This window comes from Neoarius graeffei, chromosome 13 (assembly GCF_027579695.1).
Source record: "Neoarius graeffei isolate fNeoGra1 chromosome 13, fNeoGra1.pri, whole genome shotgun sequence".
In the NCBI taxonomy this organism is placed as follows: Eukaryota; Metazoa; Chordata; class Actinopteri; order Siluriformes; family Ariidae; genus Neoarius; species Neoarius graeffei.
This window is the reverse complement of record NC_083581.1, coordinates 53,169,536-53,289,522: the sequence shown is the minus strand read 5'-3', so window position 1 is coordinate 53,289,522 and position 119,987 is coordinate 53,169,536. Positions and strand designations below refer to the sequence as shown.

At 42.6% G+C, this 119,987-nt stretch overlaps 2 protein-coding genes across 6 annotated transcripts; one reads left to right on the top strand and one right to left on the bottom strand.

The window, feature by feature from the left end:
* The first annotated feature begins 16,739 nt into the window (after positions 1-16,739).
* kif3b (kinesin family member 3B) lies at positions 16,740-56,041 on the top strand. 4 transcript variants are annotated; one of them, XM_060938029.1, is made up of 9 exons: positions 16,740-16,822; positions 34,667-36,158; positions 37,124-37,225; positions 39,442-39,564; positions 42,840-42,958; positions 43,940-44,056; positions 44,317-44,422; positions 46,282-46,463; positions 55,199-56,041. In XM_060938029.1, the coding sequence occupies exons 2-9, from the start codon at positions 34,722-34,724 to the stop codon at positions 55,302-55,304; spliced, it is 2,292 nt and encodes a 763-aa protein (XP_060794012.1). In that variant the 5' UTR covers positions 16,740-16,822; positions 34,667-34,721; the 3' UTR covers positions 55,305-56,041. The 4 variants fall into 4 exon arrangements, with proteins under 4 accessions (XP_060794012.1, XP_060794013.1, XP_060794014.1 ...); XM_060938030.1 differs by lacking the exon at positions 16,740-16,822 and adding an exon at positions 17,389-17,476; XM_060938031.1 differs by lacking the exon at positions 16,740-16,822 and adding an exon at positions 23,422-23,476.
* Positions 56,042-71,658: 15,617 nt separating this feature from the next.
* Positions 71,659-101,573, bottom strand: LOC132896880 (protein-L-isoaspartate O-methyltransferase domain-containing protein 2). Of its 2 annotated transcripts, XR_009656194.1 has the most exons (7): positions 101,394-101,573; positions 94,673-95,035; positions 89,527-89,629; positions 85,130-85,301; positions 81,200-81,323; positions 77,428-78,018; positions 71,659-77,344 (listed from the first exon to the last, which is right to left on the bottom strand). XR_009656194.1 is itself a non-coding variant. In XM_060938028.1 (6 exons), the coding sequence occupies exons 2-6, from the start codon at positions 94,977-94,979 to the stop codon at positions 77,543-77,545; spliced, it is 1,182 nt and encodes a 393-aa protein (XP_060794011.1). In that variant the 5' UTR covers positions 94,980-95,035; positions 101,394-101,573; the 3' UTR covers positions 71,659-77,542. The 2 variants fall into 2 exon arrangements, 1 of the variants encoding a protein (XP_060794011.1); XM_060938028.1 differs by having other exon boundaries at positions 71,659-78,018.
* Between the last annotated feature and the right edge of the window lie 18,414 nt (positions 101,574-119,987).

Genomic DNA, 119,987 nt, shown 5'->3' with positions numbered 1-119,987 from the left:
AACTAAACATTTCCGGTAACTGTTGATCAGTCCTGCACACCGGCTTGGAGGAATTTTAGCCCATTCCTCCGTACAGAACAGCTTCAACTCTGGGATGCTGGTGGGTTTCCTCACATGAACTGCTCGCTTCAGGTCCTTCCACAACATTTCGATTGGATTAAGGTCAGGACTTTGACTTGGCCATTCCAAAACATTAACTTTATTCTTCTTTAACCATTCTTTGGTAGAACGACTTGTGTGCTTAGGGTCGTCGTCTTGCTGCATGACCCACCTTTTCTTGAGATTCAGTTCATGGACAGATGTCCTGACATTTTCCTTTAGAATTCGCTGGTATAATTCAGAATTCATTGTTCCGTCAATGATGGCAAGCCGTCCTGCCCCAGATGCAGCAAAACAGCCCCAAACCACGATACTACCACCACCATGTTTCACAGATGGGATAAGGTTCTTATGCTGGAATGCAGTGTTTTTCCTTTCTTCAAACATAATGCTTCTCATTTAAACCAAAAAGTTTTATTTTGGTCTCATCCGTCCACAAAACATTTTTCCCATAGCCTTCTAGCTTGCCCACTTGGGCAAATTATCAATAACAATTCAATTTTGTATCACTGCTATGCAGATGACACCCAAATTTATTTTGCTTTATCACCTAATGATTATGCCCCCCTTGAATGTCTCTACCAGTGTATCGATCAAATCAACAACTGGATGGCACAAAATTTTCTTCAGCTGAACTCAGATAAAATAAAAGTAATTCTATTTGGAAAAAAAGATGAAAGACTCAGGATTACCACTATTCTTGACACAAAGGGGATTAAAACTAAAGATATGGTTAAAAATCTTGGTGTTTTCATTGACAGCGAGTTAAACTTTGACAGTCACATGAAAGCAATCACTAAAACGGCATTCTATCACCTAAAAATCATTTCCAAACTAAGAGGACTTGTGTCAAAAAATGATCTGGAAAAACTGATACATGCCTTCATCTCTAGTAGGGTTGATTACTGCAATGGCCTTTTCACAGGCCTGCCAAAAAAGACCATCAAACGACTTCAGCTGGTTCAAAATGCAGTGGCTAGGGTTCTCACACGAACAAAAAGAACAGAGCACATTACTCCAATTCTAAGGTCCCTTCACTGGCTTCCAGTAAGCTACAGAATTGACTTTAAAGCATTGCTGCTGGTGTACAAATCTCTAAATGGTACAGGGCCCAATTACCTCTCTGATATGTTGCAGCGGCCTAACCCAATCAGATCCACCAGATCGCAGCAGAAAATTTTACTATTAAAACCTGTTGTTAAAACAAAGTGTGGTGAAGCAGCTTTTAGCTACTATGCAGTGCAGCTATGGAACCAACTCCCAGAGGACATCAAAAATGCTCCTGCTGTTGGCAGCTTCAAATCTAGGTTAAAGACCAAGCTGTTTTCAGATGCTTTTTGTTAAATAATTAATATTGTCTTCTATACATGTTTTTATAATCTGTACTTTTACAGTTTCTGCATGTTTCAAATTTTACTTAACTTTTATTCTATTTTATTCTGCTGTTTTTTTTCTCCCCCTATTTGAACTTCTACTTCATTTTATTATTTTATTTCTACTATTGTTTAATTCTTATATTTTTCCCATTTATTTTATGTAATTTTATTCTCTATTGTTTACTGTTTTGCTTTTACTTCTGTAAAGCACATTGAACTGCCACTGTGTATGAAATGTGCTATATAAATAAACTTGCCTTGCCAGGTGATCTTTAGCAAACTGCAGACAAGCAGCAATGTTCTTTTTGGAGAGCAGTGGCTTTCTCCTTGCAGCCCTGCCATGCACACCATTGTTGTTCAATGTTCTCCTGATGGTGGACTCATGAACATTAACATTAGCCAATGTGAGAGAGGCCTTCAGTTGCTTAGAAGTTACCCTGGGGTCCTTTGTGACCTCGCCGACTATTACACGCCTTGCTCTTGGAGTGATCTTTGTTGGTCGACCACTCCTGGGGAGGGTAACAATGGTCTTGAATTTCCTCCATTTGTACACAATCTGTCTGACTGTGGATTGGTGGAGTCCAAACTCTTTAGAGATGGTTTTGTAACCTTTTCCAGCCTGATGAGCAACAACAACACTTTTTCTGAGGTCCTCAGAAATCTCCTTTGTTTGTGCCATGATACACTTCCACAAACATGTGTTGTGAAGATCAGACTTTGATAGATCCCTGTTCTTTAAATAAAACAGGGTGCCCACTCACACCTGATTGTCATCCCATTGTTTGAAAACACCTGACTCTAATTTCACCTTCAAATGAACTGCTAATCCTAGAGGTTCACATACTTTTGCCACTCACAGATATGTAATATTGGATCATTTTCCTCAATAAATAAATGACCAAGTATAATATTTTTGTCTCATTTGTTTAACTGGGTTCTCTTTATCTACTTTTAGGACTTGTGTGAAAATCTGATGTTTTCGGTCATATTTATGCAAAAATATAGAAAATTCTAAAGGGTTCATAAACTTTCAAGCACCACTGTAGCTCGATTGGCTATACGAAATTACCTTTGAATGTGTGCATACGTGCTACCCTGCAGCGGGCTGGTATCCCATCCAGTGTGTGTTCCTGCTTTGTGGCCAGTCCCTGGCATAGGCTCTGAATCTACTGTTACCCTGACCAGGATAAAGTGGTTACCGATGAAGAAAGAAATAAAAACCTGCATCTAGCATTAACAAACTGAGTTGGGTGACTAGTAAGTTTAGCCATCTTAAAATAAAAATGAGACCGTCAATAACGGCGTAGCTCACTCCAGCCCCATCTAGTCCAGAAGGAACGATCTAAAGTGGGCCACCTTGTGCAATAAATGTTGCAAGCTCTATACACGCTAGGATTACCGACCTATTGACCCTTCCCACTCACGTGACCTTCGTAAACGCGACCGCCATTTTGGACATGAAGAAATAACGGTTTATGGCACAGACCCTTTCGGTTCTCGCTCATCTAGCTGCTACAATGACTGCTTAGACTGCAACAATAATACCTAACACACATTTAAGTATCCGTCGTAAAGACGTGAAACTCGTCGAGTGACGAGTGTGTTCATTGATAAGCTAACACAATCTAGAAGTAGACATACCATCACACTGCCCTGGCGCTGTGTACAGTTTACCTTCTATGGTTTGTGCACTCACTATTTCCCATTACTTTCTCCAACCCAGTGTTCGAACTATGCTGATATTTTCGGGGGGTCCCTTTTTTCCCCTTTGGGGTGGGGTGGGGGGGTGCTTGCGCTTGTCTCAGAGCGCGGATCTCCAAACACATGAGAAGCCTATCTTACGCACATATCACATGGACTCCACACACGCATCGCGTCTGAAGTCATAACTCATCAGGGGAAATCATGTCCGCATTGGCATGTTCAAAAAACAACCTCGGGTCAACAATGATACCACACGCAAGAAAAAAAAACAGTCAGGCTACTCAACACATCTGATCCACAGCAGCACCAAAGCATCACGGGAAATCATGTCAACAACCAATCTTCCATTTCAACACGCGTCAACAAACAAATGGCACCACAAACATGAACGAATCGGTCAGGCTACCGATTCCAAACCCACAGCAGACAAATAATTAAATGCATCTTACCTTAAAGCAGAATCGACCACAAAGGAAGTGTGTTGGCACTGTTGGCACACTTCCTTTCTACTAGTTTGTGTCCCCAACCTGGCAGCAGCAGTAGTTGTCATATCAGTTTATTTTATCTTTGATGTAAACACAACACTTCGGATATGCAAATGCTTCCCATTACACACGATTGCTATGTCAATCAACATAATTTTGCCAATATTTTAGAGACCATCCATCTTCTCCGTCGGTCAGCATCTGTCGGGATCCGATAAAATGATAAATCTTGCCTTGTGTGTTGATGGTTACTACATCCAGGTGCACAACAATATAATGGCATGATGGAAGTCTTGCTGAAAGTAAAAACTTTCTTTGATGGCTATATTCCTTTCGATGCTTCGCCATTGTTCCTCGTTGTTGGCTGTGGTAGACTACTGGTAGTTCATGTCCAAAATGGCAGCCGCATTTGTCATGACGTCACGTGGGATGGGTCAATTTGCCAGAAAGAATCCAAAATGGCGAGGAGTTGACTGAGAAGCGATTTTTGTTGAACTGCTTGTTAAGGCTTCATTAGTCCATAACTTCATTAATAATTGTAACTTAGCAAATCTGGGTAGAAGTTATATGCACCCTAGGTACCCCTACCTTCATACCAGAAAGAATCAAAATCGGTGAAGAATTGAGAGAAGCAGCGTTTTTCGTGAAATGTGGACGCCACCGGATGGACGACGTTGCCTGTTGGCCGGATGAGCTAATAACCAAAACAAGATCTCAAATAAAACTCCAGCTGTTAGGATGGTTTAATTTAATGTTTCAAGCTCATGATAAAGGTTAGATTGGTATCAGTCAACTATGGAGGCTGTAAAGTCACTTTGGATTTTCCCATTGTTACACCGTTCACTTGCATTGTATTTGAGCTTACACTAAAAAAAAAGGAGAAAATTTTCAATTTAGTCTCTTAGTGATGGGAATTCTGCCTCTTTTCCCTTAGAACATTTTACTCATCTCACCAAAAGAATAGAATAGAATGCCTTTATTGTCACTATACACATGTACAATGAGATTAAAGCATCTCCAATAACAGTGCAAACAGCGTGTAGAGTGAGAGAGAGAGAGGAAGGGGGGAAGGAAAAAAAGGGGGGGGGGGGGGAGTGTGTAAGGGGGGTAAGGTGCACAGTCCTGAGGTGTATGTGTTGTGTTACACATTATGGAGTGAGGTATTGCTCATTGCACATATAAATTATTGCACAGAGAGAGTCACATTATAAGATAAAATAAAATATTACACATTTATGAAGTATTGCAAGGTAAGGTAGGTGCACAGACTTGAGGTATGTGTGCTGTGTGTAAGGTGCACAGTCCTGAGGTGCATGTGCTGTATATCAGGTGCACAGTCCTGAGGTGAGGTGAATGTGTTGTGTTTCACATTATGGAGTGAGGTATTGCACATTATAAAAGTATTGCACAGAGAGAGTCCCTTATAAAAGTACTGCACATTATAAATTATTGCACGAGGAGAGTCACATAGTAAAATAAATAGACTATAAAGTCAGAGCATATCCAAGTTCAGGGCGGTTATGGCTTTTGGAAAGAAGCTGTCCTTGAATCGGTTTGTCTTTGTCCTGATGCACCTGTAGCGCCTCCCTGAGGGCAACAGGTCGAACAGATCAAAGCCAGGGTGGGAGCTGTCCTTGATAATGTTCTTAGCTCTGCTAAGGCAGCGGGAGGTGTAAATGTCCATCAGGGAGGGGAGAGGGCAGCCGATGATCTTCTGTGCTGCCTTAACTACCCTCTGGAGCCTCTCCCAGTCTACAGCAGTGCAGCTGCCATACCATACTGTGATACAGTACATCAGCAGGCTCTCAATGGATGAGCTGTAGAAGGTCAGCAGCAGGTTGGAGTTTAGGTTGTACTTCCTGAGGACTCTCAGGAAGTGTAGCCGCTGCTGAGCCTTCTTAATGACTGCTGTGATGTTTACTGACCAGGAAATGTCGGCGGAGATGAGGACGCTGAGAAACCGGAAGGTGTGGACCCTCTCCACATACACGTTGTTGATGTAGAGGGGGGCTAGGTCGGTGCTGTGCTTCCTGAAGTCAACAATGAGCTTTTTGGTTTTCTTGGTGTTCAGAGTGAGGTTATTTTCTGAACACCAGGCTGCCAACTTCAGGACCTTCTCTCTGTAGGCTGCCTTGTCTCCCTTTGAGATAAGTCTGACCACTGTGGTGTCGTCAGCAAACTTGACGATGAGGTTGTTGTTGTGGGTTGAACTACAGTCGTGGGTGTAGAGGCAGTACAGGAGGGGGCTCAGCACACAGCCCTGTGGAGAGCCGGTGCTCAATGTGCAGGTGGAGGAGAAGTGGGGGCCAAGTCTCACAGTCTGGGGCTGGTTAGTAAGAAAGTCCTTTAACCAGGCACATGTGAGAGGGGGGAGGCTGAGAGTGTCCAGTTTTCTAATAAGGATGTCCGGGATTATTGTATTAAAAGATGAATTGTAATCCACAAAGAGTATGCGGATTTAGCTCTGCTGCTGCTCCAGGTGATTTAGCGCAGAGTGGAGAGCTACGGCGATGGCGTCCTCTGTGGATCTGTTTGTGCGATATGTGAACTGGTAGGGGTCGAAGTCTGGGGGGAGGTGGTCCTTGATGTGCTGAAGAACTAGTCTCTCGAAGCACTTCATGATTACCGGGGTGAGGGCCACAGGACGGTAATCATTCAGGCTGGTGATGGGAGACTTCTTCAGCAAAAGAGTGGACTTTTTCAGCCCTCTGACATCTTATTTCCATTTTTTTCTCATTTCCCATAGTTTTCATATTTCACCCAGTGAAATTTCTGTATTGGAAATCACAACCTCGGTGTAGCAGGTAGAGGATGGCGTCTTCCACACCAACACCTGCCCGGTACGCATACTGCAGACAGTCCTGGGCATGTTGTACCTGGGGTCTAAGGAGGCTGAGGAAGAGCCACTCCAACATCTTCATCAGATGTGAAGTGAGTGCCACCGGTTGGAAGTCGTTCAGCTCTCTGGGCCGATTCTTTTTGGGAACTGGAACGATACATGATGTCTTCCAGAGGGTTGGCACTCTCCCCAGCTGCAGGCTGAGGTTGAAGATGCGTTGGAGTGGTTCACCCAGTTCAGCAGCGCAGGTCTTCAGTAGTCATGGAGACACCTTGTCCAGGCCTGCTGCTTTCCTGGGGTGAAGCTTCCTCAGTTGACCTCTGACCTGGTCTGCAGTAATGCATAGAGGAGTCTGTGTTGAGGAGGGGGAGGAGGGGGCTGCTGTGATGACTGAGGGGAGGTGTGTTGAGGGAAGGAGGAGAGATGGCTGCAGTGAGGGAGAGGGTGGGGGGGACGTGGACTGGTTGAACCGATTTGAAGAAGTCATTCAACTTGTTCGCCCTCTCCACTGTCCCCTCAACTACTCTGGTCTTTGTATTGTGGCCTGTGATGGTTTTCACACCTTCCCAGACCTCCCTCATGCTGTTCTCCTTCAGCTTCTGCTCCACCTTTCTCCTGTAGCTGTCCTTAGCTTCCCTCATGCAGCGTTTCACCTCCTGCTGTGCTGCTTTCATCGCCTCCCTATCCCTGCTCCTGAAGGCAGCCTTCTTCCTGTTGAGGACAGCTTTGACTTCCTGTGTTACCCATGGCTTGTTATTAGGGTAACACCATACAGTCTTAGCAGGGGAGACCACGTCTGCACAGAAGTTGAGGTAATCTGTCAGACAGTGTGTCAGCCCCTCTATGTCCTCACAGTGTGGACTAAGCAGCACATCCCAGTCCATGATGTCATAGCAGTCTCTGAGGGCATCTTCCATTTCAGGGGACCACCTCCTAATGGAGCTAGTTGTTGCAGGCTGCCTTTGAACCAGGGGGGTGTACTTCGGCTGTAGAAGAACCAGGTTGTGGTCAGACTTCCCTAGTGGGGAGAGGGGTGTGACTCTGTATGCATCCCTCACATTAGCATACAGCAAGTCAATTGTCCTGTTGTTCCTTGTTGGCCAATCCACAGCCTGGTAAAAAGTAGCCAAAGTCGAGTCCAAAGTAGCATGATTAAAGTCCCCAGAAATGATAAATGCCTCAGGGTGCTGTGTCTGCAGCCTTGCTGTGACAGAGTGAATCCTCTCACATGCAGCGGCTGCATCTGCCTTCGGAGGGATGTAAACACAGATGGTGATCACGTGACTGAACTCCCTCGGCAGATAATATGGCCGCAGGCTAACGGCTAGCAGCTCCAAGTCTGGGCAACATAAAACTGTCTTTACGGAGATATGTCCCAGGTTACACCAGCAGTTGTTAACATAAATGATGAGTCCCCCACCTTTGCTTTTCCCACGTGTTAGTGTCTCTGTCGGCTCTTGCAGCAGTGAATCCCCGCAGGTCCACCTTAGCATCCGGTACAAGGTGTGTTAGCCATGTCTCCGTAAAGATAAATAAGCTGCTCTCCCGATAAATCCGCTGGTTGTTCAGCGCGGAAAGCTCGTCGACTTTATTCGGCAGCGAGTTCACATTCCCCATGATAACGGAGGGAATGGATGGTTTGTAGCGCCACCGGTTGTCTGCTAGCCTAGCCTTTAGCTTAGCTCCAGCTTTGCGGCCCCTGGGTTTCCTCCTCAGCTCCGCCGGGATGGGGTGTTGTATCCCGGCTCGTCCCATTGTTTTCAGGGCCAGCAGATCCTCTCTCGAATGAGTGAGAAAACTGGCTCCTGGTTGCGTGTTAAAGTTAAATATATCCATGTTATCTAGTAAAACACACTGTCTTCGTAAGAAGAGCAAAAAAGTAAAAAAAAAAGGTGGAAAAAAATAGGTTTAAAGTATTTACATATACAAATATAAAAAGAACAAGATATGGGGGATATTTAGATATATCTAAAAACTCTGCGTGGGTTTCCTCCAGGTGCTCCGGTTTCCTCCACAGTCCAAAGACATGCAGGTTAGGTTAACTGGTGACTCTAAAGGGGTGTTCACACGGCAACTTTTACTCCGGTGTAGCACCGGGGCTGCCCCGGTAGAGCATTCACACGGTACAAAGTTATACCGGTGTAGCCCCTGAAAGCTGCTTAAACCGGTGCAAATCTAACCCTGCTCGGGAGGTGGTTTAAGAAATTTACTCCGGAGTAAATGCTAGTTTGTAGGGCAGCACCGATATAAAATGGGACGTCTGAACACTACAGGGGTAGACTCGCTACGCGTGAGGAGAGTTGATTACATACGGGCATTGCATAATTTGCATCCTGGTGTTTTACGCTTCCAAAATGGCGAATATCAACAACAACAGAACTGCGTGTCTTCCAATGTTGCCAGATTGGGCGATTTTAAGTGCATTTTGGCGGATTTGAACACATTTTGGGCTGGAAAACGTCAGCAGTATTTGGCAACACTGGTGTCTTCATCCACGTTGTTTTCCTGGTGCTTGGTGATGCCATGACAACCGGGAAAAGGAAGTACATTTTCACGCATGCGCATATTTCATTTCTGCATTATTACTGTCGCATAGCACGGTCGCAAAAACTGCTCTGTGAATGCAAGTGGGGCTGCACCGGTGCTAACACGCTTCTCTCTAGTAAGCAGGTTTGTGACGTGTGAACGCTCCACAAAATTTACACCGGTGTAAGATATATCGCAACAAAATACATCGGTGCAGCATCGATGCAAATATGTGCCGTGTGAACACCCCTTAAATTGACCGTAGGTGTGAGTGTGAATGGTTGTCTGTGTCTATGTGTCAGCCCTGTGCGTAGGTCGCGTTAACCGACAATTGTCCGTCATTGACGGATTTTTTTTTAGCTATGACGGAAAAATCTGAAGGCCGTTGGTCATTTTGACGGATGTTTACCGTTACCATCAGGGCCGGCTCTAGGTCTTTGGCTGCCCTAGGCGAGATTGAGTCCCCCCCCCCCCCCCCCCCCCCCGAAAAAAAAACCCTCTAATAACATCTAAATAACACTTTAATCTAATCACTCTATTCTATTAAACAATGTACGGTGCATGGACAATAAACAAAAAGTCATTTTTATCTTTTTCATTATTGTTATTATTGTTATCATTAGTCACATAAAGTGTCACGAAGTAAAATGACCACACAAATTCAATGCATATCTCTATATAATGGGCAAAAACTCTTCCGCACCCTGTTCAAAGTGTAGTGCATGGACAATAAACAAGAAATTATTTTTAGTTTCTTTTTTGCTATTAAAAGTTAAGTCATCTCTGAAGAATTAACAAATTAAATGAATAAAAAATTCTACAATTCTAAATTGTGCAAACTTAAGCACCCTGTTAGGACATCAATGGGCTGTATTTTCAAACAAAAGTGCTATTATGGGTACTTTGTTATTGAAGTAACATTACAATGGGACTCGTCTGGTCTTCCTAATGGCAAATTCCTTGATAATATCATCAAATGATATTTCTCTTGAGATCTCTTGGTTGATGCTCATCAGAGCAAGCCCATTCAGACGTTCTTGACTCATTGTTGACCTTAAGTATGTCTTCAGCAGTTTTAATTTTGAAAAGCTTCTTTCAGCAGAAGCTACTGTCACAGGTAGTGTAACAGCAGAGGTAAGGAGCGCGTATTTCTACATCCCCAGCCGCATCAGAGGTGTAGTAAAAAAGGTTTTCAACCTTTCATGAGCCAGGGTGCACTTTTTTCAATGAAAAAATCTCAAGGCACATCACCAATAGAAAATGTTGACTGAAACTAAAACGCTGTTGCCAATATTTACAATATACAGTCATTCTATAATTTTCCACAGTACACTTGGTGATCTCTCACGACACACTAGTGTTCCGCGGTACTAGAGTTCGGCAGCACAGTGGTTGAAAACACCGTACACCACTGATGCACTTGGTAACATCTCCATTCAATAACTCCATCCCTCCTTTTTGGTGGGGTTTTGGTCGCCCTTGGCGCCCCTGGGCACACTTTGCGCTCGCCGGCGCTGGTAAAGAGAACACATCTGAGTGCTTGTTTCGTTTCCCTGCAGTCTTGACGCACTGAGATTGTTTGTTTCTTGTTTTCAACGCGTTTATTATATTTTCCTCCAGGAAGCTCTTCGCAACATGGTTGCTTGAATGAGCTGCTAAACTGTCATTTAAAGGCCCGGTCCCACTGCACTTACGGATGCAAAGAGGATGTAAAACGTAAAAAAATCTTTGCCATCCGTTGGAAAACGCTATGCATCCGTTGTGTACTCATTGCATACGTGCTTCATACGCTCTATCCATCGAGCATCCGTCCACTGTGATTTCATCCGCGCAAAAAGTTTTGAGCTGCACAAAACTTTTAGAACGGATGAACTTTCCGCCGTGTACGATGTAAATCCGCGACATACACGAGCAACAAACGTTCTATGTCCGTCATCATCCGTTAAACGTCTGCTGTATCCTCTCTGCATCCTCTGGGCATCCTCGCAACTCACATCCGCTGCAGCTGAAAACGGAAAGAGGGAGGAAAGATAAGGTACATGAAACGTCTATTCATCGTTAGTAGCACGGAAATAGAAAGGATGTAAGCGTATGCATCTCGTATATAAAGTATTCAAAACGGACAAAGCGTTTATATCTGGGATGTATCTCGTATATATTTAGGATGTCTGGAGTATGTCTAGAGTATGTAGAAGGACACCTAGCGGACAATCGATATTTTGTATAAAAAGGGGGAGAAAATCATCTGGATCTCAGTAGAGATGTATCGATGTAGCCGCCAGCACGTCTTTCCGCTTTATGCTGACGGCGTGCGTGCTGCATCCCTTTATATCCGCGGAGCAGACGCAATTCATACCCCCCGCATGCGCAGTGAACGGTCTGCATCCAATATACATCCGCGCAACATCCCCTTTGTTTCCGTTAGGCGTACGTGATGCATCCCCTTCATCCGCTATGCATCCGCTCTTATGCTATGCGTCCGCTTCTCAGTTATCACCGGTAACCCCTTCGGAGCTGTCATCCACTTCCATCCGCTTTCATCCGCTAGGCTTCCTATGAACATGCGTTTAACATCCCCGCTATATACTACCCACGTCGTTCTTTTCCGTTCTGTTTTCGCAAATTTTCGCCAATTTTGTCCATTTCTGGAGCGGATGAAAACGGATAGAGCCACCCCCGAAATTTTGCTCGTCCGCTGTGTCCTTTTTGCATACGTTTTGTGTCCATCGGCCAGTGGGACCGGGCCTTTAATGAGAACACAGATCAACAAAGCAACTTTGTTTTATTAAAAAAAAAAAGTGCCAGGCACCATTGGAATATCTCGCTGCGTTCGGTGCATAAAAGACCTTTACTTCAGCCCAGACTGCTCAACGACACCGACAGACTGCTCCAAGTGCAGCCATATTCAAAACAAGCAACAGATCTATGTCAGTTATCTACGTTATGCAAAAACACTCTTTAGCCAACAACACTTAGGCTATTACATGGCCAAAACAGAGAATAGCCGCGGATGCGCACTTGAGCGCTTATTGTTTCATGATTAACAACCACCACCCCACCCCACCCCGCTTTTTTGGACAAATCGCACCCTGACTACATGCTTTGCTGTACGATTAAATTAGGCTAAGACATTATAATGCTGACTCGTTTTCAGAGTAGTGGAAGTCATTATTTTTCTCCCCCCGTTTCTGCGCCCCTGGATGGACGCAGCGCCCTTAACATTTGCCTATATTGCCTATGCCACAGGCCGGCTCTGGTTACCATTACCAATAACAGCCTAATAATAACAATAATAAAACATAATGAAACACACAATTGAAATGATTGGCAAGTTGTGGCAGAGTTTTCTTACATAGTCTTCACTGCCGTCACTTTCAATCTGAGCCGACGTTGCGGCAGTCTTGATTCAGTGCATAGGCTACTCATGTATACACTGTAGCCACTGCGCAAGGCTGTTCCCCCCCATCGCGCTCCTGACCGCGCTCTCACTTTTCTAACCACTAGCACAGTGAGATGGATTAATGTTTCCCTTCTCTGCAGAAGACACGTTATTTTTGCTGTTACAGCAAAAAAAGAGATGCATTGGGTTGTTTGTGTCGTTTCCCTGCCTGCACGTCTTAATGCAATAGCGCTCATTTAGGCTAGTTGTTTTCTTGTTTTTAAAATGAAACAAATATCGATTTATTGTTTTCTTCCCCAGCAAGCTTAGGAAGCTTAGGAACATCACTGCTCGAATATCTGCTGAACTATCATTTTAATGAGAGCACGGGTAGACAAACTAGCTAAAACAAACATAACTTAATAAAAAAAAAAAAAAAACATAAAACAAACATAACTTTGTTTTATTTAAGACCTTCCGTGTCAGCCCACTACGGGTCACCGCGGGGTGCAGAAAGACCGCATGCTGCAGGATTTCCTCCCTATGAAGAGAGTAGTACTAGCAGGGTCTGGAAATCCAACTTTCAGAGGCTTCTGATCACTTCCCTGGGAGAAATGTTTCCCGACTTCAGAACTTTGGCTGAAGTGGCGCTGGTTATTCCAGTCTCCAGTGTCGCAGCAGAGCGCGGGTTCAGCCTTCAGAATAAAATTAAAACGTCAATGAGAAGTCGTGGGCGGCACGGTGGTGTAGTGGTTAGCGCTGTCACCTCACAGCAAGAAGGTCCTGGGTTCGGGGGCCGGCGAGGGCCTTTTGCATGTTCTCCCCGTGTCCGCGTGGGTTTCCTCCGGGTGCTCCGGTTTCCCCCACAGTCCAAAGACATGCAGGTTAGGTTAACTGGTGACTCTAAATTGACCGTAGGTGTGAATGTGAGTGTGAATGGTTGTCTGTCTCTATGTGTCAGCCCTGTGATGACCTGGCGACTTGTCCAGGGTGTACCCCGCCTTTCGCCCGTAGTCAGCTGGGATAGGCTCCAGCTTGCCTGCGACCCTGTAGAAGGATAAAGCGGCTAGAGATAATGAGATGAGATGAGAAGTCGTCTGTCCGAGGCAAAGACGCAAAATTGAATGACAATTGCCTCGGCAGCAGTCTCCATTGACGACTTTGATTATGCACAAGCGAGCTCCCAATTTAAATCCATGCGGGCCAGAAGGAAGGTTTGAGCTCACGCAAACAGGTCAAATTAGATTGTCACTTAAATCGTTGTAGTGGACTGTTCATATTTGAACTGCAATTGTCTTGCTACGTTGTAAAATAACATTGTTCATCTGCCCGTTAAGGCACAACAGCCGCAATGTTTTTAGCGGAGGGAAAATGGGTTCACAAGTGACCGAACGTCAGAATCTCTGTTCATCTTTTTGCATCATAAATACATAAATAGATGATTAAATAATACAAGCTTGTTCTGTGAATTAATTTTTAAATGAAGATGAGTCCATGAAAACACAAGTTATTAAATATATAGCATTTATAGCCTATATACATTGTCATTTCAAAGTTAAAATAAAATGACAGATAATAATGGACAATGACGGAATTTTTACGACCCTGTCCGTCAAAATGACGGACAATGAAAAAGTCTAACGCAACCACTGGCCCTGTGATGACCTGGCGACTTGTCCAGGGTGTACCCCGCCTCTCGCCCGTAGTCAGCTGGGATAGGCTCCTGCTTGCCTGCGACCCTGTAGAACAGGATAAAGCGGCTAGAGATGATATGAGTATTATTTCAGATTTTTTACTCTGAGCCATCTCATGCCTGATACATCTCATCTCATTATCTCTAGCCGCTTTATCCTTCTACAGGGTCGCAGGCAAGCTGGAGCCTATCCCAGCTGACTACGGGCGAAAGGCGGGGTACACCCTGGACAAGTCACCAGGTCATCACAGGGCTGACACATAGACAACCATTCACACTCACACCTACTGTCAATTTAGAGTCACCAGTTAACCTAACCTGCATGTCTTTGGACTGTGGGGGAAACCGGAGGACCCGGAGGAAACCCACGCGGACACGGGGAGAACATGCAAACTCCACACAGAAAGGCCCTCGCCACCCCCGGGGCTCGAACCCAGGACCTTCTTGCTGTGAGGCGACAGCGCTAACCACTACACCACCGTGCCGCCCCTGCCTGATACATGATTCCCATAACCTATAGTAACTGATAGAACAATATCAATATTCAGCCTGTTCAGTGACCTAATGCTCCTTCCCAAATGCAGGACGAACAGACTCAAAAACTCCTTTGTCCCTCACGCCATCAGACTGTACAACTCCTCTCTGGGGGGGGGGAGGGGTAACAAGAGGACAGAGGACAGGAAGGAGCAGTAGCCTAGCCTAACAATAAGCAATACTGGACAATGTGCAATATCTCTCCTGCTGCCCCCACCCCACTTTTTCCTTTTTTTCCCCTCCCCTTCTGTCTCTCTCCCTCTTCCTCTCTTCCCCATATCTTATTCTTTTTATATTTGTATATGTAAATACTTAATTTCTTTTATCAAGAAGTTTTTCTCTATTTCTTTTCTCTGTTTATCTGTAATGATGCTGCTGGAATCTTAATTTCCCTGAGGGAACCCTCCCAAAGGGATCAATAAAGTTTAATCTACAACCCCGATTCCAAAAAAGTTGGGACAAAGTACAAATTGTAAATAAAAACGGAATGCAATGATGTGGAAGTTTCAAAATTCCATATTCTATTCAGAATAGAACATAGATGACAAATGTTTAAACTGAGAAAATGTATCATTTAAAGAGAAAAATTAGGTGACTTTAAATTTCATGACAGCAACGCATCTCAAAAAAGTTGGGACAAGGCCATGTTTACCACTGTGAGACATCCCCTTTTCTCTTTACAACAGGCTGTAAACGTCTGGGGACTGAGGAGACAAGTTGCTTAAGTTTAGGGACAGGAATGTTAACCCATTCTTTAATGTAGGTTTCTAGTTGCTCAACTGTCTTAGGTCTTTTTTGTCGTATCTTCCGTTTTATGATGTGCCAAATGTTTTCTATGGGTGAAAGATCTGGATTGCAGGCTGGCCAGTTCAGTACCCGGACCCTTCTTCTACGCAGCCATGATGCTGTAATTGATGCAGTATGTGGTTTGGCATTGTCATGTTGGAAAATGCAAGGTCTTCCCTGAAAGAGACGTCGTCTGGATGGGAGCATATGTTGCTCTAGAACCTGGATATACCTTTCAGCATTGATGGTGTCTTTCCAGATGTGTAAGCTGCCCATGCCACACGCACTAATGCAACCCCATACCATCAGAGATGCAGGCTTCTGAACTGAGCGCTGATAACAACTTGGGTCGTCGTCCTCCTCTTTAGTCCGAATGACACTGCGTCCCTGATTTCCATAAAGAAATTCAAATTTTGATTCGTCTGACCACAGAACAGTTTTCCACTTTGCCACAGTCCATTTTAAATGAACCTTGGCCCAGAGAAGACGTCTGCGCTTCTGGATCATGTTTAGATACGGCTTCTTCTTTGAACTATAGAGTTTTAGCTGGCAACGGCGGATGGCACGGTGAATTGTGTTCACAGATAATGTTCTCTGGAAATATTCCTGAGCCCATTTTGTGATTTCCAATACAGAAGCATGCCTGTATGTGATGCAGTGCCGTCTAAGGGCCCGAAGATCACGGGCACCCAGTATGGTTTTCCAGCCTTGACCCTTACGCAGAGATTCTTTCAGATTCTCTGAATCTTTTGATGATATTATGCACTGTAGATGATGATATGTTCAAACTCTTTGCAATTTTACACTGTCGAACTCCTTTCTGATATTGCTCCACTATTTGTCGGCGCAGAATTAGGGGGATTGCTGATCCTCTTCCCATCTTTACTTCTGAGAGCCGCTGCCACTCCAAGATGCTCTTTTTATACCCAGTCATGTTAATGACCTATTGCCAATTGACCTAATGAGTTGCAATTTGGTCCTCCAGCTGTTCCTTTTTTGTACCTTTAACTTTTCCAGCCTCTTATTGCCCCTGTCCCAATTTTTTTGAGATATGTGTTGCTGTCATGAAATTTCAAATGAGCCAATATTTGGCATGAAATTTCGAAATGTCTCACTTTCGACATTCGATATGTTGTCTATGTTCTATTGTGAATACAATATCAGTTTTTGAGATTTGTAAATTACTGCATTCAGTTTTTATTTACAATTTGTACTTTGTCCCAACTTTTTTGGAATCGGGGTTGTAATCAACTAGAGTTCAACATAGAGCCGATTCAAAGAGTCGACTCGCTAATGAACGATACATAACTGATCCAAACAGCAACACGCGCGCGCGGAGGGAATAGCGGTTGTGCAGGATCATGGAGAAATGGCTGGCAGGGAAGGTGCCTGGACGTGCAGGTGATGTTCTTTATCTGCGTTTTAACATGTTATTTTATTCAAAACAGTGTGAGACAATAACATGACAAGCCGCTGTTGGAGGTAGCTGGCTAGGCTAACTGCTGCAGTCGGAAACCAGTGAATGTTTGCTGTTGCTAGGCCGCTCCAGAGGGAGGTCGCCGGGAACTGTGTCCTGATTCAGCTAGCGTTAGCTAGCATTAGCTACCTAGCTAATTAGCTTCTCAGTTACCTGTATTTGCAAAACCGTTATGCACTTTTGCTAGCTTAGTTCAAGCAGTGCATAGTTTATTGTCGGAGATTTATCAGCGTTTCATTGATAACAGCCGTAAATGAGTCCAGGAATACGGCTCATAAAACGTTCAACACGAGCAAAAGGCTGCTCTGGCTACATCACCAGGCTCAGGTCAGCTTTCAGGGTTCCGAAATAAGCCTATTCGTTAGCATAGCCAGGATGTTTGGTCATCAGTTATGACCAGTTCTAGATGAAGTGGCCATCTGTCATGTCTTGTTCAGTTTGAAAGAGCTGATTCTCTACACTACACTACAGTACTGTCATCAAGCACCTTAAAGAGAAAGGAGTAGTCAGAATCAGAACCAGAATCAGAAACGGGTTGATTTGCCAAGCAGGTGTTTTGGTGGTTGGAGTTTGAACAGGTAAGAAAAAAAGTAAACAGAACAAAAATTAAGAATAATCTCAAGCGGGCAGATTTAAAGAGTATGTGCATGGGTTGTTTTGAAGTCCAAGCTGTGCTGTGACTCTTGACGTCACTCTCCAGAATGGAGAGAGCTGGGGGGGATGGTGGAGTCACAGTGGATGGTAATCAGGACCCATCCATCCATTAATTATCTGTAGACGCTTATCCTGTTCTACAGGGTCGCAGGAAAGCTGGAGCCCATCCCGGCTGACTATGGGCGACACCCTGGACAAGTCAGGACAGTCCCGTTATCTTTCAAAGCGACAGGAGAACGCATTCAGGTTACACTTTAGCGCTAAACAAGTTTAAAGACTCTCTTATGGCCCTTTTCCACTACCCTTTTTCAGCTCGCTTCAGCTCACTTCAGCCTGACACGGCTCGCGTTTCGACTACCAAAAACCAGCACGACTCAGCTCGTTTCAGCCCTGCTTAGCCCCTAAAACTCGCACCGTTTTGGGGTAGGGCTGAAGCGAGCCAAACCGTGCTGACTGAGGTTGGGGGCGTGAGCAGACACTCCCCTGTGCACTGATTGGTGAGGAGGAGTGTCCTCACATGCCCACACACGCCCCGCGAGCGCGCTGGGATCTGTAAACACCGCAAACCCGGAAGAAGAAGAATTATGAATTACGAGAATTTCTGAAGCCTTATGCGCCTCGCCTCATCTATACGCTCTTGCCAGTATCTGTTGGCGTTGTCAAGCCACAGCACCAAGACCAGCAACACTAACGACTCCATGTCCTCCATGTTTATTGTTTACTATTCGGGTCGTGAGACTACCGCTTAAAAGCTCACTGAATCAGTGACATACAGAGCATCGTGGACGAGTTCGCGGAGCGCAAGGCTCGTCGTATGCCCTTCAAATAATGCGCGCAGTAGGCTATTGATGTTTTATTATGAGCCATGTACAGTATGTCGCCTAATGTTTTTTTGTTTCTGAGTTACATGTTCGTTTGAAGGACTTAATGTACAAAATAACATAGTTGCACCCCGGAGTGTTGAAATTGGTAAACACAGTGCATTCAGTGAGGTTTGCACCACCCTCCTTTTATTTCTGACTCTTCCTGTCACCGCTGCAACCTCTGAGCGCTCATTCGTATGCCCTTCAAATAATGTGCGCAGTATAGGCTATTGATGTTTTATTATGAGCCATGTACAGTATCCTAATGTTTTTTGTTTCTGAGTTACATGTTTGTTTGAAGGACTTGATGTACTAAATAACATAGTTGCACCCGGTAGTGTTGAAATTGGTAAACACCGCAGTTGCGGACATTTTGTAGCCTAAAATGATGTTATGATAAGCTTTAATAAAGGGTCCGGTCATTTGCCCCGCCCCCGGCCCGGCTCTGACTTGTTCCGCCACTGTCACTGATGTCACTGTTTGCGCTGCTTAACGACATCACATGACGTCCACCCACTTTCGCTAACTCCACCCAATGTGTCCACCCACTTCCAGCCAGCACGGTTCAGCGCGGTTGTAGTCGAAATGCAACTCCAACAGCCCCGCTCAGCTCGACTCAGCTCGACTCGGCACGGCACGGCTCGGCTCAGCCGCGTTTGTAGTGGAAAAGCGGCAATAGAGGTAGACTGCCTTTCAGATTTTTCAAGTGTAGGTTAGGAAAAAGGGCGGCACGGTGGTGTAGTGGTTAACGCTGTCGCCTCACAGCAAGAAGGTCCGGGTTCGAGCCCCGTGGCCGGCGAGGGCCTTTCTGTGCGGAGTTTGCATGTTCTCCCTGTGTCCATGTGGGTTTCCTCCGGGTGCTCCGGTTTCCCCCACAGTCCAAACACATGCAGGTTAGGTTAACTGGTGACTCTGAATTGACCGTAGGTGTGAATGGTTGTCTGTGTCTATGTGTCAGCCCTGTGATGACCTGGCGACTTGTCCAAGGTGTACCCCGCCTTTTGCCTGTAGTCAGCTGGGGTAGGCTCCAGCTTGCCTGCGACCCTGGAGAACAGGATAAAGCGGCTAGAGATGAGATGAGGTTAGGAAAAGATTTTCCCTGACCCCCAGTTGTTTTTGTGGCTACTGCTTCATATAGAGGCGCTAGCCATGATGTCGTCGTGTTGTAAGAATGAGTGTAACACTAGCGCACTGTGCATGCACATACAGGTGTTCCTGTTAAAATGGCCGGTGAGTGTATACAACTCAGTTCACCGTTCAGAATAAATGGACTAGACTAAAGAAATCGCTTTCAGACATGGTTGTGCTTATTACTGAGGGAAAGCTCGTTCCTATTTTAAAATATGCTCCAGGTTGTCCCCTTTTCCTTGCCTTCTTCAGCCAGTGGTCCTAGACATGATGCACTTCTGAGTTGTTACGGGAGGTTGTTGAAAAAAGTATTGAGACCACTGAGCTCTAGCGCCGGGCCTTTTCTGGGAAATAAGCGTTTGGGTCATGGCGACAGCGTGTGTATGTCAGCCTCGGTTCGGTGGTTTCAGTTTCGAAAACTGTAAGAGGTAAGAGTCGAATAATATAAAGTACAGACACTTGGTATATTTCACTTCTGTGATTTGGTCATTTTTGGATTACGCTTTATTTTTGTGGCTACTGCCTCATAGAGTAAATATATATGCTGTATTTAGTGTATGGACATGGTATCAGGAAACAGTTTTATTTATAAGCAGTAGCCACATGTACCCATAGAGTACCTATTTTTGTTTAGTGGAGCGAAAGCTACTGAATTCGAATCACAGACTTCCAATTTTATTAGGTTTTTTCCTAATGGATCAGTTAATGAATTACGGCCACATGGCCCTAAATTCTCCGTTATTTTTTCCTGCTTCACCATGACCCAATTCAAGATGCTGCGTCATGCATCACGTGGTGGGCTTTCCCCATTCGCGCAAGGCATTGTGGGATACAAATTTGAAACGGGAGAGGAAAATGGAGGACTCGAGTGTGCGATTGAAACGTGAAAGACTGATTACAGTAACGGAAAGCGAGAAGAAAAGACCTTATGTTGGGAAGGAAAGGAAACGCAGGACCAAACTAATAAATATCGGCGGTCAGCGAGCACCTCGGTGTGATCAGCTGTTTGTTTAGTGACAGAATGATGTGATGTAACTGTGTCAGTGCACGGTCAAGGGTGAACCTGCGCATGTGCACACGGACTTCCTCAGTCTGCTTGACTGCGCAAAGGGAGTGAGTTCATGCACATTATTTGCTCAGGAATCCCCTCAAATTAAATAACTTCTCAGCCACAGAATGGCCTGATATTTTTGTGAGAGATTACAGAAATAAACATATATATCACAATGACCAAATTTCAGAGGGAACTAAATTTCACCGATTTTATGAAATCGAAAGGCCGTCTAGCTTTCATCAATGAATGTTGTCTTTGTACATGGTTTTCCGCAACTCACTCGTAAGAGGGTCTCTTAAGAGCAACTTTGCTAAGAGCTTCTTTGAATGTGTGTCCTCGATATAGGCATTAGTAGTTGCTTAATCCAGTCGAGGAAGTCACACAGCGTTCGTTTTTAACTAAAAACCAATGAAATATCCATCCATTATCCATAACCGCTTATCCTGTGCAGGGTCACGGGCAAGCTGGAGCCTATCCCAGCTGACTACGGGCGAAGGCGGGGTACACCCTGGACAAGTCGCCAGGTCATCACAGGGCTGACACATAGACACAGACAACCATTCACACTCATATTCACACCTACGGTCAATTTAGAGTCACCAGTTAACCTAACCTGCATGTCTTTGGACTGTGGGGGAAACCGGAGCACCCGGAGGAAACCCACGCGGACACATGGAGAACATGCAAACTCCGCACAGAAAGGCCCCTGTCGGCCGCTGGGCTTGAATCCGGGCCTTCTTGCTGTGAAGTGACAGTGCTAACCACTATACCACCGTGCCGCCCCCAATGAAATATAAAGTGTTAAAATATGTTAATATATTATATAGTTGTTTGGCATTGCATATATAATGTGGTAATTAATAAATGTAACTAATTTACTTTTTTTCATTAAATGAACAAGCATTCACATGAAAGAATGAGCAAATAATAAGTTAAATAATTAAATGTTTTCCCTGCGCCTGCTCATTTCATTGTTACCCAATCGTGCAGTCATAATTTTTTTCAACTGTTATCCACAATACCAAGTTGCCAATGTTCTCCTTCTCTCACGCGCGCACGTGTTCCAGGTGAACCAGGGTTTGTCATTATTGTACCTCACCCTGGTGCGTGATGGAACGCAGCAGTCCTCACAGAAGCTGATGTAGGACGTCGCAGCCTCTGTGTACTTATCCGGACTATAGACCCCTTGCACGTGATGTCACGCATCACGTGATAATTTCTCCTGGGGGACAACCAGACACTGTCTTTCCTGTAAGCAAGGTTTAATCTGTCTTAAACATGGCTCGTTTGTGTGCTGTGTTTGGTTGTTCAAATAGAGAAAAAGATCAAGGGTATTACCGTCTCCCTGGAACTTTGTCTTGAACTTCTGATTGAGACTTAGGAGCTTGACTTGGGCATTTCTTTAGAAAGGAAATCTCTCTGATCCAGGAGAAGATTTTTTTTCCATAGCAGTAGGAAGAACCCAGTACGCCTTTTTATCTTTAACTGTCAGCGAATCCCTTTGTTTCATTCCTGCTTCGAGTGCAGAACAGCTCTCTCCAAGGCCTGCCGTACAGTTGCAGTGTGCGGCCACCATCTTGCCATTTTTTTTCACTGACAGTCCACGGAGTTAAAGGTTTTTCGGTCATTCTTTGTGAGTGGTTCAGCTGGAATAGAATGTAGGTTGTATTTGGTCATGCAGTATTCAACGGACATGTAGTTGGGTTAGTGTGTGTATGACTGTTTGAGGGCCCCATTGAAAAGATGTTCTTGGTGGCAATTTATGAGATTGTGAACTGTGCACATAATTGGGCTATCATATATTTATTTTAAAAATTGACTTTTGCTTGCGAGTTTATTACCAGTGAATGAAGTGGTGGTCAGACAAACCGATTTGGCTGCTGCTATGCAAAGAGCTAGTGGAACCGTCTCTGACTGTTTTCGCAGGTTATGGCCCTTTTCCACTACCCTTTTTCAGCTCGCTTCAGCTCACTTCAGCCCGACACGGCTCGCGTTTCGACTACCAAAAAACAGCACGACTCAGCTCGCTTCAGCCCTGCTTAGCCCCTAAAACTCGCACGGTTTTGGAGTAGGGCTGAAGCGAGCCGAGTGAGGCTGGGGGCGTGAGCAGACACTCCCCTGTGTACTGATTGGTGAGGAGGAGTGTCCTCACACTCCCACACACGCCCCGCGAGCACGCTGGGATCTGTAAACACCGCAAACCCGGAAGAAGAATTACGAATTACGAGAATTTCTGAAGCCTTATGCGCCTCGCCTCATCTATACGCTCTTGCCAGTATCTGTCCGCGTTGTCGGTGACAACAAGCCACAGAACCAAGACCAGCAACACTAACGACTCCATGTCCATGTTTATTGTTTACTATCCGGGTCGTGAGACTACCGCTTAAAAGCTCACTGATGTCACCTTTTGCGCTGCTTAACGACATCACGTGATGTCCACCCACTTTCGCTAACTCCACCCAATGTGTCCACCCACTTCCAGCCAGCACGGTTCAGCGCGGTTGTAGTCGAAATGCAACTCCAACAGCCCCGCTCAGCTCGACTCAGCACGGCACGGCTCAGCCCGACTCAGCCGCGTTTGTAGTGGAAAAGCGGCATTAGAGGCCAACACGCGGTCAAAATACCTTCAGAAACTTGCTCTTTGTGATGGGACAGATCCTTACACGCTAGTAAAACAGGATTTTTCCGATGATTTGAAAAGTTATCCATCCGTTGAGTTCTCTGATATCTCAAACTACCTGGTGGTGCAGACATCGTTCTACATGGACAACCAGATGAAAACCTGGAAGAGCATGGAGGCGTACAACTGTTTTATATGTGGCTGGGTTAAAGATCTGGGATTCAAGACACAAGATAAATCCTGTATTGGTTTTGCCTGGGTAAGTAGGCATTTTTGGGCTTTTTGTACGTGCCTTTGCAATGGTTGCTAGGACGTTACAAGTTTTAGTATCTGGTGTAAACAAACCACAGCCGCTCAATTCTCAATCCTCCCTGCTTTTCTCTTCCAGTGAACAAGGTTTTTTAGGGTGTATTCAGACCAGGATAGTTCACTTGCTTTGGTCCGAACCAAATGTTATTTTTTCATTTTGGTGCGGTTCGCTTTCACACTCTACATTTTAGTAAGCGGGCCAAAATCTGTCAACAAAGCCCTGAGGTCGTTCAGCTATTGGTCAGAGATGACACGCGTACAAAGCGTTAAGTTCAAAAGTAGTCATGGAGGCTTTCTGTGCTGTTATTCTTTTTAATGTCATCAAAGCTATATGTTTTTTTCCAGTTTTTACTGTTTTCACAATTGTGCGATTACTATGCTGTTGTCCAAGTAATTTATCAACGACGATGACAAAGGGCAAGGCGGCTACGGAGGATAGCGCTGATGAGCGCACATCATGTTGTGACAGTTCTGGCTCTTCACGCAATAGGTGAATTTCTTTTTTGCGTCGCTAGTACCGCCACTTTTTGAAAGAATGTCCCTGATTTTAATGTAGGTCTGACGGAGTTTCTTCACTTTTAGCCGACATTGTTCTGGGGAGCGCGTGAACCCCTTCTCCTTCATTTTCTCACTGGATACAGCAAACATGTCGGCATTTTTGTGTGTTCTCTCCAAAAGCTGAGATATGTGGACATCTGCCCATATATCCACAAGGGTACGCATTTCTTCCTTGGCCCACGTTTGCCCCCTACTCATTTTTTGTACTCGCCTACCACTGGTGACTGAACGACCCTTGATAACCGAAACAGTGTTTGCACTTTGCGGTGGAGTGTCAAGACTGTTTCCTATAATGCTCGACAAACGACGGAAGCTCCCGAGGTACAAAAAAGCAAAACTGTCAGATTAGGTCCGGTCTGCTTTCACACCTCCAAAAGATCCGCACCAGGGTTCCTTTGGTCCGGACCGAGTCCGACCTTGCAGCTCGGTCTCGGTCCGCTTGTTTGGTCCAGACCAGAGTTCGGTGGTTTGTATTCAGACCAACCCAAAAGGTCCGGACCAAGGGAAATTTGGTTCGTTTGGTCCGGACCAAACAACGTAGGTGTGAATACGCCCTTAAAACAGAGAAAATGCAGTGAGAAGTTACATTCCAGCGTCTACACAGTTGACGCTGAGCCACAAATCTACATCGCTTCAGTTGTTTTGAGGACTATTGGACAGATCATAGCCACTAATAAACTCATTTCCATGTATACTTATCCTTTGCTTCTTTCTGACTTTGATTATCCAAGTAATCCAGCAATAAAGGTTTTTTAGCTGTTTGGACTACAGACGTCTGACATCAATATCGCTTGTCTTCAGTATGTAAACAAAGTTCGCTTGTCCCCCAGGACAAGGGTAGCAATGGTTGCTAACGTAAGTGTAACGTCAGTGCGAGGGGTCTATAGGTGGTTTGCATCTGATGCCACATCCGCCTCATTAGATATGCAAGGCATGAAGTGATGGTCAGCTAATTTCACTGTTCACAAAGCGTTACTGTCATTGGGGCACCTTGCTAGTCATTAAAATGCCTTATGGTGAAACTGATAAGTTTCTTTCGGGTTCCCCATGAAGTGATAAAGGGTGAAGGAGCAAAAGACGATGAGAAAGGTGGCTCTTGAACCTTTCGCTGTGATGGAAGGGAACTGAGTCAAAGGACACTCAGGGAAAGGTTTGTAAATTCCAAACTTTTGACTGGTAGTGTATATAAAATGGAGATTCTCAGTGGGAGGGGTTTGGCAACACTGGTCTTGAACCTTCAGCATAAGGTTGTTGTCTGTAGTCTGCTGCTTTTCAGGCTATTGGGTAATTCCGCCCCAAATCACCAGATTTAGAAAAATGTTCGCCACTGACCATCTCAGATTTGCTTCATACTTTCTGGAAATATTGTCAGTGTGCCCAATAAATAGTGTACAAAATTTTAGGCTTGTACCTTCATTAGTTTCTGAGGTATAAGGGCTTTAAAGGGGCGTGGCCCCAATTTCACTGTTGAAACGCGTGCTACAGAAAACGGACCTAACTTCCATAAGTCATTACTTTTTAAAGCATTCATGCAAGATACGTGAAATTTTCAAGGATTGTTCTTCGATGCCAGATGCCTTTAAATACTAAAATAGAAAGTTCACAGTTCAATATTTGCCAAGTTGTGTCTTGCTGAAAATAATTTTTAAAAAAAATTGCTTTGGAGCAACTTTGATGCCCCAAATCTCCACATTAAAGCACACCAGATCTTTCACATTTTCTTATTTATTACTCATAGTACTCTTTAGGCAACTAGGCATATGTTCAAAAGAAATCAAACTTTCTGATTTATTAGGCTTTAAAAAAAATAAATACATTTTGCGCCTATAATTCAAATGCATATTGCAAATGTATGACAAGGTCTACCATAAAAACAATTATACCACTGCAGTGTTTTCCCCAGAAAAAAATTAAAGCCCTAAATTCTGGCATGATAATACACAGACAATTGAGTGCCAATGGTGTGAAAGCAAGCGCCAAAGGCGTGAAGTGAAACTGGGGGGTCCGGGGTAGGCTTGGCACGGTTATGGGAAAAAAACCGAACCGTACGATACGCCTGTTGCGGTGCAATACGCGTATAAACCGCGGTACCCCTATTTAAGACGTTCGCCAAAAAAAAAAGCCGAATGCCCGTATGAAACCACGTGGTTCTCTTTCGCGCGAACAGGGGTGATAGCGTTCCGGCGCCGCGCCGGATTTCCGGCGTACCGTGGCGCCGGGAAAAAAAAAAATCTAGTTCGCCCATTATCCTGTGTCATTCTGAGATGCGCAGATAGACAGTAAAGGGAATTCGGAATTCCCTTTACTGTCTATCTGCGCATCTCAGAATGACACAGGATAATGGGCGAACTAGATTTTTTTTTTTTTTTCCGGCGAGGGGAGGTTTGTTTTAAACAGTGCAGTGATTGGTTTTATTGCAATATTTTATATTGGCTGTGTGTGTATTTTGTTATAAATCGTTCTAAAAATACAGTGGCACTTTAAGATTAGATAAGAAATCCAGCCATATGTTTCAAAACACTGCACTTTAATTTCAAGTGAAAAAATACATCCTCACTCTCAGGGATTAGAAGAGTTTTTGATTCGGTTTTTGTATATAGGTGGTTGGTTGGTCGCCACATAAAAGATTAAGTTTTAACACACACATTAGAGCTGTGCAATATATCGTATTTTTATCGCGATATCGATATTGGTGTCAAACGATATCAAAATTCATAATATCGATATGAAACGATTTTTTGTCATTTGTCGAAAGGGACGTGCACAATATTTCTACAATGGCAATAAAACAACAATAACATTGACGTGACAGTAAGGTAAAACGAACCCTTCTGTCCCCTAAGGCACACCGTAGCCTTGCATACGTCATCCATTCTACTCCTGCGATATCTCCGCAACAGTAAAAAATCAATTCTTCTGTTTTCATACGTGTCGGGTGATTTGATATATTGATTTCTTAATATGTTGTTTGATTTGCTTGCTAATAGTTATAATAATACAATTAACATATATTTACGTCATATTTTTGGATGTGGGACTGGGTAATGTAAAAATGGCATCTACGGAAGAAAACAAGCACAACAATATTAGCACATATCCAGCTTGCTAGCTGTGTTAGATGTGTTAAACCGTGTGGATTTAAGTGGAATAATTGCGAGTCGTCCTGTGGTCAAGGCAGCGTTTTAAGGTAAGGCAATTTGGTTATTAATGTTGCCCGCCGCGGCATGTTTACTTGGGTTCATTTGATTTTGACTTGTGCATCTGCAGCTAGCATCATGCTTTGAAGTAGGTTCTGCTAAGGACGGGTTTATTGCGCGATGTAGACGGACTCAGATGTAATTACATTGTTTTTAAAATTCCGTGCGCTTAAAACGGTGTCCCCCTGCTAATCATGTAGCCCTAATCATGTGTTGCTTTTACTTTTCGAGTGAAATATCTCTGCAAATGGTATTTCAATGCTGACATGCCAAAAAGTCCACATTTGGAAGATGAAGGAAGAGAAGCCTGATGCTTGAAAATAGATCGCTTAATCCACAACGCATATCTGTATTTGAGACATAACCTGCAACTAGTGGGGATGTTTTGGAATGACTGTGCATAGGGTGTTTTTGGCCACAGAACACTAACCCACAGTAGTAGGAGGACTACTGGGTTCGTGGATTTTGTCTGTTGACTGAGCGAAGCATGGTGTTTGCCTTGTGCCATTTCACGTAGCATCTAGCCGCAGTGCCACCTACACTTTCAGGGAATGTTTACATGCCGCTGAGCTATTTTCATGTATGTTAATTCTTAAGGACTTGTCTCTATATTGTGCGTGTTCACACGGACTGGCCATCGGGAGTAGCGGGAGTTTTCCCGGTGGTTCAGTGTGGGCCGGCGGAGAAAAAAACAAAACAGTTGCGCGCTGGCCTTTAATATGATAAGCAATGTTAACAGTTTCTTTAACAAACTGTTAACATTGCTTATTACAGTTGCGCGCTGGCCTTTAATATGATAAGCAATGTTAACAGTTTCTTAAAGAAACTGTTAACATTGCTTATCATATTAAAGGCCAGCGCGCAACTTTTTTTTTTTTCTCCGCCGGCCCACAAACTCCCGCTACTCCCAATGGCCAGTCCGTGTGTGTGCGTGTTTTAATGTTGGTGTCTTAACAACACACAAGCTTACGTTGTAGTGTGTGTGTGAGAGAGAGATTTTATCCTTGGCTGGCTACGAGCCAGTGTGGACGTTACGCAGTAATCACTGGTAATACCAGCGCTGGCTCCAAACTCTGTGATCGGAAATGTTGAGTGAGGAGAACGTGAGCCTTGTGCAGGCTATAGGACCTATGCAAAGTACGCGCTTGCACAGTAAATAGTTTAAGTAAAAGGCGTTTCAGGGTACAACGGGAAGGGTTGACAGGTAGCCTATGAGGCCTGTACTATAAAAATGTGGCCCGGTGCCTCAGGTGTTGATGATCAGGGCTTTAAAAAAAGGTGTATAAATATCGTTTTAAAAATCGCGATATCGATATTTACTGAAAAAATCGCGATATTGATTTTTTCCAATATCGAGCAGCCCTAACACACATCTGTTCAAAAGTAAGCTTTAAGAACTCATTTTTATTTCTTCCAATTATGAAAACTCTGTATGTGACAAAAGACACCTGGTTCCTCTAGATGCCACAACATGGCAGCAAACACTCCTGACACTTTGTATAAATACTGTAGTAAATAAAAAAGCTGTTGAAATCATCCATGTCTTCCCTCTTGCTGTTTCAAAATACTACCTGGCTTTTCATCAGAGATTGTTCATAAAATGTGCTTATGTCAACTCAAACTCAGTTTGTGCATGATTATTTCATTGTAACTATAATTTTAACCTCTCTTAAATGCTGTATCCTAAACTATGTTTACTTAAGGTAAATAGTAGGCTATATGCCCAAATACAGAGTACTTAAGATTAAAAAAAAAAACAAAAACGCAATACGTACCGAACCGCAGACCTCAAACCGCAATACGTACCGAACCGCGACTTTTGTGAACCGTGCCACCCCTAGTCCGGGGGCATGCTCCCCCGGAAAATTTTTGAAAATAGATGCTCTCAGGTACATGAGTATAGGATACATGATTATAGGATAGATTTTACCAGTGTTTCAATGATTTCTGACCTAAATGGTATTAATGTATACACATTTGAAATTTCACTTTAAAGTTCAACATGCAAGTTAAACTGTTTTGTTATAGATTACTGAGGTATATGATCGATTGAAAATCTACGGGGATCCCTTAATTACCTATGATCAAGTAGTGTTGTAACAAAAATGTGCATGAAAATATGAACAGTGGTTTGCTCCATCTTATGCAATCCAATGAAGAGAATCGATCATCATGACCTCCTGTTGATCACAAAGGGATCTGAACCTAAGAACTGCCACCTTAAAATAAGTTGCTGTATTACTATAACTGTTATGATTTAGAATGTTTCTGATGCAATTACCATAATATATGTAGAACTAAGATGCACTGAAAAGTAAAGTAAGGCAACTACATATTATAAAGTTTAAATTTTGGCACTTTATTAAATGGACTAGATTAAGATTAAAATATGTATTTAAAGGAGAAGAAAACTTAATTTCTACAGTTTAAGTTTGCAGAAAGATTGTGCTTTTAAACACATTTCATGAAGGGAATTTGTGTCAAATGTAGCATAATTGCGAATAATAATAAGCATATTTGGCAGTGTGATGTCACTGTGAGCCTTTAACAAAAGAATAATCCGGAGCCGCCTTTTGTTAAATGGATCCCAGTGACATCACATTGCCAAAAATGCTTATGATTCTTATTTGAAATTATGCTATATTTGACACATTTGGACTTCACTTCGTGAGAGTGTTTATAAGTACATAATCTTTCTGCAAACCCAAACTAATGAATTAAGTTTTCTACTCCTTTAAAGCAGATTAATTCTCCTTGGCTTTTGCTTGGCCCAATGTTGGGCAACCCTCCCTCTCATAGTCCGTCTCGCTGTCATCCATGCTGATGTGGATTAATTTGTCCAGCGAGTCTTCTAGCTTATTAAAATCAGTCGGCTTTGTCTGTCTGGTGGGGGACAACATCGGCAGCCAATGAGATCGCTTATAATGAATCGGAAAATTCTGGGATGTCTGACGTTTTCTTTCGATGTTTTTATTGGAAGGTTTGAACACGTGATCTTGACATAGCCAACAGATTAGTTTGTTTACATCATACCATGCGGACATATTACTTTGACAGAATCAACACAAACATTGGGGGGAAAAAAGGCCGCTTGTTTAACACAAATATCAATCAATATGTAATTGGATCTGTTATTTGCTCTCCTATGTATCTGGCAGGGGCGATTTCTCAGAGACAACAAAGGAAGCAGAGCTTCCCCTAAAATTCTCTCCCCAAACTGCGGCATCTACGACGTTGAATTCTCATTAAAACAATAACTTGCATAACATAATATATGCCCAAGATTGTATTTATGTTCATAACTATCCTGTAACTTAGAGTGATGTCTGACGAACTGCAGTTTGCTACGAGAATCACCTTTGCTGCCAGGCTGTAACCTTTCTTATTTCAATGGGCTCTATGGACTGGCAGCAGTGTTGCCAGATTGGGCGGTTTTAAGTGCATTTTGGCGGGTTTTGAACATATTTTGGGTGGAAAACGTCAGCAGTATCTGGCAACACTGACTGGCAGCCGGGTATCCGTTGCAGTCTACGGGACTGCTCTGAACAGCCAATTTCGGCTAGTTGTTATTGGTTAAAATCAACAAAATCGTCACTTCCAGGGAAGCCGGGCTTCTCTGGGACTAAACGAGACAGTGGGAAGGACAAGAAGCCGGGCTGATAAAGGATTATTGGAGGTAGTGTTTGAAAGACATGAGGAGGGCGGTACTTCGGCGAGGAACACGGAAGTATGATCAGTCAGTCCCTAGCGGATGTCGAGAAAGTGTAGTCGTGTGCTAAAGTGCTGTCCGACTTTCTTTTCATATAAACGTTTCTTCTCATTGATGTCTCTGTACATTACTCTGTAAATAAATGTAAATATTACTCGTTGTGCTCCGTTAACTTTCATCCATTCTATCAGTTTGATCATTCGTGAATTCACTCGTTTATTTCATTTGTAGTTCAATCTGGTTGTAGGCTAGCTTGAGCCTTATTGGGATCTGCAGTGCTAGCTGCTAACAGAAATTGGTAAAGTCTCTGGAAAGCACAACCAGCTGGTATGACACGGTCACAGACCATTTTCTGGAAAAGGAGCGGAGGGCAGAATTTGTGTATAAATAGTGTTCATGTTCATGAATCTGAAGTGTGTATATTGTTCAGTAATGTTAAGAGAATGGTGGGCTCTGTGTTATAGGTTATACCTGGGTATAATATTCAAGGTTCTGTGTGTTGCATAGCCTACCTGGTTATGAATTTCCAGACTGTGTTGCAGAAGATGTTCAAGGATGTGTTGCACAGCTGGGTGTTGTGTTAAAGACTCTGTGTTGCATATCAGGGTATGATGTTCAAGGCTCTTCGTTGAATAGCCAGTGATTTTTGGATGTTTGATATTTTTGATTAAGGATATGAGGCACTAGCCTGGCAAGCCAGACTATAACATGAAATGTACAAGCAAAAATACTTTCTGCCACTAGGTAGGGTTGTCTAGTTCACTATGCTAATGGGGCACACCTTTCTATGCTTTGATATCCGGCCTACAGGTTTTGCGATGAATGCGTAAAATGGGCTTCCCCTGTTTTAAAAACCAGCAGCCGCCACTGGTATCTGGTTACTTGTGGGTAGGAAATCTAAGCGTATCGGATTTTAACTAAAGCGACTAAGCGTATCGGCAGGCAGAGCAAGCGTATCGGGCCCGATACGCTAAAACGCTTTGGGGAAAACCATGCACTGGAAAGAGCTTGTTTTGATGAGCAAATGCACAAAATATGAAGTTGGTACCCTAAACCAAACTATAAATATTAAGGTATCAAGTACGGCATGTTTTACGACAGACGGAAATGCTGTTTTAAGGCATATTACAATACAATTACAAACCTGCAGTGTAGGAAAAATAACCTTAAAAATACTTTATTTGAAGAGCTTAAACAGTGTATTGATTTTTGCTTTTCCACATCAGATGGAAGTTTATACTGCCTGCCAGTTGATGTAAGTGGGGCATCAATGATTTTCATGACTTGCACCAGCGGGACCCAACAGTTATCCTCTCTCCTGGGCCAGCTGTAAGTCTGAGAGGGACCATGAGGATGCATAAATGTTACTTGTACATCTTGTTCCTCCTCTGATAATGCACGAATGTTGCCTATCCACCACGGTCTGTCATGCAAACATACAACATATTTACCAGGGATTGTATCTGCCAGAGAGACTGCGGATTTAACAGGGATTTTATGCATTACTTGTGGCCGATTCCCACTCATATCCACAATGAAGCTAGGACCACCTGACACCCTGCTGACCTGCAGCTGGTTGGACATGAATGAGTGGTTGTCTCCTGTTCCAGGAATAGTAGCTGACCTTGAAAATCTTGTCTCCAATGCTTTTCCACTCTCCATAACTTCCCCTGTACCAACCCAGATGAAATGGATGTTCTTGATATGTTTTTCTGCCCACAAAAACAGATCAGATGGGGTTAGTATGTGATCACTCGTGACTGCCTGTAAGCTAGCTCGAGCTGCTGACTGCTTTACAGTGCCTCCAATACCATCACAGGGTGATTTACCATGAGAAGTGGCGAAGAAATGCCATTCTGCCAAAAGTCCAAAATCGTCTGCATGCTTTATTAGATTTGTGAAATTTTTAGTTTTTGTATTGGGCTGCTGGTCCGTCACCGAAGTAAACGACCTTTTTCAGCTGGGGATGTAAATGGCATACGTATGGTAAAACCTTTTTTAAGAGTGTATGCACAGCCACTGTATCATGCTTAAGGCAGTCACTTATTATGCAGTTAGAGATGCATTTTGTTACTTTTGTACCATCTTCATTCTTTGCTCTAATGTACGCTGCAAATGGATGAAGAGTGCATTGGCTGTTGTCCCAGTGGTATCCCTGGGCAGAATCCTGTACACAGAATGAATAGTTTTCGGCAAAATCCAAAAGCATAATACATTCATCCGCTGACAGATTTTCCTTCAAATTCTTCAAATATCCACTCTGGTGTTTGGCAATGAAATGATGTTTTGCTAGTTTGTCTGCTAGTAGATTATATGCCTTCAAACAGCATTTCTGTCTATCGTAAAACATGCCGTACTTGATACCTTAATATTTATAGTTTGGTTTAGGGTACCAACTTTCATATTTTGTGCATTTGCTAATCAAAAAAAGCTCTTTCCAGTGGTATAATTGTTTTTATGGTAGACCTTGTCATACATTTGCAATATGCATTTGAATTATAGGCGCAAAATTTATTTTTTAATTTTTAAAGCCTAATAAATCAGAAAGTTTGATTTCTTTTGAACACCTACCTAGTTGCCTAAAGAGTACTATAACATGAGTAATAAATAAGAAGATTTGAAAGATCTGGTGTGCTTTAATGTGGAGATATTGGGGGATCAAAGTTGCTCCAAAGCACTTTTTTTTAAAAAAAAAATGATTTTCAGTAAGCCATAACCTGGCAAATATTGAACTGTGAACTTTCTATTTTAATATTTAAAGGCGTCTGGCATTGAAGCGCAATCCTTGAAAATTTCATGCATCTTGCATGTATAGTTTAAAAGTAATGACTTATGGAAGTTAGGTCTGTTTTCTGTAGCACACTTTTTAAAGGCCTCTGCATGCTCTTGTGACAAGGCTTTCGCAGATAGCTTTTCGCAGACAGTTGTAATTTATCGTTGAGCGGGGAGTATAGGCGTGTATAGGCGTGCGCGATGTTATTCACCGGCACAACGCAAGGGGGTGCGAAGTCGCGAAATCGCTAGGAGTAGTTGGTGGGTGTGGTTAGTGGAGTGTTTATCTTCCGGTTACTGAGCAACAGGTCATTCAACACCGCTGTCCTTATAATGACTTGAACTGGAGTCGTATAGATGTACGTACTTCCTCACTTCCTCGATCAACCGCTCTTCGTGCTGCTCCATCTTCGCTTGTATTTTTAAAAATGGCGGTCGTGAAAACAAACCAAACCGGGGAAGTAGGGAAGAGGAAGTGCGTGTACAGCGGATGTAGAGTGGACCAATCGGAGCCCTCTTGTCTGCGACGCTGTCTGCGAGGCTGTCTGCGGTGGTCACAAATTTTGGGAGGTGCGCGCAGAGCGTCTGCGAAGCGGGGGGGGCTACGCAGACGCCATCTGCGAGGACTGGGTTGTCAGCATAAATTGGCCCTAACAGTGAAATTGGGGCCACGCCCCTTTTTTAAAACCCCGATATTTCAGAAACTAATGAAGGTACAAGCCTAAAATTTTGTACACTATTTATTGGGCACACTGATAATATTTCCAGAAAGTATGAAGCAAATCTGAGATGGTCAGTGCCAAGGCCTCTGGTGACTTCACATAGATTGACCCTACTGCAGAGCTTGTTTAAGGGTGCGTTATTTGTTAAAACAACATTCAAGCATTTTCTGTTCTTCTTGCAGGTTCTGATGCTGGCAATGCCATCACTGTGGAGTAATACTGCAAGCAAATAAATCAATGCCAGTAGGAGCAATCATGTCCAGAAGCAAGAGCTCCGAGTCTGTGAAAGTTGTGGTGCGGTGTCGCCCCATGAATGACAAGGAGCGCGCTGCAAACTTTGAGAGGGTGGTCTCTATGGATGTAAAGTTGGGCCAGATTGTAGTGCATAATCCAAGAAGTGGGTCAACTCATGACCACCCCAAAGTTTTCACTTTTGACTCGGTCTACGACTGGAACTCGAAGCAGGTTGACCTCTACGATGAGACATTCAGGCCATTGGTGGATTCGGTATTGCTGGGCTTCAATGGCACTATCTTTGCTTATGGACAGACAGGTACCGGGAAGACGTACACAATGGAAGGGATACGCAATGACCCAGAAAAAAGGGGAGTCATTCCCAACTCCTTTGAGCACATTTTTACACACATCTCCCGGTCACAGAACCAACAGTATCTGGTCAGGGCATCATACCTGGAGATCTACCAGGAGGAAATCAGGGACCTGTTAGCCCAGGACCAGTCTCGTCGTCTGGCGCTGAAGGAGAGACCTGACAGGGGTGTTTATGTCAAAGACCTTTCTTCGTTTGTCACTAAAAGTGTTCGGGAAATTGAGCATGTTATGAATGTAGGGAACCAGAACCGTTCGGTTGGCTCAACCAACATGAATGAGCATAGTTCCCGTTCTCATGCCATATTTGTTATTACAATTGAGTGCAGCGAGTTGGGTCCAGATGGGGAGAACCACATCCGTGTTGGGAAACTCAATTTGGTTGACCTGGCAGGAAGCGAAAGGCAGACAAAAACCGGTGCGCAAGGAGAACGATTAAAGGAGGCCACCAAAATCAACCTCTCCCTGTCTGCTTTGGGTAATGTCATTTCTGCATTGGTGGATGGCAAAAGCACCCACATTCCGTACCGAGATTCTAAGCTCACGCGTCTGCTTCAGGACTCACTGGGAGGTAATGCTCGAACTGTCATGGTGGCCAACATTGGACCAGCCTCCTACAATGTAGAGGAGACTCTTACTACACTTCGCTACTCAAACCGCGCCAAAAATATCAAGAACAAACCCCGCATCAACGAGGACCCCAAGGACGCCATTCTACGAGGGTTTCAGGAGGAAATTGCTCGTTTGAAGCAGCAGTTGGAGAAACGATCAGGGAAAAGGAAGAAAAAAAGGCAGAAGAGGATGGTTGGAGAGGGAGGAGAGGAACTGGATGATGGTGAGGACGAGGAGGAGGAGGATGATGAGGAAGAGGGGGCGGATGGGGATAAGAACATAACTGATTATTGGCGGGAGCAGCAGGAGAACCTAGAGAAGGAGAAGAAAGCCATTTTGGAGGACCACAGCCTGGTGGCAGAGGAGAAACAGCGACTGCTCATGGAGAAGGAGAAGAAAATGGATGATCTCCGTCGGGAAAAGGAGGCTTCTGAAATGCTGGCAGCCAAGATCAAGGTAACGTGAAAGGTCTAGCCATGCCTCTAATATTAATTTGCAGCCTTTACTTTGGCAGAAACCTCGAGCTGTAGAGAATATTTAACAGCTATTCCACGAAATCGAGTCATACATGAGCTGATGGCCGACAAGGCACGTAGCACCGAGTTGGCTATAAGATTGAGTGGAATAACTGTTTTATTATAGCCACATTCACTGGATTTTGAGAAACGGAGCATTTTTATTTAGCTCAGGCCAGATGAGCTTATGCGATCACTTCGTCTGTCTGTTGTCATTGTCCGTCCACAGTTTACAAAAATTGCTACTCTTCCTACAGGATTGATTGGATTTCGATCAAACTTGCATACAATGTTCCCTACGTGGGTGTGCATTGTCAAGATGGTGGCACTATCTGTCATATTTAAGATTTTATGGGCGTCTGAAATTTTTGGGTGACTCGTCACATTAAACGCTACTCTTAGATCAGATTTCAAACTCGCACAACAGCAATGGTTGGTATGAGTTATAGCCTCATTGAGGCCATTTTTATATTTTTTGCAAATTCGATAAATACACTTTATACAAAATGTCTGACAATCATTTCAGCTTTAGAATGTAAACAAACCGGCGAAACGACGGTAGCAATTTGTGAAAAATGCTATAATAATTATTATTATTCTTGGGGGGGAAAAAAAAAAGAGATGTTCTTACGATCAAATACTTTTATTCCATATTTTGTTGCTTTTTTTTGGGGGGGGGAGTTGGGGGTGTTTTGTTTTCAAGTAGATATTTTATTTCATCCTCGGTTGGTTCGGCAACATGATTCGCCATTTTGTTTTTCTCTACTCATGGTATATGAGCTGATAGCCTAGTAGTAGAGTAGCCAATCAGAGCGTGCGATTGCTCATATCCAGTGAATGTGGATAGAATAAGGCCTTTTAGACTGTTACATTTTCTCTGATGATCCTTTTTGCTCTTACCCCAAGTCTATGGAGAGCAAGCTGTTGGTTGGAGGGAAGAACATTGTTGACCACACTAATGAACAGCAGAGAATCCTGGAGCAGAAAAGGCAGGAAATTGCTGAACAGGTAAAACTCTCAGGAAAGACTACCATATGACAGTAACAAGCCTTCCTTCCAATGTGTGTGTGTGTGTGTATACAGTGGTGCTTGAAAGTTTGTGAACCCTTTAGAATTTTCTATATTTCTGCATAAATATGACCTAAAACATCAGATTTTCACACAAGTCCTAAAAGTAGATAAACAGAACCCAGGTAAACAAATGAGGCAAAAATATTATATTGGTCATTTATTTATTGAGGAAAATAATCCAATATTAGGGCGGCACGGTGGTGTAGTGGTTAGCACTGTCACCTCACAGCAAGAAGGTCCGGGTTCGAGCCCTGTGGCCGGCGAGGGCCTTTCTGTGCGGAGTTTGCATGTTCTCCCCGTGTCCGCATGGGTTTCCTCCGGGTGCTCCGGTTTCCCCCACAGTCCAAAGACATGCAGGTTAGGTTAACTGGTGACTCTAAATTGACCGTAGGTGTGAATGTGAGTGTGAATGGTTGTCTGTGTCTATGTGTTGGCCCTGTGATGACCTGGCAACTTGTCCAGGGTGTACCCCGCCTTTCGCCCGTAGTCAGCTGGGATAGGCTCCAGCTTGCCTGCGACCCTGTAGAAGGATAAAGCGGCTAGAGATAATGAGATGAATCCAATATTACATATCTGTGAGTGGCAAAAGTATGTGAACCGCTAGGATTAGCAGTTAATTTGAAGGTGAAATTTGAGTCAGGTGTTTTCAATCAGTGGGATGACAATCAGGTGTGAGTGGGCACCCTGTTTTATTTAAAGAACAGGGATCTATCAAAGTCTGATCTTCACAACACATGTTTGTGGAAGTGCACCATGGCACGAACAAAGGAGATTTCTGAGGACCTCAGAAAAAGCGTTGTTGATGCTCATCAGGCTGGAAAAGGTTACAAAACCATCTCTAAAGAGTTTGGACTCCAACAATCCACAGTCAGACAGATTGTGTACAAAAGGAGGAAATTCAAGACCATTGTTACCCTCCCCAGGAGTGGTCGACCAACAAAGATCATTCCAAGAGCAAGGCGTGTAATAGTCGGCGAGGTCACAAAGGACCCCAGGGTAACTTCTAAGCAACTGAAGGCCTCGATTCCACTGGCTAATGTTCATGTTCATGAGTCCACCATGAGGAGAACACTGAACAACAACGGTGTGCATGGCAGGGTTGCAAGGAGAAAGCCACTGCTCTCCAAAAAGAATATTGCTGCTCATCTGCAGTTTGCTAAAGATCATGTGGACAAGGCAGAAGGCTATTGGAAAAATGTTTTGTGAACAGATGAAACCAAAATAGAACTTTTGGTTTAAATGAGAAGCATTATGTTTGGAGAAAGGAAAACACTGCATTCCAGCATAAGAACTTTATCCCGTCTGTGAAACATGGTGGTGGTAGTATCATGGTTTGGGCCTGTTTTGGTGCATCTGGGCCAGGACAGCTTGCCATCATTGATGGAGCAATGAATTCTGAATTATACCAGCGAATTCTAAAGGAAAATGTCAGGACATCTGTCCATGAACTGAATCTCAAGAGTAGGTGGGTCATGCAGCAAGACAACGACCCTAAGCACACAAGTCATTCTACCAAAGAATGGTTAAAGAAGAATAAAGTGAATGTGTTGGAATGGCCAAGTCAAAGTCCTGACCTTAATCCAATGGAAATGTTGTGGAAGGACCTGAAGCGAGCAGTTCATGTGAGGAAACCCACCAACATCCCAGAGTTGAAGCTGTTCTGTACGGAGGAATGGGCTGAAATTCCTCCAAGCCAGTGTGCAGGACTGATCAACAGTTACCGGAAACGTTTAGTTGCAGTTATTGCTGCACAAGGGGTTCACACCAGATACTGAAAGCAAAGGTTCACATACTTTTGCCACTCACAGATATGTAATATTGGATCATTTTCCTCAATAAATAAATGACCAAGTATAATATTTTTGTTTCATTTGTTTAACTGGGTTCTTTTTATCTACTTTTAGGACTTGTGTGAAAATCTGATGTTTTAGGTCATATTTATGCAGAAATATAGAAACTTCTAAAGGGTTCACAAACTTTCAAGCACCGCTATATATAGTATGAGTAATATTTTGTTTACCGTATTTAGTCCTTTCTTTTAATAAGAGTTGAATGTGCACCTTGATTTTGGATAAACAGTCTCTGCCAGCTGAATACATATTACATGATGCTATTGTATACTCATTCTTTTACTTTTTTGTGTGCGTGAGTAGAAAAGGCGTGAACGGGAGATGCAGCAGGAGGTGGAGTGTCGTGATGAAGAGACTCTTGAACTGAAGGAGACGTACAGCTCACTGCAACAGGAAGTGGACATAAAGACCAAGAAACTGAAAAAGGTACAGCAAGATGTATTAGGAACAGCAATGTTACTGAGGTTTTTAAAAAAAATTGCATCGTTACTGGTCTCTTTATTGGACACAGCTTTCTTGTTGGTACACCTGGTGAGTGTAATGAACCTGATACACTTGTCCCAGTTCCCCACACACCGCCATGCCTCTAACATCAGAGTCACAGCTGTGCTGAGAATGATCCACCTTACAAATAATGTATGGTTGTCCCTTTCCACTGATGAATGGGGGTACATGGGGTCTAGAAAATATATAGCAACAGTCAGTAACGAGTATTGCCAGGCAAAACAAACCTCACCCGGTAGCACTTATGATGAATATGAAGGAAGATATCGCGAAAAAAATATGTACCCTATGGGTCCATGTGGCTACTGTTTATAAATAAAATTTTCTGATACCATGTCCATACAGCAGGGGTCTTCAATCCTATCCACAAAGGGCCAGTGTGGCTGCAGGCTTTCATTCCAACCAAGCAGGAGCTACACCTGATTTCACTTGTTTAATCATTTCATCCTCGTCTCCAATCAACAATCAAGTGAGCCTCCAATTTGGCTGTAATGAAAGCCTGCAGCTACACCGGCCCTTTGCGGATAGGATTGAAGACCCCTGCCATACAGTAAATATAGCATATATATATTTACTCTGAGGCAGTAGCCACAAAAATGAAGCATAATCCAAAAATAAACAATTAAAAAAAATCACAGAAGTAAAATATACCAAGTGTCTGTACTTTATATTATTCTACTCTTACCTCTTACAGTTTTCGAAACTGAAACCTCCGAACCGAGGCTGACATTCACACACTGTCGTCATGACCCAAACTCTTATTTCCCGGAAATGGCCCGGTGCTAGAGCTCAGTGGAACGCACTTTCCCTCTGTAATAAGCATAAACATGTCTGAAAGCGATTTCTTTAGTCTAATCCATTTATTTCGAATGGTGAACCGAATTGTATACACTCACTGGCTATTTTAATCGGAACACTGGCATGCGCAGTGTGTGATTGTTACACTCTTAGATTCTTACAGCACGATGATCTGGCTAGCGCCTGTATGAGGCAGTAGCCACAACAAAAACAATTTTGACTTTTTTGACCCTCAAAAAGTTGGAGGTTCTCTTTGAGACCAATGCCCATCTGTCCTGAAAGTTTCATGAAGACTGGTCCAGCCATTTTCCTGCAATATTGTTAACAAAAAAAAAAAAAACAAAGAAACCTGACCGAAAGCAATACCTCGCCCCCTGGTGGACTCCGTATCGGGCCAGGTAATTATACCTACAAAAGAGCATGTGTGTGTACTTGATAAGATCTTACACAGTGTAGGTGCCTAGTATAGTTAGGGCTGAGTGTGTATTGAATCGGTGCTGCATTAGCATAAATGTCTTTGCAAACATGTTGAGGTATTCTGATAGATATGTAACATTTTATTTATATTTTGTTAAGTTGTGCTAATTTGCATAGTTCAAGTACATGTGAGTACATTATTTTAGGTTTAATTGCAACTTTTTTTTAAATTAATTAATAAATTTATTTATTTATTTTTGTTTTCAGGCTAACTGTCTCTGGAAACTCCCCCGCTTTCTCTTTCGTATTCATTTATGACTACACCTGATTAAATTTATTTTTTCCTGTGTGTATGCATAGACAACCCAATTTCCAAAAAAGTTGGGAAACCGTGTAAAACATAAAAACAGAATATGAAGATTTGCAAATCATGGAAACCCTATATTTCATTGAAAATTGTACAAAGACAACATATCAAATGTTGAAATGGAGACATTTTTATTATTATTATTATTATTATTTTTTTTTTTTAATAGATGCTCATTTTTGAATTTGATGTCAGCAATATGTTTCAGAAAAGTTGGGACAAGGGCAACAAAACACTGAAAAAGTTGTTGTGTAATGCTTTTTAAAAAAAAACAAAACAAAACCTAATTTGGTTAATTGGCAACAGGTCAGTAACATGATTGGGTATAAAAAGAGCATCCCAGAGAGGTGGAGTCTCTCAGAAGTAAAGATGGGGATGGGTTCATCACTCTGTGAAAGACTGCATGGGCAAACAGTGCAACAACTTAAGAATAATGTTCCTAGTGTAAAACTGCAAAGAATTTGAGGATCACATCATCTACGGTACATAATATCATTAAAAGATTCAGAGAATCTGGAGAAATCTCTGTATGCAAGAGACAAGGCTGAAAACTGACATTGGATGCCTGTGATCTTCAGGCCCTCAGGAGACACTGTATTAAAAGCAGACACATGTCTGTAGTGGAAATTGTTATATGGGCTCAGGAACACTTCAGAAACCAATCGTCTGTGAAAACAGTTCATTACTGCATCCACAAATGCAAGTTAAAACCAGATATAAACAATATCCAGAAACACCGCCACCTTCTCGGGGCCCGAGCTCTTTTACGATGGACTGAGGCAAAGTGGAAAACTGTCCCAAGGTCTGACGAATCAAAAGTAGAAATTCTTCTTAGAAATCATGGACATCGCGTCCTTCAGGCTAAAGAGGAAGGGAAGCATCCGGCTCATCAGTGGACAGTTCAAAAGCCAGCATCTGTGATGGTATGAGGGTACATTAGTGCACATGACATATGGGTAGCTTGTACATCTGGGAAGGCATCATTAATGCTGAATGCCACATACACGTTTCAGAACAATATGTTGCCATCCAGAAAATCTTTTTCAGGGAAGGCCTTCCTTCTTTCAGCAGGACAATGTCATACTGCTTTCTGCACATATTAAAACTACATGGTTCCATAGTAAGAGTCTGGGTGCTAAACTGGCCTGCCTGCAGTCCAGACCTGTCTCCCGTTTAAAACATTTGGCGCATTATGAAGCGCAAAATATGACAAAGGAAACCCGAACTGTTGAGCAACTGAAATTGTATATCAGGCAAGAATGGGACAACATTTCTCTTTCAAAACTACAGCAATTGGTCTCCTCAGTTCCCAAACATTTACAGAGTGGTGTTAAAAGTAGAGGTGATGCAACACAGTGGTAAACATGCCCCGTCCCAACTTTTTTGAAACGTGTTGCTGGCATCGAATTCAAAATAAGCATCTATTTTTCAATAAACAATTAAATTTCTCACTTTCAACATGTGATATGTTGTCTTTGTACTATTTTCAATGAAATATTGGGTTTCCATGATTTTGCAAATGATCACCTTCTGTTTTTATTTACAGTTTACACAGCATCCCAACTTTTTTGGAATTGGGGTTGTAGTTCTTGAATTTTGCTTTTGTCTCACTCAGCTCTTTGCTAAGCTACAAGCAGTGAAAGCAGAGATCCATGACGTCCAGGAGGAGCATATTAAAGAGAGACAAGAGCTGGAGCAGACACAAAACGAATTGACCAGAGAACTCAAACTAAAGTATGAACACTTTCACATCTCTTTTCTGTGTCTCTTTTTCCTTAACGTTTTTTTTTTTTTAACAGTTGCTCCTGAGCAATGTGTCATTTCCCCTGCAGTCTCCTCCCTTGTTTTGTCTTTCATTTTGTACAGGTTTAGCTTTTGTCTTGTTTTTACTTGTTAGCGATATAAGCACCTCCTGAATAATGTAAGCTTCTCCTGTTTTGGTGGTGTTGAATGTGTGTGTATGTCCTGGTGTCAACAGTAGGGGGGGGTATTGCATAGAAAACACTGTGAAAGTGGTTCTCTGATGCCCCTTTTCCACCAAATCAGTTCCAGGGCTGGTTCGGGGCTGGTGCTGGTTCAAAACTCGTTCAACTTGCGAGCCAGCTGAGAACCAGTTTGCTTTTCCATAGCTCGTGGTGCTAAGGGAAGCCACGTCATTATGTCGTTGTATACGTCATTACGTCGCTGTATATGTCAGTTACGTTGCTACGTTTGCATAAACCTTGGCGCGAATATTGAAGCAAAAACAACACGGAAGAAGCAGCAGCAACAATAATAATAATGGATGAGGATGACTTCGCATTTGTACAGCTGCTGCTTCTCGTCGCTTAAAAATGGCGATCTTTCGCGGTCTTGTTATTGTTGTTGGTCTTAACAACTCCGCCCCCCTGCTGATGTAAGCGGTTCTTTCCTCTGGCCCAGCAGAGAGTTGATGCTAGCCTGGAACCGGTTTTTCTGGCCCCAGAGCCAGTTCTTTGTCAGTGGAAACAGAAAACCCGGTTCCAAACTAAGCACTGGCCCCGAACCAGCCCTGGAACTGCTTTGGTGGAAAAGGGGCATGAAAGAATATCTGGCTGAAAGTAGGAACTTGAGTGCTGCTTCATGTGGGAGTTTTAAGTCAGGTCTGAAGATTTCAGTTCCTGAACAGCGAGATGATCTTGTTCCACTTGCAGGAGGCTCCTTTTTAAACTTTGACCTCTGGTTTGTTTTTACCAGGCACTTGATCATCGAGAACTTCATTCCATTGGAGGAGAAGAATAAGATCATGTCAAGGGCCACTTTTGACGAGGAGGATGACACCTGGAAAATGAAACCCATTACCCGCGTTCAAGAGTATGTAAACACGTAATAGCACAGCTGTATTAGGGCGCGTCTTTAGATTAATCTAATTTACTGTGCATGTTGGTTATCTTCATGAGAGTTGTTTGTACTCTTTCTTGATTTTAATTCAATTTAAGTTGGCTTTATTTGCATGCATACTTGTGTACGGTTTGCGAATAATAAATCTTTATTACTAATATTAGCAGTAGTTGTAGCATTAATAACATTTAGCATAGAACAGGAAGAATTTAAATCGTCTCTCCATTGCTCAGTGATCAGCAGATGATGACGAGGCCAGCGTCTGCAGTGGGATACAGGAGGCCACTGAGTCAACATGCACGCGTGGTCATGATGATGCGCCCTGATCCTAGATATAGGGTGCGTCTACACCAGGATACATCTCACACACATTGTTCGCATTAGGGATGTAACAAATCTGATGACTTGGATTGAGTGAATCAGTTTAAAAGGTATTGAAATTAATTGAAGCAACAATAAAAAAATAAAAAAAAAGAGAAATTATTTGATAGGTGATTTATTACAGATTGTTTAGTGATTATTCTAGAAAAAGAACGGACACATGGTGGATGGGGAAAATATTTGCAAACTATTGTGCAAAAAGGCTAGCTAGGTATTTCGCCCGTAACTCTGATACATAAAATGGTCTCCTGTACATCATTTTATGGATAATTGTCGACCTCATCCTGGAGTCTGAACAAAGTTGGTCATGTGTTGATTGGCGACTACTAAATTGAATCATATAGTCGCAGATTTAGTTCTATCGTCCACCAATAGGTGGTGGAGGCACGTTTTGGGGTTGTCCATCTGTCTCTCTCAGATCCTCATGAGTATAATATTCCAAGAACAAGTGGTTAAATGTTTGGAGAATTTATATGGAATTATATAGATTTTGGAATTGATCCAAACAGGGTGAAGGTAACATCAAGGTCTGGCAGTTTTTCTTCAATAGCTGCTTTCATTTTTGAAGTATATTTTAAGGATATTTGAAGCTAATAAGTGTTGCCAGGCAAAACAAACCTCACCCGGCAGCACTTATTTTATACCTATATGTTGATAATGGTAATATTTCTCAATCATCAGCTGTCAGGTTATAGTCCTATGAAAATCCATGACCTTGAGTTTGACATTTGTCATTCAAGGTCAAAGGTCATGGTGCCAAATGAAAGCCCATATAGCATGTCCGATAAGTTGATAATGGTAAACATCTGGCTACCATCAACCGTTTTCAAGTTACAGCCCTCTGAAAAATCGTGATCTTGAGTTTGACCTTTCAGGGTCACTCAAGGTCAAAAGATCATGGTGCCAAATAAAAGGCCATATGGGAGTTCCTATATGCTCATAATAGTAAACCTCTATCGGCAACCGTTTTTGAGTTATAATGGAAAATGTTATTTTAACTGAAAGGTTGACCTTTCCGGTGATCTTGACCCGATTACCCCCAAAATTTAATTGGGTAATCTACGGACCATTGCCCACCTACCCTGAAACTTTGAAGTCAATTGGTGCAACTGTCTAGACACTAGATTGTTCTCTCTCTCTCTGTCTCACACACACACACACACACACACACACACACACACACACACACACACACACACACAAGGTCAAAGGTCATGGTGCCAAATGAAAGCCCATATATGACTTCCTATATGTTGATAATGATAAATATCTTTAACCGTTTTCGAGTTATAATGGAAAATATGCAAATTTTAGCAATGACCTTGACCCCCAACTGCTAAGAAAACTATGAGAGATGCCCCATCATGTAACACATCGATGGAAGCAGAATTGAAAGACGAACAGTTTGGAATTGGTTTGAAGTAAATATGATATGAAGGAAGATATTGTAGGAAAGGGGAAAAAAAAAACAACAAAAAACAATTTCGACCTTTTTGGTGACCTTGACCAGATGACCCTCAAAATGTTGGAGGTTCTATTTCAGACCAATGGCCATCTATCCTGAAAGTTTCATGAAGATCGGTTCAGTCATTTTCCCATAATGTTGCTAACAAAGAAACCCCACTGAAAACAATGCCTTGCCCCCGGTGGACTCCGCCCCGGGTGAGGTAACTAGACTATTGGCAATGGAGGCATTGCCATCTAATTGTTTAAAAAAAAAAAAATCTGCACTTTTTTTCCCCTTCGATCAGGAATAAATAAGAAACTGCTCTTTCTTGTTCTGTAACTTTCTACTTCCTGCCCACCTTACCTGTCAGGCTGAGAATATCCTGATGCTGGAACTTGACTTGCCCACACGCACCACTAAAGAGTACGAGGAACCCATGATCGCGCCAAAGGTGGCTGCAGCTTTAGAAGATGCACTGAGAGAAGAGGAGGATATCCAAGTGGATGCTTCAACCTTGGGACATGGTGGATTCAACAAGAAACCAAAAACAAGGTGAGAGCAACTCCCGTTCACTGTCTATTCTCTCATCTATATTTCTCAATTTGTCTGAATTGCCCCCTGTTCATGCACTGTGACTGCTGCTTTGTAGTCCTGTCTGTAACAGTGAGTGTGTTGTCTTGGTGGATCTCCACAATACTGCTGATTCCATTCAAGCAAGCTGCAGATGGAACATCTACTGAACGCCACTAGAGGGCATCATTAGGCAGTTCTGCTTCGCTTTTCAATGGTTATGATGTCCATCATATACAAGTAAACCCTTTGGAATTACATTTTATATATAAACTTGCCTTAAATATGGTATTATTTTCATCTAAGTTACAGTCATGAACAAACACTATAGACCCCTTCGCAGTAAACGTCATTCATACGCAAGCGGAAATTGCGCGCACAGCCTGGACCCAAAAAAGACTCAGAAATGCCTAGTTGTGGTGTTGTCGGGTGTCAGAATCGTAGCAGCGATGGGGTTAAAATGTTCAGAATTCCAGCAGGATTTCCCCCATTCCAAAAAAAATCGCCGACGTCTATGACTACAAGCCATCAAACGTGTAGACTGGGATGAAAGCACTATCAAAAATGCGCAGGTTTGCAGCGCCCACTTCATCACAGGTAAGATCAGGCTATTTATTAAATCTTTCTTTTATTCTTTCTAGTCTTCGTTTATTGATGTAGCAAAATACTTTGGTAATGTTTGTCTGATTAGCTGGGTCATAGTTACACAATGTAATGAATATTGTTAGCATGTTAACTTAGCTTTGCATGCAATTTTGTTTGTAGGAGAGGTCTCGCTTGACTCAAGCAGTCCAGATTTTGTGCCATCATTATTTGTGTATGCCGAAAATCACAATTTTAAAGCAAGGATGGAAAGGTAAAATTGTGTGCCCTCACTCTAAATGCCAACTTGCGTTGACTGCGCTAACCTAGCTCCCGCCCCGTTCAGTTTCATTTCTGCTCTCTGCCTCTTGCTTTTTACGCAGCTCTGATTTCTCTTAGCTGCACTCTTTATCATTCCTTTCATGCCATTACCTCCTGCAAATTGCTGTTTAGTGTTGGGATTTGCTGTTGTAGCTAAAGCCACATTGCCATCACATCACTGGCATAATTTGATTAAAACAAAATATGAATGTCCCATTGTTAATCAAGTTGTACATGCCCACACAACATAATCATATGCGTCTAAAGACTTGTAGGCACGAAGTTTTTCATGGGTGTACACTGAAGTCTTGTCAATAAGGTACGAGTATATATCTGGCCATTGTATACCAGGGAACTTACTAACATCGTCCGTCCACTCTTTCATTAAATGCGGATCCGGTAGGCGATGTCCACTTGTTAGAGTTAACTTATTTATGTAGCATTCTCGATCTTGTAACGACAATTGTTTGGCATAATCTGACAGCTCATAATGCCGGTCTATGGGCAGCGCCATTGTTTCTGGGTCCAGGCTGCGCGCGCATCCTGGCAACGGTCGGTTTGTTTACAAACATGCGAAGGGGTCTATTTATTTTAAATAACACAATTATCTTTCATGTAAACATTCACAAAGCTGGTCAAAAAAGTAAGTGAACCCTTGGATTTTATAACTGGTTGAACTTCCTTTGGCAGCAGTAACCTCACACAAGCAGTTTTGGTAGCTGCGGATCAGACCTGCAAAATGTTGAGGAGGAATTTTGGAGCATTCATCCTTCCAGAACTAGTTTAACTCAGCCATATTCTTAGGATGTCTCATGTGAATGGCTCTCTATTGCAGGGGTCACCATACTTTTTTCTCTGGGGGCCACATTGTCGTTCCTGACTGTGATGGGGGGCCGGGGTCGGGTCAGCTATATAACATAGAATTGTATGACCCAGACAAATATGACCACCAGCAGGCCTCACTGTGTAGTAGAGATTACTAGCCTGGCACAGCCATCCCCACTACTATATCCACACTACTAGATCAACACTTGATTCCTGGCACATATTTGTTTATCTTTACTAGTGGTTTGCAAAAGTAGTAATCGAGTCTTCACGCTTTGTTTTAATTTGAAATACCACAGATATTCCATTTATTTATTTTCTAATAAAAATAACATCAAAGCTGTCAAGGTAAGAAACATCTGCCTAGTTGAGGTGATTGACACTGGCAAAGGTGAGTGAAAAATTATAAATTGTAGGTAGGCCTGTTGATATTAATATTAACAATAATTGTGTGCAGCACTTAATAAAGGTCAAATAAATAGGCCTATAAAATAAATACATTTTAAAATACAGTGAAATTATAATATGATCAATAGATCACAGCAGTTGTGCTGTGTCCTGCACGTCATTGCTCTCATCCATGGCCAAAGCAAAAAACTCGAATTCTGACGCTCTCTCATTCAGCTGGTCATACACGTTGTCCCCCAAATCTTTGGTTCGCCTGGTTGATCTGGGTTTGGCGAAGGAATACATTCTGTTGTGCAGCCAGTCCGCATTTCATCCTCCGAATCCTGTCTTCTCTTGTTTGCCCTCGTGAACTAGCATACTCTTTGTGGCGGGTTTTGTAGTGACAATGCGGATTATATTCTTTGAAAACCGACACACTTTCTTTACATACAAGATAAACTGCACGGTCCTTACACTGAACGAAAAAATAATCGGTGGTCCACTGTTCTTTAAAAACTCTGCACTCTCTGTCAACTTTTCGCTGACCGCTAGCCATTTTGCTGTCCCGAATACTGACAGTTCTCTGTGCGTGCGCTGCCTGTCACTGCTTGATCGCGAGCATATGACGAAAATTCGGAAAATATGAATAGTTCATTTTATAACTAAATATCAATTTTAATTGATAAAATCAACAAAATACAAGATGCAGACATGTTATTTGCCAAAAAGCAATTTAAAAAAATAGGCCATGACCACTTTTGGGGATTGCCTCATAGGACCGGCTCAAGTGGTGAGGGGCTGGGGGGCCGGTCAAAGGGGGGTGGCGGGCCGGAGTCGGCCCGCAGTTTGATGATCCTTGCTCTATTGGGTTAAGGTGTAGGATCTGACTGGGCCGTTTCAAAAGGCGTATTTTCCTTTTTTTAATTTTTTTTAAGTCATTCATTCTACTTAGCTTCAGCTGGCAGACAGCCACCCTGACATTGTCCTGTAGGATACCTTGATAAGCTTGGGAATTTATTTTCCCCTCATTGATGGCAAGCAGTCCAGGCCCTGAGGCATCAAAGCATCCCCAAATCAAGGTGCTCCATCCTCTGTACTTCACCATTGGGATGAAGTATCCATGTGCTCTTTTTCCACCTTGCATAGTGCTGGATGTTGCTTTTATTCAAATCAAAATTTCTTGATCGTGCGTCTTCTGACATCTCTCCTTTGCGAGGCATGGTTCACATCAGCAGATGCTTCTTGTGAATAGCAAACTTCAAAATTTTTGAGTGTCAGAGTAGCTCTAACCCACATCTCTAGACTCCTTTCATTGATTGGACTCCAGGTTTGCTAACTCTTGACTCCTCCAATTAGCTTTTGTTGAAGTCATTAGCCCAGGGGTTCACATACTTTTTCCAGCATACACTGTGAATGTTTGAATGATGTATTCAATATGGACAAGAACAAAGCAATAATTTGTGTGTTATTAGTTAAAACAGATAATTTATACGTAAATGCAGGTAATTCCAAAGGGTTCACTTACTTTTGCAGCCTATAATCTGAAAGCACAATATTGAGAGAACTCCTGAAATTCCCCACTGCACCACAACTGGTGGTGTCTGAGCAGTGTTTCCTGGCATTCAGAGTCCGCGTATAACCCTGCTGTTGGATGATGTCACATGATGTACAGGGTGGTTATGAAGAACAGCCATCACAGAAGAAGTGATGGAGATGGATGATCATACAAAAGTGTCTACTGAGATCACTAAGGCTCCTTTCAGACCTGGTATTAACGTGTACTGGGTGATCAGAACAGCTCTGAGTAGGTCTGTTCACACCTGGCATTTATTGTATCTCCACACCTATATCAAGTGAGCGCTTGTGATCAGACCTCATGTCTGTGGTCTATATGCAAATAAACATTTAAATCATTTCCATTTGCAAAGACCAAACGTGATGATGTTTTTAAATCAGCGGGAGGAAGCCGTGCACGTCCTGAGCCTTTTAGCTGGTATCACAGGTAGTTGCCCGGCAAATGAAAATATTAATGCCAAAATATCTGGTGGGAAATATGCCAAATAAATAAATTTTATTAATAGCATATGAAAAAGCCTAATATTGTGTGGCCTATAAAACATGTTGCCAAGACAATTAACATATTATGTAATGTATATTATCGCCTCTGAGATTCACTTAGTATTTGGTCTTGTGACTAAGTGAAATCAAAAGCCTGTAGAACACAGCGCGCACACTCCGAACAGCCCTGTGCTTTAACTCGACTCTGCATATTAGTACAACTCTGAACTGAAGTTTATTAAAAAAAAAAGTGATGTTGCAGAAGTCAGCAAGACTACGGAAAAGCATCAAGCTACTAAAGAAATGGAAGACGTGACGGTCAAAAAAGAGACGCATATCTCATGTAGATGAATGTCTTTTATTTAATTAACAATCGCAAGGGAACTTTTATTTATTTATTTATTTATTTCTTCCTTCCATTGTTGTAGCCTGCAGTGCCAGTCAAAAGTTTGGACACAGCTACTTATTCAAAGGTTTTTTTTTTTTTTTTGTATTTTGAATGTTTTCTACATTGTAGAACAATACTGAAGACATCACAACTATGGAATAACAGATACATAATTATGTGGTAAACAAAAGTGTTAAATGTTTCATATGTTCTTCAAAGTATCCAGCGTTTACTTTGACACTTTGCACGCTATTGGCATTATCTTAAAGTGCATATTCTGGACCAATTTCGTTTTTTTTTTTTTAATATGAAAGTATATCCCTTTACACACTCATCCAGAAGGGTAATTTTGCACAAGGCCATCTGTCTACAGCAGAAAAAATAAAATAACAAAATGCGTCTGGAAAAATCCCAAGGGAGTCTGGAGCCAGATTCATGACGTCACCTGCAAAAGCGCCAGCAGGCTGCGAGAGCTTTGCACGGTTTCAGTGCACAGCCTGTGTAGACCAAGCGCTCCCATTTCTCTCTCTCATCGTCCGGTCTTTTGGGAAACGATGAGTACTAATCCCATTAAGATTGGTGTTGCTACACCCTCCTACGATACATCCGTTAACCATTTTAATAATTATGTGATAACGTTGAAGAAATTTACAGAAAACCACCAGGTCGTTTTCTCATAAACAAACCAGTGCTGGCGTAGGATTCAGAGGGAGGCGTCCCGCAGATGACGCCACGAAAATCAACGTTTGCTGAGAAACCCAAATGCCAAGTTTTTTCAGAGGCGGACCAATTCGCCTCAAATGGCTTGATTTCAACTGAATTTTTCTGGTATTGGTATTGCGCAAGGTAAAAAAATTACGCAAAATGTGACCGATATTTGACCAAAGTTTAATATAAAATAGGAAAATTACATTGATCTTGCGCCTGAATTTACCCGTGATATGCACTTTAACCAGCTTCATGAGGTAGTCACCTGGAATGCTTTTCAGTTAACCGATGTCTCAAAACTGTTGATTTATTTATTTAGTGCAATTTCTTGCCTTCTTAATGTGTTCGAGATCAAACCGTAAATAGCCCCATTGCACAACTGCAGTAATCTGTATCGTCAAGAGCTGCTCAACTAAGTAATGAGAGAGAACAGTCCGTGTAACTCATCCACCAGCTCCTAACGCTGGCATTTAAAAAAACAAAAAAAACACACGGACAAATAAACCAACATTGCATTGTTGTCCAGGCTTTATTGAGCCTACATACAATGGAGGAAATGCAGTGCGATTCTGATGTCTAAATTAAATGTGAACATTTAAATTAAATGTTCTTGTCCTTTATCCCCCGCTGGCTGAAAGGCCTGAAGAGGGATTTATGTCATGGCGATTTTCGTCCGTCCGTCCCGGGAAGGGTGCTCACCTTCTGAAATCAACTCCTCTTGCAATTTTTGGAGGCATTTCACGAAACTTTGCAGGATTCTTTATTTGTCGGTAATATGCGTGTTGTAATTTCGTTAAATTGGGTCACACTTACCAGAGTTACAGCCCTTGATTAACAAAATTACACTTTGACAGTTTCATGAGTGTTTTCCTTCTGAAATCAACTCCTCTCACAATTTTTGGATGAATTTCTCGAAGCTTGGCAAAAGGCCTTGTTATATGACAGTAATACACATATTGCGATTTAATTTCGTTTGTGAAAATTTTACCAGAGTTTTGACCCTTGATTAAATAACTTTGACAATTTCATGAGGGTGTACGTTCTTCTGAAATCAACTCCTCTCACAATTTGTGGAGGAATTTCACCCAACTTTGCAAAAGGCTTTGTTATATGACAGTTATACGCATAGTGAAATTTCATTTAATTTGGGCAAATTTTACCAGTTTTATGCCCTTGATTATTAACAAACCTGTACTTGGGCAATTTCATCAAGATGTGCTTGCTTTCTGAAATCAATTTTCATCCCCCGCTTTCCGAAATGCCCGAAGGGGGATTATGTCATGGCGATGTCCGTTCATCCTGGGAAGGGGTACTCGCCTTCTGAAATCAACTCCTCTTTCAATTTTTGGAGGAATTTCACGAAACTTGACAGGATTCTCTGATATATGTCAGTAATGCGCGTATTGTAATTTCATTCAATTCAGTTACATTTTACCAGTGTTATGGTGCAGTTGCCAGCGGGGGATATTGTGCTCTCGGAGCACTCTTGTATAGTGTTGACTATGGAGAGGGAGAAGTTCCTCGAACTGTTTGGTCCTGAAGCGTCTCATGCCACAGTTAGTCACAGAGATCACATTTTTCCTCATGCTGATGTTTGGTGTGAACATGAACTGGAACTCTTGACCTGTATCTGCATGAGTTTATGCATTGTGCTGCTGCCACTTGATTGGCTGTTTGGATAACTGCATAAAGGAGCAGGTGTTCTTATTAAAGTGGACAATGAGTGTATGTATTTATATACGTACAGCGGGGCAAAAAAGTATTTAGTCAGCCACCAATTGTGCAAGTTCTCCCACTTAAAAAGATGAGAGAGGCCTGTAATTTTCATCATAGGTACACTTCAACTATGAGAGACAGAATGGGGGGAAAGAATCCAGGAAATCACATTGTAGGATTTTTAATGAATTAATTGGTAAATTCCTCGGTAAAATAAGTATTTGGTCACCTACAAACAAGATTTCTGGCTCTCACAGACCTGTAACAACAACTTTAAGAGGCTCCTCTGTCCTCCACTCGTTACCTGTATTAATGGCACCTGTTTGAACTCGTTATCAGTATAAAAGACACCTGTCCACAACCTCAAACAGTCACACTCCAAACTCCACTATGGCCAAGACCAAAGAGCTGTCAAAGGACACCAGAAACAAAATTGTAGACCTGCACCAGGCTGGGAAGACTGAATCTGCAATAGGTAAGCAGCTTGGTGTGAAGAAATCAACTGTGGGAGCAATTATTAGAAAATGGAAGACATACAAGACCACTGATAATCTCCCTCGATCTGGGGCTCCACGCAAGATCTCACCCCGTGGGGTCAAAATGATCACAAGAACGGTGAGCAAAAATCCCAGAACCACACGGGGGACCTAGTGCATGACCTGCAGAGAGCTGGGACCAAAGTAACAAAGGCCTACCATCAGTAACACACTACGCCACCAGGGACTCAAATCCTGCAGTGCCAGACGTGTCCCCCTGCTTAAGCCAGTACATGTTCAGGCCCGTCTGAAGTTTGCTAGAGAGCATTTGGATGATCCAGAAGAGGACTGAGAGAATGTCATATGGTCAGATGAAACCAAAATAGAACTTTTTGGTAAAAACTCAACTTGTGTTTGGAGGAGAAAGAATGCTGAGTTGCATCCAAAGAACACCATACCTACTGTGAAGCATGGGGGTGGAAACATCATGCTTTGGGGCTGTTTTTCTGCAAAGGGACCAGGACGACTGATCCGTGTAAAAGAAAGAATGAATGGGGCCATGTATCGTGAGATTTTGAGTGAAAACCTCCTTCCATCAGCAAGGGCACTGAAGATGAAACGTGGCTGGGTCTTTCAGCATGACAATGATCCCAAACACACCGCCCGGGCAACGAAGGAGTGGCTTTGTAAGAAGCATTTCAAGGTCCTGGAGTGGCCTAGCCAGTCTCCAGATCTCAACCCCATAGAAAATCTTTGGAGGGAGTTGAAAGTCCGTGTTGCCCAGCGACAGCCCCAAAACATCACTGCTCTAGAGGAGATCTGCATGGAGGAATGGGCCAAAATACCAGCAACAGTGTGTGAAAACCTTGTGAAGACTTACAGAAAACGTTTGACCTCTGTCATTGCCAACAAAGGGTATATAACAAAGTATTGAGATGAACTTTTGTTATTGACCAAATACTTATTTTCCACCATAATTTGCAAATAAATTCTTTAAAAATCAGACAATGTGATTTTCTGGATTTTTTTTCTCATTCTGTCTCTCATAGTTGAAGTGTACCTATGATGAAAATTACAGGCCTCTCTCATCTTTTTAAGTGGGAGAACTTGCACAGTTGGTGACTGACTAAATACTTTTTTGCCCCACTGTATGTGCATGTTTTTGTGTACTTATTTTTTTATTTATAAATTTCACATAATGTATTGTAAATTTCTTTTTCTTTTTTGCTCACTTGCCCTGATTCTTTCTTTTCCAGTCGTCCCAAAACAGGCAAGAAGGTGAGCACGCCCACATCAGCCCATAGTCCCACCAGCTCAGGATCTCCACTCTACCCCCAGTCTCGTGGCCTTGTGCCCAAATAACACCTCGAAATCCTTCTCCAGATCCTTTAGCCTTCTAGACAGACTTTGTTTTTTGCGATGGTTTGGAACAAGGTGAAGGTTGTTGTTGTGAATAAAATCTCCAGGTTATGAAAAGTATACTTAAAATGTATACATTAATGAGAAGGCAGACCAAGCTATGACTTCCTCTCCTCACTCAGAAAAACCTGAGCTTTTAAGCTTTCAGCGAACATAATTAAGGACTACTTAAATGTGCTGGGTTTCCCAAAAGCCTCTTAATGCTAAGAGCATCTTAACTAGGAGTGAGTGAGTGTTCTTTGTGCTGCTTGCTCGACCATTTAAGTGATCTTTGTGCTACGATGCTTTTGGGAAACCCACTCATGCTCGGGTTCTGCTGCTGACTGGTTTAAAATACTTAAAAGTGCAATCACAAATGGCTTTCCTGAAAAGGAAGATTTGTTTTGACATTGGTGTTCAGAGGTGTGTTGCTGTCTTATTAAGAACACACAAACTGTTGGTCATGTCTAGTCTTGCTGATAACTGAGAGTAACGTCCTCCATCCTCTTCATTTACTCAGTGCACTTGGCCAGAACTCCATTGTATGTACAGATGTTGCATTGTATGTAGCTAGGAATGTGTTTTTGTTTTTTTTTTTCTTAATTGTAGGATTAATAAATTTGAAAAGATCAATTGTGGATTTCGCTGGGTGGGTGCGAGCGGTCCATCCGTTTGCCTCCAAATATGCGCTGTAGTGTTAACTGCTGGGGGGGGAGGGAGGGAGAGAGAGTATAGACTACATCCCAGGTACAATTTCCAGCAGCACCTGCATCCTTCCTTCCATTCCTTTTTAGCACTAGGAACTAAGGATGTGAGGAGAGGAGAGTTCAGGGAGCGAGTCTGCATTGGACTGATGTTAATTAAAGCTGTAACGCTGTTCTATTCGGGTCACCCAAGTTGGAAGGATTGGAGTGGGGAACTTGTTAGGTCAGCATACACTGAATAATCAGGGTTCCAAGGTGCCTTACCTTCCCTTTTTCATAGAAAATGGAGACTTTTGGGTTTCCCTTAGGTCTGAGTGTCCATTGGAATAAACGGATTGCTTTAAATTGAAATCTAAATTCAAGCACCAATGCGATGATGCAACAAGGGAGAGTAAGTTTGGAATATCACTGTGCTTTTTCCTTTCAGAGCATCTGTAGATGGAGTTTCTGTTACTTCATTTTGACCTATAAAAACCCTTGTTTACGTAACACTTAAATAATGTTTCTCCGCTTTTAGTACATAGCACGTTCATTTCTCCACATAGTGCTTTCAGTATACACGTGATGCTGGCAGAATTTTTAATAATTTTTGTTTCTGTAACACTAAAACTGCAATATGCTCCATACCCCACCCTCTGCCTTACCAATAAGGGTGACACCATTGCTTGCTGCTACTGTAGGGTTTAACAAAACCCATTTTGTTTGTGTGTGTGTGTGTTTTTTATATATATATATATACAGTCATGGCTGAAAGTGTTGGCACCCCAGATTTTTTTTTCCAGAAAATGAAGTATTTCTCCCAGAAAATGATTGCAATTACTCATGTTTTTTTTAAACACATGTTTATTTCCTTTGTGTGTATTGAAACAGTACAAAAAATAGAGAAAAAATAATAATTTGCATAATTTCACACAAAACTCCAAAAATGGGCCGGACAAAATTATTGCCACCTTTTCAAAATTGTGGGTAAATTATTTAGCTTCAAGCCTGTGATGCTCGTTTAAACTCACCTGTGGCATGTAACAGATGTGGGCAATATAAGAATCACACCTGAAACCAGATAAAAAGGAGAGACGTTGACTCAATCTTTGCATTGTGTGTCTGTGTGTGCCACACTACAACCCCGATTCCAAAAAAGTTGGGACAAAGTACAAATTGTAAATAAAAACGGAATGCAATGATGTGGAAGTTTCAAAATTCCATATTTTATTCAGAATAGAACATGGATGATATATCAAGTGTTTAAAGTGAGAAAATGTATCATTTAAAGAGAAAAATTAGGTGATTTTAAATTTCATGACAACACATCTCAAAGTTGGGACAAGGCCATGTTTACCACTGTGAGACATCCCCTTTTCTCTTTACAACAGTCTGTAAACGTCTGGGGACTGAGGAGACAAGTTGCTCAAGTTTAGGGATAGGAATGTTAACCCATTCTTATCTAATGTAGGATTCTAGTTGCTCAACTGTCTTAGGTCTTTTTTGTCGTATCTTCCGTTTTATGATGTGCCAAATGTTTTCTATGGGTGAAAGATCTGGATTGCAGGCTGGCCAGTTCAGTACCCGGACCCTTCTTCTACGCAGCCATGATGCTGTAATTGATACAGTCTGTGGTTTGGCATTGTCATGTTGGAAAATGCAAGGTCTTCCCTGAAAGAGACGTCGTCTGGATGGGAGCATATGTTCTAGAACCTGGATATACCTTTCAGCATTGATGGTGTCTTTCCAGATGTGTAAGCTGCCCATGCCACACGCACTAATGCAACCCCATAACAATGTTATGAGCATATTAGTGCTCCCATCCAGACGGCTTCTTCTTTGACCTATAGAGTTTTAGCTGGCAACGGCGGATGGCACGGTGAATTGTGTTCACAGATAATGTTCTCTGGAAATATTCCTGAGCCCATTTTGTGATTTCCAATACAGAAGCATGCCTGTATGTGATGCAGTGCCGTCTAAGGGCCCGAAGATCACGGGCACCCAGTATGGCTTTCCGGCCTTGAACCTTACGCGCAGAGATTCTTCCAGATTCTCTAAATCTTTTGATGATATTATGCACTGTAGATGATATGTTCAAACTCTTTGCAATTTTACACTGTCGAACTCCTTTCTGATATTGCTCCACTATTTGTCGGTGCAGAATTAGGGGGATTGGTGATCCTCTTTCCATCTTTACTTCTGAGAGTCGCTGCCACTCCAAGATGCTCTTTTTATACCCAGTCATGTTAATGACCTATTGCCAATTGACCTAATGAGTTGCAATTTGGTCCACCAGCTGTTCCTTTTTTGTACCTTTAACTTTTCCAGCCTCCTATTGCCCCTGTCCCAACTTTTTTGAGATGTGTTGCTGTCATGAAATTTCAAATGAGCCAATATTTGGCATGAAACTTCAAAATGTCTCACTTTCGACATTTGATATGTTGTCTGTTCTATTGTGAATACAATATCAGTTTTTGAGATTTGTAAATTATTGCATTCCATTTTTATTTGCAATTTGTACTTTGTCCCAACTTTTTTGGAATCGGGGTTGTAAACATGGAGGACAGAAAGAGGAGAAGAGAGCTGTCTGAGGACTTGAGAACCAGAATTGTGGAGAAATCTCAACAGTCTCAAGGTTACAAAGCCATCTCAAGAGATCTTTGTGTTCCTTTGTCCACGGTGCGCAACATCATCAAGAAGTTCCAAACCCATGGCAGTGTAGCTAATCTCCCTGGACAAGGATGAAAGAGAAAAATTGATGCAAGGTTGCAACGCAGGATTGTCTGAATGGTGGATAAGCAGCCCCAATCAACTTTCAAATGTATTCAAGTTCTCCTGCAGACTCAGGGTGCATCAGTGTCAGCACGAACTGTCCGTCGACATTTGAATGAAATGAAACGCTATGGCAGAAGACCAAGGAGGACCCCACTGCTGACACGGAGACATAAAAAAGCTAGACTGCAGTTTGCCAAAATGTACGTGAATAAGCCAAAATCCTTCTGGGAAAACGTCTTGTGGACAGATGAGACCAAGATAGAGCTTTTTGGCAAAACACATCATTCTACTGTTTACCGAAAATGGAATGAGGCCTACAAAGAAAAGAACACAATACCTACAGTCAAATATGGTGGAGGTTCAAAGATGTTTTGGGGTTGTTTTGCTGCCTCTGGCACTGGATGCCTTGACTGTGTGCAAGCTATCATGAAATCTGAAGATTATCAAGGGATTTTGGGTCACAATGTAGGGCCCAGTGTCAGAAAGCTGGGTTTGCATCCTAGGTCATGGGTCTTCCAGCAGGACAATGACCCCAAACATACCTCAAAAAGCACCCAGAAATGGATGGAAAGAAAGCACTGCAGGGTTCTAAGGTGGCCAGCAATGAGTCCTGATCTTAATCCCATTGAACACCTGTGGAGAGATCTTAAAATTGCGTTGGGATAAGGCACCCTTCAAATATGAGAGAACTGGAGCAATTTGCAAAAGAAGAGTGGTCCAAAATTCCAGTTGAGAGGTGTAAGAAGCTTGTTGATGGTTATAGGAAGCGATTGATTTCAGTTATTTTTTTCCAAAGGGTGTGCAACCAAATATTAACTTGAGGGTGCCAACAATTTTGTCTGACCCATTTTTTGAGTTTTGCATGAAATTTTATATCAATTTTGCTTTTTTTTTCTTTTTGTTTTAATCCAATGCACACAAAGGAAGTAAACATGTATATAACAAAACGTGTAAATGCAATAATTTTCTGGGAGATGTGCTTCATTTTCTGGGAAAAAATCTGGGGTGCCAACACTTTCAGCCATGACTGTATATACATAGCTCTGGAAAAAAATTAAGAGACCACTTCAATTTTCTTAAATCAGCATCTCTATGTACGGCAGCCATTTTCATTCCAGCGTCTGTGCTGGAATTCCAACACAAGCTCACCTCATTTTACTTAGAGGTATGAATTAAGTAATCACCTGAACCAAATCTCTTTTTTTTTTTTTTTTTTTTTAAATTCAATTTTAACATTTACAACAGACCAACAAGGAGCATCAACAAGAGGATATAATAATAAAATACAGTAGTAATACTAATTGTGCCCTGTTGGGAGATACATTCTTCTTTATCCATCAATTCTCGCAGTTTTGTCCTCTATACCCATTCTTTTCATTTATCTGTCGCTATCCAAGGTCCTCCAATTAGTCCACTTCAGCCACTTGTCTTCTAGTGGTGTTTCTTGCAATCTCAGATGGTGTGTCAATTTTTCCATTGTATAGATTTCCTCTATTATTTCTATCCATTGTTCCCTGGTCGGAAGATCTACTTTGCCCCATTTCCTTGTTATCGCCTTTTTACTAGCTATTAACAGTATTTTTGTAAGGTACTTATCTCCTGCGTGTACATTGCCCTCTGTGAAATTACACCGATAGAGTACCGTGCAGCTCATGGGAATGCCATACCCCAGTATCTCTTGCAGAGTTACATGTACAGTTTTCCAAAACACCTGTATCTCATGGCATTTCCAAAATACATGTGCATAGTCTGCATTTAATATTCCACATTCTCTCCAACATGGTAAGTTTACATTCAGATGTTTACTCTTGACCTTGGGTGTGATGATAAATCTAATTCGGTTTTTCCAGGAGAATTCCCTCCATGTCTGCGAATTGGTGGATGTTTGCTGTATTTTCCACATATTCTGCCACTCATCGTCTGAGATTTGTGTTGAGCTCCAATTCCCATTTTTCTTTGATTATAATTAGTTGAATTTTTACTTATCAATTTTTGGTACAGTGAAGATATTATTCTGACTTTTGTGCCTTTTATACGTATTGATTATAATTTGGATCACACCATTCACTACCATGGAGGGACCTGTCCCGATTTCCTTCCTGTAGTAATCCCTTATTTGTAAGTACCTATAGAATTCGTGTTTACCCAGATCATGCACTACCATTCAAAAGTTTGGGGTCACCCAGACAATTTTGTGTTTTCCATGAAAAGTCACACCTTTTATTTACCACCATAAGTTGTAAAATGAATAGAAAATATAGTCAAGACATTTTTCTGGCCATTTTGAGCATTTAATCGACCCCACAAATGTGATGCTCCAGAAACTCAATCTGCTCAAAGGAAGGTCAGTTTCATAGCTTCTCTAAAGAGCTAAACTGTTTTCAGCTGTGCTAACATGACTGTACAAGGGTTTTCTAATCATCCATTAGCCTTCTGAGGCAATGAGCAAACACATTGTACTATTAGAACACTGGAGTGAGAGTTGCTGGAAATGGGCCTCTATACACCTATGGAGATATTGCACCAAAAACCAGACATTTGCAGCTAGAATAGTCATTTACCACATTAGCAATGTATAGAGTGTATTTCTGATTAGTTTAAAGTGATCTTCATTGAAAAGAACAGTGCTTTTCTTTCAAAAATAAGGAAATTTCAAAGTGACCCCAAACTTTTGAACGATGGTGTATTTGTCGCTCATATTCTGGAAACTCTCCATCTCTCTCTAGAGTACACCATGCTGTAATTCCCTTAGTTTCCCACTGTTTAAATCCCTTGTCGTATGTGGCCGGTTTAAAGTTACTATCAAATGCAACCCACCGTAACAGATTACTATCCTTCTTTATCCCATGTTTACCTGAACCAAATCTTAATGAGAAAAAGTACAAAAAACAATGCTGTGGTCATCACTATCATCTTGCAGTAAGACCGATTTGCGTGGCAAAAACAGTACTAGTAGCACCTTAATTAGAATACACAAATGTATATCATACCAAAAGAAAAATTGTGAGTGAGAAAAATAAGGGTTCAATTCTGGCTTTACTGCCAAAGGGATACAGTGGTCATAAAGTTGCTTCCACCCTCGAAATTTCAAAGAGGGCAGTTCATAAGAACAAGGTCGAGTAGCAGACATTGGGGACAACAAAGTTACAGACTGGCAGAGGGTGAAAATGACACTCCACTGACCAGGATGATTGTCAACTCCTTCGAATGTCGCTCAACAGCCAGAGGTTGACATCAAGTGACCCACAAGGAGAATAGCAAATAGTAGCTGGGGTTAAGTGCACAGCAAGGACTGTTTGAAACCAGCTCCTCCAGGTGGGGTTGAAGTCATACAAAGAGGAAGTCATGGCCTAATGGTTAGAGAAACAGCTTTGGGACCAAAAGGTTGCTGGTTCAATTCCCCAGACTAGCAGGATTGACTTAAGTGCCCTTGAGCAAGGCACCTAACCCCCAACCGCTCCGGCAAGAGTGGTGGCGTACCTTGTGTCTGATTAGCCAAAGAAAAACTGATGATGTGATCATCAGTTCGGGCATTGAACCCGACCAACTGAACTGAACATACAAAGCTAGAGAAAGCCCTTCATCAATGAGAAGCAAAGAAGAGCCAGGCTGAGGTTTGCTGAAGACCGTAGAGGACTAGAGTAAGGTCATAATCTCTGATGAGTGTAATTTTCAGCTTTTCCCATCACCCAGTCATCTAATGGTTAGACGGAGACCTGGAGAGGCCTAAGATGGAGTTTCACTTTTGAGTTTTGTTTGCATAAAGTCACCCAAGAGCACCATGTCTCGCACCCATTGTGAAATTTGGTGGAGAATCAGTGATGATCTGGGGGTGCTTCAGCAAGGCTGGAATGGGGCAGATTTTTGTTTGTGAAGGACACATGAATCAAGCCATGTACAAGGTTAGCAGAAGGAAGCAAGCTTTCTTCCAGGATCTGACCATGTTCCCTAACCCTAAGGATTGGGTTTTCCAGCAGGACAATGCTCCATGCTACACAGTCAGGTCAATCAAGGTGTGGATGGAGGACCACAAGGTCTGGACCCTGTCATGGCCAGCCCAATCTCCAGATCTGAACCCCACTGAAGACCTCTGAAACATGATCAAGAGGAAGATAGATGGTCATAAGCCATCAAACAAAGCTGAGCTGATTGAATTTTTGTGCCAGGAGTGGCATAAAGTCACCCAAGAGCAAAGTGAAAGACTGGTGGAGAGCATGCCAAGACGCATGAAAGCTGTGATTTAAATGTCAGTGTTATTCCATCAAATGTTGATTCCTAAACCCATCACTTCATCTTTTTATTTTGACCGATTGTCATTTTCTGCAGTTAAATGCTCTGATAATATTTTTATGTGGAATTTTGGGGAAATGTCAGTAGTTTAAGGAATAAAACAAAAACATGTTTCTCAAACACACATACCTATAAATAGTAAAACCAGAGAAATTGACAATTTTGCAGTGGTCTCTTAATTTTTTTTTTCCAGAACTACCTAAAAATAAGTAAATAAAAATGCATAAATCAACGTGTATGTATGTAAAAATGGTAGTACATAATTCTCTTCTATACTGTTGAAATAAAATAGCAAAAACGATGAATACAGTCATATAGCAACATTTAAAATGCTAACTTATCGTACTGAACCTATGTTTTATCTTCAAGTGGCTATAGGTAACTTTTGTGTTTCTTTGGCATAGAATGTATTGGTTTTTTTTCTCATTTGTACTGTTTAATGTTGTCCAAATATATTTTTGCATTAATGATTTTTAAGAGACTATTTCATGTTGTCTCTTCGGTGATGTCTTTAGAATTTATTTCAAAACTTAATGCATCTTAACTTGTGGCGATGTTTAGCTTTTTCTCAACTCTGTGTGGTGTTACACCGATTAAAAAAAAAAAATCAACAGGATGGTCCTTTTGTTAAGCAATGTAAGAAATGAACCTTTTTTTTTTAAAGAAACAAAGAAAAAAAAAAAGCACTAATAAAAATGCCCATCCTCTATATAATGCTTGTTTAATTCATCCAGTCATTTAAACCAAAACCTGAACCAGAACCCAGCTTTGTCTTTACTTCATTTTAGACTCTAAAACCAAAATAAATATTTAACATGAATGCACTGATTTTAATTATCGATGAATGAAAAAACCTTAATGTCTCTTACCTGCTGGAATTTTGTTTTAATTAAAATGATAATCTCCTTAATGCTGATGCATTGTGGATTTATGTTTACTGTATTATTGTCCTGTGTGAGAGGTTAAAGCTGCTCAGAGTGAGTTTATTGCCAATAATTGTTATAAATATGGAAATTTACTCCTATGCTTAGGCATAAGAATGGGAGAGATGTACACAATTTTCTAAGAGTATTCTTAAATGAGTAAGTGAATCATCAAGAGGGTCTCAAACTGGTGGTGTAGTGGTTAGTACTGTTGCCTCACAGCAAGAAGGTCCTGGGTTCAAGCCCAGTGGCCGGTGAGGGCCTTTCTGTGTGGAGTTTGCATGTTCTCCTCGTGTCTGTGTGGGTTTCCCCCACAGTCCAAAGACATGCAGGTTAGGCTAATTGGTGGCTCTAAATTAACCGTAGGTGTGAATGGTTGTGTCTATGTGTCAGCCCTGTGATGATCTGGTGGCTTGTCCAGGGTGTACCCCACCTCTCACCCATAGTCAGCTGGGATAGGCTCCAGCTTGCCCGTGACCCTGCACATAAGTGGTTATGGAAAATGGATGGATGGGTCTCAATCTGTTGGTAGCACAAGTATCTGTATTCGCAAGGATATACTGCCAGATACTAAATAATATGTATCGGAGTCAAAAGTTAAAATCCTTCCTGCACCATTCATGGTTTGGCGGCACCGATCTCCGTTTCGTAACCCTTGGGATCTTGCACCATTCATGGTTTGGCGGCACCGATCTCCGTTTCGTAACCCTTGGGATCTCGCCTATATTACATAGCTAGGGTTACAGTAGGGGGCTAGTCCTCTGGTAACCGTGAGAGTTTGACTCCCCACTTGCATCTGTATTGCAGCATGCCTTGCCAGATGGCTGTAGGCACCATTTTTTTTTTTTTTTAAAGATATTTTTTGGGCTTTTTTCACCTTTATTGGATAGTACAGTGTAGAGAGAGGAAATGAGCAGGAGAGAGAGAGAGACGGGGAGGGGTCGGAATCGAACCCGGGTCCCCAGATTTATGGTGTGGCGCCTTATCCACCTGAGCCATGACGCCTCCTAGACACCATTTTTATGATTGTCTTTGGTATGACCCGACCCTGAGTAGAACTCATGCTCTCCCGATCGAGAAGCAGATGTGCTACCCACTAGGCCAACTCGCTGGGCTATGTATAGGAGACTAAATTTAACCGGTAGACTTCCTGGAGTGTTGGGTCATAGATCGACACTGGACCACTAATTGCAGCCAGTATTTTCATGCCACATCAGATAACAGTTATTGGTTTCCAGAATGTTCTGGGAATGGTCTGGTAACCTTTAAAAGAGAACTGAAGTCATTTTTAAACTTGCTTCATTTCTTAATTAACGTGTTATTACATTTTCACTTTTATTAACCTTATATTGTAACTTATATTGGCAACTAATTGCAATTTAAATATTATATTTATCAGCCTATTCGGTTTATAGCCAAGTTTAAATGACGATTACTGCCTACTTTTTTCAAGCTTTCCTGATTGCTATCAAAACAAACAACTTCCAGCTTGATCACATCAGCATTCGAAAGAGGGCGCGCGCGTCTGACAACGTTGGCAGATGTCCGTCACTTTGATTTCCGCTGTATGTTTTACTTCCGTCCTACGATGTCTCGCACAGGTCTCAACGAATCTTGTTTAAGGCCATTGCTTTGACATATGGACTGATGCAGTGCTGAGTGTAAAGGAGTACACCCCCTTTGAAAAGTAACATTTTAAACAATATCTCAGTGAACACAATTTCCAAAATGTTGACCAGACAAAGTTTAATATAAAATCTGTTTAACTTATAACATGAAAGTAAGCTTAATAATATAACAGATTACACATTTTTTTCAGTTTTACTCAAATTAGGGTGGTGCAAAAATGAGTACACCCCACAACAAAAACTACTCCATCTAGTACTTTGTATGGCCTCCGTGATTTTTAATGACAGCACCAAGTCTTCTAGGCATGGAATGAACAAGTTGGCGACATTTTGCAACATCAATCTTTTTCCATTCTTCGACAATGACCTCTTTTAGTGACTGGATGCTGGCTGGAGAGTGATGCTCAACTTGTCTCTTCAGAATTCCCCAAAGAAAATAATTTCTTTACACCACAAAGGTGAAGGCTACAAGAAGATCAGCAAAGCTTTATTTATCAGTCAGAATACTGTAGCAAAAGTGGTACAAAAATTTAAGAAAGATGGTTGCAGTTCCATCTCACAGAGACGTCCAGGTCGTCCACGGAAGTTAACCCCTCGACAGGAGCGTCTTCTGATGAGAAGGGTTGAAGAAAATCGGCGTGCAAGTTCACTGCAGTTATCTAAAGAAGTAGAAAGCCAAACTGGGGTGACTATTTCACGTGACACAATACGGCGTACACTGCAGAGGAATGGCATGCATGGATGCCGTCCACAAAAGAAGCCTCTCCTAAAGCCCAGGCACAAAAAAGCCTGCCTAGAGTTTGCCAGGGCCCATGCTGACAAAGATGAAGACTACTGGGACTCTATACTCTGGAGTGATGAGACCAAGATAAATGTTTTTGGAACTGATGGCTTCAAAACTGTATGGCGTCGCAAAGGTGAGGAATACAAAGAAAACTGCATGGTGCCTACAGTGTCCTTATGTGGGGCTGCATGAGTGCTGCTGGTGTCGGGGAGCTGCATTTCATTGATGGCATCATGAATTCACAGATGTATTGCTCTATACTGAAAAAGATGATGCTCCGTGCCCTTGGTCGTCGTGCACTTTTCCAACATGACTAAACACGCATCTCAGGCCACTGTTGGATTTCTGAAGAAGAACAGGGTGAAAGTGATTCAGTGGCCAAGTATGTCTCCTGATCTGAACCCAATCGAACACCTATGGGGAATTCTGAAGAGACAAGTTGAGCATCACTCTCCATCCAGCATCCAGTCACTAAAAGAGGTCATTGTTGAAGAATGGAAAAAGATTGATGTTGCAAAATGTCGCCAGCTTGTTCATTCCATGCCTAGAAGACTTGGTGCTGTCATTAAAAATCACGGAGGCCATACAAAGTACTAGATGTAGTAGTTTTTGTTGTGGGGTGTACTCATTTTTGCACCACCCTAATTTGAGTAAAACTGAAATGTGTAATCTAAGTTATATTATTAAGCTTACTTTCACGTTATAAGTTACAGACATTATATTAAACTTTGTCTGGTCAACATTTTGGAAATTGTGTTCATTGAGAGATTGTTTAAAATGTTACTTTTCAAAGGGGGTGTACTCATTTACGCTCAGCACTGTATATTACGTAGCATATTTCAAACACTCATAACTTGCTATACAGTAACAGTGACAAAATAGCTGTCAAATTCATTCTTATATTTAATAAAATGAGAGAAATAGAATTATGATAAATTTGCCTACAGTTCTCCTTTAAATTTTAGGAACCTTCCACTAATCCAGGATGGGTTTTGATTATACTGTTCTAACATTTGGGGAATACTTTCCGAACCATCCCTGTACAAACCTGTTATAACTTATGGATACAAACCTGCAGTGGGTTTCCCAAAAGCCTCAACACTAAGAGCGTCTTAACTAGGGGGGAGAGTTCATTCGTTCGTTTGTTGTCCTGCTCACCAGGGGCGTAGCCATCATTTTAGAAGTGAGGGGGACAAATTGTTCAGAGGTCTATTGAGTGATTTATCATTCTCTCACATTCAATCGCACCTCTCCTTAGCAGCTAAAGAACCACATAACCACAAACAGCACAGCACCAAGGAACCGACTTTAGTTCTTTAAAATGATATACTATCAAAATCTATTAAGTAAAATTTATAAATAGAATAGTAGCAGTGACATAGCTAGTTATATTCTCTTCTCACCTGTGACCCTGCATAATCATCCCTGTTGGCCTCTGGTCCACTGTCTCCTCTCTCACCCTGCTCTTTCTATTGTGGCAATAAAGATTAAAAAATATGTGGAAAGCAACATTTTGAAATAGAATTAGGAATACATTAATAATAATCAGCAAATTCATGCACTTTAAACTTTAAATACCACAAAAATAAATTAAATCTTTACAAAAATAACAGTCAAAGGAACACAAATACATTTATATTCTTATTTTCTACCCAGAAGTGAGTAATCTTAGAGTAGCCAAAATAGTATGGAATCAATTTTGTGCCAAAATGTTCATACAATACTTTTGAAATATCAAACAAAAACGACAAATCAAAATACAAAAAAAGAAAAGTCAAATTTTTTTTTAGACTGGCAAACAAATTATTCGTGTAATCGTGCAAAATATCAGTCTATTACTCTTCAGAACCCTTTCATTTTTGTTCCGCGTCTTTCTCAGTTTTGTTTGACGTAATTTATTTTGGTTGCGATTCCAGCTTTCTCGTTTGCGCTCCCTGACTTTCTGCTTGCAGTTTTGGCACAAACTTCACATGTGGGTGGGCTGTCCAGGAATGCATTCCTATTGGGTAACTTGTGTTTGACTGACAGCTACGCTCAGCCATTCCCTACTCGGATTCTGGCGGACTGTTTGACGAGTGACCGATCCATTGACGGTAAACAAGGATCGAATGGACTTCAGTGGCGACTATGATATTGAATTAATTCAACAAAGTGTAAATTCAATATCGTAGTCGCCACTGAAGTCCACTCGATCCTTGTTTACCGTCAATGGATCGGTCACTCGTCAAACAGTCCGCCAGAATCCGAGTAGGGAATGGCTGAGCGTAGCTGTCAGTCAAACACAAGTTGCCCAATGGGAATGCATTCCTGGACAGCCCGCCCACACGTGAAGTTTGTGCCAAAACTGCAAGCAGAAAGTCAGGGAGCGCAAATGAGAAAGCTGGAATCGCAACCAAAATAAATTACGGCAAACAAAACTGAGAAAGACGCGGAACAAAAATGAAAGGGTTCTGAAGAGTAATAGACTGATGTTTTGCACGATTACACGAATAATTTGTTTGCCAGTCTAAAAATATTTTACTTTTTTTTTTTGTATTTTGATTTGTCGTTTTTGTTTGATATTTCAAAAGTATTGTATGAACATTTTGGCACAAAATTGATTCCATAAAATAGTAACGTTACTCAAGTAAGAGTATTGTTACTTTAGAATAATATTACTCAAGTAAAAGTAAAACGTATTTTGCAACAAAACAACTCTTAAGAGTACAATTTATCCAAAAAGTTACTCAAGTAAATGTAACTAGTTACTACCACCTCTAAGTTAGCTAGCTAGCTTAACTAACATCTATTTGTCGTCTTTTAGCTAAACATTATCGACATTCAACAGCATTACTCAACTTACACGGTTTGTTTGGAAAAAACTGTCTAAAGTATTTAGCCTCTTAGTGAACATACAGAAGCGCTGCCCAGATCTGAATCACACCAAAGATACTCATGCAATATTTTCTAAAGCATCTCTGATTACACACGACAGTGGGGTTTGTTTGCCGCCTTAGCTCTGCCTGCTCATGATGCGTTTAGAGGCGGCTCGGAAAAACGCGTTTCCACATGTTAAAAATGAATTGAGTGGTTGTAATGGCTGTGAAAAGTGCGGCGGACAGGTCCCCCCCACGTACCCCGCGTCCGCCACACCCATGCTGCTCACTCTGCCATTTAACGATCTTTGTGTTGTGATGCTTTTGGGAAATCCACCCCTGGTTGACTGTCCTTAGGTTCCAATAGAATTTGCATCTAATAAAGCAGGATGGGAACACTCATTTAATACACGCTCACTGGCCACTTTATTAAGTATACCTGGCCATTCATGCACTTATCCAGTTAGCCAGAGATTCCCAGCCAGGACGTAGGCCGATGCTCTTGTTTCATCCGGGACGATATGTTGTTGATACCATGAGTGCAGTGGCATATTATTATGCGACCGTTAATACAGCAGATTTCTAAACATCAAAAGACTCAACTTTTTAAATTCCTATGTGAGGGTGGGGGAATGTCGAGGCTTGCCCAATTAATTCCTCAAGATCAATGACAAATTGTACAAACAATTCAGGATGAAGTTGATTTCTTCTACGAGTGTTTACAATCAACAAACAGACCCTTAAAATAGGATTTGCAAGTTTATACACACTCAGAAGGGGGATAAGTGGCTTAAACCCGTCATTCACATTATAAGTGCCTCTCTGGGGTTCTGCTAATTATATCAAGTTACCATATGTGTGTAAGCTCCCGAGATGTCTTCCAGGAAGGAGGGATCTTCACAGCGTAAGAATGAAATTCAATATGCATTGAGCTAACCAATTAAAAAGCAAGTTCACCAGTAAAAATTAAACTTACCTAGTATGATATAGAAGATCCTGAGGTTGTGGACTGGTAGCTTGTTTGCTTTGCGGTGCAGGCTATTGGAGGACACTGTGGGCAGCAGTGAAGCTGGTCTTATGGAGGGGGAAAAAAAAAAGAACGTAATTCTGAACCAGGCGCCACTGTCGCCTCATAGCAAGAAGGTTCTGAGTTTGAGCCCAGTGGCCGATGGGAGCCACTCTGTGTGGAGTTTACATGTTCTCCCCGTGTGCTCCGGTTTCCCCCACAGTCCAAAGTCATGCAGGTTAGGCTAACTGGCTACTCTAAGGTGGGGTTTACATTAGACCGTATCAGCGGATCATCAGATTAACGTTTTTAAAACGATTAGTGTGCACACAGCAACGCCAATACACGATTCGCGTGCACACAGCAACGCCAATACACGGATACGCTCGGCTCCGCAGGCATCCTGCGCTCCAAATCACTCCGCCCTGAACAGCGAGTGCCCTCTGGAGGGTGCGCACTCCGGCCCTGCGCAGCTCACAGAGCGCGCGAGTGAAGCGCATGAGCTGTAATTCGGGACTGAGCCGCTGTGTGTGCGCTCTCGGTGCATATCGGGCATGCGCGTCACTTACCACTTGCAAGTGGAAGGATGGCAAGCCTAAAGACAATCATAACTACACAATGGGCAGTATTTGCATCAGTATTTGCAGTATTTTCATACTTTTATACTCTTTAATGAAAGGTGATACAAGGCGGAAGTCCGCGCCGTTTTTCAGCAGTCGCGTCACATGACCAACGCCAGCGAATCAGGAAGGTGGATGTCACAGTGACGTCGTCCAATGACGACGCTCAGCACAGCGTATCTGCGTATTCTCAATGTTTACACAGCACCGGACCAGACACGATCTGGATTGAATACGTGGACCCTGGCGGATTCCTGTTTCCAGGCGTTTTAATGTAAACGGACAGTGCATCCGCGAAGAAAACGAGACAGATACGGTCTAATGTAAACTTGGCCAAAATTGTCCATAGGTGTGAATGTGTGTGTGTGAATGGTTGAAAGGAGAAAATCTCTGTAATAATCCAGTAGAAGGCAACGGTGAACCCCTACTGTAATTCTTCCCTAGAAATTCAGATGGACATGAGAGCCGGACCTGCCATCAGGCAGAACACTAAAGAAGAAGAATTCTGAACCAAGTGATTGTGCTGAAGTACATTTAAATTTAACACACTGATCGTAGGGTCACACCTTCCCTTAAAATCACACTAGACAGTGACAAAAGCTTGACATGATGAAAATTGTGGATCAGAAAGCATCAGTGATGTTCATGCCATGGGGTGTGCAAACCTTTCTGCTTTGACTCATAAAGCATTTGCATCAGCATATAATCAGGAACACCGTGTACATTCACAAACTCACGAGGAGATGCTTCAAAATGCCTGTTCAAACTGACATTTATTGAAAATCTGTACATTACCTAGATTCTCACAATCATTTCAAGTTATTTAGATATGCTGTTTTTAGGCAGCTTTTAGTGATGGAGCTTTTAATGAATTAAGGAGCCATTAAGCATCCATGCCAGTGTCCATCATTAAAAAAAAAGAAAGAAAAGTACTTAAAATTGTGGAAATGCATTGTCGCAAGCATGGTAACCTGAAGAAGTTTCACTTCTCAGAGCTGAACCTATTTTATAGGAAGCGTAGTATAAAAGCTAACAAGCTTGTCTGTTTTTGGTCAAAAAAAAAAAAAATTATATAATTTGAAATATTTTGGTCGATTCCACTACCTCTAAGAAAGTTAAACCTTGGAATATTCCTGAGTCGGGGCATTTCTGAGCACTTCGTGTTACATTTCAAATATAGCTAAGATGTAGTTGAAACACAGACTTGTTTGGGAACAAAAATATGTATGTGTTCTGTAGACTAGGGATTCTCAATATTTATTTATACATATTTAAATAAATGTGTATGAGGTTATACACACACAAAACCCAAAATGCAAATAAAAAGAAAGTAGTAAATTCTACTCTGACCTGTATTTCACTGCAGCCAGTATGAACCCAAGATATTTCATGTTTTGTCTGGTCACCTTCATTTCATTTATTAATATACATCCATTTCTGCGTTTCAGACCTCCAACACATTCCAAAAAAGTTGGGACAGCAGCAATTTAGGGCTAGTAATGAGGTGACTTGAAACAGGTGATGTCAACAGGTGATTATCATGATTTGGTACAAACTCTCTATCCAGGAAAGGCCTTGTCTTTAAGGACCAAAGATCTCCAGTTTGTCTACAAATGCATGAGAAAATTATTGAAATGTTTATGACGAGATTTGGATATTTCACCCTCTACAGTGCATAATAGCATAAGGAATCTGGAGGAATTTTGGTGCGTAAAGGGCAAGGGCCCAAGCCTAAGCTGAACACCTGTGATCTCTGATCCCTCAGATGGCATTGCATTAAGAACGGTCATTCGTCTATAGCTGATCTAACCACACGGGCTCAGGATTACTTCGGCGAACCTTTGTCAAGCACTACAATACGGAGTTACATCCACAAGCGCCAGTTAAACCTTTACTGTGCAAAAAGGAAGCCTTACGTTAACGGTGTCCAGAAGCGCCATTGACTTCTTTGGGCTCAAGGCATCTGAGATGGACCATCACACAGTGGAAATGTGTACCAAGTCCAAAAGCCAGGGTCTGTCATGGTATGGGTTTGTGTCAGTGCCCTTGGCAAAGTTAACTTGCACTTTTGGGATGGCAGCATTAATGCAGAAAAGTACATTGAGATTTTGGTGCAACATTTGCTGCCTTCAAGACAACATCTTTTCCAGGAACATTTCAACAAGCTAATGCAAAACCACATTCTGCACACATTACAAAGGCATGACTGAGGAAGAAGAGGGTGCCTGTCCCTCTGTCCCCAACAGAGAATGTGTGGCAAATTTTGAAACAAAAAATAAGACAAAGATGACCCTGTACTGCTGCACACCTGTTTGCTGTAAGAATGGGATAAAGTAACGCCTGAAACGTTTCAGCACATGGTGTCTTCAGTCCCTAAACGTGTTTTAAGTTACGTGAGAAGGAATGGCAACATTACAACGTGGTAAATGCTTTACTCTCCCAACTTATTTTGAAATGTGTTTATTTTGAAAACAATTTAAAATCATAAGGTAAAATATGAAATAACGTGCTGCTATGGATTGTGTGTGTGTGTGTGTGTGAGAGAGAGACGCGCGCACACACCAGTCATAACATTAAAACCACTGACACCTTTCTGTTTTAGCCAGCACTAATTTTTTCAGCAGTTTGTGCTACAGTAGCTCTTCTGTGGGATTGGATCATACGGGCTAGCCTTCCTGCCCCATGCAAATCTGTGAGCCTTCGACACCCATGACCCTGTCACCATTCACTGGACCACTTTTGGTAGGTACTAACCACTGCATACCGAGAACACCCCAGATGATGTACCATTTTGGAGATGCTCAGCCCCAGGCATCTAGCCATCACAATTTGGCCCTTGTCAAAGTCGTTCAGATTCTTACACTTACCCATTTTTCCTGCTTCCAACACATCACCTTTGAGAACTGACTGTTCTCTTGCTTGCTGCCTAATACAGTATATCCCACCCCTTGACAGGTGCCAGTGTAATATTCACTTACTTCACCTGTCAGTGCTCCATAGCTTTAATGTTATAGCTGATCAAAAAAAATTATATATATACACTACCGTTCAAAAGTTTGGGGTCACTTTGAAATGTCCTTATTTTTGAAAGAAAAGCACTGTTCTTTTCAATGAAGATCACTTTAAACTAATCAGAAATCCACTCTATACATTGCTAATGTGGTAAATGACTCTTCTAGCTGCAAATGTCTGGTTTTTGGTGCAATATCTCCATAGGTGTATAGAGGCCCATTTCCAGCAACTCTCACTCCAGTGTTCTAATGGTACAATGTGTTTGCTCATTGCCTCAGAAGGCTAATGGATGATTAGAAAACCCTTGTACAATCATGTTAGCACAGCTGAAAACAGTTGAGCTCTTTAGAGAAGCTATAAAACTGACCTTCCTTTGAGCAGATTGAGTTTCTGGAGCATCACATTTGTGGGGTCGATTAAATGCTCAAAATGGCCAGAAAAATGTCTTGACTATATTTTCTATTCATTTTACAACTTATGGTGGTAAATAAAAGTGTGACTTTTCATGGGAAACACAAAATTGTCTGGGCGACCCCAAACTTTTGAACGGTAGTGTATGATAGATAGATAGTACTGGGCAAAAGTCTTAGGCACATGCAAGGAAATGCTGTAGAGCAAAGATGCCTTCAAAGATAATGCAATTAAATGTTTCTACATTAAAAAATTGCCATAAAGATCAGTAAGCAGTAATTTGTAAAAACTGTCAATGTTTGGTGTGACGAGTCTTTGCTTAAAAAAAAATAATAAATAAATAAATAGCAGTCTCAGGTACAGTTAGTGCAGATTTATAAGGAACGGAGCTGTCGGTTTTACTGTGCATGTCACAGAACCAGCCACAGTTCTTCTGGACACTTTGTCACACTTCCTTCTTGTTTTTGCAGCAAAACCCAGCAGGCTTCATTATGTTTTTCTCTGAAAAGTGGTCGGTTATGTAATATGCTGCTTTCTTTACTGACAAACATTTTTCTGTCACATTAGTTTTCCAGGCCAAAATTAAATATTTGGAAATCTAAAGTGTTTTTGTACTGGTTCCATAATATAGAAGTAGTCATAAAATAAAAGTCTCCAAGTTTGTATATAAAATAAAATGTGCCTAAGCCTTTTGCACAGTACATACATACAGTTAGGTCAGTAAATATTTAGACAGAGACAAAATTTTTCTAATTTTGGTTCTGTACATTACGACAATGAATTTTGAACAAAATAATTCAGATGCAGTTGAAGTTCAGACTTTCAGCTTTAATTCAGTGGGTTAAACAAAATGATTGCATAAAAATGTGAGGAACTAAAGCATTTTTTAAACACAATCCCTTCATTTCAGGGGTTCAAAAGTAATTGGACAAATTAAATAATTGTAAATAAAATGTTCATTTCTAATACTTGGTTGAAAACCCTTTGTTGGGCAATGACTGCCTGAAGTCTTTAACTCACAGACATCACCAGACGCTGTGTTTCCTCCTTTTTAATGCTCTGCCAGGCCTTTACTGCAGCAGTTTTCAGTTGCTGTTTGTTTGTGGGCCTTTCTGTCTGAAGTTTAGTCTTTAACAAGTGAAATGCATGCTCAATTGGGTTGAGATCAGGTGACTGACTTGGCCATTCAAGAATATTCCACTTCTTTGCTTTTATAAACTCCTGGGTTGCTTTGGCTTTATGTTTTGGGTCATTGTCCACCTGTATTATGAAATGCTGACCAATCAGTTTGGCTGCATTTGGCTGGATTTGAGCACACACTGTCTCTGAATACCTCAGAATTCATCCGGCTGCTTCTGTCCTGTGTCACATCATCGATAAACACTAGTGACCCAGTGCCACTGGCAGCCATGCATGCCCAATCCATCACACTGCCTCTGCCATGTTTTACAGATGATGTGGTATGCTTTGGATCATGAGCTGTACCACGCCTTCACCATACTTTTTTCTTTCCATCATTCTGGTAGAGGTTGATCTTGGTTTCATCTGTCCAAAGAATGTTCTTCCAGAACTGTGCTGGCTTTTTTAGGTGTTTTTTAGCAAAGTCCAATCTAGCCTTTTTATTCTTGAGGCTTATGAGTGGCTTGCACCGTGCAGTGAACCCTCTGTATTTACTTTCATGCAGTCTTCTCTTTATGGTAGATTTGGATATTGATACGTCTACCTCCTGGAGAGTATTGTTCACTTGGTTGGCTGTTGTGAAGGGGTTTCTCTTCACCATGGAAATTATTCTGCGATCATCCACCACTGTTGTCGTCTGTGGGCGTCCAGGTCTTTTTGCATTGATGAGTTCACCAGTGTTTTCTTTCTTTCTCAGGATGTACCAAACTGTAGATTTTGCCACTCCTAATATTGTAGCAATTTCTCAGATGGGTTTTTTCTGTTTTCGCAGCTTAAGGATGGCTTGTTTCACCTGCATGGAGAGCTCCTTTGACCGCATGTTTTCTTCACAGCAAAATCTTCCAAATGCAAGCACCACACCTCAAATCAACTCCAGGCCTTTTATCTGCTTAATTGAGAATGACATAATGAAGGAATTGCCCACACCTGCCCATGAAATAGCCTTTGAGTCAACTGTCCAATTGCTTTTGGTCCCTTTAAAAACAGGGTGGCACATGTTAAGGAGCTGAAACTCCTAAACCCTTCATCCAATTTTAATGTGGATACCCTCAAATGAAAGCTGAAAGTCTGGACTTTATGTCCATTATATAACTATAACATGTTTCAGTAAACAGGTAAAAAAAAGAAAATTTGTGTCAGTGTCCAAATATATATGGACCTAACTGTACGTACATACATACATACATACACACACACACACAACCTGTTTTTGACCTAGTGGAGTTTGGTTTAGTCCAATCCGATTCAAGTGACCAGTTAAGTATCAGAAATCATTTTTAAACTTAAGTTTGAAAATTGTGGTTTGGTAAATAAATTAATCAAAAGTCACAGACCCCCAGCTATGCTGTATGACTATACTTCCACAGACCCCTCTTTGAGAACCACTGTTCAAGACAGTATCATGTTCATAAGCATGCTGTGTGTGCATGTAGCAATAGGGGCCCAATAAATAATTTAATTTCCTAGTGATGTGGACGTCTTAGCAGTTGTTTTAAACTGGCGTCACAATAACTATGTCAAATGTATCCTCAAACATGAGCTGCATTGTACAGCGTAAAGTGTTGAAACACATCACAACAAAATCCAGGTACACAGTAGCATTACACATGCAAATGGATTGAGTACCTTATAAGAGAGAGAGTGGAACAAGGAAAGCAGTTCAACAACAGACAACAGCTTTCACCCTCTAGAAAAATATACACAATGATTTCAGTCCACCACAGCAATCTCGGCAAACATCCAAAAACGATGCTGCTACCAGTCAAGTCATGGCATCACACGAATCCTGCTAAAATACTCCACACTGCTCATGAAGACGATGGACAGGTGTTGGTTCACTGCAAAACAGGGCATGGGTTTATAAAATCAGACCAAAAAAAAAAAAAACTCAAACAAGTGGTAAGAAGGAAGTGCAGCAAACCTATAGGAAGTTCATGTATGTAGAATGCAGCTAGTTTGTGTCTCGATGTGAAAACAGGTAGTGATCGATGACCTTTAAAACTCACATTAGCCCATTGGCACTAACGTTCTTTCACTCATTTCTCACGATAATACAAGAGATACATTTTGAGCGGCTCAGGCAAGGGCAGTCCCAGGATCCTCTGCCTCAGAATATTGACCGGTGCCTCAGCTCGCTTGACCTTCTCCTCTTCTTCACCAGCGGTGTTCTCCTCCTCCTCTTCCTCATCCTGCAGCTCTCTCCCTGTTTGGTGGCAGTTCCTCTCCTCAGCTTCTTCCTCTTCCTCTTCTTCCACTCCTCCTGGGTAGCTGCAGTCGTCTGCGGCCTTTGGCATCATGGACTCGTGGAGGATGGTGGGGCTGATGCACTGGCGGTAAAAGCGGCGACAGAAACGGCGCCGTTCAAAGCGAGGCCCATAGCGGTGCATCGCACGAGCTCCAGGGAACGATACTCGCCTTTTAGAACGGCCCTCTGTCAGCTCCATGGGCTGGCGCAGGGTATGGCGGATGGAGATGCGTGCCAAATCCTGCAGCGTTCGCACCTCAAAGATGGCTACAACACAGAAGATGGCGTGTGTACTATTTACAGTTATATTTATCCAATAAGATTTGCAGTTTGCTCCAGAATTACTTGCACCATTCATGAAAATGGGACAAAATGAATAATACAAAGAATGAATGCTCATTTATTTTGATAAATGTATGTTTTTTTTTCCTACAAAATAATTCCAATTAAATTAAAAGGTTGACTGTAGAAGTGTGAATCATCATCATTAAACTGAAAGGCAATGTTATATTTGCAAGTTTCTTATCCAGATCTATAGGTTTTGAACATTTCATTCTTTTATACAGTATATTCTTGGGATTGTGTATGTGAACTGTCCTCATCAATTCAGACCACACATTTAAAAAAAAAAGTTTAACTCAAAAGACACAGATGACCTTTTAAAATTTCTGTCAGTCAGTCTGCTTGTACAGCCAGTTCCTAGCAAATTTTCACCTGTTCCAGAATTTTCATTTCTTATTATGGCCCGGATTATGCTTAATGGTATTTCCAACTAGTATGGATCTTGTACAGTGTTTTGCAGAAGCATTCATGTCAAGAGTCTATGCACAATGGCTCATACAGTCTCAGAAAACAAAGTACTTTATTGTACCTTTAGTGGTATAACAGCTTATCACTGGGGTAGGACCCTCTAAAGTACTTATTGGCACACTTTATATACTGCTTGGGAACATATATGTACCTTTCTGGCCCTAAAAAGGTACACATAGTTACCTTGAGGTCCAATAATGAGCCCTAGAGGGTAGGGGAAAGTGGGGAGGAGTGAGCCATGGGGAGAAGTGAACCACTTAAAATTTTTCTAAATTTAGCCAGGGTTTATCCCAGTTAACTTGTCATATGAAGTCACCAGGGAATTCCCCTGACTTCAACCCACAGTGGATGGAAGCCTGGCACCCTGCTCACAATAGGAGAACAAAAGTCAAGGTAGTAAGTAAATATTTCACTTAACATGTTTTTTTCATCCTATTGTCTAATAAACCAAGATAACAATCACATTGTTGTTGTTGTTTATTAGGCATGTACTATGGTATTGTGTGATGACATAACCTGGGCCACATCCTTCCGTTCAAATGTAGGTCGACATCAGAAGCAATGGCGGGTTGTTTTGGGAGGAGTGAGCCACACAGTGCATGGGAGGAGTGAGCCTAAGCTCATTCCTCCCTTCAGTGGCCCACTCCTCCCTTAACTAATCTTGTGTCATGGTGATACATTACCATACTAATACTTTTACATGTAATTAAGGTATGGGGCTATAATCCACAGATTACCAATAATCCTACCAACCAGTCGTTGGCATCAAACGTACTTTAGACCAGTTCATGTTTGATGTGGTCTTTTAACACGTTCATTTTTGTATGCTGGGATGGCATACGAGGTACCTATACTTCTGTTGTAGGCTTTAAGAAGCCTTGAGTTCCAATTTCAGGTTAGTTGGTTATTTGGCTAAGCGTGCCCATTACTAGTATCTCATTTCAGATTATTTTGGTGTTTCGGCTAAAGACAGGCCTCAGGTTTAATTATGTTTTATAGACTGTAATGCTGCTGTGCAAACACGTGTTCCTACAAAAAAAAAAAAAAAAAAAAAAAAAAAACTTATAATAGCTGGACTTTTTTTGTTAAGATTTTAGATTTTTTTTATATCTTTACTGTTTAACAAGTTTTACAGTCTGATTTGTTTTTTTTAATACGTTTCATTTGTTACAGTTCAAATAAAAGTTTGTATTTCATGACAAATGTCATTTGTTCATGATTTCAAGCCAGTGGTCCAGTCCTCCCCATGGGGTGGTTCACACCTCCCTTAGATCGGGAGGAGTGAGCCATAAAATTAACAGGCTTTTTCTCCCATCTGTAGAACTGATGGTTGCACGATTAGTTGTACAACTTGGTTCGTGTTGCAACTACTCTGAATACCTTTCATTTGCATAGGATCATTTTAACTTCAGCCCTTTTATTTTGGCTAGGGGTCCAAAAATAAAAAAAGCAGCTCACTCCTCCCCACTCTCCCCTACATTAGTGTAGACTCTACCTTGGGGGACAGAAATGGACGCTGACTGTACCCCTATTTCTGACAGTGTGTGAGGGTAAATCATATAAATCATTTTATTCTATCCACATTCACTGGATATGAGCAATCATGCACTCTGATTCTACTACTAGGCTATCAGCTCATATACCGTAGGTAGAGAAAAACAAAATGGCGGAGCATGTTGCTGAACCAACCGAGGATGAAATAAAAACTTCAAAACAAAACCCCCCAAATTATCAAGTATTTAAAAGAAACAGAAATAGCCAAAAGAATATAGTTTCCCCCTCAATATCTCCTGTTCCACATTCTAGCCCAGTCAGTGGCGGTAATGCACCTTTAAGTTGGTTTGTCAACCGTTAAAAACCCTAAATAATCTCATCTCATGATCTCTAGCCGCTTTATCCTGTTCTACAGGGTCGCAGGCAAGCTGGAGCCTATCCCAGCTGACTACGGGTGAAAGGCGGGGTACACCCTGGACAAGTCGCCAGGTCATCACAGGGCTGACACATAGACACAGACAACCATTCACACTCACATTCACACCTACGGCCAATTTAGAGTCACCAGTTAACCTAACCTGCATGTCTTTGGACTGTGGGGGAAACCGGAGCACCCGGAGGAAACCCACGCGGACACGGGGAGAACATGCAAACTCCGCACAGAAAGGCCCTCGCCGGCCACGGGGCTCGAACCCGGACCTTCTTGCTGTGAGGCGACAGCGCTAACTACTACACCACCATGCCGCCACCCTAAATAATAATGATAAAGAAACCCCCCTAAAATACAAAAGCAAAATATGGAATAAAAAGTATCTGATGATAAGAACATATATCTTTTTTATTTTTCAAGAATTATTGCATTTTTCACAAACTGCTCCTGTCATTTCACCAATTTGTTTACATTCTAAGCGGAAATGATTGTCAGATGTTTGGTATAAAGTTTTTATTTATCGGATTTGCAAAAAACAACAATAAACATGCTCCATTTCTCAAAATCCAGTGAAAGTGGATCGAATAAAACAGTTATTCCACTCAATCTCGTCATACATGGCTTATAGCCAACTCGGTGCTGCTCATGTACGACTCGATTTCGTGGAATAACTCTTAAATATCAGATGACGATGTGTAGTAGCAGTCTACTCACGTAGTGGCACACACTTGCCTCTCCCATTAATGCTTTGTTTGGGCTGCACCAGAGGAGCGAAAGTCACAGCTATGATTTTCTTTGTATCCCAGGAGTTCTGATCTGTACGTGTGATCTTGGTCAACTGCAAAAGGACAAGTAATTCATGGCTATAAGTGAAATGACCATAGCGCGCGCGCACCACATTTTTAAAGGGCGAAATTCTGGAACGACAAATGAATAATTCAAGAGAAACTGGTGGTTCAGAGGAAAACACTGAATTGGCCATTTTAATGTTTGCATTAATCTCTCCATATTCCTCTCTTATGATGGGATACTTCAAATGAAATTGTCATTTTGATACAAAATGATGTTGTTATTTGACTTCAGCAGTTAGTTTCTTCTGCTGTAAAACTGGCATGAACAAGTGTTATGTTAAGAAACCTGCTTAACTCAAAGCCCTCTCAAAACCATCAGCACCCCTACAGTGCTACGTCCTAGAAAGAAATGTGCAGCATTCCTTGTAAGTAAATGAAATTTCTACAACCCCAGATCAGAAAACATTAGAACGGTATGTTGAAATTGAAAACAATCTTTGTATTCTTTTGAGAATTGCACTTAAAAGAATACAACAGCACATTATTCAATGTTTTACCTCATGATTTTTGTTTTTTTTCCAAAATAAACAAACAATTCAGTTTTGATTTTTGTAACACGTTTCAAAATAAGTTGGGACGGTAAAGTATCTACCACTTTATAACGTTGCCATTCCTTCTCACATAACTTAAAATATATGTTTAGGGACTGAAGATACTAAGTGATGAAGCATTTCAGGTGTTATCTCGTTCCATTCTTCCTGCAAGCAGATCTTAAGGTGTGTAAAAGTTGTCGTCATATTTTTCCATTTCAAAACTGGCCATATATTGGGGACAGAGGGGACAGACACCCTCTTGTTCCTCAGCTATGCCTTTGTAATGTGAGCAGAATGTGCGGTTTTTTTTTTTAAAAAAATAGTCTTGTTGAGGGCGGCACGGTGGTGTAGTGGTTAGCGCTGTCGCCTCACAGCAAGAAGGTCCTGGGTTCGAGCCCCGTGGCCGGCGAGGGCCTTTCTGTGTGGAGTTTGCATGTTCTCCCCGTGTCCGCGTGGGTTTCCTCCGGGTGCTCCGGTTTCCCCCACAGTCCAAAGACATGCAGGTTAGGTTAACTGGTGACTCTAAATTGAGCGTAGGTGTGAATGTGAGTGTGAATGGTTGTCTGTGTCTATGTGTCAGCCCTGTGCTGACCTGGCGACTTGTCCAGGGTGTACCCCGCCTTTCGCCTGTAGTCAGCTGGGATAGGCTCCAGCTTGCCTGCGACCCTGTAGAAGGATAAAGCGGCTAGAGATAATGAGATGAGATGAGATAGTCTTGTTGAAATATACCTGGAAAAGATGTCATCTTGAAGGCAGCAAATGTTGCTCCAAAATCTCAGTGTACTTTTCTGCATTAATGCTGCCATCCCAGAAGTGCAAGTTACCTTTGCCAAGGGCACCGACACAAACCCATACCATGACAGACCCTGGCTTTTTTACTTGTTGCTGTTAACAGTCTGCATGGTCCTTTCTGTCTTTGGTCCAAAGCACACAGCATCCATTTCTTCCAAAAAAGACTGGAATACTGATTCATCTGACCACAATACATGTTTCCACTGTGTGATGGTCCATCCCAGTTGCCTCTGAACTCAAAGAAGTCGACGGCGCTTCTGGACACAGTTAACATAAGGCTTCCTTTTTGCACAGTAAAGTTTTAACTGGTATTTGTGGATGTAACTCTGTACTCTAGTGCTTGACAAAAGGTTTGCCAAAGTAATCCTGAGCCCATGTGGTTATATCAGCTATAGATGAATGACTTCTTGATGCAGTGCTGTCTGAGGGATCAGAGATCACGGATGTTCAGCTTAAGCTTGGGCCCTTGCCCTTTATGCAACAAAATTCCTCCAGATTCCTTGAATCGTTGAATATTATGTACCATAGAAGGTGAAACATCCAAATCCCTTTATATCTTTCTTTGAAGAACATTGTTTTTAAACATTTCAATAATTTTCTCATGAATATGCTGACAAACTGGAGATCCTCAGCTCATCTTTGATTCTCAAACACTAGGCCTTTCCTGGATACTGATTTTGTACCAAATCATCATTACAATCACCCGTTTCAAATCACATAATTATTTAATTGTTTTCTCATTACTAGCCCTAAATTGCCCCCATCCCAACTTGTATTGAAGGCCTGAAATGAAGGACCAGATGAATATTAACCCCTTGGCTGCCACCCATAATTAATTGTAATGTGCCAGGCATATAGGACAAAAATAGATCAAAATTGGGATATTTTGATAATCTTTCTCTAACTTGTTCAGAACTTTATATTTTTAATATTTGTACAGAAAAAAGAAAAAAAAAACACAAAAAAAACACTGTTGTAGAGTAAAAATAACTTTAGTAATCAAAAACAACTTCAAAAACATCCACAAAAAAAAAAAGAGACAAAACAGGTCTTGTCAATGAGAACCTGTCCATAAACATGAATTACTAGTATTTGAAAACACAATGTACGCCAAGGGTCCATGTATTCCAAGTAACTGGGTACCATTTTTATGATGGTCTTTGGCATGACCCGACCGTGAATAGAACTCATGATCTCCCAATCAAGAGGTGGACATGCTAACCACTAGGCCAACTCACGGTAATGTGCCACTCTGAAGTAAAAGTAATGTGCCATGTAAGGTACATAAAAGGAGGCGCTTATGACGAGTAGCATATGTCATAAGGCACAACAGTAAAAGATTTCATGACGTACATGACTCGTCCAAGGGCACTGACGGGCTTAACAAATGAAGTTGACCAGACAAAACATGGAATATCTTGGGTTCATACTGTCTGCAATGAAATACAAATGAAAGTAAATTGAGAAAAATCACTGCTTTCTTTTTTTATTTGCATTTTCCCTACCGTCCCAACTTTTTCTGATTTGGGGTTGCAAGTGAAAAAAAAAAAAGTAAAATGGTTTACATTGTTTTCACCCTAAATAGGTCATCCACTGTTGCCCCTTTTCCACCAAAGCAGTTCCAGGGCTGGTTCGGGGCCAGTGCTTAGTTTGGAACAGAGTTTTCTGTTTCCACTGACAAAGAACTGGCTCTGGGGCCAGAAAAACCAGTTCCAGGCTAGCACCAACTCTCTGCTGGGCCAGAGGAAAGAACTGCTTACGTCAGCGGGGGGGGCGGAGTTGTTAAGACCAACAACAATAACAAGACTGCGAAAGATCGCCATTTTTAAGCGACGAGAAGCAGCAGCTGTACAAACACGAAGTCATCCATTATTATTATTGTTGTTGCTGCTGCTGCTTCTTCCGTGTTGTTTTTGCTTCGATATTCGCACCAAGGTTTATGCAAACGTAGCGACGTAATGACATACACAACGACGTAACTGACGTATACAGTGACGTAATGACGTGTCTTCCCTTAGCACCGCGAGCTATGGAAAAGCAAACTGGTTCTCAGCTGGCTCGCAAGTTGAACGAGTTGCGAACCAGCACCAGCACTGGCCCTGAACCAGCCCTGGAACTGATTTGGTGGAAAAGGGTTGTGTGCGCATCTAATAATGACTTGAATATGGCATTACCATCTTGGAAGAAACGTCCATATAAGGTCAGAAGTGCTTAAAAATGGGATTATACCCAGAATGGATAAGAAAGCTGCTTGAGCTCCTCAGTTGATCATGAATCCATTATGTTCAAGTATTTAATTGTCCTACACTGTTTAATAAATAATGTAGTCATACAACAATTGCTAATATTAGCATATTAGAAAAAAGAATAGCAAATATTTTAAATCAATTTTCAATGGAAATTGTAGCAGAATTACCAAATTGAAGAACATTTCTGAGCACCAGAAAGACATGTACGTATGTACACACCTTCTCTTCCAGAGGCAGCACTAAGATTCCTCCAACCTTCAGCAGGTTCTTCATGTAGTTCTCATACTCTTTCTGAACCCCAGCCCCGCAGTACACTCGGTCATACTGGCGGCTCTCTGGAGGAAACTCCAGGCAGTTTCCCACCACAAACAGTGGCTCGCAGAACTCAAACCTACACACACACACACACACTTAGGTCCTACATCAATCTTCTCATGCTAAGAAACTTGCTCATGTTTATGCTTTAGACCTTTTTTAAACTGCATTCTTATATTACTTGTACATTTCTGCTTGAAATTCCTGGAATAGCCTTTAAGAGGCCAACAGAAAGTAATTCCTCTGGTGAAGTGAACTTGGGAGGGAAGATGCACCAAAGCAACACTGGTGTTGAATCTGGAATTGACGTGAAACTTATCTGGAATTAATCTTCAACTTAATCAGAGTAGAGCTTGCAAGAGGATGCAATTTACTTTTCAAAATTGGAATGTCGTGATAGATGCAGTAGTTTATGAACCTAAACAGAGTACTCTGTACCATAAATTCACTATTTAAAAAAAAAATATATACACACTGCCTGGCCAAAATAAATAAATAAATAAATAAACATTGCTGTTTGGATTTAAATAAACAAATATTTAACTGGATAATTACTGCAGTGGTTAGTACTTTTCCCCCACTAGCAACAATTCTTTTCACCCTAACTGATGCAGTGAGTAGCTTCTCATTTCTTAACCAGCCATGTTGGAAGATGTTTCCCCTGGTTGGGGAAAAGATGTGTGTTTCAGAAGGGTCAAATTATTAGCCTGCATCAAGCAAAGACAACAACAAAGTAGACTGTTGAAAATACTGGAATTGTGTTAACAACTGTCCAACACATTCGTCGTCGTCTTCTTCTTCTTCACCCGCCCAGTGTGTTCTGGGTTGGGTTCCTTTCCTAGGGTTTCTTGGCAGGCAAGTACAGCCAGTTAACCACTCCTCTACTGCACTGCTTTTGGTCATGGACAATTAGCCTAACTGCATGTCTTTGGGGGAAACCGAAGCACCCGGAGGAATCCCACACAGACATGGGGAGAACATAGAAACTCCACACAGAAAGGTCCCTGTCAGCTGTGAGGTTTGAACCTGGGACCTTCTTGCTGTGAGGGGACAGTACTAACCACTACACCACCCAACACATTATTAAAACCTGATGATATGAGGAGTCCAGATTTACCCTACTCCAGAGTAATGGGCACGTCAGGGTAAGAACGGAAATGTGTTAAGTGATGCACCCATCATGCATAATGGACACTGTAAAAGGTCTTTGGGATGTGCTGGAGAAGACTTTATGGGGTGGTTCGACTCTCCTGTCATCAGTACAAGAGCTCAGTGAGAAACGTATGCCACTCTGGATGAAAATAAATCTTGTGATGCCGCGTAAGATTGTTGAGTCCACAGTTAATCCAATATTCATTTTGGGGGGAAAAAAACCCATCCGTGTGATTGCATCTTCAAGATTTGACCAACATTCTTGCCCTCTATTCAAGTCCCTGGAAATCATTAAATTTCATGATCTGGTCACCTTTCTCATTGCTATTTTTATGTATAAATTTCATAATCAATTGTTACTACAAATCGTATTACAAACTGTGGCATGGTGGTGTAGTGGTTAGCACTGTCGCCTCACAGCAAGAAGGGTCTGGGTTCAAGCCCAGTGGCCGACGAAGGCCTTTCTGTGTGGAGTTCGCATGTTCTCCCCGTGTCTGCGTGGGTTTCCTCCGGGTGCTCCGGTTTCCCCCAAAGACATGCAGGTTAAGCTAAGTGGTGGCTCTAAATTGACCGTAGGTGTGAATAGGAGTGTGAATGGTTGTTTGTCTCTATTGCCCCTTTTCCACCAAAGCAGTTCCAGGGCTGGTTCGGGGCCAGTGCTTAGTTTGGAACCGGGTTTTCTGTTTCCACTGACAAAGAACTGGCTCTGGGGCCAGAAAAAACGGTTCCAGGCTAGCACCAACTCTCTGCTGGGCCAGAGGAAAGAACTGCTTACGTCAGCAGGGGGGGCGGAGTTGTTAAGACCATCAACAATAAGACCGCGAAAGATCGCCATTTTTAAGTGACGAGAAGCAGCAGCTGTACAAACGCGAAGTCATCCATTATTGTTGTTGCTGCTGCTGCTTCTTCCGTGTTGTTTTTGCTTCGATATTCGCGCCAAGGTTTATGCAAACGTAGCGACGTAACGGATGTATACAACGACGTAACTGACGTATACAGCGACGTAATGACGTGGCTTCCTTTAGCACCCCGAGCTATGGAAAAGCAAACTGGTTCTCAGCTGGCTCGCAAGTTGAACGAGTTGTGAACCAGCACCAGCACTGGCCCCGAACCAGCCCTGAAACTGATTTGGTGGAAAAGGGGTATGTGTCAGACCTGTGATGACCTGGTGACTTGTCCAGGGTGTACCCCGCCTCTCACCCATAGTCAGCTGTGATAGGCTCCAGCTCACCTGTGACCCTGTACAGGATAAGCGGTTATGGATAATGGATGGATGGATGGATGGCTGTATTCCAAACTTTTTTTTTTCACTAAAGTAGATAAGATTCACACCTAACACAAGGCATGCTGCAAAACAGTCATACTGTCTTCCTAAAGTGAGAACAAAATTATGGAAAAAGTAATATTCGTTTCCAAGGGCCCCCTAGTCTGGAACTGTATTGATGTTTGTATTGATGATGGGCACTTATTTTCTCTGTTTAAACAAAAACTCAAACAAAACTTTAACAGCTACTAGTTAATTCTTTATAGGAATACACATTCAGATAATACCACAGTTTTGCAAGGATAATTTGATTTTTTTTTTTCCTGGTATGTGTCGTTTTTGTGGTAACTGTGTAAATGTCCAACCTTAGCAAAACACTTTCCTTAAAGCTAACAACCTGGCACTTTTAGGGTTATTTCATGTTGCCAGTGCGCGCAGTCGATTTTATTAAAACTTATGAAAAATATCTAAAAATGTAAGGGGTGCTAATAAGGGGTAATAAAGATTGTTGTATTGTTGAAACAAAGGCACATTGAACAGACTAAAGACGATCCAGTGAAATACGAGTTACTTTTAAAAAATGTTTGGGCCATGCAGTGTATTTAAAAAAAAAAAAAAAATGTAGTTGCTTTGTAATGGTCAGTAAGTTTTACACCATGGGAGGGTCTACAGGACAGAGTACTTTTTGTGCATTCTGTTTTCTCAGCAGCAGGAAAAACAGCATTATTTTGTCTTATTAAAGAGATTTGTTGTTGTCATAACTGTTAACAGCTGCTATAATGATAACAGGAAATAACTTGTCCTGCAGATATTCCACAAAGTTAAATGTATCCATGTTTAAAATTTGAAAAAAGTCATTCATTCATTATTAAAAATGTCAAGGGTTGGCCAATTTCTATGATACAAGAGGCTAGTGAACAATTATTTCCCGAAGCTGAAGTGAATATCGGTGAATAATAACTGAGACAAAGTTGAGGTTATTATTCTCAGATATTCACTGAGCCTGAGGTGGATAATTGTTTTAGTATAAAATACACAGGCGATTTATATATATATAAATATTTAAAAAATCATTTATTTCAAACTTCATAAGCAGCACGCAAATCTAACGAGAGACTTGTCGGCTTGTGGCATGCATGCAGATTTGTACATCACTTCTCTACACCGAGTCACATAAAATACTTTGTTTTGAAATCGATAAAATAAATCACAATTCCACCTTACCTTTGAATAGTTTTAGACCAAACTTCAGAGCATCTTCAGTGCTTTTTGAACAGCATTCTTTTTCATAATTTGTAATTCTTCCTCACTTATAGTGATACAGCGATTGGCCGCCATTTTGCCGAGTTGCTCGAGGTGATTATCGAGAAATAGTCCGAATTTCTCGACCAATCAGGGTGTGCCATTTCTTATAAATCACCTGTGTATTTATACTAAAGGAATATAATCAACTTTGAGGTGGTAATTGCACTCCAATACCAATACTGAGTATTAGCTACTGTAGGAGCATCCTTCATAAATCACAACTTTTTACTATTAGACAGCCGTAACTGGAATCTTTTTAAATAATATTCAATCAATTGTGCAGCTCGAAATGGAAATGGGATTAGAAAATAATCAATTCACTGGGGAACCAGTGTCATATACAGTAGAATGAGACAAATAACGAATCAGTACAAAATACTACTGCAAAAAAGGAGTATATTCTATTAAGGGAACAAAATCGATCTTCTGTGCATGTACAAAACAAACAAACTGGCAAGGGCATACATCATGTGGAGCATGATTTATTAAAAAAAAAAAAACCACACACACAACATACAAGCACCGTGCCAAGATATTTTCCTGAGCAAAGGTTTAAAACATACTCTTGCTCATAGCTCACCTGTCAAAGCTCTCACTGGTTTTGATGAAGTTGTCGAGTTTCTGGTAGGCATATTCCACCACATCTGCATGCAGCTCAACACCGTGGTTCACACCGAATGGACCTGCAAATCAGTTTTTTATTGCCATACTATAAAATATACACACATAGTGGTTATATTTTGGAACCTTGGTACTGCAGTGCAACATAGACAAAACAGGGCTATTGTTCACTAAACTGCACATAGATTTTTAAATAGATCACTGCTTTACAAAAGTGCACTCTTTTTTTTTTTTAAGGGAAACAATAAGTACAAGATAGTACAGTACAGTACTGGCAGAGAATAGTATACGTATCTACACAGTACGATCTAACTATAAAGAACACCACAATAACTGTTAGGTGTCACGGTGCAGATACAAAACTGCATGTGATTGTAAACCATCATTAGCTGCATACAAGATTGTAGCATACAAAGAATGTGAGTGCAGATTATGAAACAAAAACATTAGATAGCGTGGTTAAAGTGTACGTAATGCCTTATTGTAATGCTTTAAAATGAATATATAATCAATCATTCTTCAGTTTCCAGTTTAGGAACTGGAGAACTTACAATGGATGAACTGAAACTTGCTATCAAAGGACTGAAGAACAACAGAGCCTCCAGGTGAAGTCTGGAAAACTGGTTGTCTGGATGAGCAACTCCTTAACATTTGCAATAAAGCATATGAAGGTGACATGGCAACAGTGTGGAGACAAGGCGGGATCTTACCTTTCCCAAAGAAAGGTAACTTAGCAGAAACAGGTCATTACAAACGTATCACATTAACTGCGGTTGCAGCAAAGATATAGAACAAGACGCTTTTGAACAGAATAAGGCCTCACGTCGACCCGCTTCTCCGCAAACAACAAAATGGTTTTCGGAAAGGTAGAACAGCAGCAGCACAGATACTGGCACTAAGGCGACTCATCGAAGGTGTGAAAGCAAAACAGCTGCCAGCTGTGCTGACATTTGTAGATTTCCAAAAAGCATTTGACTCGTGTTCCCATTGGGCGGCACGGTGGTGTAGTGGTTAGCACTGTTGCCTCACAGCAAGAGGGTTCTGGGTTCGAGCCCAGCGGCCAGCGGGGGGCCTTTCTGTGTGGAGTTTGCATGTTCTCCCCGTGTCTGCGTGGGTTTCCTCCGGGTGCTCCGGTTTCCCCCACAGTCCAAAGACATGCAGTTAAATGTGGGGTGGCCTTGGGCTGAAGTGCCCTTGAGCAAGGTACTTAACCCCTGACTGCTCCCCGGGCGCTGTAGGGCAGCTGCCCACTGCTCTGTGTGTGTGTGTGTGTGTGTGTGTTCACTGCTTCAGATGGGTTAAATGCAGAGGATGAATCTCACTGTGCTTGAAGTGTGCATGTGACAAATAAAGGTTTCTTCTTCTATCTACCAGGCCCAACTTTTGGGGAAAAATCCCTTTCTAGCCCTTCTTAACACTGGGTGCCATGGCTCTTTGCCTTCTTTCCAGTCTCCAGCATTGATTTCGAAGCCATTTCGCTGCTTGGCACCTGGGAGTCGCTACTCACTCCTCAACTGCGAGTTGGCCTAGTGGTTAGCGTGTTCGGCTCTCGATCGGGAGATCGCGAGTTTTACTCGTGGTCGGGTCACACCAAAGACCATCATAAAAATGTTACCTACTGCCGTCTGTCAAGGCATGCTGCAATACAGATGTGAGTGGGGAGTCAAACTCTCATGGTTACCAGAGGTCTAGCCCCCCACTGTAACCCTAGCTGTGCAATTGGCGAGAGGCCGAGGGCTACGGAAACGGAGATCGGCATCGCCTAATGTGCCATATGGTGCGGGAAGGACTTAGATTTGACTTGAGCCACAGAGGGAAGCTTATGGATATCCTGATTCCATACAGAATCCCCAAGAAAGTAGTGTCAGCAATTGAAGTACTTTACAAAGACACGAAAGTTCTTTCTCCAGATGGTGATACTGAGTCCTTCGAAATTCTTGCTGGAGTACTTCAAGGTGACACTCTTGCACCCTTTCTATTCATAATAGCTCTAGACTATGTGATGAGAATGGCTACAAGAAATGATGAATCCACTGGATTCAGACTACAACAAGCACGTAGCAAGAGACATCCAGCAGTGGTACTTACTGATACAGATTTTGCAGATGACTTCACGTTAGTATCTGAAACAATAGAGCAAGCCCAACTGTTCTTACTGAGGAGTTGAGTGCTATGCTGCACAGATTAGTCTACATGTAAACGAAGACAAAACCAAGTACATGGCTTAAGACCTAGTTGATCGCATTGTACGAACGCTGAATGGTTGTGAATTGGAACAAGTGGATGATTTCCTTTATCTTGGCTCTTGGGTGAACACAAGTGAAAAGGATATTAACACTCGTATTGCAAAAGCATGGTCAGCTATGTCGAAGGCGGAAACAATATGGAAATCAAACCTGAGCAGGAAGCTAAAGATCAATTTCTTTCGAGCAACAGTAGAACCCGTTCAGTTATATGGCTGCACTACTTGGACTCTCTCAAAGGCATTGGAAAGAAAATGAGATGGGACCTACCCAAGGCTTCTCAGCACAGCACTTAATATCAAATGGCAGTCCCGCACAACAAACCAGGTGTTATATGGCAACCTTCCTAGTGTTACCACCATTATAAGAAAAAGTAGAGTACAATTCTGTGGACATTGCTACTGTAGTAAGGATGAGGTGGTTAGCCAAATGTTGCTATCGGAACCAACACACGGAAAGCGACCAAGAGGGCGTCCTGCAAAAACATTTGACGACCAACTGGTTGAAGACTCTGAAATAATGAAGAATGACCTGCCGAAAGCAATGGAGGAGAGGAGACCCTGGAGACAAGTAAGTCCATGATGTTCGTCTGAGGACGCTCCGATGATGAATCATTAGTAATAACCAAAATTAATGAATGAAGCAGGGGGAAAAACAATAATTATTTGTTATTTTATCATCAAGCACAAAATTAATCGATAAATCACAGTTTCCAGATCCGGGAAAAAAGCAGCCTTGCCCCAGGGCAAATCTTGCATGACGTCACACGCGGAACCCTGGTTATCTGGGTCATTTCGGTTCATCTGACTCCGTTCTTGTTTACTCGCTGTAATTGGATATTGTTGTTGGAATCTTACAAAAATAACGATGTGAAAGTGCTGCGTTGTGTTTGGATGTTCAAATCCATATACAACAGGACAGTCGGTTCATGACTTTCCGAGAAATGACACTAATCTAAAGCAACAGTGGGTGAGGTTTGCGCAAGAGAAGTGGGCAGATTTCGTGTTGCCTACTAATAATAACTCTGATTCATCAAGTGTTCATCACCACCACACTGCAAAAAAATTGAAAACTGAATTTGAGGAGAAAATTACTTAATACTAGTGAAATTATCTTGCTGCATGGACAGATATTTTTACTTGATAAGACATCTTAGAATAAATTGGTTGCAATCTAGAACTAGGTTTAAATAATCTCAGAATTGGCGTCTTGTATTCTTCTAATAGGAAATTCTAGATCATTTAAACTATTTAAGATGATAATGTTTAATTTATATAGCGCCTTTCAAGAAACCCAAGGACGCTTTACAATTATAGACAAAGAAAAAAAAAAAAAAATTATATATATATATATATATATATATATATATATATATATATATATATATATATATATAAATAATGATAAATAATAATAATAATAATAATAAATAAATAAATAAATAAAAAGTAAAAAGTCCACCGAGTAGGGGTCAGGATGTAATTCCCGTGGTGTAGCAGCCACAGTCCCACCAAAAGGCGCACGAAAACGAGTCCCACATCTCCAGCACCGCCGCCGTGACGCCGTCAGCAACATCACTCAACACCACGCCATGGATCCACAAAGCGAGCACGGAAGCTCCGCCACGCAGAGCGCTGGTATGTCCCAAACCGCCTGCACAGCCGCTGCGATGCCACCAAGCAACATCGCTCAGAACATCACGCCAAGCATTAAAGCACAGAGCGCTGGACAACCACAATGTAAAATGAGCAACAGGCTCACTGCAGTCCATAGCTGGGAGCACAGGCATCGCCCACGGCGAACCAAGGCCTGGAGGGAACCGACGCCCAAAACTGGGTCTGGAGCTACACCACAACCGGCAGACAAAACACTCAAACATCAAACTACACAAACGCACAGAAAAAAAAATAAATAAATGAAAAAAAAAAAAAAAAGCTCTGGTGAGAAGCGGCAGCCAGAACGCGCACAACGTACTCTCAACCGGAAATGGAAACGAAAAAAAAGAAAAAAAAATATTCTTTTCACTTGCTAAGATATAATTTTTTGCAGCACAGAACAACCATATGGGAATTATTGGAGCAAAAAAAGAAACCCATTTATTTAATAAATGCCATTTGATCTGACATTTGGACAGTTCGTCAATTCCCCCATTATCGCCCACTTCATATTTTCTTTCAATAATTACACGTTTTAAAGATTATATTTCTGCATTTATTGAGGTACATGTAAATACTATTTTCCCCATATTTTGCAGCGGCCAGCTTAGAATAAAAATCCACAAACCAATCCGCGTTTCCAATTCTCTCTGGCTGGTGGTGCGCTATCGGCAGTGAGTGGGACTGTCATGAACTGGCATCTATTTCTTGTCTTGGGGGCTTGAAAAAATAACCAGTTACTCCAGAATATCCTTGATAATCATCTGCCCCTTCATCTGACATATAAGGATCCCAATCACTATCAGAATTCTCTCTAAAACGTGATTTCATATCGAAACTGGTCTAACCATTGCTACGCACGGGGACGACACTGATACCTGGATTGTTACACGTGTGACGTCACGCACCCCTTCAGGATCTTCTGGTTCAGTCTCGGCAGACTGCATGAAAACTGGCTGATCTTATCGATTTTCCATTAATTTATGGGCCTTTTGGATCAGCTATGGTCAACATAATGACTGTTGCCTTGTACAAGAGGGGGATGAAAAAAAAAAAGTCTGGTTTATGGGCATTACATTCACTTAAAAAAAAAAAAGTGAAATTCTCAAAAACATAACTGGATGCATTTTCACTGTGGATCAGAAACCCTTTAAACCCTGTCTTTAAAATGACTATTATTATTATAAAAGGGCCTTGGGCAACTCACCCAGAATGAGGCCCACCATGGTGCTAAGGTAACCTGTTCCACTGCCCAGATTAAGGAATGAAAGGCCAGGCTGCAGATCCAGTGCCTCCATCACTTCTGAATAGATGCAGGGAGCGGACAGGTGGAGGTTACCGTGCCTCCAGGCCAGGTCTTTGTAGGCACTGTCCCTGTACTCCTCCAAATAGTAATCGGCACGATCGATGGCCCGGAAAGCCCTCTCCACCAACTCTGAACGAATGTAGTGTGCCTCCTTCAGGTTGTCGATCAGGTCATCGTTGTCCTCTCCAGCACTCACAGCACCTCCCATGGTGAAGGAGTGTGTGTGTGCGTCTGGGGTCAGAGCGGACAGCGGCCTAGCACAGTCTGGGGGGGGGATAAAATAAACATTGGTATGAAACTGATAAGAAAACAAAAGAAACTCAGTCTGTATAAAATATAAAGACTGTAAGGATAGCAACACTTAAATTGTTTTTGATTACAGTAACAGTAAATGAACAATAAACAATAATAGTAAACAACAAGTAAATAAGGTTACATATGGTACTTGTAATAAATATATTTTATGGCCATCAAAAATTAAATAAATAAAAAACTACTTGTTTATATAATAATGCAACTGCAAGCTGAAGCAGTGTACTTTTTTTTTTTTTTAAATGGTGATCATATATTATAATATTTGAAATATAATAATAGACTGAGTACATCATTGATGAGTCCTGACAGAACTTTTTCTTCAACTGGCACGTACGAAATGTTAAGCATGCTAAAAAGTAGATAACGTGGCACACCATGCTTATACAATAACTCATGAGGATTTGGTCTGTTGTTCTATTTCTAGACGTCAAACAATACGGAGTGGAAAGTGATCGTCCTCTGTGCCCCAGAATGCTGAACTCTTGCCAAAGCTCCACTTAGACCAGAAGGTGTCATTTGTACATTTGCTTGGGGCCGACTACAGAGTGCGTTTTCGTGAACCAGGCTTGGGGATGAGAAAAATCTCTCAGAACAACTGAAATATAAAATTGAGGGATGGGGAGCGACAGGACAAAGAAGGACTTAAAACCTCAAGCCTTCACAACCATGTGCTCTCTCCTCTGGCCTGAGGATGACATGAAGGGCTGACATGAACTGCATCAACAACAGAGCCTGTCTTTGCAAACACAAATGTTATTGTGAATTCCTGTATGTGGGTTTGAGCACAAATAGCAATGCTGGAGTTTTTACATAAAGTAAGGTGTTCATGCCTAAATACTGTCAGAAATAGGGGTAGAGTAGGTCGTCATTTTGGTCCTCCAAGGTACAATCTGCACTAATGTACCCCCGAGGGCTCATTATTGGACCTCAAGGTAACTATGTGGACCTTTTTAGGGTCAAAAAGGTACATATACAGTGGTGCTTGAAAGTTTGTGAACCCTTTAGAATTTTCTATATTTCTGCATAAATATGACCTAAAACATCAGATTTTCACACAAGTCCTAAAAGTAGATAAAGAGAGCCCAGTTAAACAAATGAGACAAAAATATTATACTTAGTCATTTATTTATTGAGGAAAATGATCCAATATTACATATCTGTGAGTGGCAAAAGTATGTGAACCTTTGCTTTCAGTATCTGGTGTGACCCCCTTGTGCAGCAATAACTGTAACTAAACGTTTCCGGTAACTGTTGATCAGTCCTGCACACCGGCTTGGAGGAATTTTAGCCCATTCCTCCGTACAGAACAGCTTCAACTCTGGGATGTTGGTGGGTTTCCTCACATGAACTGCTCGCTTCAGGTCCTTCCACAACATTTTGATTGGATTAAGGTCAGGACTTTGACTTGGCCATTCCAAAACATTCACTTTATTCTTCTTTAACCATTCTTTGGTAGAACGACTTGTGTGCTTAGGGTCATTGTCTTGCTGCATGACCTACCTTCTCTTGAGATTCAGTTCATGGACAGAGGTCCTGACATTTTCCTGTAGAATTTGCTGGTATAATTCAGAATTCATTGTTCCATCAATGATGGCAAGCCGTCCTGGCCCAGATGCAGCAAAACAGGCCCAAACCATGATACTACCACCACCATGTTTCACAGATGGGATAAGGTTCTTATGGTGGAATGCAGTATTTTCCTTTCTCCAAGCATAACGCTTCTCATTTAAACCAAAAAGTTCTACTTTGGTCTCATCCGTCCACAAAACATTTTTCCAATAGCCTTCTAGCTTGTCCATGTGATCTTTATCAAACTGCAGATGAGCAGCAACGTTCTTTTTGGAGAGCAGTGGCTTTCTCCTTGCAACCCTGCCATGCACACCATTGTTGTTCAGTGTTCTCCTGATGGTGGACTTATGAACATTAGCCAATGTGAGAGAGGCCTTCAGTTGCTTAGAAGTTACCCTGGGGTCCTTTGTGACCTCACCGACTATTACACGCCTTGCTCTTGGAGTGATCTTTGTTGGTCGACCACTCCTGTGGAGGGTAACAATGGCCTTGAATTTCCTCCATTTGTACACAATCTGTCTGACAGTGGATTGGTGGAGTCCAAACTCTTTAGAGATGGTTTTGTAACCTTTTCCAACCTGATGAGCATCAACAACGCTTTTTCTGAGGTCCTCAGAAATCTCCTTTGCTCGTGCCATGATACACTTCCACAAACATGTGTTGTGAAGATCAGACTTTGATAGATCCCTGTTCTTTAAATAAAACAGGGTGCCCACTCACACCTGATTGTCATCCCGTTGATTGAAAACACCTGACTCTAATTTCACCTTCAAATTAACTGCTAATCCTAGAGGTTCACATACTTTTGCCACTCACATATGTAATATTGGATCATTTTCCTTAATAAATAAAACGACCAAGAATAATATTTTTGTATTGTTTAACTGGGTTCTCTTTATCTACTTTTAGGACTTGTGTGAAAATCTGATGTTTTAGACCACATGCAGAAATATAGAAAATTCTAAAGGGTTCACAAACTTTCAAGCACCACTGTATGTTCCCAAGCAGTATCTAACATGTACAAATAAGTGCCTTAGGGGGTCCTGTCACAGTGAGAAGCCCCTATTGCTTCAGGACAAACTGAACAGGATGCGAGTGGACCCCTGCCTGGTCACCTGGATCTCCAGCTACCTCACTGACAGGCCGCAGTACGTCAGGCTGAAGGACATCACATCTGACACTGTGATTAGCAGCACCGGAGCACCCCAGGGCACGGTGCTGGCCCCTCTTCTCTTCACCCTGTACACCGCGGACTTCTGCTACAACTCGGAGCTGTGTCACGTTCAGAAGTTTGCCGATGACACAGCCATCGTTGGGTGCATCAGTGATGACAGAGAGGAGGAGTATAGGAGCCTGGTGAGGGACTTTGCTGTGTGGTGCAACAGGAACCATCTGCAGCTCAACACCTCGAAGACCAAGGAGCTGGTCATTGACTTTGGGAGGTCCAGACCAAGGTCACGACCAGTTCTGATCGAGGGAGTCGAGGTGGAGGCTTTGGATTCCTACAAGTACCTCGGGCTGTGGCTGGACAGCAAGCTGGACTGGACTTGCAACACCAATCACTTGTACAGGAAGGGACAGAGCAGGCTATACTTCTTTAGGAGGCTGCGGTCCTTTAACATCTGCAGGAAACTCCTGTGGATGTTCTATCAGTCTGTGGTCGCCAGTGTCCTGTTTTACACCGTGGTGTGCTGGGGGGGCAGCACATCCAAGAAGGACACATCCAGGCTGGACAAACTGATCAGGCAGGCTGGCTCTGTGGTCGGCATGAAGCTGGACTCTCTGGTGACAGTGGCAGAGAAGAAGTCTATGGACAAACTATTGAACATCATGGACGATGCCAGTCACCCTCTGCACACCGTCATCAGCAACCAGAGGAGCCTGTTCAGTGACAGAATGCTCCTTCCCAAGTGCAGGACGAACAGAATCAAAAACTCCTTTGTCCCTCATGCCATCAGACTGTACAACTCCTCTCTGGGGGGGGGGGGGAGTAACAGGAGGACAGAGGACGGGAAGGAGCAGTAGCCTAGCCTAACAATAAGCAATACCGGACAATGTGCAATATCTCCCCTGCCGCCTCCCCCCCCCCCTTTTTATTTTTTATTTTTCCTCCTCCCCATATCTTATTCTTTTATATTTGTATATGTAAATACTTAATTTATTTTAATTTATCTAGAAGTTTTCCTCTAGGGGCGGCACGGTGGTGTAGTGGTTAGCGCTGTCGCCTCACAGCAAGAAGGTCCTGGGTTCGAGCCCCGGGGCCGGCGAGGGCCTTTCTGTGTGGAGTTTGCATGTTCTCCCCGTGTCCGCGTGGGTTTCCTCCGGGTGCTCCGGTTTCCCCCACAGTCCAAAGACATGCAGGTTAGGTTAACTGGTGACTCTAAATTGACCGTAAATGTGAGTGTGAATGGTTGTCTGTGTCTATGTGTCAGCCCTGTGATGACCTGGCGACTTGTCCAGGGTGTACCCCGCCTTTCGCCCGTAGTCAGCTGGGATAGGCTCCAGCTTGCCTGCGACCCTGTAGAAGGATAAAGCGGCTAGAGATAATGAGATGAGATGAGTTTTCCTCTATTTCTTTTCTCTGTTTATCCTGTAATGATGCTGCTGGAATCTTAATTTCCCTGAGGGAACCCTCCCAAAGGGATCAATAAAGTTTTATCTAATCTAATCTATCTAATCTGTATGTCTAAAGGTACAGTAAATGTACTTTATTTTCTGAGAGTGTAGTGTAGCAGGGCAGTGGTTATCTAGTCTGGCTAACATGACTTCAAAGCTCGCAACAGGCCCTCGTGTTGCGTCACGCTTAGGATGGGCGGGCCCAGGCAAGTGGTTATCATGAGACATAAATGAAAAGAAAAAAAATTAAACAGTAGAAAGATATAGGCTACTTAATGTAGTTACGCTACAATGACCTGCATAGCGATTGTATTGTTTCTGCCTACCGCTAGTGGCCTGCAGTGGCTACTCATGCGTCGCGTTTTGGTCTTTGCTTTCTACGTTATTGATTCCCGTGCGGATTTCCCCAGTACACAAATACTGATGACGTAGTCAGTATTCTCAGTAACCTCGCGGTTCTCGAATTTTCGCGACGTGACAACGGGAAGTGGAAAAAAATTGTTTATGAAGTAGACCCTCATCTTCCGACTTCTGCTACCATCAATGGTGAGTAGGTTGTATTTTCTAAACATATAGAAGTGATAGCTTAAATATTTTTCTTGATTACTGCCAAGTTTCATTGTAATCAAAAAACTAGCACATTGGTTTTGCTAACGTTAGAAAACTACGTGTCCAAGTGCTGCTGCCGGCAGACGGACAAAAATTAAGCAAGTTATGGTCATTTACAGGCGGCACGGTGGTGTAGTGGTTAGCGCTGTCGTCTCACAGCAAGAAGGTCCGGGTTCGAGCCCCATGGCCGGCGAGGGCCTTTCTGTGCGGAGTTTGCATGTTCTCCCTGTGTCTGCGTGGGTTTCCTCCGGGTGCTCCGGTTTCCCCCACAGTCCAAAGACATGCAGGTTAGGTTAACTGGCGACTCTAAATTGACTGTGAATGGTTGTCTGTGTCACAGCCCTGGCGACTTGTCCAGGGTGTACCCCGCCTTTCGCCCGTAGTCAGCTGGGATAGGCTCCAGCTTGCCTGCGACCCTGTAGAACAGGATAAAGCGGCGAGAGATAATGAGATGAGATGGTCATTTACAGGTGGAAGTTGTTGATATCGTTCACAGTTCTTCTATTGCTTTAGTGTGTAATTTTTAACGGGCGGCACGGTGGTGTAGTGATTAGCACAGTCGCCTCACAGCAAGAAGGTTCTGGGTTCGAACCCAGCAGCCGGTAAAGGCCTTTCTGTGCGGGTTTGCTCCGGTTTCCCCCACAATCCAAAGACATGCGGTATGTCTCTGGGTGTGTGTGTTCACTGCTTCAGATGGGTTAAATGCAGAGAGGAAGTTTCACAAGTTGTGCTTTCTTTCTTTAATTAAGGGCTGAAAAGCCCCTCGAGTTTTCGAAATAAAAAAATTCATCACTTTCTTAATATTTGTCATAGATAGTTGGTTCATACATCATTTAAAAAAGGTATTTTCTAGTGTAGTAGAAACAGTCTTAATCTAATAACTTTGATTTTTATTGTCACATGCCTACAATGGGCACTTTATTGTCTAAGAAGTTATACTGTTCAGCAGAGAATAGTTCATGAATGAGCTGGACCACTTTATGACTTGTACACGGTTTAAAAAAGCCGTTATTTAGTGGAGACTGGCGATAAAAAGAGAGATTTTGCTGCTGACTGGGAGTTAATGGAGGACCTCTGACGCATTTGCAGCCGTCGCTGGTTTTAATTGTGGATCACGTGACGCTGCAGGAAACGCTTCAGACACCAAAGCAGCACAACAAAGGAGGAGAAACGGAGCAAAACAGCTACAAGTGCAACTTTGAAACCCTTTAAAAAGCGGGGTTCATTTAACAAAAAGGTAGCTACTGTATTCACCAACTTGAAAGATTAAAATGGCTCAGCGACAGCGTACAAACAAACAAACAAAAACAAACAAACAACAACAAAAGGCAAAACTAATGTCAACTCTAATATACTGCTGAGAAAAGATATGCTGAAAGGAAGCGCAGGTTAGATGGATATACATGACAGGAAGGCGAATGTGGAAACAAAAAAACAGTCTAGTGTTACTGACTACACACACACGGGCACTGCCAGCCCTGGCGATGGTAGTTCAGCCTCCATTGGCTCTTACCCTGCGATGGCACAATCGGCAGCCGTTTCACGCATTTTTTTGCCCATCATACGCGTAAATGTCGCTTTTCCACATTTCACTCGGAAGCGTTTAAACCCAGTAAACCAGCAGCGCTGAACTTGACTCTGTCTGGCAGAGAAAAAGCGATCTGATGTAAACACAAAACAGCTGACGTGACGTGCTGACGTCACACAGCCATGAGCGTCACCTGTGATTGGCCAGTTGTGTTTTTCCAAAAACACGAGCGTTTCCTAAATTAACTTTGAGCAACCAGATTCAGTTGAGTGCATCCTGCTACAGAGAACATGGCAAATTATTATGCACATAGCACTGCTTTACAAAGGCTACAAGTGAAACAGAAACTATACACTACCGTTCAAAAGTTTGGGGTCACTTTGAAATTTCCTTATTTTTGAAAGAAAAGCACTGTTCTTTTCAATGAAGATCACTTTAAACTAATCAGAAATCCACTCTATACACTGCTAATGGGGGCGGCATGGTGGTGTAGTGGTTAGCGCTGTCGCCTCACAGCAAGAAGGTCCGGGTTCGAGCCCCGTGGCCGGCGAGGGCCTTTCTGTGCGGAGTTTGCATGTTGTCCGCGTGGGTTTCCTCTGGGTGCTCCAGTTTCCCCCAAAGACATGCAGGTTAGGTTAACTGGTGACTCTAAATTGACTGTAGGTGTGAATGGTTGTCTGTGTCTATGTGTCAGCCCTGCGATGACCTGGCGACTTGTCCAGGGTGTACCCCGCCTTTCGCCCGTAGTCAGCTGGGATAGGCTCCAGCTTGCCTGTGACCCTGTAGAACAGGATAAAGCGGCTAGAGATAATGAGATGAGACATTGCTAATGTGATAAATGACTATTCTAGCTGCAAATGTCTGGTTTTCGGTGCAATATCTCCATAGGTGTATAGAGGCCCATTTCCAGCAACTATCACTCCAGTGTTCTAATGGTACAATGTGTTTGCTCATTGCCTCAGAAGGCTAAGGGTACACTGACACTTGCACGATTCCGTGGCACGCATTGGCACGACTCGAGTCGTGCCAGTGCGCAAACTAGTTGTAAACTGGCGTGAAGTGTGCGTAAACCCGTTGTGACTGCGTGCCATGTCGGGACGAGAATTTTGAAATGTTCAAAATTTTGGTCACGACAAAATTTCGCGACCGGGTCATGAACTATGCGCAAACTGTTCGTGATCTCGTCGTGAACTCGTCGGGACGATGCGGGAGGATGCGTGCCAGTGCGTGGAAGTGCGCGCCATGCCACGACTGTCACAAACTGCCACGAATAGTTCACGAACAGCTCACGTCGAGTTCACGAGTAGTTCACGACATGTTCACGAATTGGTGCGTGTCGCAGCGTGGCCGTGCCTTCCCACTGACACGGTCACGCATTGATGGCACGAGCAGTTCACGACTAATTTACGCACTTCACGAACAGTTTGCGTATGGCACGAGCAGTTCACGACGAGTTCACGAGCAGTTCACGAGCAGTTCACGACTACTGCGCGACAGTGGCGCTCGCGTCGGTGCGGGGGTATATATAGGGCTTCCCGGACACTTCTCGCCATTCGCAATTTTTTTTCTTGCTTTTTTCTTTAATGTCTTTTATTTTCTATTCCTTCATGACTTTTTTTTTGGGGGGGAGTTTCGTTTCTTTTATTTCAAAAATGGAACAACTGTGGATGCAGCTCATGAAGCTACTACCATTCTTTCTTGCCAAGGGACAGCACCAGCAGGGGACATGTAGTAATGTGACAGGTAGTCTCGCTGATCCTTTGCATCCTTCTGGGTATGATGGCCGGTTAGAGGCAGCAGCCCCTGCAGGTGTCGGTCAGTCCTCCATCCACCAGGGATCAGATCATATGTGTCCGGATCTTCGCGGTCCACTTCTGAAATTGCGTGTGGGTATCTGATGAGGATGAGGTTGTGCATGACACAGGCGTGCCCAAGTCGGCACGACACCGTCCGAATTGCGCAAACTCGTCGTGCCAATGCGGGAAGTGCGTAAACTATGCGCAAACTATGCGTGAACTCGTCGTGCCAGTTCGTGAATGTGGACGGGCACGCATTCGTGAACTTGTCGTGAACAGTGTGGGAGCCTCCCAGTTCGTGCCCCAAAATGGCACGACTTGCCACGACAAAATCGTGGCCAAAAGTCGTGCAAGTGTCAGCCTAGGGTAATGGATGATTAGAAAACCCTTGTACAATCATGTTAGCACAGCTGAAAACAGTTGAGCTCTTTAGAGAAGCTATAAAACTGACCTTCCTTTGAGCAGATTGAGTTTCTGGAGCATCACATTTGTGGGGTTGATTAAATGCTCAAAATGGCCAGAAAAATGTCTTGACTATATTTTCTATTCATTTTACAACTTATGGTGGTAAATAAAAGGGTGACTTTTCATGGAAAACACAAAATTGTCTGGGTGACCCCAAACTTTTGAACGGTAGTGTATATGACTAAAACCCCTGTTTGTTCTGGTATCTGGACAGATGATCACCTTCATGTGCCATCACTAAAGTTGAAATTCTTGAACCGGTTCAGCAAATCCATCCATCCATCCATTATCTGTAGCCGCTTATCCTGTCCTGCAAGGTCGCAGGCAAGCTGGAGCCTGTCCCAGTTGACTATGGGCGAGAGCCGGGGTACACCCTGGACAAGTCACCAGGTCATCACAGGGCTGACACATAGACACAGACAACCATTCACACCTACGGTCAATTTAGAGCCACCAGTTAACCTAACCTGCATGTCTTTAGACTGTGGAGGAAACCCACACAGACACGGGCAGAACATGCAAACTCCACACAGAAAGGCCTGCTGGGCTCGAACCCAGGACCTTCTTGCTGTGAGGCGACAGTGCTAACCACTACACCACCGTGCCGCCCAATCTGATACATTCATTTGGATGGTCTTCCCTGATCATGCAGTCCTGCACTACTGTTTCACATGCAAGACACACCATCTTCTTCTTCATCCCTACTGATCCACATGTCATATTAATTGCTAGTTTTACGCCGGACGCCCTTCCTGCTGCCAACCTCCCAATTCTGGGCTTAGGAAACAACCACAAGCTCCTCATCAACTTCTACCAGTGCACCATACAAAGTGTTCTGAGCTATGGATGCATAGTGTGGTTCTCCAGCTGCACCTCAGAGGAGAGGAAAGATCTGCAGTGGATCATCAGGACTGCATCTAAAAATCATTGGTACCCCTCTCCAATCCCTGGAACAGATCAGGCTGAGAAACAGAGCCACAAAGATTAGGACTGACTGCACTCACCCCGGACAATGTCTTTTTGACACCCTTCCCTCTGGCAGGCTTAGGGTCATAAAGTCACAAACAGCAAGACACCAAAATAGCTTCTTCCCCAGGGCTGGAAAAGCTCTGCTAGAGGCCTGATCCGGACTTGGACTCACACTCTGCACCTTACTGTGTTTGGCTACATTGAATAACTGCACACTGCAATTTATACTGCTGCTTATATGCCATTATGCTGCTTTTTAAAAGGTCTTATATATATATTGATAGATATGCTGCTATGATCTGAGCCCTCAAATGGTGTTTTGTTGTATAGTAATGTGCAATGACAATAAAGAATCTATCTATTCACACACACCTAGGGACAATTTAGCATCGCCAGTTAACGTAACTGCATGTGTCAGGGTTTTGGTTGAGATGGGGATTGAACATCTTAAACCTCAGGCCACCCTCGGAATGAGACAGAGATTCAGGACAGAGATGCAGAGACTTAGCGTTTTCAAAAGGAAGTCTTTACTGAGAGCACCAGATCAAAAATCAAAATAAATCTTTAGCATGTATACTCCAGATCCAAAAAGGTCAGTCATTAAAATGCACAAAAAATGAGAAAACCCAAAAAATGGCAAAACAGCACAAAAGTTCAAAAATAATATCCACTCGAGAAAGTCAAAAGCAAAACAATCCTCTTCTTAGAAAACAGAGGGAGTGGTCAAAAGGCAGTTCAGAACAGTGGAGCAAACAGCTATAGTGAAAAACCCAGGACAAGTACTCACACGGTGGCTCACAGGAGAACTCAGCAAAGTGGAAAGAAAACAAACTCTCTCTCTATATATATAGGCCAGCCAATCAACTACTTGCCATCAATGATTCGCTTAGCCAATAGCGTGAAGACAAGTGTAACCCAAGAGAAACAAAAGAAAATATGATGCTGAATAGTGGCATCTAGTGGCCAAGTAGATGAACAGCAGGCTGAAAAGTCCACAGAACCTGACAGAACCTCCCCCCCAAGATCGTCTCCTGACGATCCCAGGCCGATCAGGATACAAGCGATGGAAGTCTCTAATCAAGGAGCGGTCAAGTATGTCTCTGGACGGCACCCAGGAGCGCTCCTCCGGCCCATACCCCTCCCAGTCCACCAGATACTGAAGAGACCCACGGACACGGCGGGAATCCAGGAGCCGGTTGACCGTGTACGTGGCCTGGCCATCGATGAGCCGAGGAGGAGGCGGTGGCCGAGGAGCCGGAGACAGCGGTGAGGTGACCACTGGGCGGAGACGGGAGACATGGAAGGTCGGGTGGACCCTCATGGAGCGGGGCAGCTGTAGAGTGTAGGCCACAGGGTTGACCCGGCGGAGCACCTTGAAGGGACCAACGAACCGCGGCGCCAGCTTCCGGTTCTCCACCCTCAGAGGAAGATCCCGAGCCGAGGGCCAGACCCTCTGGCCAGGTCAGAAGGTGACCCCCCTCCGATGGCGATTGGACTGCTGCTGGTACTGTCGGGAGGCTCTCAGCAAGGCACGTCTGGCTCTACCCCACGTACGCCGACACCGCCGCACAAACTGCTGGGCAGACGGGACCCCTGCATCCACCTCCTGTTCAGGGAACAAAGGCGGTTGGTAGCCAAACTGACACTCAAAGGGCGACATACCTATAGCTGAGCACTTCAGCGTGTTGTGAGCGTATTCAGCCCATGGGAGTTGGGAGCACCAGGAGGTGGGATTGGTCGAGACCATGCATCTCAAGGCGGCTTCAAGGTCTTGATTCAGTCTCTCTGTCTGCCCATTAGACTGGGGATGGAAGCCAGATGAGAGGCTCGCAGTCGCCCCGATTAGCTTGCAGAAGGCTCGCCAGAAGCAGGAGGTAAACTGGGGTCCACGGTCTGAAACGACATCTTGGGGAAGACCAAAGACACATGGTCGCATATTAGTCTGGCAGTTTCAGAGGCAGAGGGCAATTTGGGCAAAGGCAAGAAGTGACAGGCTTTAGAGAATCTATCAATAATAACGAGAATGGTGGTGTTACCTTCAGAGGTAGGCAGACCAGTGATAAAGTCAAGAGAGATGTGCGACCATGGTCTGCGAGGAATGGGCAAGGGGTGGAGCAGGCCCTGGGCCCTCTGGCATGGATCCTTTCCCTGGACGCAGTTGGGACAGCTGGCCACGAATATCTGCACATCCTCCTTCATATCTGGCCACCAGAAGCGTCTCTGAAGGAACTCCAGTGTTCGAGATGACCCAGTTGGGAGGAGTGACCCCACTGGAGAACCTGACCACGTATAGACCTGGGAACAAACAAGAGACCTGCAGGAACATTATCAGGGCCAGGGTCATTGCACAGTGCTTGGTGAACTATAGATGTGATGCCCCAGCGGACTGGTGCAATGAGCCGAGAACTTGGGATGATTGTCTCAGGGGGGCTCTCTAGACTGCCTGGCTGGAACTGGCGTGAAAGTGCATCAGGTTTGAGGTTCTTAGAGCCTGGTCTGTAGGAGAGTGTGAAGTCGAATCTGTTGAAGAAGAGAGCCCATCTTGCCTGGTGAGGGTTCAGCCGCTTAGCCTGCTGGATATATTGCAGATTCTTATGGTCAGTCCACACTAGGAAGGGATGATGAGCCCCCTCTAGCCACTGTCTCCACACTTCCAATGCCAGCTTAACTGCCAGGAGTTCCCGGTTGCCAATGTCATAGTTCTCCTCTGACGGAGACAATTTGCGAGAGAAAAAGGCACAAGGGTGGACCTTGCCGTCAGAGGATCTCTGGGATAAGACTGCTCCAACCCCTACATTCGAGGCATCCTCCTCCACAATGAATGGTCGAGTGGGGTCAGGATGACGGAGGATGGGAGCGGAGGTGAAGCGCTGTTTGAGGGCCCTGAATGCCTGGCCAGCCTCCGGAGTCCATGAGAAGGGGGAGTGGCATTTTTGAGTGAGCGCAGAGATGGGGCAGCAATGGAGCTGAAGTTACGGATGAACCTCCGGTAGAAATTTGCAAAGCCCAAGAATCTCTGCGTTTCCTTGATTGTGTTGGGAACCGGCCAATCCTGTACTGCTTTCACCTTCTCAGGGTCCATGAGAATCCTCCCCTCAGAGATGACATAGCCGAGAAAGGACACCTTAGGAACATGAAATTCACATTTCTCAGTTTTAACAAAAAGGTTGTTCTTGAGGAGGCGACTGAGAACCTGTCGGACCTGCTGAATGTGCTCGGAGGGGGGTCTTAGAAAAAAAATCAAAATATCATCTAAATAAACAAAAACAAATCTGTTCAGCATGTCACGAAGGACATCGTTAATAAGGGCCTGGAACACAGCAGGGGCATTTGTGAGTCCAAAGGGCATGACCTGGTATTCATAGTGGCCAGTTGGGGTGTTAAATGCAGTCTTCCACTCATCTCTTTCACGAATTCGGACCAGATGGTAGGCGTTGCAAAGGTCCAATTTGGTGAAGATGGTGGCGTTTTGCAGGAGTTCGAAAACTGATGACATTAGTGGCAGGGGGTAACGGTTACGGATAGTAATCTTGTTGAGTCCTCTGTAATTGATGCAAGGCCTCAGGCCTCCATCCTTCTTGCCCACAAAGAAGAAGCCAGCTCCGGCTGGAGAAGAGGAGGGTCGAATGAAGCCTGAGGACAGTGACTCCTTGATATACTGTTCCATGGCTAGGTGTTCTGGCGCAGAGAGTGAGAAGATATGACCCCTAGGTGGACAGGTGCCGGGCAGCAGGTCAATGGCACAATCATAGGGTCTGTGAGGTGGTAAGGCCGCTGCTTTTCCTTTGCTGAACACTTCTCTCAAGTCATGATACTCGGGAGGCACTCGGGACAACTCGGGAGGGGCTTGGGACAACTCGGGAGGCTTGAGAAACTCGGGACAGGTACTTGAGACAAGACAGCTGGCATGGCAGGTAGTGCCCCACTGGAGGATCGTGCGTGAGCCCCAGTCTAGATGAGGGTTGTGGCGAGTCAGCCAGGGGAATCCAAGGACTATGGGAAATTCTGGGGACTGGATTACATGGAATGACAGTTCCTCCTGGTGACTGTTGATCCGTACATGAACGGTAAAGGTCATTAGTTCTACAAGACCCCCACCCAAAGGTCGTCCATCTAAGGCAGTCACTGACAGAGGGGGGTCAAGGCCAGATGTGGGAATCCCCAGACGTTGTGCTAGAGAGAGGTCCATGAAATTGCCGGCAGCACCAGAGTCAATGAAGGCCTGGAGAGAGTGCTGCTGGTGATCCCAGGAGAGAGTTACAGGAACGAAGAAGCCGGTGAACGGGAGATCAGGAGACGATGTCACCCCCGTCACAGATCTCCTGGGGCTGGATGGAGTTTGGCCTTTTCCCAGGAGTTCTGGGCAGGTGCTGCGAAAATGTCCAGGCTTTCCGCAGTAAATGCAGCAACGCTCCCTCATTCACCTATCACGTTCTGCCTGAGACAGTCGAGTTCCCCCCAGCTGCCTTGGCTCCGGTCTTCCGTCAGAGGAGTCGACTGCTGGGCTGCTACGGACTGGAACTGCTTGGTAAACAGAGCTTTTCAGGGCTTTGTTTCGTTCCTGCAGCCGATTGTCCAGCCGGATGACTTGAGAGATCAACGACTCGAGGTCCTCAGCCTCCTCCCACAAAGATAGCCCATCCTTGATGTGGTCAGCCAATCCACTGTAGAGGGTAGCGAGCAAGGCCTGCTCCCCCCAGCCGCTTTCCGCTGCTAGGGTGCGGAACTGAATGGCATAGTCCGCTGCTGACTGACGGCCCTGGCGAAGTTGGAGAAGTTTGTTGGCTGCGGTGCGACCGCTGACTTCTGGGGAGAAGACCTTCAACATCTCCTTGGAGAAGGACAGGAAGGAAGCGCAAACAGGGCTGTTGCTTTCATAGAGGGCTATGGCCCAGGCCAGGGCTCTTCCAGTCAAGAGTGTGATGATGTAGGCCACTCGGGAATGCTTGGTAGGGTAGGCAGCAGGCTGGAGGTCGAAGGACAGACGGCACTGGGTTAGAAAGCCCCTGCAACCTTTAGGGTCTCCACTGTACCTCTCTGGGGCAGGCAGGCAGGGCTCATGGCTGTGCACAGGAAGAGACGCAGTTGGCTCATGGAAGACGTGGCTGTAGGGGCTGGAGGAGCTGAAGAGGCTGAAGGGGCAGGTTGTGTAGGTTGACGAAGTTGGAGGACCTGGTGGATCTTGGTCAGCATGCCAGCTTGTCTTCCCATTTCCGCCCCCCACTGGGCTAAAACCTCTTCATGATGGCGCATGGTTTCCTCTCGGCTGGTGACGGCTGCTACCAGGTGCTGGAGGGTGCGTGCCGGGTCGTATGCAGGGGCAGTTGCAGGTAAGGGGTCAGGCACTGGCACAGAATCGGACTCGGGAAGTGGTATATCCTCTGCTCCGTCCATTGCTGGCTGAGTTCTGTCAGGGTTTTGGTTGAGATGGGGATTGAACATCTTAAACCTCAGGCCACCCTTGGAATGAGACAGAGATTCAGGACAGAGATGCAGAGACTTAGCGTTTTCAAAAGGAAGTCTTTACTGAGAGCACCAGATCAAAAATCAAAATAAATCTTTAGCATGTATACTCCAGATCCAAAAAGGTCAGTCATTAAAATGCACAAAAAATGAGAAAACCCAAAAAATGGTAAAACAGTACTTGGCACAAAAGTTCAAAGTTCAAAAATAATATCCACTCGAGAAAGTCAAAAGCAAAACAATCCTCTTCTTAGAAAACAGAGGGAGTGGTCAAAAGGCAGTTCAGAACAGTGGCGCAAACAGCTATAGTGAAAAACCCAGGACAAGTACTCACACGGTGGCTCACAAGAGAACTCAGCAAAGTGGAAAGAAAACAAACTCATATATATAGGCCAGCCAATCAACTATTTGCCATCAATGATTCGCTTAGCCAATAGCGTGAAGACAAGTGTAACCCAAGAGAAACAAAAGAAAATATGATGCTGAATAGTGGCATCTAGTGGCCAAGTAGATGAACAGCAGGCTGAAAAGTCCACAGAACCTGACAGCATGTCTTTGGACAAAACCCACACAGACTTGGGGAGAACATGCAAACTTCACACAGAAAGGTCCATGTTGGCCACTGGGCTCAAACCCAGAACCTTCTTGCTGTGAGGCAACAGTGCTAACCACTACACCACCGTGCCACCCTGTTTCATGCACAAAACACAGGAAATCTACATTTGTGATGAGACTTGGGACTGATCTAGGCTATGGGCCTACCTGTACCAGTCCATTCCATTCCCATTATCAGTTCCTAAATTTGTTGATGAATGTAGATTACACAGGACTGAAGAAAAAGTAGTAAAGGCTGTGCAGAATATGCTATAAAGTAGCTGTAAATTAACAGCCAGTTTCCAACAGTCTTCTTCTTTTGGCTGATCCCGATTAGGGGTCGCCACAGCGGATCTTTCATCTCCATTGCTCCCTGTCCTTCCGCACCACACCTGCCACTTTCATGTCCTCTCTCACCACATCCATGTATCTCCTCTTTAGCCTTCCTCGTTTTCGTTTGCCTGGCAGCTCCATCCTCAACATTCTCCTTCCAACATGCTCTGCATCTCTTCTCAGGATGTGCCCATACCATCTCAGTCTCATCTCTCTTAGCTTAATTCCCAAGCTCTCCACATGTGCTGTCCCTCTGATGTGCTCGTTCCTTATCCTGTCCAATCTTGTCACTCCCATCGCAAACCTTAACATTCTCAACTCCGCCACCTCCAACTTTGCCTCCTGTCTCTTCTTTAAGGGAGCCAGTTTCCAACAGTACTGTATTACACCATTAATCTTCAGTCAAATTAATGAGTGATGATTTACTCCAATATTACATAAGTCTTACAGTGGAAGTACCTTCTCTGGTAAAGGAGCCTGATTGGCTTGTTAGTTTATCTATTTGGTATATCACAACAGTGACTTGGCCACCAAAGTCTCTAGGGAAGAATTACAGTAGTGGTTTCCCGTTGCCTTCTACTGGATTATTATAGAGGTTTTTTCCTTTCAACCATTCACACACATGGGTAATTTAGTGTAGCCAGTTAACTTGGCCGCATGTCTTTGAACTGTGGGGGAAACCAGAGCACCCAGAGAAAACCCACACGGATAAGGACATGCAAACTCCACACAAAAGTACCTCTGTCAGCCATGAGGTTTGAACCTGGAACCAGCTTGCTGTAAGGCAATGGCATTACCCTATCCTACCCTGATAGTTTATAGCAGATGCTAATCTGAAAGCAGTTTGGAGTCTGACGATGAGCTAGAACAACTATAAAACATATATGAATGCAGTTATTAAATAAAGCATTTAACTGTGTTGTCATTAGTAAGTAAGTAAGTAAGTTTATAATGCCCTTAAAAAACATGCTGCACATACAGTTGCAACAAGCATAAAAAAACAGACATAAAAATGGATCCTGTAATGGACAGAGAGTTGGTGAAGGGAGGCTAAAATGGAGTGATGTGATCCTGTTTTGCTAGTAAGTAGTCTAGCAGCCGCAGGTGTCTTCAATGAAATGTGTTTGATTATAGGATATTTATTCTACTGTTTATAATAATAATAATAATAATAATACATTATCTGTAACCATTTATCCTGTGCAGAGTTGTGGGCAAACTGGAGCCTATCCCAGCTGACTATGGGCAAGAGGTGGGGTACACCCTGGATAAGTTGCCAGGTCATCGCAGGGCTGACACGTAGAGACACACAACCATTCACACTCACATTCACACCTACGGTCAATTTAGAGCCACCAATAAGCGAAGTGCGCAACGCTTGTACGCATGCGTGGCTTTTCTAGGTCAACTATTTCGGCTACCAAATGAACTACCGAGGCGCTGAAGTTACTATAGACCCTTTTCAGTCACGTGACCTTTGTAAACGCGACCACCATTTTGGACATGTAGCGGACTTCGGCTCGAATTGGTTTGAATGCGAGGAAGGCGAAAAGCGGAGAACATACAAGAAAAAGGAGCGAGATGCAGAAAACACCTTCGCTATCCAGCGACGTAGGGCATTTACAGGGCAAGCAGAGGGAGAAATAACAACAGTAACGACACATTAGCAACGCCGTACAGAAATAACGGTTTATGGCACAGACCCTTTCGGTTCTTGCTCATCTAGCTGCTACAATGACTGCTTAGACTGCAACAATAATACCTAACACACATTTAAGTATCCGTCGTAAAGATGTGAAACTCGTCGAGTGACGAGTGTGTTCATTGATAAGCTAACACAATCTAAAAGTAGACATACCATCACACTGCCCTGGCGCTGTGTACAGTTTCCCTTCTATGGTTTGTGCACTCACTATTTGCCATTACTTTCTCCAACCGTTGTTACAGATTACAGGGAACGGCCTGGATTTAAGAGACAAATACATGTTCCTCTTGTTTTGAACACTTATTTGTAGGCAGTGCTTAATTTGTAAAGTGGGAGGTCCCGGAGCGCAGAGGATGAGCGGCTCCGGTGCGGAAAAAAAGAGGGGGGGAGGGGGGCGCGGCGCTGCGCTTCTGGGCATGTTTTGTAATAACACTGCAAATTAAGTTCATCTGCAGATATTTTGTGGATGTCGTTTCATGAGAGAAATCACCAACAAGACAGATATCAAAATCAGACATTAACACTAAATAAACTTGCATTTTTTTATTTAATTATTTGTTTTTGTTTTTTTTTGTTACATAGTCAAAAGAGGTGTCGGATCACCGGATCCAGTGTAAATATCTGCCGGAGCCAACGCCCGAGGTTCCGGAGCGCGCTCCGGCTTGCTCCCCCTCAAATTAAACGCTGTTTGTAGGACACTGCCTCTGATCTGTCCTACAGTCTACCAACAGCAAAGGAACACAACGCTAGCTAATGTTGTTAGCTAATAGCTACTACAGAAGAACAAAGAGGTTACAATGGGTTATTTTAGCCTATTTGGTTACACACTCGCTGCCACAGAATGTTGACAGTAATGTAATGCCTTTTCTGGCTAATTTTATTCGTCTTACCTCCAACAAAGTGGTCACTACACAAGCGTTGGTATGCCGCTATCCATCTTCTCCGTCGGTCAGCATCTACCGGGATCCGATAAAATGATAACCCTTGCCTTGTTTGTTGATGGTTACTACATCCAGGTGCACAACAATATAGTGGCATGATGGAAGTCTTGCTGAAAATAAACACTTTCTTTGCTGCCGTTCCTCAATGCTGGCTGTGGTAAACTACTGGTAGTACATGTCCAAAATGGCAGCCGCGTTTGTCGTGACGTCACGTGAAAAGGGTCCATAGGAAGACAGGTAGCGGACCGTGAACTTTAAAGCTTTATAGTGATTGGCTTAAAGACCTTAAGCCTTAAGTGAATTGTAAAACTATGACAGGTGCACACTGTGCTTTTTACCAATGTACTAACAGAAGTTATAAACTTAAGCGGTGGAAGAAAACACACAATTGTACTGGGCCTACATCTGAAGACGGGTCATGTAAATGTGAACCTCCGTTTGTTTTGATTACATTTCCAACCGAAAAAAAAGACCCAGAAGGACGTAAAAGATGGCAAAACATAGGCCCTAACGTTATACGCGTTATATATATCAAAATATCAAAACAACTCCCCTTCCTTGTAGTCATTTTGAAGCCAATGGAGTAGCGCTTTTTCGTCCCTGTCAAGTAAATATTCGGCAATATCGACTGACATGCATGGTGGCCACAGCTTAAGCCCCTGGGCTTCGTCCAACCACCCGTCGGTTGTCTGCAGAGGGTCGGGAATTTGTTTGCCTTCAACTGTCAACAAGGAATTGTAGTCGTTTTTGACAGCTTGTCTCTCCTCATCCTTCGTTAAAACGCATGGTAAGTTCTGGACTGATGCTGCATAGGCAAGGGCAACCAGTTCTTCTTTACGTTTTGCGCTTAATCCAGTGTGAAAGGCAGCACTGAGATAAATCCAGATTATAATAACACAGTTAACAAAATCAACAAGCACTAGATCAGTGCATCAGACATCATAACCTGCATGTCTGTGGGGGAAACCCACACGGACACAGGCAGAACATGCAAACTCCACACAGAAAGGCCCTCACCGGCCACAGGGCTCTAACCTGGACCTTCTTGCTGTGAGGCGACAGCGCTAACCACTACACCACCATGCCGCTTGGATATGAATGTCATGGCAATATTTGGGCTTTCAGTAATTTCTTTGAACTGTTCTTTTTCTGTAGCAAAATGATTGTACAGCATACATCTTTCATAAAAAAACACTGGAATTTGGTGCACAAGTTTTAATTTTCTTTGGGTTTACTGAAATCAACACAGAGTCAAAAATTTACATACGCTCACTTAGATTATTAATTCAGAGGTGCTGAAACTTCCAAAATGTCTTTTATCTTGCCAAGGCCGAGGTCTCTTAACTTCCTGTTAGTGATCATGATTGACTCCAGCTGGTAGCTTCTCTGTGCCTTCATAAAAATGGTTTGTTTACAGCACTCATTGGATTGACCAACACACAGTAAAATGGGAAAGTCCAAGGAGCTCAGTGCAGATCTGAGAAAGAGGGTCACAGATATATACAACTCTGGAATGCCTCTTGGAGCCATTTCTAAACAACTGCAAATTCCAAGACCAGTTCAAACAATTGTATCCAAGTTATTGTGAGGTGTAGTCACTTTGCCAAGCCACTTTGCTGTAAGAAACCCCAAACTGTCACCCTCAGCTGAAAGGAAATTGGTTTGGATGGTCAGGAACAACCTGGGAACCACCATGGCATAGCCCTGCCATGAACTGGAAGCTGATGGATCACTGTCTACAGTTCAGATCACCATGGACAAAGAGGCTGCTATCCAAGAAATAATCGCCTACTCCAAAACTGACACCTTCAAGCTTAATTAAAGGTTAAAGCCGACCGCATGGACAAAGAAAAAAAACGTCTGGAGGATAGCTGTATGGTCAGAAGAGGCAAAGATTGAGTTGTTTGGTCACAATGACCACCATGTACAGAGGGACACTCTACCAGCTGGTGGTGGTGGTAGGATCATCATGCTCTGGGGCTGTTTTGCTGCCAGTGGAACTGGTTCATTGCACAAAGTGGATGGAATAATGAAGAAGGAGGACTACCTCAGAATTCTTCAGTGTAAACCATCAGAAACTTGAACACGACTTGGGAGTTACAACAGGACAATGAACCCAAAGATGCATCAGAGCTGGTTGTGGAGGATAAAGCAGGCTAACATTAAGCTTAAAACAAGTCCTGTCTTCAACTCTATTGAAAATATATGGACCGTGCTTAAAAGTCGAATCTATGCCAAGGAAAAAACAAACAAAAAAACAAATTTAATTGAACTCTACCAAATCTACCATGAAGAGTCATTAAATATCCAACCAGAATTCTGCCAGAAGCTTGTTCATGGTAAACAAAAATGTTTGGTCAAGGTGAATCTTGCGAAGAGACATTTTACCCAAATATTAGGTGTGCTGTATGTATATTTTTGACCCTGTATGTATAATTTTGACCCTGTGTTGATTTCAGAAAACACAAAGAAAATTAAAACTTGTGCACCAAATTCTAGTGTTTTTTTTAATTAAAGGTGTATGCTGTATAATCATTCTGCCACAGAAAAAGAACAGTTCAAAGAAATTTCTGAAAGCCCAAATATTGCCATGACATTCATATCCAAGATGACATTCATGTCGCTGTATGTAAACTTCTGACCACAACTGTATGTCTGGCCATTACTGGCTAGTTCACTGTTTAGGATCATTTAGCCACTTACAGGATGTCAAGCCATAAGACTCTTGTAGACTTACACCATTTAAAAGTGTTAGTTTAACTGAACAGCACTCACTGTCTTTTAGTGCTAACCCATAATAATAAATAGATAACATTTTAGCTAATATCAATCTGATTCCGAAATAAAATTCATGATAGAATCTTTATTCAGGTTATAATCAAGTTGCATCAGGTTGCGAGGCTACTTGTTTTTTGTTTGCAATAAGCTAGCATGTGCATCAAGCACATTTTGTTTACAAACACCAAAGGGGTCTATACACCACTGAAAAATTATAGATATTTATGAGCCAGCACTTCAGACCAGAGGACTATGAAAGCAGAGTTATTGGGCCTTCTGCCACAGAAGCTGCGTCAGTTTAACCAAGCGGTTACTTCGATTGATTTCTTCAATTGTGCACCGGGGTGACCCGAGTTTGAACCGGGTCAAACTGACTATGAAAGCAGAGTTATTGGGCCTTCTGCCACAGAAGCTGCGACAGAAAATTATGATTCCATTTGTGTTTCATACAAAACAGAGAGCAGAAGAGAGTTCCAAGCCTGGTCAACCTGACTAAAGGAGCCAAACTGAGGTAAGGCATCTAGTTAATGTCCATTAGCACATCTATGTAACTACTATTAAGATGGCTAATAATGTTGCAAATACAGAGGTGCATATTTATGTAACATTGGTAGCTACAATTATGGGTTTTATTTGTGTTGTTGCAAATTGTAAGTGGCTCAATATAATTTTGAAAGACCTTCAGTTGCTATCCATGTGCCTCCTATTGCTCTTTTCACTGGTACTATCCTTCTTCTGTATATCCATCCATCCATCCATCCATCCATTATCTGTAACCGCTTATCCTATGCAAGGTCGTGGGCAAGCTGGAGCCTATCCCAGCTGCCTATGGGCGAGAGGCAGGGTACACCCTGGACAAGTCACCAGGTCATCACAGGGCTGAACACATAGAGACAAACAACCATTCATACTCACATTCACACCTACGATCAATTTAGAGCCACCTATTAACCTAACCTGCATGTCTTTGGACTGTGGAGGAAACCGGAGCACCCGGAGGAAACCCACACAGACACGTGGAGAACATGCAAACTCCACACAGAAAGGCCCTCGTCGGCCACTGGGCTCAAACCCAGAACCTTCTTGCTGTGAGGCGACAATGTTAACCACTACACCACCGTGCCACCCTTCTGCTGTATATTTTGCCTCAAATGTGTATTGTCATGTATTATCATTATCAGTCAACATTGTCCATTATAAACTTCACCAAACATTACTTTACTGCAGTGAATGGTGAGATGTGTTTGACTCTCAGCTGTGTGAATGAAGCAGGAAGACAGGGAGAATCCATTGCACTGCTGCTTGAAGATGTACTGTTTAAAGGCCTTTCACATGACATCATCGTAACTGCGGATTTATTTATATGGCCATATTGCCAGGCAAGCTTTGCGCTCGACAATGACCAGCACAGTAGCAGCACAAGTGTACACGAGTGATTGTAAGTCCAATTCAGTAAACATCTACAGATAAACTTGTAGAGGTGACATTTAAATGAACAATGCCAGAGACCTGTAGTGCTTTTGGATGTAATAACAGACGTGGAGATAAGCCTAGCTTAACTTTTCACTGCTTCCTGGCAAACCCAGAAAGACGAGAAAAATGGCGAGCTGGAGTTAAACAGAAAGACTGGATGCCAACAAAGCATTCCTGGGTGTGTGGAGAACATTTTATATCAGGTTAGTATGAAAGCTCTGTGCATCTGTTATTTCTCCTAACACTTTCTAGCTCAAGGCCGTTCAGTTATAAAAATCCCGTAGATCTTGATCTTGCCTAGGCGTACTCAAGTTAACATTCAACAAGTCCATAAGCTGGTGTCATATGGACAGAACTTTGGTCTAGATAGTAAAGCTTTTAACAGGTCTCATGGTCTGGCACAACTCAGTACAGTCTACTGGTACATACACAAGTGTGTCATACTTAGCAGCTCTACTGCACTATAAAAAAAACATGCCAAATGGCAAATGTATGAATGTTAAAATGTATATCTGGATGTGGACTTTGGATGTGATATATTTTATTAGACCTGATGCTTGGTTAGACTAGCAGCATGTTTTTTATGTATTGAGAATGTAGACGAGGCTAAACACCATAAAACATGCTAGATCTAGGCCCTGGCTTGTTTATTTTTATTATTAGAAGTCCATATTTGAGCTTACCTTTGTTATAATAAGGTATTTTTCTTTACTGGGAATTTCCCATGACATTCCGGCATGCATGAAACCTGCCTCGAAATATTGGTCGGCATCTGTACTTTTGTCTGCCTTTAGCATCTCCAGTGTATTTAGAAGTCCCAAATACTAAGTAGTTCAGGATGTTGTAGTGTCCCAAATCCGGTAGCTGGTTTGCTGTATACTTTTCAAGTGGAATAAATACATTTGTGGGTAAATTATATGGATCTGTGATGTCTGCGTGTTTCAGCTTTTTGATGTAATGTGATCTGCTGGTATAATCTGAATTTTTAATAATTTCAGAGAGATTGTACTGACTGTAATTGTTTCAATTTTCATTATTAACTGTTGTAGCCATGTTTCTTTGTTTGCCCGGCAATATGGTGGATGCTGGGTGATAAACAAAAATCTGTGATGTCACTGAAAAACCCCTATAGGGGAAGTGATCAGTTATAATGGTAAATGAAAATGAATCCTCTTAACGAAGCACAGAAAGAATAGGCACATTAACAAAACGCAATTCAAAGTAATGTTATAATTTCTTAATTCGATGGTAGAGGACAATTTCATGAAACTATTTCAGCCATAGTTTGGCTTAAAAAATGTCACTGATGAGATGAGCCAAATTATTTGAATCACTGAAATGAGTCCCAGAATCTACATCGCTATGACACCACCAACCGAAGGATGGGGGAAGAGGGAGAGACAAAGGATGAACATTTCTGGACAATTACAGCATTTCGCAAGAGGCCCTTATCCTGAGCAACTTACTGAAATCTTTCATAGTCCATATAAAAATCATATGCTCATTCTTTCAGAACTAAGAATTAATTAGGAAACCTAAAACCCTATTAGGTGGAGATTAGTATACCATGAGAAGAAAATACAAGTCAAGGGGTTTTAGATTTAAGTGTTAATTCAAATGCTTGGTGATGATTCCCCTCCACTTTTTTTCTTAAAAAACATTAAGTTTATAGGAACGGTCAAATAACTTGCATCATATTTTGAAGACAAAATGGATGTTGTCATGTGCATGATGCTGATTTTGTTTGCAAAATACCAACAGAGGTCAGCATCTGACAATAAAACAGTCTCTCCCCCCCCAGACTCTGTTACTGATTGGACATGCTGAACTGGTACTGAAGCTGATATGCTGAAACAGAACTGACACTGTGACTTCTGCATTCAGAACTTTGCTATGACTCACTAATTACATTAATAATCAACCAAAACATTTACATAATACACATAATAGTGTGGGAAATAAGGAATTTTAAGCAGACTGTCACACGTTGTCTGTCCATCCAAATTTCAGCCTGTCTCAATGACAGGCCAAAAGCCTGGAACAATGCAGCCAGGGGTCCGGG

Coding starts and splice junctions, on each gene's coding strand:
- kif3b (XM_060938029.1), top strand. CDS start 34,722: ATGCCAGTAGGAGCAATCATGTCCAGAAGCAAGAGCTCCGAGTCTGTG. Junction 36,159..37,123: donor TGCTGGCAGCCAAGATCAAG/GTAACGTGAAAG, acceptor TCTTACCCCAAG/TCTATGGAGAGCAAGCTGTT. Junction 46,464..55,198: donor AACAAGAAACCAAAAACAAG/GTGAGAGCAACT, acceptor TTTCTTTTCCAG/TCGTCCCAAAACAGGCAAGA.
- LOC132896880 (XM_060938028.1), bottom strand. CDS start 94,979: ATGGGAGGTGCTGTGAGTGCTGGAGAGGACAACGATGACCTGATCGAC. Junction 89,630..94,672: donor CATGGTGGGCCTCATTCTGG/GTGAGTTGCCCA, acceptor ACTGATTTGCAG/GTCCATTCGGTGTGAACCAC. Junction 78,019..81,199: donor AGGCAAGTGTGTGCCACTAC/GTGAGTAGACTG, acceptor TCTGTGTTGTAG/CCATCTTTGAGGTGCGAACG.